Source organism: Sphaeramia orbicularis, chromosome 6 (genome assembly GCF_902148855.1).
Source record: "Sphaeramia orbicularis chromosome 6, fSphaOr1.1, whole genome shotgun sequence".
Taxonomy (NCBI): Eukaryota; Metazoa; Chordata; class Actinopteri; order Kurtiformes; family Apogonidae; genus Sphaeramia; species Sphaeramia orbicularis.
In genome coordinates this window covers 39,098,801-39,203,006 of record NC_043962.1, presented here as the reverse complement: position 1 = coordinate 39,203,006, position 104,206 = coordinate 39,098,801, and the positions used below count along the sequence as shown (strand labels likewise).

General features: G+C 37.0%; 3 protein-coding genes across 4 annotated transcripts; 1 reads left to right on the top strand and 2 right to left on the bottom strand.

Moving 5' to 3' along the window:
- The first annotated feature begins 7,486 nt into the window (after window positions 1-7,486).
- chrm4b (cholinergic receptor, muscarinic 4b) lies at window positions 7,487-8,824 on the top strand. Its single transcript, XM_030135613.1, has 2 exons — window positions 7,487-8,357; window positions 8,439-8,824. Exons 1-2 carry the CDS (start codon window positions 7,487-7,489, stop codon window positions 8,789-8,791), a joined length of 1,224 nt encoding a protein of 407 aa, XP_029991473.1. The 3' UTR covers window positions 8,792-8,824.
- Window positions 8,825-12,879: 4,055 nt separating this feature from the next.
- mdkb (midkine b) lies at window positions 12,880-21,808 on the bottom strand. Its single transcript, XM_030137396.1, has 5 exons — window positions 21,704-21,808; window positions 19,165-19,253; window positions 16,426-16,602; window positions 15,312-15,470; window positions 12,880-13,441 (listed from the first exon to the last, which is right to left on the bottom strand). Exons 2-5 carry the CDS (start codon window positions 19,250-19,252, stop codon window positions 13,422-13,424), a joined length of 444 nt encoding a protein of 147 aa, XP_029993256.1. The 5' UTR covers window position 19,253; window positions 21,704-21,808; the 3' UTR covers window positions 12,880-13,421.
- Window positions 21,809-31,959: 10,151 nt separating this feature from the next.
- On the bottom strand, window positions 31,960-101,673 carry dgkzb (diacylglycerol kinase, zeta b). 2 transcript variants are annotated; one of them, XM_030137303.1, is made up of 35 exons: window positions 94,809-94,942; window positions 68,257-68,303; window positions 61,329-62,374; window positions 59,959-60,061; window positions 59,366-59,461; window positions 59,077-59,154; window positions 58,944-59,000; window positions 58,792-58,860; window positions 58,623-58,694; window positions 58,300-58,416; window positions 57,365-57,439; window positions 56,400-56,495; window positions 55,685-55,767; window positions 55,510-55,570; window positions 55,256-55,369; window positions 54,464-54,604; window positions 53,861-53,939; window positions 52,788-52,843; window positions 52,639-52,701; window positions 50,043-50,116; window positions 49,730-49,841; window positions 48,108-48,307; window positions 47,508-47,608; window positions 47,195-47,286; window positions 46,198-46,267; window positions 46,084-46,124; window positions 45,607-45,827; window positions 44,340-44,426; window positions 40,914-40,982; window positions 40,753-40,787; window positions 40,412-40,455; window positions 40,149-40,269; window positions 38,215-38,251; window positions 38,029-38,128; window positions 31,960-33,137 (listed from the first exon to the last, which is right to left on the bottom strand). In XM_030137303.1, exons 3-35 carry the CDS (start codon window positions 62,327-62,329, stop codon window positions 33,021-33,023), a joined length of 3,882 nt encoding a protein of 1,293 aa, XP_029993163.1. In that variant the 5' UTR covers window positions 62,330-62,374; window positions 68,257-68,303; window positions 94,809-94,942; the 3' UTR covers window positions 31,960-33,020. The 2 variants fall into 2 exon arrangements, with proteins under 2 accessions (XP_029993163.1, XP_029993164.1); XM_030137304.1 differs by lacking the exons at window positions 61,329-62,374; window positions 68,257-68,303; window positions 94,809-94,942 and adding an exon at window positions 100,727-101,673.
- Window positions 101,674-104,206: the final 2,533 nt, after the last annotated feature.

Here is a 104,206-nt window from a genome sequence, read left to right as displayed (position 1 = left end):
GCCAATGTGAGGATTTACTGCTTACCATCTTAAAATGATCAATTCAGCCCAATATGATCCCAAGTGGGTCAGATCAGTAAAATAACTGAAATGGTAAAAAAAAAAAGTTACATTAAGGAAAGTGTTTACATCTCTAAAGTTACTTTAAAGGGGTCATATTTTGCTTTTTTAAAATGTAATTATGCATTTTCAAACATTTCCCTGTGGTCTACATAAATTGTAAATGCAATGCCTTTACGTGTGAATTCTTTATTAATTCAACTCCACAGGTCCATCGTCAACCCTATTTCTGAGTAATGACACCAGGAAGGTCTTTTTGAGCGCTGGCCCTTTAAATGCAAATCGTCGGCTTCCTGATAAAACCTGCTAAGTGACATTTTTGGCTGGGAAGAAAAACCTGCTATCTCCCTTATTATAGCTTCAAATTTCAGTCTCCTGTGAAAGTTGTTTACATTCCATCATAAGTACCAACATTAAAGCAACAGATAATTTTTTGTCATATTTCAGTTTCCTGTTATATAAACATTTTTTTTGTTTCTCCTGTAAAATTTGCCAGAAGTCACATAGCAGGTTTTATCAGGAAGCCGACCAAATGAGCCACTTCACGCCCCACCCCCTCCAGGTTGTTGGCTGTGCTGCTCTGTCCCATTTCTCCGTACTTGGGGAAATGTTCGTCAGAAGTCTTGACCTTTAATGTGCAAATGTTGTGATGTAACTAGTTATAAAACGTAACAAATTAAGCAGGAGTTATAACAGGTTGTAGAAATCCACTTGATTTTTTTTTGCCAAAATGAATATAAAGATAGCTTTGCAGCACCTGGAGGGTTCAAATTCAAACTTTATGAACTATTACGGCCCAAATACACAAATAAATGAACCAAAGAATAATACAAGTGGGTTTAGCAAAATATGACCCCTTTCAAATTCTGAATAACCTGAAAAGATTTTAAGAAAAATAACTGCAATTTTAACAGTATTCTGTCTCAGTTTATCATTTCCACATGTGCATTACATCTTACAGATCACAATGGATCTACAAATACACTTCTATTAAGATATTTCATGTTCTTATTTGTTCAGGTCATTTTTTGTGAAAGTTGTCATTGTTTATAGGTTATTATAATATTTTACTGGTCTGATCCACTTTAGATCATATTGGTCTGTATGTGAAACCTAAACTAAAATGACTGGATTGTAAAATGGTTATTAACCCTTTCGTGCATACTGGTCACTACAGTGGACATTTATTCTACAGCTGTTCTCTTGTATATTCATGGATTTTATTGTTTTAGTTCCATATCAGCCAACACAGTGGACGCTTAAATGCATCATCCCATACATTGCAATTCATACCATTACTGTAACTTTGCTGTTCTTGATAAACTTGATCTGCAGGAACATGTTTGAGTGTAAATCAATTCCTTATTATTATGAGACTGTAATTAACTTTTTTTTTTTTTTTTAAACAAAACGTTTGTTGTTGTTTTTTGTGTGCATATTATCTCCATAAAGTGAGTAATAACTTATATTAGAGTATGTTAAAATGTGACAAAACCTCAGATTAGCAGCATTTTAAAATATTTTATTCATAGTTTTCACACAGTATATCACTAAATACATGTTTATTTGCTTCAAAAAATTAAACATAGTGTCCAGCTGAGTGGATATTTTTGCAATTCCATGAAAAATATGTTCATAAAAAAATTCAAGCGCAGTGGTTTTTTCATGCCTTAAGAGGAATAAAAACACTCACAAAAAAAAAAATCTTGATTTATGCATGAAAGGGTTAATATCATCAGTGTAATTTTTTTGCATTTCACAAATTCATCCCACAGGCCACATTGGACCCTTTGGCGGGCCGGTTCTAGCCCATGGGCCGTATGTTTGACACCTGTGGATCAGTTGATGTAAATTGTTAACTTTTACTGACCTTTAAATATCTTTTGAAGGCTCTGATATGTTTTTTTTAACTGACTGTGTAGATTAAATAGACAAAGAAAAAAACACATCACATAAACAATGAAAATGACCAAAACAAGGTTGGTTATAGAACAAGGAATTATGAATTAACCAAACCTGAAATAGCCGTGCCTCCTAATCTCCCCAATAATCTGTAAATGTAAACAGTAGAACATCATGTTGAACTAAATAATATGATTTTTTTTTTTTAGCTCATATTGCTTTTTAAACTGATTTAATACTTGGTCATTCATTTAAAGCCTGCATCATTCTTTTCTGTCGTCTCACTGAACTAAAACAGCAAACAAATAAACAACAGAACATTATATCGGTCTATTTCCCCTGACTACTGTCATAAAAAAACAAACATAAGACAAAACATTTGTATCAGTCGCACCATCAGCTAATGTTAAAAAAAATGTACTTGAAATCCTGTTTTTAACTTAATTATGATTTGGAAATACACTCACATTCTTGCTTTTCTACTGGTTGTTTCACATTTTCTCTTCTGTTTTAGTTTAAGTATTAAACTATTCATCACATTATGGCCTGTGTAAAATAACTCACATTTACTCACACAGTAAATGAATACATACTCACACAGTGGTTTGACTATAGCTTTTTTTTACTTCTACTCAACTACATCCATTTTTTACAACTTTAGATTTTGTTACAGTTCTGATGGATTTTAACCGGTTTCTTGATGGGGAAAAAAACTCAAAAGCAAATACTCCTGTCAATTAATGGTTAATAATTTTGAGAAAAATGTCATGTCACAGTTTGTTGCTTTTGTCAGTCACAGTGAAATGGATTTATTAAAAAAAAAAAAAAGTGAAGGCCCACATTCATTTGATGTTAAGTTTCACAAAATTGTATCTAGTGAGCTTTTTCAAGTTGGGTTTTGGGTTCAATTTGATGAACATTTAGCCGGAAAAACAATATTGTATCAACAATTTTTAGGTAATTTTTTTTTTTTTTCATTCAGTTTATTTGATAGGGACAGATACAAAAGACATAGACCAACTGTAACACAGCAACGCCATGCATGCATCATAATGCTTATAGCAAAAGCTAATTTGGAGCACCGGTCCCTAGATGGGCTTTTATGAAAAGTTAAAATACAGAGAGGAATGGAGAGACAATGACCTTTTACATACAAAACTGTGGTATAGGAAAGAAAATAATCAGGTTAAAGCAAAGAAACAGATAAACATTATACAAGCATCAAACATGAGTGTTTCAGTGAGTTGCTGGTGGACGGACGTGACATTACCCATGATGCTCTGGTCAGTACCAGTACTTTATTAGTAATAAACTTATATACTTACTATTGCTAATTCTCCTCTTATTCCTAAATGTTAGTATTGTGGATCTAAAACAATAACAGCTGACACAAAAACACAAAATGTGGCAGTGGACGGATGTGACATGGTTGTTACAGATCCCATCATACTGATGCTTGGCAGCCATGTCACCGTTTCCACAAATGATCCCTGTGCAAAAACTAGTATCATAATTATTTATTGTATAGTTTATCATCATACTAAAGAGTAAATAACAATATAGAATTGTTATTTCTTTATAAAAATGCTTATTATTAGAAAACTGTTGATTTAAAAAGTGACGTGTGACATTCTTAATGTATGTATTGGCGTAACATAAGCAGGATGGATCAGCACCATACTCCATATTGAACCTGTAAAAATAAAACATGTGATATGTAGTATATAATCTTGTAAGAAAAACTGGGGAATCTAAAAGAATAGAATATTTGTTTTTCAGGTAAATTCAGTTAAAACATGAAAATATCGCATTAATTGTGATGAAATTGGACATTTCTGACCTGAAAACATAGTTCATATGACCATCAACATGTTGAACAGAACTGAAATCCTGTAAATTTGCATAACTTGCATTTACCAACACAAAGTGCCTTTGGGGATTCATTTATATTGATTTCTTATGCACAAAGACATACATAAGACCTCTAAGCAAATTTTAGCCGACAAATACTACTAATCACTACTAAAATATACAAAAAATCTATACTACAGGGTGGGGAAGCAACATTTACAATATTTTGAGGCAGGGATTGAAAGACAGTGTATGACCAATTAGTTTATTGAAAGTCATGAGAATTTATTTGCCACAAGAAAATTTACATAATAGAAAACGTTTTTATTCTATGTGTCCTCCTTCTTTCTCAATAACTGCCTTCACACACTTCCTGAAACTTGCGCAAATGTTCCTCAAATATTCGGGTGACAACTTCTCCCATTCTTCTTTAATAGTATCTTCCAGACTTTCTCGTAATAGTTTTGCTCATAGTCATTCTCTTCTTTCCATTATAAACAGTCTTTATGGACACTCCAACTACTTTTGAAATCTCCTTTGGTGTGACGAGTGCATTCAGCAAATCACACACTCTTTGACGTTTGCTTTCCTGATTATTCATATGGGCAAAAGTTTCTGAAAAGGTATGGATAATAGTGTTAGGTATGATTATGACATCAATATATGTTTGGTTTCAAAACAACTGACGTAGTGCCTGCTGAGAAAAAACAACTAAATGTTCATTGTAAATTTTGCTTCCCCACCCTGTAGGTAAGAAGTATATAGGATATAAGGACATATACAGGTAATGCAAGGAAATATACAAGGTAAAATTACAAAGGAGGTGCATTCGTGTGATTATTGAACAAAGGGAGAACTTTTACTATAGTGTCATTACTTTTAATTCATTGAAAATGCAAATATTTCATCCACAACATAAAGATAATAGTTAATAAACATCCTCCTCCTGCAGTATTAAAAAATCCAATCTTTCCTCTAATGTTTATGATGCTTTTTGCTGCAGATGGACGCCACTCAGAGCTCTTTATGGACATGAATGAGCTGGACCTGCTGGTGTCCTCTGTAACGGACCCAGGCCTCGGTCTATTCTCAGAGAAACACATCAGCTCATCCCACATGAGGGAGTGTGTGATGTGAGGAGTGTTACAAGAGCAGGTGACGTCAGAAGGAGGTGATTTAACCGATGGGGAGACACGCAGGCGGAGCGGCGACTCCTTTAATGACAGTGAATGAGGGTGGTCTTCTGCTACATAAACAGCAGCCCACCCACTGAACACCTCACCGAGCTCTGGAAGTCTGGAGGTCACCCAGCACCGGTAAGACGCACCTCTGTTTACTCCACGCTGTTGGGACGCTGTGTCCCCCCTCAGGTGTAGATGACTGAATGCATGACAGGTCAGACTGCAGCTGACAGGGGGTTTAGTTTCTTGTGACTTGGTCACAGTTGGGCCTTTTTGTCTCAGATCACTGACTAAATCTGTGACATTTCCTTTATTAACCCTCTTATACATGAATTATGAAAACCCTAATCAAGATTTTTTTTTTCCTGAGTGTTTTTATTCCTCTTTAGGCATGAAAAAAAAGTGAATTAATTTTTTTATTAACTTATTTTTCATGGAGTTACAAAAATGTCCACTCAGCTGGACATCATGCATTTAATTTTAGAAGCAAAGAAACATGAATTTATTGATATACTGTTCAAGAACTATGAAATAAAAACATTTTTAATGCTGTTAATCTGATGTTTTCTTACATTTTAACATACTCTAACTCACTTTATGGAGATTATATGCCAAAAAAAAAAAAAAATCTAATTACAGTCTAATCAAATTACCAATTTTTATTTTTACACTCAAACATGTTAGTGCAGATCATGTTTATCTACAACAGCAAAGTTACAGTAATGGTATGAATGTCAGTGTATGAGATGATATGGAACTGACACAACAAAACCCATGAAAATACAAGAGAACAGCTGTAGAATAGCTGTGCACTGTAGTGACCACTATGCATGAAAGGGTTAATGTGCCAAATGTGTGTGGCCTCTATATTTCTAGTTTTATTGTTTTAACTTAACAGCATCTTATTTCTTATCCATTATTTTTCACTCTGTATTTCCACTCCAGTACTTTATGCACTTATGGGAATTGTGTTCTTTTTCTACCACGTCATTTTTTCAAGTATTTTCTGCACAAAACTAATCCAACTGCTGAAGATACTTCAGAGTTGCATTTATCAGGTTCAAGTAATGTGCAGTAACTGGTTTGATAGTGGAGCAACTGTTGGTCATTTTTCATACAAACTGATCTGGATAACACTTTTCCAAGTTTCAGTATGTACAAGCTCTGCTGGACTTAAAAGAGACCTAAAAAAATATGCAAAATATTATATATGTTTATAAATATATAAACATAAGCATTAATACAGGTGTGTTTTAGGTGAAAATGTAGCTATTTTTGTAATAGTTTCCTCAATAGCATCTAAAAATACCCTCATATTTCTGAATTAGAGCGTTTAATTAGTTAATTAAATCAAAGCTTGTCATTAGTGTCATCAAATCAGTGCAAACCTTTTTCTCTAATCTTATATTATTTGCATAAGAGAGGGTTCAGAACACACCACTGAAAATACTAATATATTCTCTGCTTACAACAACATTATATGTTGTAAAGCATTTATTAAATCTTTACAGTACGTATTTATAATGCAAAGTAGCTGGAAAGGAGTAGAAATTCCTTTAAGCTGTAAATTTTGTACACTACAACAAAACCAACCTTAAGACCACAGCTTTAGCACACAGTTGTCTAACTTATATAAGGGAAAATTTGCCTGCAAGTATTTGATTTAAGAGCAATATGAACCATTTGAGTTGATGAGCAGCAAAAACAGACCTTATAATGACAGTACTGTGTTGTAAATATGAACATGTTTTATTTCCAGTGTTTGAGCACTGAAAACACTGAATATAAATGCCAATAACAATAATGATGATGATAATAATAATTTTAAAAAAATCCTAATAAGACCTTGTAACAAAACTATCACAGAATGGTCACAGCTTTAAAGGCTTTTTTATAAGAAATGTAGCCTAATGGAACATTCATTGTCACATTTTGTCTCCTTTTTGTTATTGTTACTGTTATTATCATTAATAATTATCATGTATTATGCTTGTTATTATTCTTGTTATTATCATTAATAATTATCATTTATTATTCTTGTTATTATTGCTGTTATTATTAATAATAATTATTGTGTATTATTCTTGTTATTATTATTGTTATTAGCATTAATATTTATCATGTATTATTCTTATTATTATTAATAATAATTATCATGTTTTATTCTTATTATTATTGTTATTATCATTAATAATTAATTATCATGCATTATTCTTGTTATTATTCTTGTTATTATTACTCTTATTATCATTAATAATTGTCATGTATTATTCTTGTTATTATTGTCATTAATAATTATTATGTATTATTCTTATTATTCTTGTCATTAATAACTATTATTTATTATTCTTGTGATTATTTTTATTATTATTCTTGTTATTATCATCATTAATAATTATCATGTGTTATTTTTGTTATTATTACTGTTATTATCATTAATAACTATCATGTCTTATTCTTGTTATTATTCACCTCCGTGTGTTTCAGGAAATATGCGACAGTCACCTGACCTAAACGCTTCACTCCGCCCCTGCTTTAACGCCACCTGTCGCTCTCCCAGTGAAGCAGCGTGTCCATACAGCACGGCCGAGGTCGTCCTAATCGTCATGGCAACCACATCCCTTAGTCTTGTCACTGTCCTGGGCAACACTCTGGTAATCCTGTCAATCAAAGTGAACCGGCGCCTGCGGACCGTCAACAACTACTTCCTGTTGAGCCTGGCGGTGGCCGACCTGCTCATCGGCCTGGTGTCCATGAACCTGTACGCGCTCCACATGGTGCGGGGCTACTGGCCGCTGGGCGCTGTGGTCTGTGACACGTGGCTGGTGTTGGACTACGCGGTGAGCAGTGCGTCAGTCATGAACCTGCTCATTATCAGCTTGGATCGGTACTTCTGCATGACGCGGCCCCTCAGCTACCCAGCGCGGCGGACGGGAAGGATGGCTGGGCTGATGATCGCCGCCGCCTGGCTTCTGTCTTTCATCCTCTGGACCCCCGCCATCCTGTGCTGGCAGAGGGTCAAAGGCAAACGCGCCGTCCCTGATGATGACTGTTACATCCTGCTTCTTGGAAGTCCTGCCGTCACCATCGGGACCACAGTGCCCTCCTTCTACCTCCCAGCGCTCATCATGATTGGCCTGTACAGCAGCGTGTCCGCCGCCAGCCGCAGCCGACTGAGTACCCTCCGCTCTGACCGAGACACGCTCAGGACGTCCAGCCCATCTGTAAAAGACTTCCTGCTGAAGCGAAGGAGCTGGGTGACCGCTGACCCCGAGACCAGGACGGGCTCAGAACTGTCTCAGAACCAATCAGAGTCCAGCACTGCAAAGAGCAGAAGGAACCGGAAGTCTCCCAGAAGCCCCTGTGACACGGTGATAACATCAGTGGGAGCCCCCTCCCCTTCTCAGTGTCAGCTGAAGGAGACTGACTACAACAAAATGGAAGCTGACTCCTCGTCCAACACGGACGTCCACAGGAGAGCCTCGGCGATGCTCTCCGCCTTCCCTAGCTTCAAGTCTCAAGAGCGAAGGAAGCGTCGAGTGATAGCGAGAGAGAGGAAGGTCACCAAGACCATCCTGGCCATCCTCCTGGCCTTCATCCTCACCTGGACACCCTACAACATCATGGCCGTCATCGCCCCCTTCTGTCACTTCTGTATCCCCAAAGTCCTGTGGAGAGTGGGCTGTTGGCTCTGTTACATCAACAGCGCCGTCAACCCCTGCTGCTACGCTCTGTGCAACGTGGCCTTCAGGAAAACCTTCTGCAGCCTGCTGCGCTGCCACGGCAGGAGGCTGTGACGACACCAATCTAACCCTAAACACTGAACCCAACTAAATACAATACCTCAGTTCAACAGGTAAACCACATCTGTTTGTCCCTTTGGGAGGAGTTGGCCCGTTGGTGTTTCCATACAGCTGTGGAATGGGAGGCGCTGCTGCTTCCACAGCTGTATTGAATGTTTTAATGCAGTGTTTCCCAACCTTTTTGAGCCACATATTTTACATTACAAAAATCACAAGGCACACCACCAAACAAAAATGTCACAACATGTATATTTATTGAAATATAATGCAAATCAAGTCTCAATTTACTCAATGTGAAACCTGGGCCTGTTTAGTTGAACACAAAGCTGATATTCTTGCAGGAATTGAGGAATGACACATGAATCTTCTTCAACAGCTCTGGGTCTCTCTCTTATTGCGGGGGGGGGCTCACTAGGGGTGCACAGGCAACATTGTCATGGGGCGTTTGGAACAAGAAACCTGAGAGGGTGCATCAGCGACCCCTTGGACAGACCCTCAGATTGAGGTTCATTGTATAATAGTATGGGAGGTACATCCCCCCCTGCCCCAACCCAATACCTGGGGTTCTTGGGTAATTTGCTGATCTGCACTTCACTAGTGAGGAGGGTTTTATCAACAGAACACACCGCATCGGGGCTGATTCACTTTCACTTTTATTTTGCAAAGGGAAACAAGAGACTGTTGTTGTAGAGTGGATCATGCAGTCGTATGTATCTACTGTATATCCCGCTGCTCGCTTACAGTACCAACCAGGTGAAACTGGATCATTTTCAACAGCACACCTGATGATTTCTCATGGCATACTAATGTGCCACGACACAGTGGTTGGGAAACACTGTTTTAATGGTCATTAAACTTCTCTTCCACACAAAAAAGAAGTTTATTTTCATGTTACATCCCTCTGATCTTTGACATTCATTGTGCCAAGGTTTTTCATCATCGGCTGAAGATCTCACCTAAAATCTGAATTTAAGACATGTATTTATGAACAGGATTTATGATGTGTCAAGTATTTTAGAGCCCGTCAGCCTGTGTAGTATTCAACTTCAAGTGCAACTTGGAAAAAAAAAAAGATTTATAAGATAGAGGGAGGCATCAGGAATATTCACACATCCTGAGATCTGGACTTTTTTCAAGACAGGTGAAGAGAAGATGCCATTTTAACAATACCTAAGGTGATTATTTAATGTTTTTGTAACACTAACAATGACAGTGTTGTTTCTGCATTTTTATTTGTGTAAGATGTTTGGTGGAGATCTGTAACTAAGAACACTGGAGCCTCCTGGATATTTTAACAATAATATTCTATGTTATGAACCAGAGCTTTTTATACACTATGAATATCCATAATAAGACACAACTGTCATGGATGCAAATTCATCAAGAATAAACCTACAATCTAAAAGAGCTAGGATTGGATAAGGGCTGAAAAATAGGCCAAAAAATAATTTTGAGATTTTGGCAGATACTGCGATGAGGTTTAAAACATATATATATACACACATATATATATATATATATATATATATATATATATATATATTATATATATATATATATATATATATATATATATATATATATATATATAAGTTATAAAGGCTTTTTTGTGTGGGTCCAAATCAAACATCCTCAGTTCATCTGAAGAATGTTATTCTTGTGGATATTTCACTTTTTTTTCCCCATTTTCTTTTCCTAATTCATTCCTAGATCAGATGTTCTTACAGTGTTATAGTCGACTCATTTTTTTCTGTTGTTATGTCCACAGTTACTCATCTTTTGTTGAGTTCAATAACAAACACTTGGCACGCTGTTAAACAGTCCCATCTATTCCTGTCAGTGTGTTTTCAGACACAGACAATGATAGATGCTTTCAGGTTTTGCTTATGGAGTGAATTGTGCCATTAATTACACACATGGTGTTTGTCAGTTGATAATACACAGGTTTGCAGAAAGCGTTAGTTCTGAAGTTTCAGTGGCATCACCTGTGTAGTCTTTGTAATTATGTATTTTCACAGGCCTCTCTCATACCATATTTATGACAAACTGCAACTTCCTTGGCTTGAAAAATGGCAAATTCAGTTGACAATGTATGTGCAAAGAGGGACACGGTGGTGCAGTGGATAGCACTTATGCCTCGCAGCAAGACGGTCCTGGGTTCAATTCTAACACCAGTCGATGGGGGTGGGACCTTTCTGGGTGGAGTTTGCATGTTCTCTCCAGGTACTCAGGTTCCTCCCACCATCTAAAGACATGCACTGATAGGTTAATCAGTTAATCTAAAAAAAATTGCCCATGGGTGTGAATGTGAGAGGGATTGTTTGTCTCTATATGTCAGTCCTGTGATGAACTGGTGACATGTCCAGGGTCTACCCCACCTTTGGCCAAAAGTAGCTGGGATAGGCTCCAAGCGACCCTAGTGAGGATAAAGTGGGTTCAGAAAATGAATGTTTGTGCAAAATGCAAACAAAACATGTTCAATCACTTGTTCACTATGTTCTGCTCTCTCTTTGGTCTACCATCCTGTCTTCCATGTTCCATCAGTGAGTGACTCCAACTAGTGCAGAATGGTGACAAATGTCAAGATGCACAAAATGAAGTCCCACTGCAAAAGACCTGTATGCTGTCTGAAAGATCAGATCAGATTTCATTCAAGTGTCACAGAGCCCGTTTACATGCACACTAATGCTCTGATCATAATCTGATTTCAGGAATGATCAGATTATTCAAGTGATGATGCAAACATCATCATCTGTTATGTTTTATCAGATAACGGTTGTTTCCTGATTATGAGAAATCAGATTAACACACCTGGATTTCTCTGCAGTACTTCAGTGTCTTCATGGAGGTTAATCTGATTTATTCCATTCTTTTACATCTGCAGATATGTAAAAATAAGTAAATCAAAAACAGAGGTGATGTAGTCAAACATGAGTGGAAGACAATAATAGGAAGTTTGATCCAACCATCATTACATACGTACAAACTCTGAAAGAAATCTGATAATGGACTGAAATATCAAGCAAAGATTATGGTTATTGCATTTCTGAAGTGCATGTAAACGGATAACATCTGATTATTATAATTATGTGATTACTCCCAGTTATTGGATATTTATGGTCATGTAAACAGGCTCACATATGAGCAAAGAAATCCGATTTGAGCCACTGTTGGCTGCAGTATTTACCAGGATTTAAACCCAACAGCTGCAGGCACGTCTTAAACACAAACAATACCATGTGTCCTTAACCCTCTGGTATCCGGGTGCGCCTTTTAGGCACACTTTGCACTTCGTGTTAAAAAACTTCATATTATTTTTCACAATTTAAATAAGGTTAGAATTCAAAAGTTGTTCATTTTTGCATGATCTTTAAAATTTTGGACCCAACTAAAATTTGCACATTGTAAACAAAAGAAAATTACAAGACTAGCATCTGTCTCCCAAGTGTGCCTAAAACGCACTATTTCTTCCATTTGACATGTATGATTAGGGCTGACCTTGATTTACAAAAATAAAATAAAATCAGAGCAGAAAAATAAATCGATATATAATATTTAATAGTTTGATTTATAGGTGTGCATTTTTGGCACACTTGGTGACAGATGCTAGTATTTTTGAACATTTGACCTAGCGCCAAAAATAATAATGCAAATAAACCAATGTTGCTGTTAATCCTTGACATATGCCAGGCTGCAAAAATCAAATAATATGTGATCCACTTTTTATGTAGTATATTGAAAAAAATATTTTTTTGTTTTTTGCATCCAAAAAATGGTTTATTTACATTACAAACACAGCATTTAAAGGGTTAAAAAATGTGACAATTATTGAATATTTGGTATTTTTATTTACAGCTCAAGTTGATGAAATAGAAAAAAGTGTTAAAGAATTAAAAACAAACTGTATGAAAAATTTTTTGACGTTATTCCACAAATGTGCGAAAAACGCACACTTGGTGCTTAGTAAGGGCCTTGCTGGACGGCATACCGGAGGGTTAAACAAAGCTGTGAAGCCGGTGATGCTTTCATTTCATGTCTGACACGTCTTAAGATATAAACAGAACAATGACCAGACCAAACTCTTCACCAAAACAATGTACAGTATTTAATTTGTCCATTTATACAAGTTTCATCTTGCAACGTCAATAATCTATAGTTCAAAAAATAGATTTTATAGAGGATTCTCCATCCGAACTTTACTAACATCTCCGCAGTTTTTACATTTTTCTCAACTTGTCTAAAAACAGGCTCTTTAAAACCCAGCAAATGAGGTTCTCACACTGGATTCAAGCATTGCTTCGATGTTAACTTCTGATCTGCTACTATAAAAGCATTTAGGCCTATCTGAGCTTTACTGTTAAAACAAACTATCAGCTAGGAGGACAGGATTATTCATCATTACCTAGTGGGGGAAGACTGGAAAAGCTTTCCATGCTTAATCCAAAGAAACACAGAAATGTCAAAGCAGAATGGGGGAAAACAAAAGTAAAAGTCTAAACAAATGAAAGTGGTCAATGTGTTTTGGAGGAGTCTCTCGGTTTGTGTTTGATGAAAGAGGGAAGACGATTGATCAGCGGTGGAAGAGATGGGAATCCTGCCGTCTTCTGCGTCTCATTTCCGCCCTTTAATTTGACTTCTTTTCCCCTGGAGACAGAAAGAGAGATGCAGACTGTTAGGGACCAGCGAGGAAACCCAAAATCTGCCTGATTCAGCAAATAAGTCCATCAGCTGAATCACTTTTAGCTCAGAGCAGTACGTTTCAGTTTGATCAATACCATTTTTACAGCATGTGTCCTATGATATGAAGCACCAACAGCAAGATAAGATAAGATAAGATAAGATAAGATAAGATAAGATAAGATAAGATAAGATAAGGTAAGGTAAGGTAAGGTAAGGTAAGGTAAGGTAAGGTGAGGTAAGATTTTGCAATTAACAGCAGCAACATACAAGTAGAAAAACAAGTGAAAAAAAATATAAAGAGAGAAAAAAGGAATCTGTTGTTTATATGAATATTGATATAAATTTTGATTGAAATATTATTTACATATTTACATCGTACTTGCACATTTGTTTCTGTCTAAGTTTTTCCAGAGTGTGTGATGATGGGCTGTGTGTGACTTTTTCTACCATTGATGGATAGTACTGTATGTACATGATTCATCATTAGAATACATCTTGTTGACATTTTGGCTCAAATTGCTGTAAAGAATCTGATCTGCTGGAAACAAAGGCAAAGTTTATCTGTTTTTCTGATCTTATAAAGTAAACTCCAGCTTTGTTTGGTTTCTTAGGTCTTAAAAAAAAAAAAGGGGAGGGGGGGGACTTTAATCTGCCACAAAGCAGCATTGTTTTCTCACATCCATTCTGGAAACTGTCAAATATGGAGTGAAAGATGAGATTAGTATTGTTTGTTTTTTGAGAGTCAATCAGACTAAGATGGTAATTAGGTGCTAATATTTTATATCTATCTATCTATCTATCTATCTATCTATCTATCTATCTATCTATCTATCTATCTATCTATCTATCTATCTATCTATCTATCTACATATAAATATAAATATATATATATATATATATATATATATATATATATATATATATATATATATATATATATATATATATATAATATCAGATATCAATAATATCAGACTCTTCTGATTAAGGCAGTTATGTGTGATATTTTTGTTCAGATTGTCCCATTATTCCAATTATTAGTCAAAACCTGTCACCCCTCATTTTTCAAATCCACCAGTTTGTAAAACCAAGACATACCATTTAAGAATGCACTAAAATATAAATGTCACTTTTGTTCCAAATTGGACCAAAAGAATGAACTGGTGAAAATAAATAAATGAAAATAATATGAACATGAATATGCCCTATACTGATAGTTGTTTTGGTATGTAAGGGTTGTTTCTCTCAGACGCTGACTACAGCCTCAACTACAAAAAAAATGAAAACACGGTTAAGATTTAGTGACATCTAGTGCTGAAATTGCACCATCTGACATAATGTGTAAAGAATGACCTCATTGCATATACAGCCACAAAAAAAAAGATAAAAATTGGACTGTGTTTCCATGGAAAAAGGTCATGTGGTCTGATGAGTCCAGATTGACCCTGTTCCAGAGGGATGGATACATCAGGGAGAGAAGAGAGGTGTATGAAGTGATTACCCATCATGCCTAGTGCCTACAGTACAGGCCTGTGGGGGCAGTGTTATTGAAATTATGCCACACTGAAAAATCAAAGCTAATGGTTAAATATGGCTAAAGTTAAACATGATTTTTTGGTGTGTATTTGTTTTGTCTATTCTGGGCTTTTTAGTGGAGATGATATTAAATCTGATCTACACATCTGATCTATACACCTTAAAACTGGATGACACCTGCCACAGAATAGAAAGAAAAACTAAAAGTAAAACTTTGATCTCGAAGCTAAATGTACCTAATAAATGGAAATCTAAGAAGAAAACTCTGAATACAGTCATCCACCACAGCAGGTCTCACCTCTTGGTTTTTTCACTTTGGGGGAGCAGGGTTTGGACACCTTGACTGTAGTTTGACAGTCGGCATTGAACAACGCTCGCTTCAAGGTTCCTGATCTGCTCTTGGTGTTGGTGGCAGCATCACACGCCCCCCAAGGACCGAACTTGTACTTACAGTCACCTGAAGGAAAACCACAGCACCTTTAACACACTGAAATACTCTCAAAATGTCAAGCACACTGTGTCAAATATAGAAACAAAGGATGTGTTCATGTACAATACAAAGGCTTTTCAGTTACTAACATCACATTTTAAGAGGAATTCACTGAATAAATGTCTTCAAAAGGACATTTTACCATTCCTGTTATTCACTATCTGACCCCTGTTAATCAGATGACATTTGGTTATAATCAACTGTAACCTTAACTTTAAGGTTTAACTTCAGTAAATGTGAAATAAAAAATACTTGAGATAACAGTCCTGCATTGTGAAGTAAAAGCAGTGACATCCTTAAAGTAAAAGATCCTTCTATTATTTGTTAAAACAAAATAATATTTGATGCTTTGGGTTATTAGAGTTTGCAGAAACTAACAATGAATATGTGTAAAACTAAAAAAACTGCAACAAATAATGTAACATGATGTAAAATAAAATAAAGTTGTAGCTTTTAACAACATAGGACAGCTTTAAAGTACGCTTCTGCTTTAACTCCTGAAATGATTCTCTTCATGCAGTCAAAAAATGAACTAAAGTAAGTAAATAAATAGGTGGGTAAACTGAAAGATTCAGCTGAAACTAATGAAAGCTAAAAAAGGTTAAAACTGTGGTTTTATTGTGACTCATGCAATTAGACTAATTTAATCTTCTATAATCTTTGGATTAATTAGGTTATATATATATATATATATATTTTAACCTCATCATTTATTCCAGATTGATGCCATCATGGACTAGATAATAAAAACTGAAACTTTGTTGAGTCAGATCTGTGCAGAATCACTGTAAGTTGATTAAATTTCTCTTTCAGCCTGTGGGACCTGACCCATATGTCATCGTACCATCTTTGACCTGGTGTCACAGATAAAGGGTCTTGCTGGTTTATTGTTCAGATGGGTTTGGTGTTGGTGTGTTCTTACTGATGTCCTTCTTCCAGTTGCAGGGGATCTTGCAGTGAATCTTGTCAGTGCGATCCTTACATGTGGCCTCTCTCAGACCGTCTCCACAGTCTCCGTGTTCTGGGACACATTTCCCGTACTGAGTCTCTGCAGGGGTGCACTCTGAGGCAGGTCTGGACCGGGACTCATGTTTACTGCCTAATGAACCAGAAAGACAATAGAACTCAACAACTGATTCTGAAAAGACACGCTGATTAAAACCCTTAAAGACCCACGACTATTTTTGTCACAACTATCTGTGTGTCTTTCCCAAGTGATTCATCACCTTTTATTATAATATTATCCTCTGCATTTTACATTTTTCAGTGGAAATTATTTTTTCCTATATTTTATTCAATGATCATGTAGATATTCATAAATATCATAGTACATGCAAAGGTTATTATATCAGTCCATCTATAAATCCAATCCATTATATATCAAAACAGAGAAAACTGAAGAAAAAGTGACTTTTTCAGTAAATATATCTTTAACTGGACATAAAACCAAGTGTCTCCATCCACTGTCATTGATCCAACTCCATGGGTTTTACTAATGAATCAACATTGTAGAAGATGATGGTGTTTCCACATTCACTAGCCGCTGAACGTCTAAATGGGTCATATCTGATGACCATGAAAAGATGACAAACTGTATTTTGTACCTTTTACTTACATGCATTGATAAGATTAATGGATCAACAGGTATTAAACATTTGAGATCAGTAGATGGTTTCGGTCAGTGGTGGATCTCTGGGTCGTTATGGGTTAAACCTGTCACATAGGTGTGTTTTGTTTCTTTTGCCACTGGGGGACAGCAAAGAACAGGTTGTACACACCATTGACATATTAGACATTCAACAGGAACAAGGACCAAGTGACACCATGTAGGACTGAGCAGGTTAAATATCAATCCACTGCGTTTGTGAGGTCAGATTTTCCATTGTGTTTAAAAATACTCTCCTGCTTCCTCTTAATGGTTGTTGAGTTTTCAGTCAAGTGTGACTCCATTTACTGGAACCTGGAAAAACCTGCTCCTCTGTTCTTGAACCTATTTTTCTGAGTACAGGTACAGGGTCTCCCAAAAGCCTTTTTTTTTGTTCCAACAAAATTAGATTTTGAAACTATTCCTGTTTGAACGTTTACATACATAGTTTGACAACCACCAGAGGAAGAATTACCATAGCTGCACAAATAAATGAATGAAGGGATTCAGGTATTATAAGCAGGGTTTGTACGGGTGCTTGAAAATGCTTGAATGCCAATGTTGTGATTTCAATGACTGAAAAGTGCTTGAATTTCAGTTTAAGTGCTTGAAAATATAACTGTGATGTGATTTGTTTATTTATTTTTAATATTAACTCTGCCAGGTTAGATGTCAAGCCAAAGCTACCTACCGAGAGGTGATACATGTTAAGAAATAAAACTTTATAGCAAAAAAGAAAATTTCGGGTGTTCTCAGGTCAACTCAGGGACATTTTTATCTTAATCATTGGTTTGGTGGGATAAAACTTTGTGTTCTCCTTTAATTTCTAAACTTTTTGCTGTTATGAAACATAATTTTAGATGTCTATAGCTTTATACAATGTACATCATTGTGATAAAAAGTGAGAAAATAATCATAAGTATATGTATTCCTGTAGATATGTATTTTACTCCAGCGACAAGGTGATGTGCTGGAAAAATTAAAAAATTACCCTTAAAAGTGCTTGAAAAGTGCTTGAATTTGACCTTGAAAAATGCATACGAACCCTGTATAAAACCTTAACACTGACCTTGGCAGACTAAATTCATCTCCAGTGAGAAAATGTGATATTTTTCTTCTTACGTTTTCATGGGTATGAGCATAAAAGCTGTTCTTAATGAGCAGATTCACTGATGATGAAGTGAATTAACTTGCAGGATTACACAAAAACTACTGCACTAAATGAAACTTGATTGTCATTCTCTCTGATTTATCACTATATGGAAAAAAATATGGGGACACATTATATTTACAGCTCATAGAGTGTCCAATTCTTGTTGATTTGAAATATTAACACAATAAAAATGTTCAGTTGTCAGTAATTAAGAGATTCCTAATCTCAATGGGACTTCCTGGTTAAATTAAGGTAAAATAAAATAAATAAATAGATAAAAATGATCATGTCTACAGGATGATTTTTCTTCCTGAGTGATAGTTGAAGAAATCCAGTGGTTTATAATGATTACTTATGGTCAGTTAAGTATTTAAGTATTTCAGAAAACTAGTTAGGTTTAATACTGAGTAAATTTAAGAAGACAACTCCTACAGGCCTAAAGAGGAAATACACATGTTTATTACACTGATATTTATTGCAATTTAAAAATAGGATATCTGTCGTTGTTGTTTGCAGCAATGAAACACTTAAGTTCAACGTGTCCCATTACTTTTGTCCCTGTAATATAGAACAGTAACAGTCAGGTCTTATTTGTAGTTTGTCGGTTGGTGCTTGTCGTCAGTCATTATTCCATTCAGAGTCACCGCCTCCTCAGACAGTGGGTTTTAAAGTAACCAGTGGCACCAACTGATGAATCAGGACCAAGATGCCTGTTACCATGGAAACAGCCAGTGTTGGCAGAGGTCTCTATTTGACGCTGGTTAGGAAAAAGGAGGGTGCCTGGTGCATTCAGGGAATCACTGTCACATTTAACAAGTAAAAAAAAAAAAAAAATAGATTTAAAAAATGTTGAAGTGCCTCACCTTTGTGATTTTTGGCTTTTTTGGAGGCCTCAGTGGTGAGCGTCAGGGCCAGGAGCAGCAGCAGCGTCACTGAGAATAAACTTCGCATCCTGCAGAGAAAAACACACGGACAGATCATACAACAGGTCAGAAGGATGTAAATGCACCGCGGCCGGACCTGACTTTTCACATTGAGATCAGAGCTGAGCAGTGATGTTTGTCTTTGGCTGTAATCTGATCGTATTTTTTTCAGAGCTGACATGATCCTTGTGTGTAACTGTAGCGTGATCTGGTCGACCAGGGCCAGATGGTCCAAATTTAGTCCAAATCAAATCTGCTCCCTATTCAGCTCAGCCCCCCTAAATCTCAGAATGCTTAAGCCAAATAATCTGACTATTGTAGTCACAGCAGCTTTAGGATTATAAAAGTAGGCTAATGTATTCAGATACCGCCTCTATTCTCACACATATATTTGGGTTGTTTTGCAGACATATTTTCATTTATTTCTGCTTTTTCACTATCCTGAAGGATGTGCAGTTAAAGCGAGGTGTCACACGGCGACAGCGCCCATCAGTTCCGAGAAAAAAATGTAGTGCGAGCTCTTGGCTCTGCTTTGAAAAAAAGAGTCAATTACCCATAAAGCTCTTCTCTCCCTCTCTGCTGTTATTGTGCTGAGAAATGACAGACTCCTCTTTCAGGCCTCCATTAAAGCAATGGTCTCCTTTCACATGTCAGCTGGCAGAGCAAATCCTGCTCTTCTTGCTCCTCCTGCGGCCTTTTATGAGGCAGAACCGGCTCTCAGCAGGCCTCCAGTCTGTCCTCCATCAATGAAGAGGAGAAGAGGAGGGGGGGCAAGAAGGCCAAGCAGCGTCTGAAAAAGCCCTTTAGATTTCCCCTCAAAAGAATACTGATTCATTGGCCCAAAACAAAGCCTCTTCTAGCCTGGTTTCATTTCTCTAAAGCCTAACACAGATTCCATGAAACGTCTTAGGAGCTGCACCCCCCCCCTCACCCCGGCCCCGACCGCCCTGAATAGAAACCTATTAGCATAAGAAAACAATGAAATCTTAGCATGAAGAAAAGGAGTGGGATGCTCCCTTTGGTTAAAACGAGGAACAACATTTAGAGGAACTTCCTCCTGAATCCTGGGGTTCACTCTCTCTTCCGGAGGCAACATGAAACAAAGTTATGGGACAGTGTGAATCCCTTTAAGTTTACTCCTGCAGAGCCTGTTTACAGTCATAAAGGAAGGCATGTATGTTCAACACTGAGGCTCCCGGCACTTCAAGAACGCCCAAAGACCAGTCTGAGCACTGTGACCAGGAAACAAGGACGTTTTACACCTTTACTTCCTCTGAGTCTACAAAAGCACACACACATACACACACACTGACTTTTAATTTTTGCTTTTCCCCCTCCAACCTTTTGCTCTAGTTGTGGAAAACTCATATTTAATGATAATGATGAAAAATATTTAAAGCCAGAAATGGTTCAAATATCTTCTCATTTTGTAGTCGAGGTTGAGTTTAACACCTCAAAACGTAGGTGGTAGCAACAAAAATGTGAAAGTTAAGCAGTGATAAAGCCAAAGCACTGATGTCACTGATGCATCTGCTCTTGAAAACACATTTAACTAAAACCACAGACATTCTGAGGCAACATGAAGCATCATTATATTAATCAAGATGTAAAATGAGTAGATGTAACTTTTTTTTTTTTTTTTTTTGCAATTTTTTAAAATTAAAGTTCAGAAAATACTGAATATATTGCTGTTGGATGATAAAAATTGCTGCAAATAATCACATTTAAGGTAAACCAAATTATGAGTTTTTATTTTTTTTGTACTCAAACATGTCAATAATCACACATTTAACTACAATTACACATTACAATAACAAACTGCTGGGATAAAACGCAGCATCACATAAAAATCAAGATGTTGATCATTCAACTAGTTGAGATCCCAACATACTAACAGCTGTTGAAAATACAAATTAAACTGGTAGTTTTATTTGTAAAAATCATCAAAATACCAAACCAAAGGGGAAATATTCAAAAAAGAAAAATAAAGTAGCTTTTTCACATCAAAATCTGCAGCAAATCATCTAATTTAACACACGTACGACTTGGATTTTTTCGTCAAACATGCCCACAATCGCACATTTAATTAAACAAACCTCTCACAATAATAAATTCTAGAGTGACATGCAACATCACAAGAAAATATGCTGATCATAAAAATAGAAGATCCCTGGAGAGAGTGAAACTAAGGGTATTATCAGTACAAATGCTGGATTATGTTGATTGTTTTGTTTATGATAAAGGTTAAAATGCTCAGCCTGCGCTTATGTGACAGAACTGCAGTAAAACACCACATTCAATACAACGCAACTATTCAGTATTTTAGTTTCAGTCAAACAGCAGCTGATCAACTTTCTACTGATGGACGAAAGGACAGATAGGCTATTCCTTTTTTTTTTTTTTTTTTTTTTAAGATATATCCATGTAAGCAGACGAGGGGGTTTTGAGTGTAAAACATGACAGAAATATGAAAACTTACTTGCCAGGCTTGGAGGAACAGCCAGTCGAGTTGTGGAGTTGTCGCCTTCTGTCGCTGCCCGCCTACAGCTGCTGAGCATCCCCTCCCCTCACACACACACAGACACACACTCTGCATATGGACAATGCTGAACCAGCCTCTTGATGACATCACAACCTTTAATCCATCCTCTGAGGAACAAAACAAACTCGCTTCATTAGCATCAAGTCCAGTGTGTCATACATTTCGTCATTGGAGTTATGCCGTTGTATTTGTTCTTTTATCTATTTATTTTTTAATACAGGGACAGTGCACAACCATACATTGACCTCCAAACAAGGGAAGAAGCATGATACCAAGTTACAGCACAGTGTAGTCCCTGGACAGGTGGATGTAAAGGTTGATAAATGATTAACTGTTTATAGGGCACTCATAGAAATACTCTGAAATTCAACATTTCAACCTTAATGTGTTATGGGAGGACATAACAAGACTTTATTACTTTTGTCAAATTTTTCAAAATGTTTCATTTTCATGTAGAAAATTAAGGTCAGTGCAGTTACCATATTTGGTCCCTTGCCTGTAAGTGGCAAAAAAGTGTAATACATGGATGGAGAGCGTATTTCTAGTACTTTGGGGCCGTGCAAAGATATTTGTCGATTTCAGCCATTTTCACTGAAATCTTTGTGAAAAACGTCTCAGTTACGTAGGGTAAAAAAAAAACTGCATAAAAAATTGGCACATTTTTCAGTTTCAATTAAAAGTTCCTTGGGCTTTACAACTTAAACTGCTACATAGAGCCCACTTGGCGCCAAACCATATATCCAAATTTAAACCAGGTTCTTCTCCACAGTGTTTCAAATGTAGAATATATGATGGCAACTTCACACATTGTCTGTGGTCATGCCCCAACATTCAGGGATACTGGGAGTCTGTCCTACTTGAAATTAGAAAAATTCTCAAAACCCACATTGATTTTGATCCTCTATCTCTTCTCCTTGGCTTACCAAATAGGTGTATCACTAACAAACATAACAGGAAACTATATAATATTTTAATATTATGTGCCCGAAAGAATATACTATTACACTGGACTTCTGATAAACCCCCTTCTATTTCTGGATGGAGGAAGCTGATACTGGAGCACATTCCACTTGACTTTTTGACATGCCTGACACACTCTAGGACTGACATACTCAGTCATATTTGGAAACCCTTCCTGGACTATACTGAAGGAAATGTGTCCTCAATTCTGTCTCGAGCTTTCATCTGCTTTTGAATGAACTTTTTGTTGTTTTGTATAGATATGAATGTGATGAGTATCTGTCTCCATGCTGACTGTGAATCTCTGTTTCAGTTTGGACTGGTGCTGGGCTGTTTTGTTTTGTGTTGTTTTGAAAAATGAAAATTGAACAAATATATTCTTAAAAAAAAAAAGTTCCTGTTTTCACTAGAAGTTGCCAAAAGTAACATTAGAAGTTGCCAAAAGTAACATTATAATAGTATCAGGTAGATTGTAGCAACTCCTGTAATTTTAGTGAAAAAAAATAAATGGGTCTAGGATTGGGGGATATCAATATGAAGGGGAGTCTGGTTACGTAGGGTAAAGTGATTATGGTTACGTAATAATTCTCAAGTCCTCAAGGCTGGTAATTAAAATTATCTGAAGAACAAATTATTTAATATTATCCCAGTATCATGTTTGGAGTGAATAAGAATAACTAATGCTTAAAACCTATAATCATTAAGGTTGAGATATAAACCAGTACTCTCTTGGGCAAGTAAAGTATGAGACAAAAAATGTACGTAAATGTGGATGTCACATATAGTCTTATAAAACAATGACAATCAATTGGCTCTTTTTTTATAGACATCATTTAGAAACAGTAAAATTGGGTTCTAGGACTCCCAGATATTATGTATCAGCTACAAATGACAAAATAAATCAATCTTAAAGTTTTTTGTTTTTTTTTCATCCAACATGTTCATAGTCCCCTGATATTTTTAAATATAAAAAATACATGAAAAACACATATAATGTGAAATGAACATGCATTTTAGAACATTACAACATAAGTGCTGATCCAGACACCTGTCCACATCCACATTCTCCCTTTGAACATCATTCCTTACATTAGTACCATTACTTCATGGTACCTAACAAAGCAGGTACACTCACTGTTCATGCAGAGGTGGACCTTACAGACCCTGGAGACCACATTGGACCTGAGATTGTTGACTCACTGTCCTCGCTGGAACTGTTGCTGTCACTGTCTTGTAATGTATGTGGAAATGACCAAAAATAGACACTTGCCCGATAAAGGGTTAAAGGGTTTAATGAGAATAAAAAGGTTCTGGTTCAACATATCGCAGCAGCCTATCATACATTATATGAACATCCTACCCATCAATAAAAATACCACTTCCAAAACCATTCCAATTTACCAGCCCAACACACACACCCATACACTCACACATGCACTCATACACACTCTTATGCACACACACTTACACATACAGTCATTGCCCCACATAAAACACACACATACATTTAAAACATATAAAAATAGGTACAAATGTGCTTTAACAACAGCCATTGCTTTGCCAAGTGTGCAAACAGGTGCGAAACATTGTTCATGATATGATCTCTGTTAGTTAAGTGTTAAACTGACTCATGGCAATATAAGAACAGGATGATTTTGTAAAAAATGTCCTACATTTGGGAATTCTACACTCCCTTCTAGCAGGCGACCGAGTGACTCGAGCTGTTTTTCCAGAGCTCAGCGCAACAAACTTTCTCATGTCAGGAGTAGCATCAGCAGGAAAGTTTTTGTAAAGTACACAGATGTTCATTAAAAAAAAATTATAAACCTGTCAAAAATTAGAACATTGTGTGTTGTCAGAATTCAACAGTGGTGATACTGTCAAGTTTTCTTCTCATGAATCTTAAGGGTGGATTTGTATAATGATGCCTGAGTCTTTAAGGTGGTTTTACTGGCCTGAGACCAGTATGTCATACAATGTGAGACATGAGGAAAATTAACTGGGATTAGATACATATGAGACACCTCCATGGTAAGAGACCTGCTTATTTTTAAGACCGCTTTGAGATGCTTTTAAGGAACGTTGTTATATTTTTAGTAAGTTTTTAAAATAATGGTGACGTTTTATATGTATGATCTTATCAGTTTTAAGTTTGTTTTTAGTACTGACTTTCAATGTATTTATGCATATTTTTAGTGTGGATGTATGGCTGTGATTTCCATTTCTTGCAACATCTGCTGCTGTCTTGGCCTGGACACTCTTGAAAAAGATTTTTAATCTCAATGAGCTTTTTTTTCCTGGTTAAATAAAGGTTATAATAATAATAATTTTTTAAATATGCAAGATTTTATTTTATTTTATCACAAATATTTTAGTTAGGGTCAGACATTTCTCTGGATCTAAAATAGACCTAAATAGATAAAGTCATCCACGTTCATAATTGTTTGTTCGCTTACACAAATATCTCAAAATAGTTTATATCTGTTTCTGAAAAACACTGACATTATTTTTTCAATCTTTAGTGTAAGACCTGAATTTGACAGCCCGTCAGTGACCTTCTTGAGTTACTATAGTTACTCTCATGGATGACTCTGTTTCATTTCCCATGTGTGAACAGTACAGTGTCATCAGCATACATATATATGGTATTAACATCACACACCGAGGGGTCATTGGAGGTCATTGATATAAATGTTGAAAAACAGTGACCCTAAAATGGAGTTTGTCAATACTTTCTCATACATGGGCTAAGGCTTTTGCTTTCCTCAGCAGTGTTGTGACTTTATTTCTCAGGTGTCTGTAAAATAGATGGTCCTTTTTTCTTTTCTTTTTTTTACTGCAGCATCTCTTTTTTTCAGTAAGTACCAGAGATCACTATTAAAACCATAAAATAGCTTGGTCCTCTTTTCTCTCTTGATCCCTTTTGTTTCTTATTTTTTTGTTTTTGTGCACTTTAGTCAAATGTTTTTATGGATAATGTTAGGTCAGTGCTTGCTAACATGATTTATTTTCACTGACTTCATTCCACTCAGTTTTCTTCATATCATTCTCCAGGGGAAACAAACCTTTCTTTGGAATAAGGGATATTGGATGATCATTTTTATGCTGTTTTTGATCAGATAAGACTGCTATTTAGCTATTCCTTTTTATTATCCTTTCCGGTTTGTTTAAAATAATGACATCTAACAAGGTTTTGGAAGATTTAATTATTCTTTTGGGTTTATTTATCATAATATCCTTAAGTTATTCCCTGCATGTTTTATCAAGTCAGATCATGTTGCAATTGCCTATAAATTGGATTTCTTTGTTCTCAAAATTTTTAAGTATGTAACTGTAACACCTACATTTTTCAGTGCATTGTCCATTATGGCTATCTGTTTGCCTCTTTTCTTTCTTTGTCTTTAACATAAGCCAAAGCCCCTCCCCCCCTTTCCCTTTTCCCCTGTCACATCTGCACACTTTATATTCTGGGTTATGTCCACAGACACACACAGGTTGGGCTCCTGTGTGTCTGCTGCAGGTGTGTCGACTGAAGATAAACCAATATTTGCTCAAACAGTGGTTGCTGTTTTAAGAGCAGTTTTTAGAGTAAAGATCAGGTGGACGTTCATGTTGAGTCACAGGTGCATGATGGGGAACGCCTGTTTCACCAGCCTCAAAGTTCAAATCACACTTACAGTTTTTATAACACACAGACCCACCTATGTTTAGATAATATGTGTTTAGTTATGTTTAACCCTTTAAACCCTGAGCCTAAAATGGTCTGTCTGGACTTTTTTTTTTTAATTTTTTTTTATTTTGATGATAAAAACGTTAGAAAATATGCTGTGAGTGAGTCCTTAGTAGTAGTAGTAGTAGTAGTGTAGTTTTATTTCGAGCACATAGAATCATCAGATAACACAGAACCATACAACATGGTCAAACTAAATTTTCCTGTGCTTGAAAAGGAGTTGGAAGAAGTATAACGTATTGACTCCCACCCCTTTTTACAAACTAATAATTAAATTATTTCTGCTTCCTTTGCTTTGTTAACACATCTTTTCTTCTGTATATTTTTACAATAACACAAAACATCCGTACAAAGCATTCACATACACTTTTTTAGTCACCTCACACACAATCAGATTTGCATAATCAACCGTTTCTTAATATAAACTATAATATTTATATGCACTTTAATTATTTTCTACAAATACAGTGATCAATAAATGTGATAATATCTTATTAAGATAATTAATTAATTACAATAATATCTCATTTTATGCGTATGTCTATGTAATAACTAGATATACACTTATTCAGATAATGTTCTATATTTTGTTATTATACTAGATTTATACATCCTTTTAAATGCACAAATTGAAGAAGACATTTTTAAGTTTTGCTCCAGATTATTCCACAGATGTACCCCTCTGACAGAGATACACTGGCTTTATACAGCATGTTTGTTCTACACTTCATTTTCTTGTAGATTTCAGTTCCCCTTAAATTATTATTACTTTGCCTGGGCTCAAACATCTCCTGTAGACTGTAAGGGAGCATCTGGTCATGGGCTTTATACATTATGATAAGAGTATTAAGGAGTTCTTAGAATTTCCAAATCTAGCAGTAATTTACAATTTACTGCAAGTTATAATGTTGCCAAAATGGCTTATTCTTCAGCTTCCAGTGCAGGTGGGAATGGAACTACTGTAATGACTGAATAAAGCCTTCAAAGTGTAACGTCTCAGGTTTCAGAGAGCGAAATTTTTCCAATTGCACAAACAGTGAAAGAGTCACAGCCATCCAAACTGCATATGCGCAGGGTGTGTTAGCGATGACACGTCAGGTTTTAACCCTTTCATGCATAGTGGTCACTACAGTGGACAGCTATTCTACACCTGTTCTCTTGTATATTCATGAATTTTGTTGTTTTAGTTCCATATCAGCCAAAACAGTGGACACTTAAGCATCATCCCATACACTGCGATTCATGCCATTACTGCAATTTTGCTATTCTTGATAAACCTGATCTGCACTAACATTTTTGAGTGTAAATCAATTGTTAATTGTTATTAAACTGTAATTAACAGTTTTCTTGAACAAAAAGTTTTTTTTTGCGTATTATCTCCATGAAGTAAGTAACCAACTAGTATTAGAGTATGCTAAAATGTGAGATAAAGGTATTAGCGGCATTAAAAATGTTTTTATTTCATATTTTTCACACAGTAGATCACTTTCTGATGATGGGTTTTAAATACATATTTCTTTGCTTCCAAAATTAAACGCATGGTGTCCAACTGAGTGGACATTTTTGTAACTTTGTGAAAAAAATTCAATTGTATAGTTTTTTTTTTCATGCCTAAAAAAGGAAACAAAAAAAAATCACTCAAGAAAAAAATATTGACTTAGGTTCTCATAATTCATGCATGAAAGGGTTAAAGACTTAACAGGATCCAAAAAGACAAAAAAAAACTATTTCACAGGGAGATGACAGGAGTTAACAGGATCTGTTCAACAAAGTTTATAACACAAATAATTTCTAGAATACGGTGTCATACTGTTCCTGTAAAAAACACTGCTGTGCTTGTAAAACATCCTCACGATGCTTACACTGAATGTAAATATAATCCACCCATCAAATGGCACTGGATGTGTTTTATTGCATCCTTTATGACTGGAATAAAAAAAAAGGAGTTCACCGTGATTAGGTTGCCTCTACAGAGTCCATCATTTTTCTACAGTGGCTCAGATGGGACTTTTTTCTACCAGGTGTCATTCAATGTTAAGGTCCATTTTCTCCTTGGCTTTTGAAACCATGTGAGACGTTTGAATGTATTATTTTTATTCTATTGTTTTTATTTGGTAGTGGTGTATTGTTCTTATTTTTTGTTGTTTTTAATTGTATGGCTTTTTATGGTTGTTGTTTTTTTTTTTTTATATATATTCTTGTATTTGTTTTATTTAGGTTTTATTAATATTTCCGTACAGCACTTTTTTCTTTTTTGTACAGTTCTATGTCTTTTAATCTATTCTATATTTTATTCTTTTATTTTGGTTTTAATTATTCTTCTGTGCAGCACTTTGGTCCACTGCGGTTGTTTTGAAGTGCTTTACAAATAAAGTTGGATTGGATTCAAGTCACCTACTATGTGTGAATGTGGACTGTTTATTATCCCTTTACCTTTGAAGTCCACAACAGTCTAAACAACTCCTCACCCTAATAGGTTTTCATGTTTTAGTGGGAATGAAAAGGGCAATTCAGCTGGTAATAATCTGTAACTTCACCAATAAATCCCACTGAAGACACTGAATCCCTGATGTAAACCAGGCGACTGTAGGGAAATCAGACGGGTTTTCTATTCCCCAGCATGATCCTATCACTACAACACGCCTCGAGACAACTGAGAAAATTTATCAGTGGTCCTGGTTCTGGTGATAGACAACTTTGACATGAACACAATAAGTTACACTAACAGAATATTAACCCTCAGAATCCATGCCCACCTTCTTTATCTTCTTCCAACTCATACGCTTTAAAAAGGCAAAGTGGAGTTTCTCAGCTTTTCAGGGGTACCACATGTGTCATGCATGGGCCCACAGAGGTTCTGTAGTGAATGTGTTTAAGCATCAGCATCAATTCAATATTATTTCTTCATTTAAGTGAACAAATAGCTGTAATGTACTTACTTACAAAAGCTTAGACGTTATAGTAAACTAATATTACTATAAAACTAAATCTGGATAACAGTTTTGCCTTTTATGACTATAACTCATGGTTAAAATTGCACACAGAAGTATCACAAGTGTTTCCAAGTCACAGCTTTAAACAATCATTTGTACAGCTGACATAGCATAAGATAATGTAACAGAACAGAACATAAAATAAAGAACATAACAGTAAAGTTCAGCAGGGTTATAATATAGTATTTACCATTTTTACTTGCAGGAATGTTCATTAGTTCTTACTTGGGTAATTATACATTTTTACTACATTATTTCCAATTTATCCATAAACAATCACCATGTTATGTGATGTAAATGGCAACTGAGATATATATATATATATATATATATATATATATATATATATATATATATATATATATATATATATATATATATATATGTATTTATTTATTTATTCCTCAGAGGTGCTGTGTATTTAGAACTTTTGCTCAGTTGTTTTGGTAATGTGAGTATTTATGGATTTATGTATTTGTGCATATATTGATTTAATCCCAATACAGTACATACAAATATTTTTTTCATATTGAGTCCTGGAATTTCATTATATAAGAGTGTGATAATATTTTCCTGAGACTGAGGAAAGGGAAAATTTTAGCTTTTATATATTAAACAATTGTCTTGATTGGAAACTGCATAATGCAACAGTTTTTTCAGATACATTTTTTCAAATTATTTTTATTTATCTATGGAATGTCCTTTGCAATGGGCAACATTTTTGAAGTAAAACTGTCAAACTTTTGATCCCTACAGAGGACAAAAAAAAAAAAAAACATTGCTGGGTCTCAGGAGGATATAGATGTCAGTATATTTTTGGTGAATATTTGTATGTGTCCCCCTGACTGTGTTTACTGTGTGTGTTTAATAAATAATAGATGTCTAGTACGTACGTGGTTCTACAGAGTGGAGCCTCTTGTCGTGTCTGTGGGTCTTTGATAGCAAACAGCCAGTGGAATAAGAGCACAGCAGACTCTGTCACTTGTCTCCAATGGCTCAGTCATGCGTGGAGGCCATTGTTAAAGGCTGCAGCTGGGAAAAGGGAGCAGGAGGCCAGTTCATTCCTGTCCTCCTTCAGGTCCTCATAAACCCCCCAGACTCATGCTATTGTGAAGTTGAGTCTACATTGACAATTCTGTAAACATCGTGACAACATGAGGTCTGGAGAAGTTATTGCCTATATTTAGTTTTTCTGTCTTATCCATCTCACACTTTTACTTTTATTATTTCAGCAAATAGAACCCACTAATGCATTACTTTAATGATTTTTACTTGAGGCGTATGTATATTTTCACATGCATAAATTCTGTTTTAATTGTCATACAACATATTTTATGCATCCGTGCTTCTATATATGAATAGATATTTAAATAGATACATGTTTAGTTTGTATGTAGTTCATTCCAAAGAGGATATTTTTACGTCAGTATGGCATTTAAATTCATAACACTTTGTTATAACTGTTATCTGCACTTTTACTTATAAATATATTGATGTTTCATATATTTATATGTATATTCCAAGTTTCACACTATATTTTGTATTACATCCCCTTCCTAGAATAATTGCCCAAGTCATTTTTTGAGGAAACACAAATAAAACTTAAGAAACTGAGTATTTGATAATTCAGGCAAAAAAAAAAAAAATCATTTTTGTCCAAAAATGTAAGGTGACAATTCATATAGATCATATCTGGTTTATGCTTTAACAGTATAGGTTTTCAGCATGTTGTATATAAATGTAGCATATACTGTACGTACAAGTATATGAATGAGTCTCCTTTTGCTATTAGTAACAGAGGTTATTTCCATAATAGATGAGCAAATTATTCATTTATTTTATATTGTTTGTGTTATTCCTGAACTTTAGCTCCTTCAGTTTGTAGCATAGAGCTGGTCCTGCAGGGTACTGTCTCCATCTCTCCTGCAGAGAAATAATATAACCTGATCTTAATCAGAAGAAATTCTAATGTTCATTTCATTTATGAAAAAGTTTAGTTCAAATGGTGAATATTGCTTGTATATATGTTATGTCATGCCTTCTGCAGTACCAAACTTTTCTGATTTTGTTCACATCAGTGAAAACAGCTGAGCTTTATTTCCCTCATTCATTAATGTACAGCATTTGCTGACTTTGAACACATTTCTATCCCCTGGAGGGTTGGAATTCATGTCACAACACAAATCAGAACATAAAATGAACACTTGGTTCCAACTAAAGAATTTGTCATTTTTCTAAAAGTAAGTTTACCGTTTAATGACTCTGTAAAACACTGCTTTTGCTGCACAAATGGACTAGTTTAGGCTTTGGCAGCTGCAGCTGTAGCAGCCTCAGGCCAGTGCTGTGCATGTTTCAGTACAAAGTGTGTCTTCAGTAACATTTTGTACCGAGCTGATAATTTACCCTCAAAACCCTCCAGTGAATCGATTTGAGCCGAAATTAAAGCGAAGTGTTTATCTGCAACATGAGCAACAGAAACCTTCTACAAATGTCATTTCATCACAGAAAAGTCTTACTGACATGCTTTTATTGCAGGTCACTCAGAAATGATAAAACCAAACAGTTATTACTCCAGTATCATACAGTATAATGTCATCCTGGCTTAAGTAATTATCATTAATACAGTCTTTACTGCTTTGGCAGAATCTGGCTGCAGCTTCTGTTGCTGTTTAAAATCTCCAACACTGACAAATCTATATCCATATCTCAGCTATTTAAACAGTAGACACACATTACAATGAAAGCATTTCTCTGACAGCCATTTGCATTACACTTATGTAACAGACAAAAATACAAAAAAAACCCTCATAGCAACCAAAATATCTAAAATTTGGACTGAAATCCAAAAGGAGATCCACGAAAAACAAACAAAAAAAACCCAAGTGTGAAGCAGTCGACAACTTGCTTCAATGTATTTGATCACAAGCAAGTGTGTTTTCTCTACAAATAAACCATAAATAGCTAAATTAACTGGTGACCAAGTTAAATATCCAAAGTCTGAACAAACACATTTCTTTTGAGTAAACAAATACATCCAAAAAGGTCACTAGAAGCTTGAAAGAAGACACATTTTTGCAGCCGTTCTATCAGATATGGCGAAAGCATCTAGTTTCATCATCTTCAGCTGCACATAGATGAATGCAGTCACTGTTCGCTCACAGCAGCTGTTGTTCGCTTCAACTACTCTTTCTGTACACATATCTTTCATTTTATGTGGAGGTCAGAGCGCTTATGTTTAGCAGATAAAGCCACAATTCAGTCATTGTGGCCTAAAAAATGAACAAGTTTGAATTCACTTTAGTGTCCAATGGCTTTATGTTCCAGTTTGGATTGGACCAGAAGGACACAGGCACAAATTCAGAGATTTCTGGTCAATTAAAGCAGTTTGAGCAGGGATGAAAATGACAGTTATCCTTATTATCTGGCTCTATTCACCTCCTCCCACCTTACAGCAGAGAGGAATCAGATTTTTCTGCCATCTACATTCATTGTCACGTCATTGGAGTCTAAAGAGTTTCTCCTTCACACTAAATTAAAGACAAAGACAGACAGAACGGATGTGACAGACAGCTTAGACTGCTGTCTCCTGGTCTTCTCTCTGGATCATCTGGTAATGTTGGCGGTTCTCCAGATATTCTGCCAGGTCCTGATCGTCAGCTTTCTCAGCACGCTGTTTAGGGGTCTCACCCTGAAACAGAAGAGACAGACATTTGGTCAAACACATCCGAAATAAATCTAAATAAACTTCAAATTGCGCAAAATAAAGCAGCTCAAATAGTCCTAAACTGTCCATTTAGAACAAGTACTAGAGACACTCACACCCGTCCGGCCTGGTTACATGTTAAAGGCAGAATTAGATACTCTCTAGTTACATTTATTAGAAACATCGTAATTACAAAAACACCTGAACTTCTTTACAGTAAACTGACTTTCTTCAGTGACGTCCATCAACATTCCACACGTCAGTCAGAGGACAGACGTTTCCTGTTGCCTGCCTATAGGATGAATCAAATACAGGGTAGTGTGCAATACAGGGCAATGGTGGCATGGAATACATTGCCACAATTTTTAATTTCAGAAATTCAAGCACTTAGTTTTTCTAAAAGGTTGAGAATTTTCATATTTACCCAAGAATAACTGTCTGAGCTATTGCACATCCTGTACTAACATCATCTAGATGGTTTGGGTTTTTTTTGTTTGTTGTGAAGCTGTTTTTATTTGTATGTTTTTATTTTTTGTTTCTGATTTTTGGTTTATTTATTCTTTTTTTCTGTTGTTGGTATTATCATTATCATTGTTATTGTAATTGTTTTGCATTGTGTGCTGTTGTTGATTTTTGGTTTTTGTGTTGTTGAATTGAGTGTATGTACATCCTGTTTGTTGAGTGAGTTGTGGGAAATTGTGGTGCTTTGTTTTTGTGTTGTGGATGACCTCAGGAAGAGTAGCTGCTGTGGTGTGCAGCACCTAATGGGGATCAAACTGCTAACCTAAACTAAACTAAACTAAACTAAACTAAACTAAACTAAACTAAACTAAACAGACATGTTTTAAGGTGATGGAAAGGTGGTAGTCATCATAAGATAATCAAATGAAGCAATAAAAATCCAGTTCAGTACAACAGAAGTGCAGCTGTCTGCTTTGTGCCCCCAAGCTAAAAATCATTAACATCATGAAAGGGTGGATTTGTTAAATTTGTGATTCTGGAGAGACAAATAGTAGACAGATAATAAGACAGATCACTGTTGATGTAAAAATTATCTAAACCTTGGAAAAAACACCAAAATGTATGCAAAATGACCATAGACACTTGAATACCACCTTAAAAAAGAAACTTTAAAAACAAGTTAAAACACCTAAAGAAACATTCAGCGCTTCAGAACTAAAACCAAAATTACGACTTTGGAGGCACACACCACTAGCTGCACTGTTTCAACACCTGAGGCCTTTGGTAACCACCCACCTCAAACAGAAACAACATGGAACACCTCAGAGAGCATTTACTGCACTGCAGTTATGGAAAAACGCCTACTAACTCATCCCAAACCCAGTCCATGATGACCGTTTTCAGAGCATATGATATCACCTCACTATTTCATCAGTTGATCCTGTTACTAAACACTTGAAAAAAAACCTTAGAAACAATAGCTTTGAACAGGTTTTGATACATGTTTGTTTGTTTTTGTCCTCCCTAAGGCATCAACAGTGTTTCTGAGGCTCTTTCAGGTAAATCGAGCTGAGAGGACAGACTGTATACACACTAAGAATCTAAATTCAAACTTGCTCACAATTTTCCAAGTATTTTAAACCTGTGAGGATTTGTTAACACCATCTAAATCAACTACAACACTTAAACATGTCAAAATCTGTCCAGCCTGAGTTTTATATCAGATCACCAGTGGAATTACACTAGTTTCAGAATCAGAATCATGTTTATTGCCATGTAAGCAAACAGGGTTCACATTATTAGGAATTTGCTTCAGTGGTTTGGAGCATACATAGAACATGGAGTAGGTAAGAACAGGGTTCCCACTCTTTCCCTGAAATTATTTTCCAGGTCATTTTCAGCTGCTAGAGAGACAAGTTATCCCATCATACACTAATCCATTCCCCTGTTGCCCTCATTCTTTGGCAGTATTCTTTTCTACAGTTGTACCTTGCATTTACCCAGATTGTTTCTATGTTTCTTACTCAGACATTTGATGTGCAGTTTAAGGCTATAATTTATCTGTGAAAAATAATTATGACAAATGTATCACAGAATAATTCAAACACATCCACAGATTACAGTGTAGCACTTCATTAGCCCGGCAAACAGAGTTACAATGTTCAACTGGACAATTCCCAACTCAACTTTCTCTTCTCTCTTACTTTTTCTCCTGCACTTTCTCTAAAATTATCTGTATATTTTCAATAAATCATTGAACAACAAATTCCTTAGTTTCAACTCAGTTTAGGGACACAAGGTCACAAGGCAGGGGGAGGATAAATAATTTTCCAGGATAATTTAACTGTTTCCAGGACATTTGACCTTTTTCTCATTTTCCAGGACGCATGAGAACCGTGAAGAAGCATTGAGTAAAAAATAAAATAAACAAAGTAGAAAAGCACTCAGAGAGTGCAGACACCCCCCCCCAGTCACCACCAAAATTTAATCTTTTGTTCCTTGTGCCAGTATCAACATTTCCTGAAATTTTCATCCAAATCCATCCATAAGTTTTTGAGTGATCTTGCACACGAACAGACAGCCAGACAGACCAATGCCAGCAAAAACATAACCTCCTTGGCAGAGGTAACAAGTAAGATAGAGAACAAACAAGTAAGATAGTCCACTATAGCTATCAACTTTTTCAAAATATACAATGTGGACAAATCTAATGGGATTGAGTGAGGTATAATGGTACCATTTCTGGTTCTGTGCAAATAGTGCAAGTAATTAACAGTGCAATCTTATTCAGCAGGTAGATAAAGTGACAGTGCAGTGTATTTGTGAGCTTATGTAAAATATAAAAAGAAATTCAAGTGTTCTTTATAAATCACTTGACAGGTTGTTTAATAGAACAGACATGCAGATTGATAGATCAGATATGACATGATCACACAGGTGGATAAGCTGTGCAGAAGGAAAATACAGAGTAAGTGGGAGTGAAGTGAGGAAGCCTCAGCTCTTTTCTAACCATGCAGTGAATCTCGGCTCCATACCAACAGTAGACACACTAAGTAACACATGAACTCCTTTCATTTGCTGGAGAGGAGGAAAAAAACTCAGATTATGGGCTGCTTCCTGTTACCACTGGTTTCACCATGGCAACGGTGAGCCACAGCCTTTGTGTGTGTCGGAGCGAGGCCGGGGATCCTGCAGCGCTTCGTTTCTCAATGACACACAACATTAATCACTTTATACAAGTGGGTCAAATACTGCTGGAGATCCATTTAAAGTCTGTTCGGACGGCTCAGGCTGGTGGCAGTCACTGCGCCTGAGAACGCCGCTGAACACTGCCTCGTACAGCAGGAAGCTGCCATTGTGCAGTGTCAGTCAGAAAATGTTTCACTGATCTCAAAAATCCACAGTGAAGGTTTTGTTGTCAGTCCAGCAGTAGAACATCAGCCAGGAGAAAAGTAAACAGACCACAATGCACTGCAACTACAACACAGGTCACGTTTTTAACCTGCAAGAAGCTTCCACCTGAAATATTCTGCAATCATTCATGTAGTATTTATTATGTCAACATGATAGTTTTACTCATTTTGTAGCATTCATGTTTACTTTTGTCCGCTAAAAAGCCTCATTTTTCTTTACTGGACCTCTGGCTGCCTTAATTTTACTGAATAATGACATTTTGCAGGAGTTAACTTCTTCAGTTTCAGCACTCAGATGTTTGTTGAAAAACAGTCGGAGCTATCATTTTACAGACACCAAAAGACAAAGAAAAGAGAAGTAGATGGATCCACAAATCCAGGAAACCAAACCTAGATCTGTGGATCCAGTTTCATGTCAGGTAACATTAATTTATGCTGTATTTTTGGGTAAAATCATACCTTAAATTACATATTGTTTTGGCTAACATTACTTCTTAGTAAAGCTCTTGGTTTCACGATCAGATATTTCATGGTTTTTGTCTTCATTTTGTGATTCTGAACCTTGTGCTCCTACATGATTTGTAAACTAACTTAAACTAAGGCCAGTTGAACTAAACCCAGTTTTTCAAATACGGGGGAACTGGAGAATAAAGCTACGACAGCGTATTAGAGCCACACCAGAAAATTAAAACACTTGACACTACGAGAATAAAGTCAATATCAATATAAAACCCGTAATTTTATGATAATAAAGTCGAATACAAAAAGAATCACAATGTTATGAGAATAAAGTCGTAGTTATAAAAAAAAACAACAACTCATAATTTAACAAAAATGTCATTTGTTTATGAGATTAAAGTTGTCATATTCCAACAATAAAACCATAATATTACAGGAATAAAGTTGTAATTTAAAAACAGGTGGGAAAAATATCATAATTTACAAGAATGAAGTCATACCCTGCTCGTACAAAGCAGTTGTATCTGTGTTGTATAAAGTACTTGATATTAATTATACGTAAATCTCCTCAGTACCAGTAGATCATGCATATATTCACTGAGGTTAGTCCATGGTCTACTGTAAATGGACTTTGGATCAGCTGGTCCTGGGCCCTAGTTTTGGACCCTGGTTGTCAGTGATGATGAAACCATATATATTTGTTTCAGGTAAAAATAGCGATGATCCCCTACACCCTGGATGTCCGGATATGTGATTTCTGTCCACATGTCAATGTTAATGGAACATTTGCTCTTTGGTCGTTCCTACGGATCCATGTCCAGTCCAATTGTCGTTCATTTAATTTCATATTTCACATTTTCCTGGTTTGGCTGTGTTTACTGCTATACTCCGTCATGTTGAGCAGGTTAGTTTTTGCCACTCAGTCTGACTTAGAGGAGCGTGGCCTGGGGGGGAAGTGACGTATGTGCATTCCCTCTGTAGCTGAAATAGGGCTTTAAAGTTACCTGCTGGCTAGACTTAGTTGCAGGTGAGTGTTCATTTACCTGCAGGTCTGTCTTCATGAGCGATGCCCCTGCCTCCACCAGATAGTGACAGATACTCCTCTGGCAGGAAGTGGCAGCCTTATGGAGCGCCGTCTCTCCTCTTAAGACACAACGCATCAACACAAATTAAACATGAGCACAAGACTAAATATCTGCACATAAAATCTTGTCTTGGTCTTTACTTACGTCTCTTTCTCAGTTATATCCAGGTGGGTTGTGGGTACTGAATGTGACAAAACAAACAAAATGCATTTAGAAACCCATTTCATCAGGATCACAGGGTGAATTAAGAGTGCGAGTGTTTCATTGTCACAGCTCCAAACAAACAGCCTGTCAGAGCAGAAAGTTCAAACCAATCAATCACTCTTTCAGACATTTATAGGACATCAACAGACTCAATATGGAGCCTGTATGTTCACCTGCTGGTGGGAACTTAAACATGCCCCCACTTTAAGCCTAGTGGTAAACAGTGCTGCATTCACAGGCCACTTTTGTCAGGAAAAAAAACAACACTGACCATAATAGGAAAGCCCAACATGTGTGCTTGGCTACATCCTGATCTGCTGAATGAATATCTGCTGACTGATCAATATCTGTATCTATTCGCTCAAAAGACACATTCATCATTAGGATTAAAAAAAAAAAAGTACTGCATCTCTAAAACAAATGTGCTAGTAGCCAATAACAACTTTGCAACAGTTTTATTGCTTGTTTTGAACTTTGAAAGCATTTTCTTTCTTTTCTTACACTCTGCACTCTGTTTTGTTATAAAATGTTCTAGTAAATCTACAGCACAGATTGTAATTTTAAATAAATAAATAAATGATTTTTTTTTTTTTTTAAAATTAATAAATCCTAAAATTATTCTATCTAAAACTGATAAAAAAAAAAACCCTTCTGTGAGCGGTTCAAAGTTCACTAATTAACACATAACTAATTTGTTTGGAAACTATATGGGTGCTTCTATGATACTGGGTTCATTTTGGTACCTGGCACTTTACCAGCTTTTTAAGCCCAATAATAAAAGAGAAATGTTAACATATTTCCCCCCAGGATGTACCCAATGATGACCTCAGATAAATGCAAAAAAATTATACTCTTGCTCTGAGCCATCCCAAAATTAATGCATTTTTAATAACATTTTGGGGCCAAAAATAGGACCAAAATTGGGACAGAAAAAACTACCTAGGTGTCAGTGCATTTGGTCTGGAAAACATGGCTTGAAATGGTCTTATATACCACTATAAATGCTTTACATAATTAGTTCGATTCCTAAAATGTACCTGTGAGAGAATAAAAAAGATATTCGAAAAAATAATAGCGTGTAATTTTCGTGTCCTTTTAACTGTGTTACAAAAGGATTTTTGTATAAAACTAATAAAAAACAATATAAAAATGTGTTTTATCTGAAAAATAATTTCTTTTTTTATCTCAGTAAGAATTTATTTTTAAAATAGACCCAAAGTGCTTCCAAACTTGCTTCATAACATTAGTCTACATCTTGTTTGAATTTTTAGCCCCCATGTCCTGTTTTTAGGGACCAGTTTCATAGAAGCACCCATATATAAACCATATATAAAGCCAAGGGTTCCTACAAACTAAATTTAAGACTTTTTAAGGTCTTTATAAGACTACTTAGAACAGAATTTAATGCCCATTTCACTGTCATACTGGCAAAAATTTGTGACTCCAAGAATTTAGGAAAATGTATTTATTTATTTGTTTTATTTATTTTATTATCTATTTATATCATTTATTATTACTCCAACCAGGCATTATTAAATTTGCACTTCCCCATGCTCACATGTCTTTGATCATTTCAAAGTTATCAAAAACAGGCTCCTAATTTCAATATAAATTGTTGGGTTGGAACAGGTGAAACTGAGTCAAGTAATGTTTCTTTCTTTGCAGTTTGGGCATTTCCCCAGACACATTTAAACACAAAACAACAAAGAAGTTTATGGCAACATAACTTAAGACCTACTATATCAAATTTAAGACATTTTAAAGACTTTTTAAGGTATTATATGCAAATTAGTAAATTCAAGATTTTTAAGACCCCGCAGGAACCCTGAAAGCCACAACCCATGACCTCCACATGCATCAGCCTGTCTTCTCACCGTTTTCTATGAGGTACTTCATGATCTCTTTGTTGCCGGCCTCCACAGCGTGGTGCAGCAGCGTGCAGCCTGCGACGTCCTGCAGCAGGATGTCTGCTCCCTGCTGGTGGAGCTTTATCAGCTACGCAACAACACAAAAAAAAACATTCAACACACAGATTTGGACCATCCTGACAAGACACAACAGCACACACTAACAAGAATAAACTAAACAAGCATAAAACCTGAATCAAATTAGTCAAGAGGTCAGTTTATAGACTCACTCCATTCAGGTCTTCAGTCTTGACACAGTTGATCAACTCTGTATCTACAAAAAAAAAAAAAATGACCACAGTTAATGAGCAGGATGAACATGAAGATCCTTGAAATTCGTTTATGGAGACGTTTTTCAAAGACAGCCTTAAAATACATATTAATATAAATTAAACAAGTTTGGATGAAGTAACTTGTATGTGCAAAAAACAACACAGAACCAGCTGTTTAGGAAAACATCTGCAAAAATGTAACTGAAACAACACAAAATGAACTTAATGTAGACAGACCTGATCAAAGATCCTGTGGGTGTGATTTGCTTTAATATACAACAAACTAAAAACCAGTTTACCTTTTTCAGTGTTGCGTGAGGTAGCGGTGGAGGAACTGTAAAACAGACAAAAGGTAAGACACTAGGAAGTGTTTGAAAACAAGAACACATTTAATCTTAAAAACACCAAGACGACCACAGAAGCACCAGACCAGGCAGCTCACACACATAGAATGTCATACCTAATCATGGGTCTGAAATCAGCGAGGGTTGTATTGGAACGATGGACATTGAGAATCTTTGCCCCTCTCCTTTGGATCACATACAAGAAACAGTGAACACAACATGGACAGTTGAAGTTGAGAAGCAGCTTCAGCACACGGTGCAGGCAGTGTTACAGAACCAGGTACCATGAAGTACAGTCAGCAGCTATGGCTCTGCAGTTCGTCTGTTAATGTAGCACAAGCAGCCTCCAGACATGTTTATGAGTCACAGCCATCACAACAGGAGCAAAACCATTCAGCCACATGTCTGATAATCCACAACAAAAACATCATTCACAAACAAGTGCATCGAAGTTCCAGGTCTGAGGCGGTCTCTGATCCCTGGGAACGTTACACTCTTTGATATATTCTTATGAGCAGGATGCGCTGACAGAAACAAGATCATGTGGACTTGGCTCTTCAGAAGAAATCTAATCAAAGACTCATCCAATAAAATGTAAAAATCTGAGAAATCCAAGTAAAAGACTGGGCTCACTGGAGCTGCTTTATCTCTGGAATACCTCTAGACAACTACAGATACTAACAAAGGCTGGTCTGGTTTAGTGAATCAGTTCATAAACTTTGATTTATGTTGCACACACACAAAAAAACACAAAACTACCAAAATGCATTACCAAAACCCACATGAAGACCACTTGTTCTTTGTTAATGTTCCTGATCCCACATCATCAAACTAATGAAATCCTGAGCAGAACCAACCAAAATACCAACCCACTTGTTCTGGACAGATCTGAATTCACTTTCCAACACATCAGTCTACAAACCTCACCTGTCTACAGGAGCCTTTCACACTCTTCTGCTCAAAACAAGAGTCTATTCATATCTTCAAATTAATCAGAGCAAAGGGGTAAATGAAGAGTTCCATTTAATCAGAACAGATAAGGTAAAGCTGTAATTCTCATTAGTGACTCTCAGATTCTAAACATGACAAGTGAGCAGCACATTATGAAACAGTGCTTCCCCCTACAGGACAACCACTGTTACTGCATGATTCAGGAACCATCTCAAATAAGCAAAAGTGTAGTATCAGCTTTAATGTCAAATACTATATGTAGTCTAACACATGGTGTCATTTGTGTCTCATTGAGCTCACTCATTTGTACAGAAGAACTGATTTTTACTTAATGTTCAGAAAAAAATTAACATACACAGTGACATGTTTTAGTCATTTCAGGATATCTGTGCCTTCTAGAGTTCAGTATCATGTTAGTACTGTAGTAATACAGGCTGTCCATAAAGTCTCTTTACAATTCAAAAAATGCAGCTACTACAAAAGCAATTGATAAGATTTGTTAATCAGATAGCCCTGCAATGAACTGCTGACGTGTCCAGGGTGTACACCGCCTTCGCCCATAAGTAGCTGGGATAGGCTCCAACAACCCCCACGACCCTAGTGTGGATAAAGCAGGTTCAGATAATGAATGAATGAATGAATGAATGTTAATCAGATTTGTTCTATGTACTCAGTGGTTTGCGAAGTTTTTTAAGCACGTTGAATTTGCGCATTTCAGGTACCCTACTGATGAAATAGGTTCAGTTAAAAAAACTACACATTTGCACAATTACTTCAAATGTTGACCTTGAGCTTTTGACTGACTATGTGTCAACACAACTGGATGACCTTCAACCAACCATCATTTTCTAGGTAGATGGTGCACCACCACACTGGGGACTGCATGTTGGTTGGTTCCTAAATCTAACATTTCCAGACCGGTGGATTGGAAGGGATGGTCCAATTCCCTGGACACCTCCTTCATCAGATATCACTGCCCTGGATTTCTTTCTATGGGGTTTGGTTAGAGATATCATGTATTGAACAAAGATACGGGACATCAACGACCTGAAGTAAAAGGACCACTGATACCACTGACACCATTGATGAGGCTATGATACAGCCAACATGGGAAGAAATCCAGTACAACTAATGGTGTCCATGTAGAGGTGGATTAAATGAAGCAAAAAACTTCAATACCTACTTTTAATTTTGCAATAAATTCAACAGATTTGTTCATTCATTTGCTTTTGTAATAAATGTGTTAAATTGTAAACAGACTTTGCGGACACCCTGTATATCTACAACCATCTTTCCTTTCAGTTTAATGCTTCTGCAGCACAGCTCTGCCTTCTACCAATAGTGGTCAAACATTTTATTCCATTTTCAAGCCACGGACAAAATGGTTATAGTAATCTCTGCAGTTTCAGCACAAAGAAAACAGAACAAAATGAAAAGGCACAAATACCTCTGTCATATTTCTTACAATACTATTAGGCCTCCTCCTTAGTCAACAGCAGGGAGGACTAAGAGCATTTGCACCAAAGGGATGACCGTTTAATGCAGTGATAGCCATTCTTGTCAAAGTAGGTTTTGTTTGATTTTTATGAAACTGAGACTTTCATCAATATGAAACATGAACAAGCGCCAGTTTCTTCTGATTAAGGCCAAAAAAGGTAACTAAGATAAAAATGATCCAGACCATCTAAACAAGGGGACATTTAATGGACCTATTTACAGCTTTGGAAATATTAACCCACTGTGACCAAGTAGTGGATATATGAGGGAGCGTCAAAAAGTTCTGACAAATGCAATAAAAAGCTTATTTACTAAAATAAAATTATTTTTCTGCATAAGCTCCATTACTGTAGAGTCTAAACACTTTTCCAATCTATGTTTAAATTAGTAGATTCCTTCTTTGTCCAATTGCTGGGGCTGTGAACTGAGCATTTTGAAATATTGTTTGTCTAAGAACTTTTTGATTCTCCCTCGTATTTGTCATAAATGTGACTTGTGAAGCCATCAGGGTTTTCTTATGCAGAAATGAGAGGTAAAAGTCTGACAGTAATGAAACCACAAGAAATGAGCTGTATTTAAGTAAAAAAAACAAAACAAAAAAAACCAAACAAACCTATTTCCTTAATGAACATCTGATGTATAATAATAATAATAATAATAATATTCCACAAACAGTATATTATGTCATGTTAAGGACTATTAAACTTAAGTTCTATCGAAAAATAACTTATGGTGAATATTTATTTCCAAAGCCTCTATATTACAAAGTACAGTTAGCTGTTGAAACTATAGGATCCATTACATTGCTTTTACTAATGTTTACATACATTTCCATGAATAGATTGTATGTTGGTACTCTTTTATTTTCTCCCTACTTTCTGTGTGTGATTAGTTATATAGTGGGTTCATAAATGCATTCACACTTTGTAAAGCTACATCCAATTAAGAAAAAAAATAATCTATAATCCCTTAAAATGCAGATTTAGATCATGAATTCAAGTTTTTATTACAGTACAATAATCTCAATCGATCCCAGGAGTGTGGTTCAATTAAATGTTATTGAAGTGTTAAAGCAAACCTGTGTGTGTTTTTACCTGCAGAGGACGGTCTTGGAGCTCTGAGACAGAGCATCAGCCACTGAGCTGTCACTGGAGACCCTCTTCCTCTGACCATCTCTGACTCTGAAAAACACACACACACACACACACACACACACACACACACACACACACACACGCACAGACTGTGGTTTGTTTCTTTACACCATGCACTCGTGTTGTGATTGATTTCTGCTTAGCCTGCTTTAGAAACGGACGGACAATAGTGCAGACAGGTGAATGAGTGACCCAGAAAACAAAAGCCACAAAAGGGACACGTGTCGAGCCACCATCGTCACCATGGTAACGGTACTTCAACAGCACCAGAAGCTCATTTTCTTTCTGATGTTTCAGACCATGACCAGCTGCCACCCTGACAGACTGGTAACTGCAGGACCTGGTGTATCCACTAGGGGGCAAAGAGCTCAGAGGAAAAAAAGTAAACGCTTCTGCTCTTTTAAGCAGATTATAGATTTGCCTTAGTTTTCAGTTTCATTTTACTTTTACTCAAAAATGTTTGCTAGTTTAATTTGTTTTCAATGACTGCTTAGTTTTAGATTCATTCCTATTTTTCACTGTTGTAGGCTTTTTTTGTGATATTTGTTAGTGGTGAGATTCAAGACAAGAACAGGTATTGTATAATACCCCAAATGGGACAGAAAACAGATTTCACCTCCACCCACAATATTCAGCAAAAATAGATTTATAAAGATGAAACCTAGAGCCATTCACTGTGAGTTTAAGAACAATACAAACCCACGATACATGTTGTATTTCAGATGACAAATATGTTCACACAAATGTTTGTTCTCTTACTATGGAGAGCAAACCTTTTGACTCCGATTTGTTTTTCTGCACATTCAGATCTAGCTTTTTTTTTTTTTTTTTTTAGTAAATTCAATATTTCAGATTTGTCTTAATAATAAATAGCACCTTTGCTATTAAAGAACAGTAAATACTAGGAACACTAAAATGAGTCAAACTGAATAAAAATAGAGCTGATTGTCCGGGTCTGACATTGGTTATAAATAAAACCCAGAGCATTAGTAAGTTTGTATAATGATAAACTTGAAAACATTCAAGTATTTCACTCAAACCTGCCTCTTTGTTGTACGATGAAAAACCAAATTGGTAATTTAGTTTCAAGAAACAGATTGAAGGTGACAGAATTGTATTAAAATTCCAGATTCATTTGTCCATTCCCTGTATCTGATCAAACTCAAACTCATTTCCATGAAGCAGCGGACGTTGTTCGCTGTCTCACCTGAGTATGGCTGAGGAGGTCGGGGATGTCGAGGAGGTAGGGGAAGTCGGCGAGGTTGCAGAGTGAGGAAAGGCAAACTTTCGCTGCTGGTCCTGATGCTCCTCAGAGTCCACCAGGTCCGGCATTCCAGGGGAGGTGCCTACCGTCTCCTTGACGACCAGCTCTGGGTCCAAGATGTACAGCTCCTCCTGAGAGATCTCTGTGACATAGTTCAGGTGTTCCTGAAGGAGGAGGAAGGAAACAGCAGCGACTTTGAAGACAAGTGTAAATAAAATGTGTCTGTATCTGAACTGGTTTCCATATTATTTATAAATATATCACATAGAAAAGCAAAGGAGAGGAAGTAATAGTATCTGCAAGTTACTGATTCAAATATTCTTTAAGGTATCCCTGAAAGATTAACTGGCCTTTATTTTCAATCATTTGTATACAAAGCTTGATTAAAAACTGGGAAAAGGATTGTGGATGTTGTTGTACCTGAGCTCGGTCGATCCTGTAGAAGCGGTCTGCAGTTGTACCTGAGAAATAAAGGACTGGGGTCAGTTTTATGCACAACTACATGGTGACCAGTCATTTCAGGTTTGGACTTACAGTCAAGGAAGCACCACTTCATAGATAGTTTTTGTGAAGTAAACCACTCTCCTTCCATCACTTCACAGTCCTGAAGAGACAGGAAGAAAAATGAAACAGGAAAACACATTTCAAAAAAACCTTAACACTGACACTGTCAATACCTGTAGGTGGACAGTGGTGCTTTTTCTGTTTCCACCGTTGAACAGAGAACCAGACTCAAATGCGGCCTTGAAGTCTTTTTTTGTTACATGTGCTTACAAGGAATGGAAACTGTGACAGCATGGATCCACTTCTCAAACACTGATCATTTTAAATACTGTCTGGTCCTGTTTCTATTCATCTACAGATGCTTTTATCAGGATCAAAAGTCCTGTGCAAAAACACATCACCCCTAACAGCAAAATGTTGTTATGGAACATCATCTTTGTTCTAAACGAATTATTAAAGAGGCAGTCAAAGAAGTGCAGCTTCTAGTTCATGATATTTATATGATGACACTGACTACTGCTGATGTTTAGATGTGTTTGATGTGTGTAATATCCTTAGTTAAGCCTACACTTGGAAACTAGAGCAATTTACTAGAGCAAATTAATTAACTTCATTGCCTGACTAGTTGTTTTATTGAACTAGTTTAAATATCTCTGGCAGTCACTTTTTGGGATGTAACCAGCATGTTTTATACACATTACCACATTGTCAAACAACAAACTCCTACTTCTACGCTGTTGGAAACTGAGGTGTAACTGTGGGGAGGAGGAAAGTGTGGCTTCATTTCATGAGGACAACAGTACAAGTTGTAATCTCTGTAAAAGGATTACTCGGAGTTGGACACCAACAAAATGCCAAAGCATCTTCGTAAACGGTGTGGCCTCAAATTCCATGAATGTCATGTTTTGTGTGTATTTTTTCACAAATTTTCACATATGAAACTGATCGGGCTGATCAGGCTCTTTTCCATTCCTGCCCCTCGTTTTCACTCAAACCTGTCCCCAGTTCATGGAAACTCATTCTGTACCTGATCCAGATTATCCTGCAGACGTTCGATGAGCAGGCGGCAGGTCTCCAGGTCACTGTCTCCGGGGACGGTGATGAGCCCCAGTGGTGTCGCTGCAGGAACACAGCAGGTGTTTCATTAACTATGAACAATATGGATCATTTCATTCTTTACATTACACAGACTGACAACCTGCCTTTCTCCTGTAACATCAGTGAGTATTTGACTAAAAGAAACCTCTGAAATCTGTGTGTAGTTGATCCTCTAACACTGTTTGGAAACACCAAAGGATTCACTGACTCATGCTCTGTTAACTATTTGTTGACTGACTCACAGGCGTCCTTCAGCTGATCCTTGTCATAATGCAGGGCTTCATATGCTGCCATGCTGATCCTGTTCACTCGGATCTGCAGTTTCTCAGGAAGCGGCTGCTGGCTGAACACAAACACCACAAACAGAAGCACATTCTCACTGCTACATCACTGAAACACAGCTCTGGTGCCACATAGTGGCAGCATGTGTCGAAGAAACATGGAAAAAGAGCAGCCCTTAGGTATCTTATTATAACTTGTATTAATTCAGTTCATGAATTTCTACCATTTATCTTTATTAATTTGAAATTCTATTAATGTAAAGCTATTTCTTTTAAATTCACAAGTTCCTTCTTTATTTACTTTACTGTATTTATAAATCCCTTTTTTAAAATACTACTGCCAATTAAAATGTCAACAAATATCTGATGATGGATGAGAAAAACAGAAAAATCAATAGTTTGTGCTTTTAATAAGATTTAATTTAATTATTTTTGTGACCCCTGGTTCTTCATAATTAGAGCAGAGAAGAAGATCTGTTTTAATTTCAGTCTCTGAGGAATATTATACCTCTTTTCAGGTTTGCAGTGCATCTTCCAGGAGTTATAAATACTGCGTCTTACTCGTTTAGGTGGGGCATGGAGATCCTCCTCTTGACCTTCTGCACCATGTTGGCCTGGTTCCTCAAGTTGATATGGATGACAGAGGGAGCCAGCTTGCAGGGCTCACCGTCCACCTGCATGGGGATGGACTTGTAGGTGGTGAGGGTCACCTCTTTGCACTGGTGGAGTCGTTCTCCATGACCGCCCACCTGCAGCGTGGCCTGGTGGCAAACAAAGTCAACATTTCATGTCCACTTATACACGAGCAGAGTTTGTGACTGATCTATAATGTAATCAATCGCCTTGAAAAGTTGGTCAGCCCTTAGAAGACCGTAGTATTAAAGTGGGACAAAAAGACAAAGTTTTGTAGATCATGTGTCTGAGAACCATTGCGTTTGCTTTGGGGTGACACATGGAACCTATCATTATTATTCTGACTATGCATGATGTCACATTAATGAAGAGTAAAACGTATGTTTCCAGAGTTATTCAGATGATGCACAATTACACACCTGTCAAACCAAATAATGCTGCAGCAGTAAAACCCATGTCTAATTGTCTGGTGGCAATGAATGAGAAATATTTTCCTAAAGTTAAGTAAGGAAGACAAAATTAACAACCTGAATCTGAGCTTCAAGTCCCACATTAATAATACAATAAAAATAAAACAGGATGTCCACAAAGTCTCAGTAGTTTTCAAAGTTTTTAATCACATCATGGGATCATGTGCAATCAAATTATTGGTCCATTTTTCTTCAACGACAGATCAATTACTGCAAATGTCGGCCTTGACCTTTTGACTGAATATGTGTCACCACAACTGGATGACTTTGAACCAACCATCATTTTCCAGGTAGATGGAGCACCACCACATTGGTGACTGCATGTTGGTGGGTTCCCAAATGTAACATTTCCAGACCGGTGGATTGGAAGGGATGGTCCAATTCCCTGGACACCTCATTCACCAGATATCACTGCCCTGGATTTTTTTCTACATGGTTATGTTAAAGATATCATGCATCAAACAAAGATACAGGACATCAACAAACTGAAGTAAAAGATCACTGATGCCACCGACACCACTGATGAGGGTATGATACAGCCAACATGGCAGCAAATCCAGTACCGTCTGGATGTGCTTAGTGCAACTAATGGTGCCTGTATAGAGGTGTATTAAACGAGGCAAAAAAAACTTCAACATTTACTTTTCATTTTATAATAATTTCCACAGATTTGTCTATTCATTTGCTTTTGTAATACATTTGTTTGACTTTATGGACACCCTGTAACTTTCCCTTAGAAACACAGCTCATGTACAACCAATTATAAATCAAAACGTTAGAGATAAATGCTCATTTCAAAGCTGAGTATTACTGTTATGCACTATTCTGGCACCCTGAAGAAGCAGCTCAGTTATCATCCAAAACTGGAGTGGAGAAAGTAGATTAATGCAGTTTTATCTGTACTGGCATCCCTGAATATTTACAGTTTAGAGTCATCCTTATCTAAAGTCCTTAAAAACTGGCAAGGACACAGCTACACTGGAAACTCCCCTGTTCAGTTGGGAAGTCAGGACCTTGGAGGCATTAAAGTAGGATTGACTCCATCTGAAGTGGTCTGAGCTAATTCACATGAAAACTCACCAGGGAAGTCATGGTAAAGCCGATGACCTCGATGCAGCCGTCATCATGTCGCTGTGGTTCAAAGTCATGATGCTCGCTGGGATGACCCCACGGCATGGTACCTGCACAGTACCTGCAGCACAGTCCAAACAGTTATTAAGTCTTCAGTGGAGGTGACAACTGTGTTTAATGATTAATACTCTATTTTAGGAACATTCATTTGGTTTTGGAGTGAAAGAAGAAGTCAACACTATTTTTAGAACATCATCAAGATAGACATTATTTTATATGTAGTGATGATGGCACCATGAATTGAAGATGTTAAAATGTTTACCTTGGGATGTTGAGGAAGAGCAGGCACTGTAACTTCAACTCCTGGACTTTGGCCGTCAGATCCGTCCCATCACACTGAGGATAGAGATATGCACGGCAGTTTTAATTTAACTATGCCATTATTAATACTTTCAAGTCCACTGCATCCATAAACATATTTATCTATTCATTCATTCATTCATTTTCTGAACCCGCTTTATCCTCACTAGGGTCACGAGGGTCACTGGAGCCTATCCCAGCTACATATAGGCGAAGGTGGGGTACACCCTGGACATGTCGCCAGTTCATCGCAGGGCTGACATATAGACACTCTCACATTCACACCTATGGGCAATTTAAATTAACCGATTAACCTATCAGTGCATGTCTTTGGATGGTGGGAGGAAGCCGGAGTACCTGGAGAGAACCCACGCAGACACGGGGAGAACATGCAAACTCCACACAGAAAGGTCCCACCCCCAATCGACTGGTCATATTTATCTAGTACAGTGTTTTTCAACCTTGGGGTCGGGACCCCATGTGGGGTCGCCTGGAATTCAAATGGGGTTGCCTGAAATTTCTAGTAATTGATTAAAAAAAAAAAAAAAAACTAATAAAAAATATGTTGTAATGATTTAATGTACAGGGTGGGGAAGCAAAATTTACAATATTTTGAGGCAGGGATTGAAAGACAGTGTATGACCAATTAGTTTATTGAAAGTCTTGAGAATTTATTTGCCACAAGAAAATTTACATAATAGAAAATGTTTAAATTCTATGTGTCCTCCTTCTTTCTCAATAACTGCCTTCACACGCTTCCTGAAACTTGCGCAAGTGTTCCTCAAATATTCGGGTGACAACTTCTCCCATTCTTCTTTAATAGTATCTTCCAGACTTTCTCATAATAGTTTTGCTCATAGTCAATCTCTTCTTTCCATTATAAACAGTCTTTATGGACACTCCAACTATTTTTGAAATCTCCTTTGGTGTGACGAGTGCATTCAGCAAATCACACACTCTTTGACGTTTGCTTTCCTGATTACTCATATGGGCAAAAGTTTCTGAAAAGGTATGGATAATAGTGTTAGGTATGATTATGACATCAATATATGTTTGGTTTCAAAACAATTGACGTAGTGCCTGCTGAGAAAAAACAACTAAATGTTCATTGTAAATTTTGCTTCCCCACCCTGTATATGTCATTATAATTAAAACACCACACACTTTTCCTTTTAAAAATGTAAAAAAAAAAGGTGCATTATATACAATATATAGCCTAAATGTTGTCTAAAATTAATGTTTATTTGCAACATAGTATACCAAACTATTACAAGATCAAAAACAAACACATTTTTGCAAAAAACTGTCTCCGTTTTGAATGTATGGGGTCGCCAGAAATCTGTGATGGTAAAATGGGGTCACGAGCCAAAAAAGAATGGGAACCACTGATCTAGTAGTTTGTATTCCCGTGCCCCATTGAATTCCTTCAAGTCATTTAATCTGGCACAATGACATTTGTAATTAGCAAAAAATGCAACCTCTATCATCGTTAGACCCTCAGTACAAATAAGGAAAAACTGAAGAATGGAAAAGAAAGCACAAGAAACCTCAAACACAGGAGGGTTTCTCTTCAGGACTGAGTAATGTGTACTCAACTTTAACTATATGTTGTACATATGAACATAATAGCACAATGGTTTACAACAGTTCACACCCCTAAGAGATATTGACTATTGAGCCTGAGCTGCTGAATGTGAACTTTCTGGTGCTTTAGTGTCTGACTTCAGTGAATGAGGCGAGAGGTTACAGCACTGGTTGGTAAAGAAAGGGAAAGAAATAAACCCACCCACAAATTTGTTTCCGTTTTTAAAGATTAGCACCTTCATATGAACCAGTGACTTTTTAACTGACTAATGAGTATGTGATAAATGTGATAAACTAATATATAATTGGTTTTTGCATATGAACAACAGAAAGGGGAAGGAAAGATTCTTCAAGGTTTCATTGGTACAATTCTACTCCTCAGCCTCATCATCATTATTATTATCGTCATTATCATTATTCGATCATTATCAGTTATCATGTATTATTGCTACTAAACGCTACCATCAGTACGAATTTGAAACAATCATCTACGTAGTGGGTCAGGCTGAAGGAATAGTATTTGAGTTACCATGTCCTTTTGTGTTTCCATTTCCATCCAATAATACGAAGGCCGTTCAATAAGTTCATGGCCTCACCCAGAACAGAACAACACAGACTGATAATTTATATTTTATTTTTCAACATAATCTCCATTTACAGCAATGCACTTGGTCCATCGATGTTCAAGCATCACTATCCCATCACGAAAGAATGTAACATCCTGTATTATAACAACCAGTATTTCTGGGTGAGGCCATGAACTTATTGAACAGCCCTCGTATCAGATATGTGTTATTGAGTCTAGGAGGTGGAGGCAGAACCTTCTGAATGATGTAACCTGCACACTACCTAGACTATTCCATACACGAAATATATTGATCAGTGAGACAGACTCTTATCCTGACTATGAAGGACTCAAACACCATGGAAGGAAACACCTAACACCTGTTATTCAGTGCAGACTCTTTACTCACCACTACTTTGATGTGCTTGGCGAGGTCTTTTGAACTCCCACTCAGGAAATCTGAGAAGGCCGTCTGAATCGCATGGACACAAACATGGATATTACAAACTTGAAACACATGAATGGAAGGCCAGCACTAAGGAATGTAACAACACTTACCCCTGCATAGAACATTTTATTCCTAAAGCGGCTGTTAAACTTCTCTGGGTTTGCCTCTAGAAACAAACAAATCAGAAGACACATTTACTCAGTTCAGTAATCCATGTTTGTGATTTTGTATTAAGGCCATTAGTGACAATCAGTGCTTAAAATGCAGAATAATAACCCACTTTCTGTTTGGAGCAAATGGAGATATGAGCTGTGGTTAGGCTAAACTCGGTCCACTTACATTTCCATCCATCATTTGGCTTCTCAGCTTCATTAAATGAGATTTTAATTCAGTTAGATGCATTTTATTGATCCTACGGGGTAATCAGTTCACTGAACAGCAAGAGAAGGGATGCAAGTAAGAACAGAACAACATCAGCCAACTAAAGATAACAGGAACTATTACTAACAGTGACAATAACCTGACAGATGAATTAAAGTTTCCAAGCAAATTTAGAAATTAATAGATATTTGCCAACATGTCATCAGGCTGCAGGAACAACTATTACAGATTTTTTTTTATTTGTCAAGGAAGACAATTTTCTAAATGGATTTTTTTTTTTTTTAAAAAGTAGGAGTTTATTTTATACTGGTTCCAATTTGGCTTTCCATCAGTCAGGTTTTCACCATTTATTTCATTTCAGATTAACTCAGGTCTAATTTCAGTAACTTTTGTGGGGGTTTTTTTATGTATACTTTTTAGTTATCAATGCTCAGAACACTGTCAACAGTCCATTATGTGTTGAAGATCTGCACTGCAAAGTTTACTTGAGTAAAAGTGTGGAAGAATCAGTATAAAAAGAGTAATAGAATAGAATGGTCCCTGTCAGTGTTTAATGTCGTTTTTGGATTCCTTTTACTGCCTCATTACTGTGCATGCTGTACTTAACTGATGAGTTTTATGTACTGCTGTGCATATAAATCATATTTATAGGATCATTGTCTCATTCATCTTATGCCCACTTTTCATGACTTCAGAACAGCCTGTTTTCAGCTTTGTACCAATGCATCTTTTTAAAGAAAGTTTACATCCTTGGGTTCAAAGCGCTGAATATATGTAAAGGTGTTGTTGTGAGCGGACTGACCTCTGGATTCATGGAAGCCCAGTGTGACATGAGCGTCGAAGCCCAGGCTGAAGTAATTGTTGAAGACGTCAATAGGAAGCTGAAAAAGAGCAGATCAAATTATTTACTTCTTTTACAAGTTGAATTAATTTAAAAAGAACAAGTGAAAAAGTAAGCAGAGGTTACTAACACTTTGTTTCACTTTGGCTCTCCTGTACACACATACAAAAACTTTTAAAAAATTTGTAAAAAACATGTAAAAAAAAAAAAAAAAACAACACATATGTGTCAAATTTGAAAAACAAACAAAAAAAAAACAATCAAGTGAATAGTGTCTGAGAAATCGATTGGACCAATTTTCTAAGTTGAAATTTTTTAAAAATTTGTAAAATATCCAAATATGTAATTTCAGGTATCAAACTGTGCAGTGCTCTTCTCCAGGTGGCAAAGAACATGTGTGTCCAATTTGAAAAGAATTGAGCTAATAGTGTCCAAGAAATCTGTTGGACAAATATGTCAGACGTACAGACTTCCTGTTGTATCTATATACCGGTAGGGTATAATAATCAATAATAATAATCATAATAATCATAATAATAAAGGTTTACTACATGTCTGACTGACCTTGTCGGTTTGCTGCTCGTCCCTCTCCTCTGGACGGGCCTCAGGGTTGGGCTCCACATTCAGGTTCCATCGGTCCAACTGGACGACGTTTCCGTCCTCCACATGTGAAAGGATCTTTGTGATGGGTTCATCTGTGTAACCCTAAGAGGAATGCAGAACGGATTTACACATGACAGGTCTGTTTTTTTTTCTTTTTTAAATTTACATGTAAATTATAAAGTATGTATACAAATAATTAACCCATGTAAAATGCAGTTTGTCATCTTTTCATGGTCATCAGATATGACCCATTTTGGACATTCAGAGGCTCCGTAGTGAACATGGAAACACCATTATCTTCTACAACATTGATTCACCAGTAAAACCCATGGAGTTGGATCAGTGACAGTGGATGGAGACACTTTGCTTATGTTCAGTTAATAATATATTTTCTGCAAAACTCATTTTTTCTTCAGTTTTCTCTATTTCTGATATAATTATCCTCAACTTTAATCTGAGGTTTAATCTACATGATCAGTGAATTACATACAGGAAAATACCTGATTTTCACTGAAAAATTTCAAAACAGAAGATAATATTATAATAAATACTGATAAGTCATTTAAGACAGGTTAAATAGAGAGAAAAATTCCTTTGGGAACTGTCATAAAAGTAGCTCTGGGACTTTAAGGGTTAATAGGTATTAACAGCTCTCTAGTTGTGTAAGTGTAAAGAGGATATTAAATGTTGGTGTGGATGAGATCTATGCTCTAACTTTCAGCTCCAGCAGAACTCTGGTAGAGGCTGACTCACCCCTCCCCAGTTTAAAGTCCTCGCCAGGTCATTTCCAGTCCCCAAAGGCAGGATGGCCACGGGGGGCTGAGGCCGGAGCTTCAGCTGGTCCAACACCGACAAGATCCAGCCCACCTGACCAGAAACAATCCATTTCCTGTCAGCTACTAATACCACTGTATGCATCATAAAAACATCTGTGAAGTGGAACCAAAAAGTGGACACTTCCGGTTCATTTGCAGCAGTAGTTGTAGCTGTTTTAATGCTGAACTCACCGTCCCGTCACCTCCACAGGCCAGAATCCTTAGGTTGGGTACTTTGGCATACAGCTCTAACCTGCAGGAAACCCATTGAAGCAAGTTTGTGATAATTGTTTTAATATTAGACAAATATCTAACACAAAAGGGAAAGCAGATGGATAACTGAGGACTGCAGGGCAGCTGATCTTACCCATCTTTGGGTCCACCTTTCGTCAGGTCAAACACTTGCCGTGGGTTCAGATACCACATAAAAGACTGGACGATTTTAGCTCCCTGAAAAAAAGTGACAAATGCACTGAGGAAAGCTTTGGAGACTTTGAACAAACTAAAAAATATAGCAACTGAACCAGTAAAACCATTGTATTTTCAGGTATTTTCCTGTTTCACTGTATTCTGTTTCTGTGTCATACATGCAGATTGACAGTTTTGTCAATTATTTCCCAGGGACTCCTGCTCTCCAAAAGAGCAATTACAGCGCAGCATGAGTCTGCACTAGTTTCATTTATTTCACATGAAGGTGGTTCAGGGTGAAAGTAAAATATTCCAAGCTTACTGTTCATTCATTCATAGTTCAGTTCTCTAGTATTTGCTCACATATTAATTTTTAGAAACTAGATTCTTATGAATTTATGCAATCAGACAAAGTAGTATGATGCAACTGTTCAGACTTTCACTTTATACCACTAATGGAATAAAAACGTAACCACCCTGGCTTTATGTTTATGCGTCTCTTCAAGGTTTTCAATGAGGTTCAGGTGTGGAAATTAGGACGAGTCTCTTAACTGACAAGAGCTCTGTATTATTAATGACCTGCAAGTGTTTCATGTGTTTTGTTCCAAGACATATAGGTACTTCTACCGGACATGAAGATGCTTTCACATTGAAATCAAAGGATGAAAAACTACCTGGTTTCCACCACTCTTTGGATTAACAAACACCAGCAGAGGCTTCATGAGTTGAGAAGGAAGAGGCTTCACCAGGAACGGCTTCCATCGACCATCCTGGAGTGGAGACAGAATCAAACTTAATGCTTGTGAGAGCAGACACTACATCTGATGATAAACTGGAAATGTATTTCTACACGATGAGAAGAACTGCACAACTTAAATTCCAAACTGATGACAGTGCACTGTCACCTCAGTTGCCTTTTCCTCTATAAGTCAAGATATATCAGACATGGAAACACAGTTCATGAATAGTGTGAGGCTTTAACCCTTTAGCCCCTGACGTGTCTGTGACGAGTGTTCTGAATGTATGATTTATTTTAAATATTCTTAAAAAACATTTTTTCAATAGGAAACATTTCAAAACATGCTGAGAATAGACCTTGTGCTTTCCAAAGACATCTGAGCATGCTCAGTGCACCCCCCACCACCTGTGGAATGGTGGGTAAAACACAGAGCAGTGAGTGAGACTGACTCGCTATAAAAATAGACGGTTTGGCCTTGTTTTCCTTGCCGTTTTTTGTTTTTACTGTTGTTGTGATTTTCCTTTATTTTTCGTTGAGTTGCACCTGCTTTTCAGAGTTAAACCAGGTGCCAAAAAGCAGCTGGACTGATTAAAAAAAATAAAAAATACTTGGATTTCTCTCTCTCTTTTTCTGTTGTTCCACCCTGTTTTGACTCTAAAAGACAAAGTAAAGCAAAACCACTGAAGAAATGAAACACAAGCACATACTCACAGCAGCTTTTATGATACTGAAATAGACACAAATTCACAGCAGCACGTTTACCTGAAATAATGTCTGGGGTGTTAAAGGGTTGTGGGAACGCTTTGGCCATTACAGTGCAGTTTGTCTTAATCTTACCTGGGCCTTCATGAACTGACATTTATAAAATAAAACCACCTACTGTTTTATAATATCCCTCACCTCTGATCCCTTCTTGCTTGACTTATTGCATTTTAATGATGTTCTCTTCTTCCTTTTACTGGACTTCAGAGAAGACTGTAGGAAGAAAAACACAAACATAGGTAACACATTTAAGGAACCAGACATAGGCGTGCATGTTTACTAGAGAACCTACTAGCCCTGATGGACAGAAAATCCTATGAAATACACCAACATCCATGCTTGAAGTGATTTATTTCATTTTCACGATGACAAAACTAATTTTCTTGTGATAACAGGGAAATTAACATGCACATTAAGTAAATTATCCTTATCTTGAGAGAGTGGATAATCGATGTGTTATCATGAAAAACCAAGAGGTTGTTTCCTCTTATGTTTCCCATATCAGTATGAAAAGATGGAATCTTCTCAACTGTAGCGACTAATTTTACCAGAAAATGTCAGATTAGTACACATTACAGATCAGTGCATCTTACTGCTTCTTTAACTTCAAAGTCCAACACAAACTCAACTGTGCATTTGTTAAGAGCTGACATTCAGAACAATTATGGCAAGAAAAACTTTTAGAAATCAATCCTTTGTTTGTTCAAGATATTGTTAAATCAACACGACTGCACTAGGGTTGTTTCTTCAAAATATCTCAAAGTCATAAGTAAATTACTTAATGGAAACATTGCAAGTGTAGCTGTTCTAGGCTTCTACACATTTTGAGACATGTTCAAAACAAGACATGGGGAACCTTTAACAGGACTGTGTTTGCTTCACTATTTGTACATTAAAGGCGCTACAGGCTATTCACACAAATGCACCTGAATGCTAACAAACACCACAGGGTTGGCAATCCTGATAAAACCTTTGACAACTGAAGGTGACTGTACTATACTAACACACATAAAAGTGAAAGAAGACTTTACTGCTGAAGAGGTTTTAATTGACTGTAGTCACTGTTTGTGTACCTGTGGTTTTCGGACCCTGATGATCCAGGTGGGAGGGACGATGACAGCAGCGTGAGCGCCCAGTGAGCAGCACTCCTCTATCTGCTGCAGCATGAAGCATGTCACCTTGTTGTGATACTGAAACACAGGCAGGAAGTCATCTGTAAATTCCTTTGATTTGCAGAGAAAACTCAGTGGGATTCAGTAACACCCCACACTTTGTGTTGCACTATGAACTAAATATCAGGAAGTTGAGGATTCAGATGAATGGAAAAGAATCAGGACTTTAATTAGATTTTCTAACCAAAGATTAAAATATTCAGTTTCTGAGCAGAGGGACTTACGGCTTGTTTGCACCATGAGCAGCTGATGGCAACAATCTCTTTGTTGTGAAATGAGAACTTCTGTTGAAATCCCTGTTGATACAGTAAGAAAACCAGTAAATTCTCAGTCATTTGTTTATTGAAGAATTTAGATTTTAAGTTAAGACAAAGGGCAGATGTAAAGGCTCACCTTCCCACACTGTCGACACTTTCCTGTCTGACGTCTCCTATGGACCCAGTGATGCCGCACAACGTTGGACTGAAATACATCATTACATTAAATGTTTCCCACGATATTATACTTTAACATTTTTTTTTATACGTGTGGGAACAAGGACTGACCTCTCGAACAGTTCGAGATCCTGGCTCCTTAAAAGATGGCTTGCACCTGAAATTTATCTGAAGAAAGAGAGCATAGTCTGTATAGAGGAAACTGTAAAGCAGTTTTATAATCCAGATATATTCTGACGTTTACCTTCTCAAGCTGCTCCATACACATGGTGTGGACTGATATCTTACATGCAGCACATTTCTTCCTTGCCACTGACTTTTGCTGTGGATGCAATAAATTATATATTACATATTAATCCTACATAATTTTTTTCAATACAACCTTTAATAGTTTTAACCAGTTAATAGCAGTCCACACACCAGGAACCTCTATAAAATATCATATAATGTGATGCCTCCATCTTCCTTCTCACGCATTTGGATCTCCTCCATTGTTCACTATATCAGTGACCACAGGGGGCGCTGTAACTCACCAGTGATTTTGCAACACAGTACTGCTCTCCAACATAGCAGAAGTCTCCAGACCCACTGGTCTCAAACCAGACGTGGTCCCCAAACTGGGCATTTTCCTGTAACATAAAACATTCTCTGCTGTGATTATGATTTCATTCCTCATCACACCTTTTCAGATGCATCATATAGTCAGTTAGTGCTTCTAAATTTAGTTCACACTTTTACCATCATCATCCAGAATAGGCTTCGCTTTTTTTTTCTGTCCAACTGATAACAATGGAATCTTGAGTAAATTCAAATCAAACAAAATTACTTACAAAAGGAAACAAAACAATGAGAATAAAACTCAGAAGTAGAAGTAAACGTCATCCACGGGACCAGACTAGGGGTGTATCCCTATTGGTTCACAAGCTCTTAAATGACACCTCAGTGCAGGTGAATTCAAGATGCTTAAACTGGTTGTGTTTACTCTTGATTGACTATGAGTCCGATGGTAGAGATACATAGATAAGACTCAGATCTATACAGATTTATTTACCAACAATACAACCATTACCTCTATCATTTGCTGGTTCAGTGTTTTGTAAGGTTCTTATTAAATGAAGACACTCACACTCCAGTCGATGCTGTTGTTAGGCTCCTGTCGCTGGTCCGTCTGTCCAGATGTTGCAACGTTGGCTCCCACATGCTGTATTCCTGACTTTGCAATGGCTTTTCTGAAAAAAGAAGAAACACAGCCTTCTAAGAAAAGTCTCTTTGAATCATGACAACAACTTGTGTATTTTGTGATGCTGCACACAATGTTTCAGTAGATGAGACGGCTGCTCACTGGATGACACAGTTTACCAATCCTTAATTGCAAGTCCCAGTTACCTGCTCAGTTGTTCGTACACCCCACACAATCACAGTCATTAACCTCAGCGACAGCACTGTGCTGCTGGAATCACAGTTTACCCAGTGAGTCTGTCATGTCATTGTTAGTACAAGCTGCTAATGAGCTTCAGCTCCAGGGAGGATATTTGTGTCTGGAGCAGAATTTCTGGCTGAGATCAGGAATCAAAACGTTCTTAATCTAATTAGAAGTTTTGTTCCATGCTCAGAGCCAGTTCTGATGTCCCCAGAGTCCAGACCACGAGTTATGTAGACCATTACAGGCCACTAAGTCACATCTGACACAGCAGTACCCCCACTACAATCCTCCTTCCTTTAAACCAGTGTGCACCATCTGCAGCTCCAAGAATAAATTAACGTGTACATGAGGAAAAAGTACTGAGTCTCCACTTATACAAACTGCCAACCCAGCAACCTCCTCTACTGACAAACTACATCATCACACCTGCAAATGTGTTTGTTCCTTTACAGGCACCTGCTCCTGAGTGGAAATTAAAGTTTTACCTCAAATGGCTCAAACCAGATTTTCAAGTGTGACAGTTCTTTAAAGACACAATTGTAAAATGCACATTTTGTACAACTGACACAGTACAAGAACTCTGTGAACACTCAAAACAGCAGATGCTTACAGAAAAACAATATAATAATGCAACTTTACAGCAAAACTATGAGTTTTCAGTTGATTGCCTTTAATTCCAATGGCATTAAAATGCACATTGGTGTAAGTTACCTTGTACAGTGAAATAAGTAATTATGCTCACCACTATAGAGTAATTAATAGCAGTGCATCAACACCATGGCAGATTAGATCTATAGTGCATGAATCTAGTGTGACAAGTATACTGATAGATACCATTTAATGGAAATAATGGGAAATCTTTATCTGAAAAATCAACATTTTATGAAAGTAAGTGAAAAAAGGTTGAAAGATTAATGGAAACTGAGATAACTTAAGAGGAATTAACCAACTAAAGAGAAGCTAAAAAAAAAAAAAACTACAATCACCCTAAGTTAAGGCCATTCTTACTTAATAAATATCTAGATAAAACTGCATTATTTTTAGTTTCATGTAGGTGGTCAGGGACTACATACAGCAGAAATGCACTCCAGGTCTCCAGACGAGAGTCATAGCCCTGTGACCCCAGAGGACTGAGGGCTCCGGGGCCCCTGTACAAGGCTGGGTGGCTTAGGTAATAGACTGAACTCCTGCGGCTGGGCAGTGGTTGGCCTCTTCCTGGCCAAGGACTCCCAGCTTTTGAAATAGTAGAGATTCTCCTCCTCTTCCTCTGGCTGGAACCTCGGTATCGGCTGGATGGTGCAGAGTCTCCCACAAAAACCTGAGAAGAGTTCCTCCGAAGGCAGCGAGGAGCTCGGATAAGGGGTCTGGATGTGGACCGTACCTGTGAGGTCTTTCTGATCACCTCCAGGGCCAAGGAGGAGGAGGGACAGCAGGCTACCTGTTGATCAGGAGACCAGGAACCATGGTCGTCCTCGGCCTCAGACGGCTGGCTGGACTCTGATTGGCTGTCAGTGGAGCAGTCACTGCTACCATTGTCTCCATCTGAGTGGGGGAAGCTAGAGTGTGAAATCAACCTCCTGCTGGCCCCATCTTTTACCTCCACCTGCTGTTCTCCAGCTGATAGCCCTGTCCCCATGCCTTCTTCCCCCTCCTCCTCCTCCTCCCCCTCCTCCTCTTCCTCAGCCATCTGGATCAGACTGGCCAGCAGCATGGACGGCCCTAGCAGGTGGGTGTCGATGGTACGCAGCTTCCCCACCTTCTTCCGGCATACAGCAAACCGTGGGTTGAGGCTGGGGGTGGTGGTGCTGGAGCGTCTTCGGCCTTGTGCTGCCAACCTGTTATGTCTGTTGGTCTTTGTCAACCGGTTGCTGCCTGCACATGGCAGACCCCCCTGCAGCTGGACACTGGAGCGCCGGCGCTGGGTCAGGGTAGAGGAAGGCAACCCAACGCTGGACCTCCTACGGGCCCTACTAGCAGGAACAGCCACACTGGGCCTTCGCTGGCGGCAGGGGTCTGCATCTACCTGCAAAGCTGAATCCTTCCTCCTAAAGTGACGACGAAAAAAAGTGTCCATGCTGGATGAGAGGAAGGGGCAGACTTCTAAGAAGATCCTCTGTGGCTGTTGGATGCAAAAAGCAGTTAGCCTGGAGGTCAGTTGATTCAGACCACGTGTGAAAGATGGACAGTAAAGACGTACACAAAGTCTATCACAATACTTACATCACTGTTACAACAGAAATCAACTTTCTATTTCGGTTTCATTCACATATAGATCTACTGGACCACCACAGTATAAATGTGACTTCCCAAAAGACAAGTGGGGAAATTCATTCAGCATGAAATAGGAGTTGTGCCAATTTTAACTCAGGTACAGCTAGCAAAAAACTAATGTACAATAGATCTAAATTCCCCATTCGGTGTGAATGCACCAAATACACAAGGTCTGGACTTATTTCAGTCACACTGGACACAGAGTTGAGCTGTTTTTGTTTTGTTTTTTTCTCCACCTTAATCATTGATCCAAGAGACTTCATTAGTTCTGACCACATGCGAACTGATGAAGATGAAATGTTTTCAAGAACAAAAAAAAACGGTCCAGTTGAACTTATCAAAAAACTGGGCTACATGTTACAGTAGTTACTTTAAAACAGTTGAAAGAGCATAGCGACAGGACCATCCCAGTGGAGAGAAAATCAGGACCCTAACCCAACAAAAGGAGCCCTCCCCAAGCACTAGATAGCAGATAAGGCGAGTGATCGAGCCACAGTGGCCATCCACAGCAAAGAACCCACATTTATTGGGTCACAGCCTGATGCAGAGCTGGTACCTTAGTCATTGTTTTACAGTTGCATGAATTGAATATTTAGCAATTTATAATCAGTCAATCTTAACTTTTACTTCAGCAAGCACTTACTCTAACTATAATGATTAAAATAGAGCTTTTTGTGACACCTGATGCGCAGAAAGAATCTGAACCATTGTTGTCTTTTTTTTTTTCATATTTCAACTCTGGATTTTATATGATCAAAAACACAGAACCAGCATTTTTAATCAAATTTAGGTTCACTAATCCCTCACCATCTAATTACTCACATTTCTGAAACAAGGCAAAAAATGCCTTTGTGAGAGTCTCACAAATGAAGCTTTTCTTTGAGTGCACTTTACAATCTCATGCAGCTGGTTGTGTGAAGACACACTAACTAAACAAAAAGAAGTTAGTGGAAGTCAACTGCAAGACTGTGAAAACCTGAAAATGTAAAGCTTAAATACAATCTGGCAATATACGAACAAGTCAAAGTCCTCCTATTCTTATTAGAAAAGTCAAAAACACTTTTCCTAAACCATGTCAAACACTTTGTCAACACTGTCACTACGAAAACTCTGAAAGCAGCACAACGTTTATTCATCCTGACAGAATCGAGCACATAAATTATACAATGCTGAGTGGAAGTGTGGCTATCTCTCCACAGGGAGAACAGCATGACAACAGGAAGCTGTCACCGCCGCAGTGACACTGATTAAGGCCACGACGACCCACTGGCTTCTCACCCTCCAAACAAAAACAATACACCAATAATTAGTCTGCATTATGAGCATCACTGATCCAACAACAGGAGAATCTCATCTGCTCCACTCAGAGCTGAAACTTATTCATTAATCTCATCTACGGTATATTATTTATAGTCAGTAAAGGATTTCTTAGCCTGAGGTGAAGTCTGAAAAAAGACGGGAAGGTAACCAAAGTTGTCAGACTAATGTAGTAGAGTAAATAGTAAAATAATTGCCTGTAAAACTGTAGAAAATACTTAAGTCTATGTGCTGTTTGCAGTTCATTGATATAAGTTTCTCTGGGTCAGAGATCCATACATCATACATCCATAACAGCAAAACAACAGGACACAAGTAATAAACAGTGGCTCAGACTTAATTCAGCCATGACAGCCTGACAGAAGGACTTTAAAGATGAAAGGTTTTCACAAAGAAGCAATCAGGAAGAAGACAGCGAAAACTTAAACAGATGCGATAATTAAAGACCATAGTTTATAGGTGGAAAAATATCAAATGTTTAACCTTCCAACCAAACGAAAGGCATGACAGATAACGCTGACAGACATTACCAGAAGATCCCACTAGATTCACACATTAGAAATAAAAGATGCAGATTAAGTCCATAAAAATAATTCAGTCGATTAACACTCAGGTGTCAATTTAATTTAAATTTAACCTTCTTAAGTCATTAAGGACAAAAATGTCCACTTTCAAAAACTGCTATAAAAACTTTAAAGATTAGTATTTTTTTCTGAATTCTCTCCATAAACCTCTTAAACTACAACCCTGCTCAAAACTATCAACTACTCATTCATTTTAAGGATTTTAATCCTGTAAATTCCAGTTCGATTACTTGAAAAACTGCAATAACAATAGTACAGATGAATATTTTTCCTGCTTTTTGGTTTAAATCTTTTGATCAACTTTAGTCTTGATCAAACTATCAAGTATTGAGTAATTATCATGATTGTAACCATTTAACTGTTAAAAATAAATAAATTATAAATATATATACATACATACATATATACACATATATATAAACATATATACACATATACATATATAAACATATATACACATATACATATACATATATATATATATATATATATATATATATATATATATATATATATATATATATATATATATATATATACACACACATACACACACAGGGTGGGGAAGCAAAATATACAATATTTTGAGGCAGGGATTGAAAGACAGTGTATGACCAATTAGTTTATTGAAAGTCATGAGAATTTATTTGCCACAAGAAAATTTACATAATAGAAAATGTTTCTATTCTATGTGTCCTCCTCCTTTCTCAAAAACTGCCTTCACACGCTTCCTGAAACTTGCGCAAGTGTTCCTCAAATATTCGGGTGACAACTTCTCCCATTCTTCTTTAATAGTATCTTCCAGACTTTCTCGTAATAGTTTTGCTCAGAGTCATTCTCTTCTTTACATTATAAACAGTCTTTATGGACACTCCAACTATTTTTGAAATCTCCTTTGGTGTGACGAGTGCATTCAGCAAATCACACACTCTTTGACGTTTGCTTTCCTGATTACTCATATGGGCAAAAGTTTCTGAAAAGGTATGGATAATAGTGTTAGGTATGATTATGACATCAATATATGTTTGGTTTCAAAACAATTGACGTAGTGCCTGCTGAGAAAAAACAACTAAATGTTCATTGTAAATTTTGCTTCCCCACCCTGTATGTGTGTGTATATATATATATATATATATATATATATATATATATAGTATTCCCCTGTTGTTGCCTAAACTGTCTTCATATTTATTTTAACTAAAATAATACTTACATTTTAAATGCTGCAATGCAATTTGCTTTGTCTGAAAAAATAGCTGCAGATAATATTTTTCCAACAAAATACAGAGTTTCACTGCAGTGATTAAGCATGATTTTAGTGCTTTGTTCAGACTATGCCAAGTGTTTCACTGTACTTAGCCTGAGTCTTTCTTTATTTTACAGCAGCATGAGGACGTGAGCTTCACCTCAGAGGACAGGGCTACTCCTCCCATTATCACCTGGGTGACCGGCCAGGAGCGGCAGATTAGCTGCAGACAGTTCAGACTAGGGCTTCGGGCCTGGCGTTGGTGCTATTTTTAGAACTTCCTCCTCACTTTCACTTGGCAGCTTCACCTCCAACCTGTTTGACCTGAAGCCACAGGTATCAGACTACCTTAGGGTACTGTACCATTCACAAAAAGGTAACCTGATTCCACCAGGCCTTAATGCTTCATCTGGCAACCATGAACACCACAGCATGATGATCTGCATATATTCAGAAAGCTCTCCTTCATTTGTTACTTTTCCCTTGTGGTTTTATGTTCACAACATAGCTAAGTGCATCTCTGGTCCTAACAAATGACTGTTAATTTGCAGTAATTCTCCAACAGTCATCTACAATATGCAAAATTTTTTTTAGCAGTACAATAAATTTCATGATTTAGGTAATATCTCATGGTAGATTGCTTGGTAGAGGAGTTTAAAATTGCAAGCTTTTCCTCCAAAGTTCGTTTTTATGATCAGATTGCCATGGAGTAATTTATTAAATCATGCAATAAAAATTTTTTACATCAGTGTATAAACTACAGGGACAGCAGCCTTATCTGTCACCGCCTGTTGACTCCAGTATTTAATCAAACAGCCTTATCAAAAAGTAAATGCAAGCTGGAAAAAACCTGGCTGATCACTAATTATGAAGCCAGTTAGTTTGTCAAGCAGATGTAGAGCTGAAATATAGGGCAGGTGATAAACTGCAGGAGTAGACGGCTAAATGAAACCAAGCAGCTGTGGGGTTTATTGTACAGAGATCTGAGGACATGAGCACAGTTTGATGCTGCAGCTAATATTTGAACATGTGATAAATACTGAGGAAAAAAAAACAAAACAAGAAAAGTAAAGAAGGTGTATTCATAGTATCATACGAGCTGCTTTCTCCAGTTCAAATGGTTCATAAGGAGAATATTTCACTATAATTGTACTGCTCAAGGAGTTTCTTATTATTAAAAGAACTGTGACTGCATTAGTTTTAGATTGTGCTCAATATCACATTCCATTTTCACCCATCAGTCCTGAACAGGTCTGCACAAACTAAAGAACACACACATCTTACACAGCACTGTGTTGTACAAACCTAGAGGCAACTGAAATCAGAGTTTATGATTTAATTTGCTTCTACATTCTTTCAGACAGATGTTTTGCTTGTGATAAATGTCACCAGGACCAACATTCACTGTTGTTTTATCACTACTCATTTTCAAATTGTGACATATGTGGGTCTAGACTGATGTGAAACGTCAGTCTTCAGAATTAAGTCACGTTAATAAAACAGCCCTGTATCTGATTCAGGACCAGATGTGGCTCAAATCAGAATTTAAAAGATTTCCATGTGTTTTGCACAGTGCTGAGCAAAAACTATATAGGTGCCTCTAAAATACTACCTCCTCTACTGCCTATGCTCACATTTAAATAGAAACAGTTTATGATCAGATGCAGCAAAATGGGAAAAGGTGAGAAATAGATCTGGTCACACAAGAACTGCAAGTGTTTTAACACTATTTCACTGCTGTAATTAAAAACAAAAAACAAAAAATAACCTGTGATCCACATTAGTATGTATAGCTTTTATGATCAAACATGTACATTTTAATTTGATTAAACTAAACATTTTTGTTCTTATTGTTTACAATAATCAGAGCAACCAATGCAGTATTATTACTTTACTACTTCAGCTGTATTTTCCTATTAGTATTCATGTAATATTTACTTGAGATTTTTTTTTGCAGGTTGAAAGTAAACTACAGAGGACATTTTAACAACTTGAGAGTCATTAGTTTAGCCATTAGATCATTCCACATTATTACTCCAAACTTATTTAACATGACTTAAAGATTTTTGTGCATGAATTATATGAAAAATGATCCCCATTATTATTAATTATGCAGGTTTGTACTGAAATTCATGTAAATACATATTAAATATAGAACATAAGCTGTTGAAATCTGTGCAGGCTGGTCATCCAAATGAAGAGTTTGACACCTTTTTTTTTTTTTTTTTAATTTAAAATATCTAAATATTTCTCCTGCCACAAATGTCAAGGTCTGATCACTTAAATATACCTCACTTTCAGCACCTTCAAATCTATGAAAACCACTTGCAAGTAGCAACACTTGTGACCAGAAAGATCCCTAGTCAAACACACATCTGTAAAACGACCACAGAGCTGTAGTGTGAATCAGTCATGTAGCAGCGAGGACAACACAGGACTCCTGATTGTGATGGTCCAGTAGATAAAACTCCAAAACCTCAAGGACAGTGACAACAACCACAAATCACAGCACTGCACTGACAGCTAAAGCCACAATAAGACACTGAAGAGGCTCAGGATTTCTACTAATTAGCTGTATACAACCTGAGAGGAAGTGTTCAGTCAGTCCTGGATGGAAGAGAGACAACACACTGAGGCAGAGGCAGGGCGAGGAGATAGAGGGAGGTTAGAAAACACAGAGAGGGAGAGGCTAAGCTGCTGTTTTAAATAACTCTGGAGTTTCACAAACGGCCAAATCTGCCCGACGGCGGAGCTTCTCATCTCATCTGTTAGATCCACCGGCTGACCCAGACCAGTTCTCCATAAAGGAGGCTGGGAGCTGATTTAGGAGCAGCTTGTCATTTTCACTTCTTTTGTAATAGCTCACTTCAATGCAGCGTTTGCAGAGATGAATGGAGCCGCGGGCCCCACTTCAGAATCCCCGGAATACTCTTCATTAACACTTCAAGGCTCTCCTGCTGCATTATGGATCCGAAAAAAAGGAAAAAAACAAAACAAACAAACAGGAAGGGAGGCTGCATTTTAATTTTCACAACACTGTATCTTTTGTTCTGAGTCATAAGAGTTGATTTTCCTCTGACGCCCCTGTGTGCTGTGGTTCCAGAGAAGTAAACACATCTGTCACTAATTAGAGCATCTTGTAGAAGAATCAAATTCTGTTGGTTGCTTTTGCCGTTACTATGGAGGGAGTGACATAGCAACCGCATCATTAAATCTTTAAAAACACCCAGGTTATGTTGTGATTTTGCTGCAAGATAGTTGGATATTCTCTAATACACTTACCTCAAAATTCAACAAAATACAACTTCAACGATTTTAGACTTCTCTACCACCATCTTAAAAAGAATAGCTAGTGAAGAATCATTTTTACATGATTTTACATTTAGAATGATACCCATCTACAAATGACAGAACATTTTTATCTTGTTTATATTTCTAATCAACAAAAATGACCTACATCAGAGTACACAAAGTTGTAGGTGTGATGCAGTGACCTGCAGTGGGGTTCATGGCTGGGGGGGCACTGACTCTTTCAGAGCCAGATCTACAAATACATGGTGGCCTGAGAAACTGGAATAGAGAGAGTGAGCAAAAGGAATGGCCTGGGTATATGGGCTCTGCATCAAGTCAGCATAGGTAGACTGGCAGGAACTCAACAGGAAACCTTCAAAAAGAGCCATTTCAAACTAAAAATAAAAAAAAGTTTATGGTCTTACCTTTATTTGTACATGAAATGTAGTCCTCCATTTTTGATGAGGTGAATTAAAGTGTAAAAAGAGCGAAGAAGATTATAAGCGCATGAGTCTGTGGACTCACAGGCGCCATCTATCATGAGGCAGGGGTACTGTTTGCCTCCCCTAGTGACTTTTTCACTGCGGTTTTATGATTAATCTGCAGCCTAAAAACATTACAGAAATACATTCCATACGTTATGCAGATTATGGAAGGATAGAGCATATAATCAGAGTGTTTGAAAGCATTTTAACTGCGATATACAGAGGGACAGCGACACAATATTTTCATCGGGTACCAGCAGAGTTCATGAGGGGAGTAGACAGTTCTCCTGGAGGCACAGCACAGCGCTGCCTCACAACGCATCTCCTCCCTGTATTTGAACGGAGCATGCGGAAATTCTGCTATTCTAATTGACAAAAATAAATAAATAAATAATAACAATATTGGATTCGAACGGAAAATGAGTTTATAGGACATACCAGCTGACAACTATCAACATTTATTATATTTTATAGTCAAGTTTTTTTTCTTTTCAAGATTGACAAGGGAGGCTCTGCCTCCCCTGCCTCCTCTGACTGCACGTCACTGGTGTGATGTGCCCCAAGATTTATGTCCATATACAGGGTTCGTACACATTTTTCAAGGTCAAATTCAAGCATATTTCAAGCACTTTTAAGGGTCATTTTCAACTTTTTCCAGCACAGCACCTTATCGCTGGAGTAAAATACATATCTACAGGAATTCAAATACTCATGATTAATTTTTTTCACTTTTTATCACAATGATGTATATTGTATTATGCTATAAACATCTAAAATTATGTTTCATTATAGCAAAAAGTTTAGAAATTAAAGGAGAATAAAGTTTTATCCAAAAAAAAGGGAAGCCACTTAGCCTTCTTCAGGCACACTTTCACAAAGCAAAGACTAAGATAAAAATGTTTAAAAGTTTTATCTTTCAAAATGTATCGCTTCTCTGTAAGCAGCTTTGGCTTGACATCTAACCTGGTAGAGTTGATATTACAAATAAATTAATTAATTAGGTCACAGAGTTATAACTGCAAACACTTTCAAGCACTTAGTCTAAAATTCAAGCACTTTTCAGACCTAGAAAACACATTGAAATTCAAGCATTTTCATGGATTTCAAGCACTCGTATGAACCCTGCATATAGTGGAAATCTAAGCCAGTATCAACGCTATAAACTTACAAAGAAAAAGAAAAATACAGCAGAGTCAGGTGATACTACTGATGGTTAAATTCATTTTGTTGTATCGTGTCGAAATGAAAATTTCATATCACGGTTATTGTGACCAAAATTATCACGGTTATCATTATTATTGCAGTATTATTGAAATTATGCCCAAAATGTTCAAAAAGTACTGATGCACACACTGAAATAATTTAACCAAGTTGTATTTAATAAATAAATGGCACAATTCACTTTCTCTTGGCAGAAACGTTCAAGTATTAACCCTTAGGGGTCTGAGCCTATTTTGGCCATTTTTAAGTACTTTTGATTTTGCCTTTATATACTATATAAAGAAATGTTTACTATACCCATGTTTGATATCTTTTTTTTTCAGCACAACTTCATCTATTCAACTTTTTTCACTTTAACCTACTATATCAACATAAAAGGCCAGAAAACCCACAAAAATATATAAAATCCGATTTGAAAAATGTATATAATTTATTGCATAAATAACACAAAGATGCTTAACGAACCTTTTCAAAGACTTTAAAAGTGAATATTGGTTCCAAATATTAGGTATATAAAATCAAAATTGTAGTAAATTAAAACTATACTCAAATATTTGGCATAAAAGCATAGCTTTACATAGGGTTTTTTCCCCTAAACGTGCAGTAATCAAACACGGTTATCATGATAATTAGAATTTAAACGGTAATACTAACGGTTTGCAATTTTACTGCGGTTTATCGTTATACCAGTAACCGTTACATCCCTAATCGTGTCATTTTAATAATTGAGATGTTGATGGATTGGACACTAGAATAGAGCACTTTAGCTGACACCTGTAAGTTGTGAAATGATGTGAAAAATGTCTAAATATTGGTAGGAAATGCAGTGTTTCCCAGGCCAGACCCCCACTCAGTGTGTCCCCAAACATGCAAACAAACCTGCATCCATGGGGACCACAGACAGAATGAAAAATCCCTCAGAGAGTCAATTAAAACCCCGACTATATGTACAGAGCCAGTGAAATGTTGATCTGACCTGAATGAGCTGCAGAAACGCATTGAGACACCACAGTATATGGTGAGTAGGTCCTGTTAAGTTCTTGACCCAACGCAGACAGTCATCCTTAACTGTCCAACAAGGTTAGAATAGTTTTGGATTTTTCATTATAGTTTAGTTTTATTTAGTTTTGACTTTTTTTTTTCACTAATTCAGTTAGTTTAAATTCATTTTTAGAGCAGGTTTGCTAGTTTTTATTCATTTTCGTTGTTTTCGAAATGCTTAGTTTTGGTTTAGTTTTTGTTTTCATATCTTTTATCTTCTACGCCATCAAATTTAAATAAATCCCAGACAGAACTCTGCTGCTTTCTCCCAACTTTAGTCTCCATGTTTCCAGGTAGAGTGGGGATGAGAAGACGACTGTAAACCACAAGAGACGAGAAGTGACGGACCATTAAATATCATATGGTGCCAGCAGCTAAAATTGCTGGAGGGAAATAAATCGATTTCATATCAATCCAACATTGACAAAGATGAAAACGAAGGGAATTTTATCCATAATTTTTATCCGTTTTAGTTAGTTTTGTAAGCACAGGATACAGTTTCAGATAGTTATTTTTTTCTTTTAATTCTAGTTTTTATTTATTTCAGTTAACGAAAATGTTTTTATGATTCTAGTTTTCGTCATTTCGTTAGTTTTCGTTAACGATAACAACCTTGCTGTCAAACAGTCAAAAATGCTTAAAGGTGATCCAATAAAATCAGCTGGGATTTCCCACTGTCTACTTATGATAATAAATGGAGTTTGTGTACGGTAGCATTGACCGTCCTTCCGGTATCAGCCACATCCAGATGTCAAATCATGCCCTCAACATGTTTCAGGTGTTTCGGGAATCTTCTGTATCGCGATACACAATGAGATGACGACATGACGTTCATTAATGAGACAGTTCATTAAATACTGCTAGAGGAGGTCTGATATAGATCAAAGGGAGCGTAGTTTTGTCCATTTTAATACTTCACACACATTAAATGGACACAATTATTATGAACATATTGGGACAGGTGTTTTCAATGCCAATATCATATTCTCATAGCATAATTTCCCAAGTCATATTTTTGGGCTTTTTTTTTTTTCAGATATTTGCGTAACTTTACTCTCCTAATGGGTCAAAACACAGTAATGTCCCATAAGAAAGCGAACTTTAGTTGACTGCCACTCCAACATTTATTTCAATATAAAGTAGCTCCTTGTTTTGGATAATCCCTTATGGTCCAACTAAAGCAAAAATTAATTTAAAAGTAAAAATGTGGGTCATTTAGCAACACTAATCTGTCAAACTGTCTCTAAAATATCCCGTCAGAGATTTCGAATACCGTGTTTTGAGCCTAACACTGCTGCTTCATTTTTCATCTTTGGCAATGTCCTGAAAAAAATATAACTTAGGCAATTATGCCATGAGGCTAACAAGATGATACTGTCAAATACTACACATGTCCATCAATCGGCCATAATATTACGACCACTGACAGGAGAAGTGGTAATAATACTGATTATCTTAATAAAACGGGACCTATCAGTGGGTTTTATTATTATTATTATTATTAGGCGGCAAGTGGACATTTAGTCCTCAAAGCTCATGTGTTACAAACAGCAAAATGACCAAGAGTAAGGACCTGGGCAACTTCGACAAGCAGGAAATTGTGACGTTCAAATCACTGGGTCAGAGTACGAATGAATGAATGAATGTTTTTATTATTGTGTCTTGCATAAAAAAATATTCCCAGCCCTTACATGGGCTTATAAGACACCAAAAATACAAACCAAAAATCCAATGCCAGACAACAGGCACAATAGATATAAACAGAACAAAGTACTGGCCTATTTAAACAAACACATCTGCCACTTTTTCCAGGCTTTACAAACAAATAATGCTAATTTAAATACATTTGAGCTAAACAACCATTTCATCTTGTCATCATCAATGGCCTTGAACATATCAGGATTTCGGATACACATCTCATTAAACAAAGGGGCTCTCAGTTCATCATATAGAGGACAATACAAAAGAAAATGTGATTCATTTTCCACTTCCCCCAAATCACACAGTCCACAAAGTCTGTTTTCTTCTGGGGTTCGGGTAAATCTCCCACTTTCTAAGGCCAAGGGAAGGAGTCCTGTACGCAACTGAGCATCTCCAGATTTTTTGTTCATTCCTAATGTACAGAGGTTAGTACCAACCAACAGTGGTTTAAGAACAACCAGATCTCAACCAGTCCAGCATCTATGTGACTATAACATTATTACCACCTGTCTAATGTTGCATAAGTTCCCCTTTTTCCACTAAAACAGTTCTGAACCGAGGTCTAGAGTCCACCAGACCTCTGAAGGTGCGTGTGGGATCTGGACCAAGACGTTAGCAGCAGATCTCTGAAGTCCTGGAAATAGAGACGTGGACCTCCATGGATCAGATTTATTTGTCCAAAACCTCCCACAGATGATCACTTGTCCTGAGGTTGGGATGTCCTCTCTTAGTCCATTTTTGGTCAGTACTAACCACTGCAGACCAGGATCACCCAACAAGACCTGCAGTTGTGGAGATGCTCTGTCCCAGTCCTCACCGTTACAATATGGACTTGGTCAAAGTCACTCAGTTCATCATGCTGATCATTTTGCCGCTTCCAACACATCAGCTATGAGGACTAAATGTTCACTTACTGACTAATATATTAAACCCAGTGAAATGTACCAATGTAACGAAATAGTCTATATTATGTCAGTGGTCAGACTATTATGGCTGATCGGTTTATATATTTGCCATAAATATCACTGGAATAAATGTTTTTGTTTCCTTTAGTCTACACTTAAAAATATGTCACCATTTGTTTTTATTTCATTATATTCAAAATCTTTATTTCTTCGTTTGTTATTGTAATTGTTATAAAGGTTGTATGTATGGATTTCATCCCTCAAGTAATCATAAATAAATAAATACATAAATAAATAAATACATAAAATTTTAATCCATATGTTACCTTATAGAAAGAAAGAAAGAAAGAAAGAAAGAAAGAAAGAAAGAAAGAAAGAAAAAGAAAGAAAACCATTATAAGATATGAAAAAAGGAACATTACCAGCAACGTTTTTTTTTTGCTTGTTTTGGGGTTTTTTGGGGCTTTTTTTTTGGGTGGTTGGGTGGCGGTCATTACCAGTAACATTAATGCATAGTTACTTATGATTTCATAAATTCAACAAAAATTAAAATAAAAACACAACTGTTATAACTTATTAGTTAATACATAAGTTTACAATCTTTTGCATCTTTTGTCTTCCCTGGTCAGTTTTTTTTTGTTTTTCTTTTTTTGATATTTTCCTCTTAGGAAGATGTTTCTTGTCAGACAAACATGAAAATTGAAGCAGAATTTTTTTTTTATTTGTTGATTATTGAAATACTGGACTGATGAAGGAATGAATGAAACAGAAGATCTCATTATTCTCGAGTGATAGTGGGTATTGAAGTTTTGTTTGTACTATGAACTCAAATATATGAACAGTGATTTATCATGAATTAAACAGGTTACGGTGTGTTTTTTCCAATGTTGAGATGATTAAATACATATATTCAGTGTCAGTGAGTGGTGCAGGAACTCTGAGAACTGTTAAATGTGAATTTACTGCTCTTTGTGAAAGTAACCATGAATGATTGTCATTAAACCGTGTAAAACAAAAAAATATCAACACAAGAGCAAAAACATGAAACATGCTATATATCTGCTAGAAACCTGGCCCCCAGTTAACACTGACTAAAACCAATCACTCAGGAACCATAACCCTTTAATTCAGGGGTGACAAACATACGGCCCTGGGGCCAAAACTGTCCTGCCATAGGTTCCAATCCAGCCCACAGGATGAATTTGTAAAATAGAAAAATTACAATGACAGTCAAGGGTGTCAAATTACATTATGAAATATTTACATTTACAAACTATTTTCACAATAAAATGTGAATTACCTGAAAAGCTAAAGAAAAAAAGAAAAGAGAAGAAAAGAAAAGAAAAAGAAAAGTTTAATTTTAACAAAAAAAAATAAAAATTATTCACTGTGATCTGTAAGTTGTATTAATAATAAGATGAGACATAATATTCTTGAAATTGTGCTTATTTTCTTTAACATATGTCAGGTTGTACATGGTTGTTGAGGTTATTCATTATTTCATAATGCAATTTGACTTTTTCACACCAAAACAAAGTGAAAAATTTGGATTATTAGGTATGTAAAACTTATTATGCCTATTATTTTACTGGTTTGACCCATTTGACATCACATTGTGCTGTCTGTGGTCTCTGAGCTAAAATGAGTTTGACACCCATGCTTTAATTGCACTGACTGATGGTGTATTTGCGTTTCCCCTCATTGGACCAACATGTTCCAGCATCAAATCATTTGATGCGATCTGTCACAAACCACCGTGATGTGACTTTAACCTGATTTCACGCTGCATCTTGACACTGATTAGCCAAGTGTGTTTGCATCATTCATGAGTCATTTTTTCTGTTGCAGCAGAAATTAGAACACAGTGACTAAAGGATAAATGCTTTCTTCATCATAATGGGAAGATCTTTAAAAGTTTTAGTATTAATATTTTCCCAGATTAATCCTTCAGACAAATGGACCTTTTCTTTCTTAATTTACTCCACTACTGTAGTTATGTACAGATTTGAGGTGATTATATTTTACTAAATTAGGTCAATTTAAGCAGTTTTACTCTATTCCATTACATCTCGAGACAAATATTGTATTTTTTTCTCTATTCCACTTGTCAAAAAACTTTAGTTACTTACTGGATTACAGCTTTTCATCTCCTCCCTATCCAGAAAAAAAAATACAAAACTCCAAATATGATGACTTTTAACATTTGTGATGAAATGAAGCTTTTCTAAAACTCTTTGTCTGTCTTTGTTAAACAATTCTGAGCTTATGAAAGGTTGACTTATTAGAGATGGTATTTTTCACCAGACAATGACACTACTAAACACATTTGAACAATTTTCCTGAAGTTAAGCACTTCAGCATTTCCTCTACAAAGCACTGGCTACAAAAATGAATGTATAAATACAAACGTAAAGTAGTGGAGTAGAAAAGTGAAGAAAAACCTATAAACTAAAAAAGTGAAATATGCATAAAGCATGAAAAGATAAAGTATTTTAAAACAAACAAATGCAGTGTGATAAAAAAAAAAAAAACAGTATATGACTGTGATGAAGTACTAGTAACATAATATGGAAATACTCATTTACGCTTGGGAATAGCACTTAAGTAAAGTAGATGCATTCCACCACTGATTGTTAGATAAAATATCATTAATTAATCTATTATTAAATATTAATATGGCTTGCATTACAGTTTAACCTCAACCCAAAACATGTGAGTAATGCTTACACATTAATGCTTTAATGTTGATTGCAAACTTTGATTATAACATATGTACTTTAAGTGTATTTTGATCCTAATATTTATGTGCGTGTGCTTGTAACTTGTAAGATCTAAGTAGCATTGCATACTGGGAAACCAAACAAAGCCTAAGTGAAATCTGGCCTGTGCTGACTTTCAGAGGAGACGTGTTGGTTTTTGTTGCCAGCCAGACAGCTGCCTGATCTGTTAAATAGTTAATTCCTCCATATTGGATTCCCCTTAAATAATGCCAGCATCCAGTTGCAGGACTCTTCTTTCATCGAGAGGAAAGCTGACCCTGGACCAGGCGAGAGTGAGATATCAGCTTTCTGAGCGAGGAGTAGAGCTGACAAATAAACTGATTAGTTTCATTCTCTGAGCAGCCCAGCAGTAAATACCATCAGTTTGCAGGAGATGGAGACAAACTGGATTAATAAATCTAATCAGGTCAACTATCCTGCTGCAGAAGCCCTAGCACTACTATTACCACTAGAACTGCTAAGACCACCACTAATACACCCAGACTCACTGTAAATCACAATAACAACATGTTACAAGTTAAAGCTCTTTGCTCAGATCAGTGTCCTGTCAGTCATCACACTAATGCATACATCTGTTTTCTATTTTCACCACTGCCTGAAATGTCTTTACTATTACTGTGCTGCCATCTAGTGGTTACATCATTTATTATTTCTTTCAATTTGGAGGCTTTTTTTTTTTTTCCTTTTTCCAGTTGTGGAAAAAATTGCCACTAGAGTGGAAATACTACTAATACACTACCAGTCAAAAGTTTAGACTCACCTTCTCATTTAAATGGCATGAGATGGACTACAGATGACCAACCAGTGCTCAGCATCACTGGGAACTCCTTCAAGATTTTTGGAAAATATTTCAGGTGACTACCCTCATGAAGCTCATCGAGAGAATGCCAAGAATGTGCAAAGCAGTAATAAAAGCAAAATGTGGCTATTTTGAAGAATCTACAATATAAAACATGCTTTGAGTAATGTCACACTTTTTTTTAAACTACATAATTCCATATGTATTCATTCATAGTTCTGATGCCTTCAGTGAGAATCTACAACAGGGGTGTCAAACTCATTTTAGTTCAGGGGCCACATTCTACCCAATTTGATGACAAGTGGGCCGGACCAGTAAAATAACAACGGTGAAAAGTTATATTATGATCAGGTTTACATCTATAAAGTTTCCTTAAAAATCTGAATAAGAATGAACAAGTTGAATTGTCTTTAAAAAAAAAACAAATGCAATTTTAACAATATTATGCCTCGGTTTATCAGTTTATCATTTACACATATGCATTACAATCACACAAAACATTTAGTAACAGGCAGAATATTGGTAAAATTGCATTTACTTTTCTTAAGACATTTCCATTTGTTCATATTTGTTCAGGGTTATTCACATTTTTGGTAAAAGTATAGTTTGGTAATGTAAACATATTTGTGTAATTTTACTTTTTTACACCAAAAAAAAACAAAGAGAAAATTCGGGGTTGTCATTATTTAAATGTAAATTTCCCTATGGGATGAATAAAGTATCTATCTATCTATCTATCTATCTATCTATCTATCTATCTATAGGTTATTATGATCATATTTTACTGGTCTGACCCACTTGAAATCTAATTGGACTGTATGTGTTTGTATGTCGAACCATTTCACAAATTCATCCCGTGGGCCGGATTGGACCCTTTGGCGGGCTGGATTTGGTCCCCGGGCCACATGTTTGACACCTGTGATCTACAGTGTAAATAGTCATGAAAATAAAGAAAAAACAGGGGACTCCGAACTTTTGACTGGTAGTGTACACTGTGAATATGATCCACAATAATAGTAAAAGTTATGCAGTCAAACCTTACTTGAAAGATAAAACTGTCCATGTCATCTGCAAAATGAATTAAATGTGTTTCATGAAGTCAGTCACTGAAGTAAACATAACATGCCGGCACTTGAAAACCCTCAGTCTTCAGTCCACTGCAAAGTTTTTGCACATACGGACGGACAGACGGACGGACAAAGAACTGATGACAATACCCTGCAGTGAGGGCTGAAGGTAAAAATGGTTTGTCTTTTATGATTTTGGTTTCTTTTTATCTCTACATTGATGTATACATGTATGTTTGATGCATTTTTTTGCTGTATATGATGCAGCAGTTTATCATATTTCATCAGATCATCCTGTGTTTGCCGTCTCACAGTCGAGAACCACACTTTCTATGCAGTAAACTTTTCTTGAGCTCAAAATAGCTCAAGTGGAGATGAACACCTCATCCTTTTGTTTATCATAAACATTCAAAATAACACATTTGGAGAAATTTGATTTGCAGTGGATGGGAATAAGATGAAAGATTGTTGAGGGGAAAAAAGGGTATTAAATACAAAAAAGTACATATGTTTGAGATGTAGTAAAATAGTGGACTAAGGATAATAGATATTAAGTGTAAAGCTTAGTTAAAATGTTTCACCCTATGAGGAAAAAAAGTCAAATTTGGCAACATAATCTGATGCAAGTAAATCTGTTTTTGGAAAGTTTGCATTTTTTGTAAAGGTGTGACAATTCACCTCCTCTGTGCCTCCTACAAATGTGTTTTCTGCTTCTTCACCTTCGTTCCTTTCTTTATAAATAGTGGTCTCTTCCTCTTTTCCGTTTTCCTGCTCCTCTGCTCCCTAACATTGGTTTTAGTGGACCACCTTTCTCTGCTTTTGCTCCTGCTGTTCCTCATTTGTCCTCCTTTCCCTCTTTCTATACTTTTTATCTGTCTCCTTCTATTGTTCCTCTGTTCCACCTCCTCTGTTTTCTCCTCTCCTTGTATTCTTCCTGTACCACTCTCTTCTTCTGCTCTTCCTGTAATTCTGCTTTTATACACCTCCTACTCTCCTCCTCCTCCATCCAACTCATTCTTGGTCATCCTACTTCTCCTCCTCCTCCTCTTCATCATCTGTATCTTCCTCCTGCTCTTCCTCTTCCACCTCATGGTCCTCCTGATCCTCCTCTTCTCTTTCATCCTTTATCCCATCCCCCTCTGGCTCCGACTCCTCCTTATCCTCCTCCTTCAGACCCTCCACCTTCTTCTTCTTCATTGTCTTGATCCTTCATCCCCTCCTCTTCTTGAGCTTTCATCTCCTCCTCCTCTTCCTCCTGATCCTTCAAATGCCTTCTCATCTTCCTCCTCCTCTTCATCGTCATGCATGTTCAGATTCAATTCATTTTAAATATATGCTCTATAGGCACAGATGGGAAATGAACAACATTGCCAAGGATGTATCTAATGCTTCTCCTCCTCCTCCTTCCGACTTTCCATTTCCTCTTCCTGACTCTCCTTCTCTTAAGGCTCTCCTCAGTCTTTCCTCTCTCCTCCTGCTCCTGCTGTACATTTCTTCTTCTTCTATTTAACCTCCTCGTGTCCCTCCTCCTCCCCTGCCTCCTCTCTGTCCCTCCTGGACCAGACTATTAATAGAAACAGGGCAAGCGAGTGACAAAGATAGCCCAGGAAATGGGTCCGTGTAATCCCTGGGTCCTGTCTGCATCACACACACTCAGGTTTCACCTCATGAATGCGACTACTAACCAGGGTAGCAGGGTCAAAGGTTTTGGCTAATAGGGTCAGGAGCAGGTTTGAGGTGTAAATGCAGCTCATTGTAAAATCATCATCTGTGTGTCTCTGGTTTGCACACTCAGATGTTTCTGTCTCATCTCTTAGGGTCTGAACTTGGCTCATGCAGTAACCTACTTCCTTATATAGCTCTAAACAGTCTAAACACTGGACTTCAGCAATAAAACGCATCTTCATCATGATGTGATCATGCTCTATCATGGTATTTGTACACAGCAAATTTAATTAAGAACTATCTTACCATCACATCAGAGTTTCATCTTTATATTTGGAATTTCAATAAAAACAATGAATGTTCTGTATGACGTTCACTCTCTTCCATGTTTATTTGTGATGCTGTCATGCTAATTTCCTGCCTGTATGTATCTGTGCAATATAGAAGAACACAAACTATCATCCAAGTGACAAAAAATATTGCTGTGAAGGCTATGAATTCCAACATGATAAAGCATAATATTAGATGATATACTTAAAGGTGAGGGAGACTTTTGTGACCAATTTTTCATTAAATCTGTAAAACCTCAGTCATAGCCTATGTATCACGAATCTGTAAGTCTTTCTGGGATTACTCACCTGAAACTCTTGCATCACAGTGAACAATTTCTTAGTGCCATCCACCATAAACAAGCCATGTGTTTACAAACAGAGCCGGGAGGTCACACGGGCATCTTCGGAATTTTGTTGCGACATGCATTGTGGGAAATGGAGGTTTGCGCAGCCGCCTGACAGTGGCAGTGGCAGCGCAACCATATGATATTATATGGATGAAACAAACACGACGTGGAAACAGCTGAAACGCGGAAGCGGCTGGAGGAATATGTATAGAGGGAAAGGAGCTCCTGCCGTGTCCGCGTCGTGTCTGTAGCAGCTACCGCTACCGCTGCTGCTGCGCAAGCCTCCGTTTCCCATGTTGCGACAAAATTCCGAAGATGCCCGAGTTACCTACTGGCACTGTTTGTAAACACATGGCTTGTTTATGGTGGATGGCACTTCGATATTCAAAAGACTTAGAGATTCGTGATACTTAGGCGATGACTGAGGTTTTACAGATCTGATGAAAAATTGGTCATGAAAGTCTCCCGCACCTTTAAGTATACACGATAAACACATCTCAACAGAATCCCTGGAAAATGATAAATAAGGAGAAATATTTTATTTACAAACACCATGCACTCACATTCAGCAAGAACACAAAGTCCCAGGCAGTGGTGACCTACTGTCAGATTAATAGGTGTACATATGGTGGTGACTGTGAGATTAGTTGCCTATTTTCACTGTGGTATTGATCCTGTTATCACAGGTTTTCCTAATATTATACATATCTGTAGTTTACATTCTATTAATACAGATGTGACAAGTTAAAGAACAAAACAACATAAAATGGTGATCCTTGTTATTTATTCTACAGTCTGTGGAAGGGCTAGACAATATAGCAATGAATTAATTTGACCAACTGAGGTTTTGCTTTGTCAAAATTGTGAAAAATGCCAAAATCGCAAAATTGAGATTAGTCCTCTAGAGGTGTTTTTTGCTCACAACAAATGCAAAGTGTAACCCATTTGCTTTTTGTAATATATTATTTGTGAATGTATTTCTTCAGTCATATATGGTATAGTTGATATGGTAAAGTTTTGTCTTTATACATATAATTCATGTAATCAGGAAACAATCCATCACAATATTGAAAAAAAAAAAAAAAAAAACATAAAATGTCATTCCCAGCTATTTCCCAGCTCTACTATGAGGGATGAACATTACTTTAATAATCATATTCTGTCATTAGGTGGTAAAATGTACCACAGGCGTTCATATATAGGCAATGGACTGTTCAAGCAACAAAGCAACAACAGTATCCGATAATCAATGGAAACAGTTCTGCTAATGTTTGATCACCCACAAATAATTACTGTGTGCACAAAAAAGCAACATGACACTGACAAGGCTCCTTTCACTCAGACATTCACTGTTTGGTGCATTTTTTCACATTGTGCCACATTCTTGACGTGTAACTGACTCATCAGGATTGTTTATTTTGGCCGCATCGTTTACCAGCACTGTTTCTGTAATTTCAAGAACCTGAACTGAAGAGCATTTTCACACTTTGGTGCAAGAGGAAGAGTCAGGGATCAGAGTCTGTTCTGTACTGTATTGCATAAGGAGAACCAAAATTATCAGCACGACTTTTCACCAAATATGTGCCTCGAATGAGTTTCTTAATTGTGCAATGACAGACAATTTGACTCTCAAATTTTTCTATTTTCTGGACATTTTCATGTATACATTCCTGTCATTTTGTTGTTAAATACTTTTACAGCTCATGGTCTGTTAATTCAAGCAAAGGACACAGCATTTCATGTCTCTTGAATACCTTTCTGTCTTTTCAAAACTCTTTTTTTTAGGCTAATTCTTTTGAGCCTGCTCTCCTACAAACTGTTGCTTCCACCTCCGACTGTAGGTGGAAGGACGTGGCAGGGATTTTGTGCACAATACCCAAGAGACAGTGATAAACATCATGCTTCATCTACTGTAAGAACTCCCTGACCTCTTGCTGTTAAACAACTTGACTTGATTTAGAGTCAAACTTACAACACATCCCAGCACAGTTCTCTATGTGCTCTCTCTACCAAGTGTTAGATTCAATAACACTGCACACACTTTAACACTGCCACATTCCACATGAACTCATGACATAGCGCATTATTAAAAAAACACTACATCCTTTCAAAAACGCTGTGCCAATAAAAAGGTACGGTAATTTAAGTCTTGATAAAGTCACTAAGGGGAGAAGTGGCTCAACTATTTCCATCATCCTTCCATAAATACAAAAATATTCATATAATTCACTTATAAAACCAGCCCTACGGGAAAAGACCCAAACAAGTGGGGTTTTTTATATTGTAAAATGACTAAAACGACAAAATATCCATTTGTTGATATCACGAGAATAAAACTGACTCCTGCAAAACATGGTTCTGAATAAAAAAAAAATAGATTCATATCAATATTTGAACACATGTACATTAACTAGTATTTTAACTGTAGGACTGGGTTGAAATTTTCCTTAGAAACCAGCAGCAATATTGTTTTATATCTTTTTTTAAATATCATTTTCATTTATTCTTTTACTATAAGGCTGTGCTTTGTGTACGTTATCAAACAAAACAAAATATTGCAATTTTTTTATGTTTTATTAGACAGTGAACAAAAATATGATAATGTTCAGTGAATGAAAATGTTCTTCATCTAAATTTCTGATTCTGTCCATAAAAAAAAAAAAAAAAATTAAAAACCACAAATAATCATAATGGTTTCTTTAATTTTCACTCAGCCTTTAAACATTTATCAAACTTGTATCATGGTAACCTTTTAGACCATATCACCAGTATTATTTTACAACTAATTTCACTTATATAAGAAATATGTGCTGTCAGTGTATTTTGACAGTAACCATCAACTCAATCTACAGCTGTAGTTGAGACCATGAGTCATACTGAAACTTTTATGGTTAACCCATAAAGACCCAAGCAACCACCAGCCAACAAAACCATCTACTGATCTAAACTGTTTAATACTTGTTGATCCACTAATCCTATCAATCCATATGTACATTTTTTGGTGTAAAATACACTTTGTCATCTTTTCATGGTCATCAGATATGACCCATTTGGACATTCAGAGACTCTGTGGTGAACATGGAAACACTGTCATCTTCTACAACATTGATTCACCAGTAAAACCCATGGAGTTTGGTAAATGACAGTGCTTGGCATTATGCTCAGTTAATGGTATATTTTGATGAAAATGTCAGTTTTTCTTCAGTTTTCTCTAGTTTTTTATATAACAGCCCTCAACTTTAATCTGACCTTTTATGAACATCTATATGATCAGTGCATTAAATATTGGAAAATACCTGATTTTCACTAGAAAAATGCTAAATAGAGAAGAATATTTTATAATAAATGGTGACAAATCACTTAAGAAATGTTAAATATAGAGAAAAATAATAATTTGGGAACTGACATAAAAGCAGCACTGGGTCTTTATGGGTTAAATTCAGGTTCTAAAAGCATTTGGCTGGGATTAAAACAGGGAAAAGTTTCAGGGCTTGTACCTGCAGATCTTTCGAGAGCACATTACAATTAAATGATATGTATATATGGATTACAGAAACAATGTCAACATTTTATTCTGGTGAGTGGCCTGTTTTTGAGCTGTGGATGAACACACATTGGTGCTTTAAGGAGAGTATTCCCAGCAGTTGTCTGTATGTACTGAAGGATGAAGACTAAATCTGGTGGGAGTGGTTTCTTCCTGCATGGCAGTCTTTCCCATCCATAAGAGACAAACCTCAGTGAGTGTTTTAATGAGAATTAAATTACTTCAATCACATCTCAGCCCAACTGAACATGTGTAGGAAGTTTTACCTATGGTGTTTGACAAGCCTGTAAACCCACCACCATCAGAACAACAACAAATGAGGGAATATGATTCGTTAAAATAATGCTCATTCTTCACAGACCAGCACATGGTGGAAAAACACTTTACAAAGACATTATATCTTGGTTCATCCATTTACCACCAGACTGTAAGTGTGTCTTTAAGTATGTGATCACCTATTAAATTCATCAATAACTACATATCTCCGATTCCACCCTTAAATATGAATATATTCTGGCTTTGTCCTCTGAACAACACATTTGAGGATGTTATTTTAGAAAGCACTGATCAACATTTTCATTATTTTCTGACATTTTATAGACCAAACAATGATATTAATCAGTAGATTTTGTCCTCAGGGGTGTTTTCAGTATGGTAGGTGTGTTAAATAACATTTCAAACTAACACCTGAATTGCTTATCAGATTCTTAATACTGGGCAACACAGTGGTGCAGTGGTTAGCACTGAAGGCTGGCTGGTGGGGGTCTTTCTTTGTGGGGTTTGTTGGTATGGGTACTCCAGCTTACACCAGCCATCCAAAGACATGCACCTTAATAAGTTAACACAGGGCTGTCAAACTCATTTTAGTTCAGGGGCCACATTCAGCCCAATTTGATCTCAACTGGGCCGGACCATGAAAATGATAACTGTGAAAAAAGTAAAATTATATTATGATCAGGTTTACATCGACAAAGTTTCCTTAAAAATCTGAATAACATGAACAACTTGAATTGTCTTAAGAAAAATAAGTGCAATTTTAACAATATTATGCCTCGGTTTATCAGTTTATCGTTTACACATGTGCATTACAATCACACAAAACATTTAGTAACAGGCAGAATATTGGTAAAATTGCATTTACTTTTCTTAAGACATTTCCGTTTATTCATATTTGTTCAGGTTATTCACATTTTTTGTAAAAGTATAGTTTGATAATGTAAACATTTTCATGTGATTTTACTTTTTTTACACCAAAAAAATAAAGAGAAAATTTGGGGTTGTCACTATTTATAGGTTATTATGATAATATTTTACTGGGCTGAACCACTTGAAATCTAATTGGACTGTATGTGGAACCTGAATTAAAATGATTTTGATACCAATAAATTGTTAATATCTTCAGTGTAATTTTTGCATTTTAAAAATTCATCCCGTGGGCCGGATTTGACCCTTTGGCAGGCCGGATTTGGCCCGTGGGCCGCATGTTTGATACCTGTGAGTTAATGGGTCGATCTAAATCACCCACAGGTGTTAATGTGAGAGCAAATGTTTTTTTTTGTCTTTACACTGATCAGCCATAACATTCTGACCACTGACAGGAGAAGTGGCAATAATATCATTTTATTACAATAGGACATTTCACTGGGTTGGATATATTAGAAAGTAAAAGCCGCGTTTCCACTACATGGTACCAGCTCAACTCAACTTGACTCGGGTACCAGGAACTATTTCTGGAGGCTGTTTCCATTACAGGATAGTACCGACTTTAGAGTACCTGGTTGTCATAGCGATGCTGCATGTAACTTCCGTGGTTACTGATAAACTCGCTTGTAGCATGTTGCCCTGTCAAGCTCACGCTGAATCTTTTCATCAGCCACCTAGGACAGAAATGTCTGAACCTCCTCGACCGACCACGGTGTCGTTTTGTGGACTGTCATCATGGATGTATTTAGCCTTGTCAAGGGACAATTTGAGTCTCCGCATGATGGGAGTCGCGCATGTGTAGATATCATCCGGAGACTCAAATCGTCCCTTGACAGACTCAAATCGTCCCTTGACAGCTGTCCTGCAGGGATTCATGGCTCTAAAATGGGGCCATGAGCAACGCAGACCCAGTGAGTCCTGGCTCTGAGTGTTTGTATGCAGACTGACTGGACAGAAATGGCCTGAAACGGCTGAACTGGCTCCACTCTGCCGGCTAGACCATGGCGTCCCAGGCTAGACTGTGCTAAACTTGGTGCTGCGCTAACATTACTTCAGAGCCGAGCCATGCCAAGCAAACCATGACCGTGTGTGCGTGCGTGTGTGTGTGTGTGTGTGCCAGGTGGAGATGTTAGCTGTATGTCAAGGGACGATTTGAGCTTCTGGATGATGTCTACACATACACGACTCACATCGTCTGGACACTCAAATCATCCTTTGACACGCTTGTCAAGGGATGATTTGAGTGTTGATTCTAGTCGTGCATGCGTAGAAGCATTTATCTCTGTCGGCCATCTTTTACGACTCGCTACAGCATTCTCACGAGCACAAACGATTCGCTAAAGCACCACGATTTCCCCCAGATTTAGATCATAACATTTGTCACCTGGATAGGCTCTCAACTGTGAAAGAAATCCAAAGTAGGCACATAAATTGACTCTCAAAATCACTTCTGATTGCTACAAAGATACTCCTCAAAGTCAAGTCTCTGTACTTTTACAGAATTTGACTCCTATAACAATGATTTGTCCTAACAAGGTTGCCGTAGCGAATCCTAAAATATGGCCAACAGAGATAAATGCTTCTATGCATGTGCGACACATCATCCAGAGACTCAAATTGTCCCTTGACAAAGCCCACCGGAATATTAACTGTCAACTTCCGAATCTGGTTTGTCAAAAATGGCAGGCCGAGCATTGATGACGCAATGACGCAGTAACAACTCTGTGACCAATCAGTGGTCTGCAGTGTTTACACATTACATTTTAGTATCTCTTCACCTGTTTTGGAATCTCAGACGAGCAGATACTAAAACAATAGTACCAGGTACCAGATTCTAGGTACTTTTACGTAATGGAAAGGCAAAAAGGCAGAGTTGAGTCGGTACCATGTAGTGGAAACACAGCTTAAGTGAACATTTAGTCCTCAAAGCTGATGCATTAGAAGCAGCAAAATGATTAACAAAAGGAACTGAGTGACTTTGACCAGGTCCATATTGTAACGGTGATGACTAGGCCACAGAATCTCCATAATTCCAGATCTAGTTGGGTCTTCCTGGTCTGCAGTGGTTACTACAAACAAAAATGGACTAAGGAAGGACATCTCAATCTCAGAGCAATTCATCTTGGTCCAAATACCACAAACACCTGCAGTGGTCTGGTGGAGTCTAGGCCTTGGGTCAGAGCTGTTTTACTGGAAAAGGGGAACCCACATGATATTAGACAGGTGGTAATAATGTTCTGCTCCCATAGATGCTCGATTGGTTGAGATCTGGTTGTTGTTCTTTAGATACTTTTAGTAGATACAAAACACTTTACATTGGGAATGAACAACAAGATCTGGACATGATCTGACCCGGTGACTTGACCGTCATAATTTCTCCCTCGTCAAAGTTGTTCAGCTTCTTATGTTGTTCATTTTACATTTTACTAAAGTGTGTATTTTCAACAGTATTTTTTCCCTCAATTTCAGCTGCTGAAGCTTTAAATAACATTTTAAATAACTGCGAGTTGTGGCCCTCTCTTTTTGTTTAGCATTTATTCTAATTGTTCTTGGAAATCAGTGTCACGGTAAAATACCTGAAAAATTAATTCATTTCATGAGGTTTTACGAAAACTTGTGTGAATCACTCTCAAATATGATGTATAAAACAAGAAGCTCAGCCAACATTAATGAATGTAGTATATTGGCTGGGTGTTGGTGAATCTCACTGCTTTTTAAGCCAGGTTAAGAGAAGTGCAGTAAAATGTTCAAGGCGCAGTCCACTTAGTAATGTCAGGTCAGGCGTTTTCCATCAACCGTCAAAGGTGAAACTCCTGTGATGACACCATTGAAGGGGAGTGGCCTGGGTCAAACTGCAGTGAAACTGAATAAGAGTCGGAGTCCATTTCACTCCGCAACATCTGATCCAGTTTGTTTGGAGAGGATCAACCTCAGTGACGCAACAGCAGAGGCAGCACTGATAAAGAAGTCGAAAATAATGAGTGTGAGCAGCTGCTCCTCACCCCGTGTTACATTTAAGAAGGTGAAAGAAAAAGCATGGAGTTAAAGCATCAGAACTTAAAATTCTGATGGTTATAAAATCTTTCATAACTGGTAGATTTAATGTTGTAAAATTTTCCATGATAAATACAACAATTTTTATTTCACGTACTGACGTTTAAAGTATAATCAAGTATCACTGACAATTTAACCTTGACATTCCCATTAGTGTTTAACCAGAGTTTACTCCTTAACATAAGCCGTTTGCGGATGTCTGAGAACCGTCCTTTGTTTATATGCAATTTTATGAGCACTTTCATGGCCTTTGTCATTTAATTTTTGCCTGTACAAACACTGTCCGCTGATGCAAACCTTGAACAAAGAAATCCTGCAGCCTGATGCACAAGTGAGTTTAGTATGTACAACAGCAGAAAAATGGACTGTGTGAAACGTAAATCTTCTCACTTTAATGGGAGAAAAATTACAACAAATTCACAAGGTTTGAAGAATCCAACTTGAAAACAGAACCGTCATTCTAGTAACTTATTTGAGCTTTAGATAATGTGGTTATCCTCCTTTTTTCCTGCTTTGACACTATATAATGTCACCTATTTGAGATCATCAGCAAAGGCTCATACTGCACACATACTGTCTTAAGTTTATTTATTTCAGATTATTTCATAGCACAAATGAGAAGCAGTTTTAATATTAGCAATGCTAAATATGTAGTTACCTACATGTATAACATCTGTCAAATATTATAATTAACCAAAGTCACAATATTGCAATAAGCAACATAACTAAATGAAACAGACAGCTTTTTGAAATCTTTATATCAAAATTTAATTTTTGGGGGGAAAAAAAGCCAGAACTCTGGTGCCTAAAAGGTTAAAAACTGATGTAATGGAATGTAACATTTATAGTGCAACACTGAATAAGAATTATATTTTTAAAGTTTACATGCCAAAATCTGCAGGAAAATGGCTCAATCTCTGTAGTTTACACGACATACTATTCATTAATTATGTGGCATGTCAACAGTTTGCTTGGTAGGTAGTAGAATATATGTTTTTCTGTTTTATTGTTGTATATTGACACCAACATGTCCCAAAAAAACTGATTCCCTATGAAATACATCCTCCCGGCCTGCTGGATACTCTGAGTAAAAAAATAAAACAAAACAAAACAAAACAAAAAATGACCTGAACATCAGATTTAATCTACATCCACACTAGTGCTTAATTCAGATATATGGAGGAGATTCTTTTGTTTTATCTGACTCACTTGTAAACTTGTTGCATTTCTGAACTGACAACGGAACAATAAAAAAAGATGCTGGATATGCTGCATCTTGTGCTTCTAGATGTTCTTTTAAGTCTTCTAACACTGCAGTCAGTCACTCTTCTGTGGCCATTTTAACACACTCCTCCTCCTCCATCCCCTCAGGTTTGTCTTGCACATAAATGTCACTCCAAATACTTCTGATTTCTAACAGATCACTGTCCTCCCACTGACTACCCCCATCACAGCTGTCTTCTATGTTTGTGACTCCTGCCAGTGCAGAATTGTGAAAAACATCAGTCTAGAGTAATGTAAAATTCAGATGATGAATTCTAATGTGACTGTTCTGACAGAGATCACATTGCAAATAAATTCAGCTTTTAAGTCCATGTTTGTTGGGCTACTTTCACTTCAATAGTGGGACAAGATTCAATGATCAACATGAGCCAGACAAAATAAGTTAACCCATAAAGACCAAAATATCCACCGTTGATCAAAACCATCTACTGATGTCAACTGATTAATACCTGTTGATCCATTAATCATATCAATCCATGTAAATAATTGGTGCAAAATACAGTCTGTCATCTTTTCAGATATAACCCATTTGGACATCAGAGGCTCCGTAGTGAACGTGGAAACACAATCATCTTCTACAACATTGATTCACCAGTAAAACCCATTGAGTTTCATCAATGAAAGTGGATGGAGATACTTGTTTTTATGTTCAGTCATTGATACCTTCGCTGAAAAAATGTCACTTTTTCTTCAGTTTTCTATTTTTCATATAATAACCCTCAACTTTACGCTGAGGTTTTACGAACATCTACATGATCAGTGAATTAAATGTGGGAAAATACCTGATTTTCACTGAAAAATTGCTAAATAAAGGAGATAATATTACAATAAATTGTGATAAATCACTTCAGAAAGTTTAAAGTTTATAATTAGCACTGGGTCTTTATGGGTTTAGTCTGCATGTTATGTAGTCGATTACCTCAAGTTTTAAATATATACCTGAACGAAAAAGTCGTACACTCTAATATTTCATTGGACCATATTTATCCATGGCATCATTTTAACAAGCTTATGCAATGTTATGACATTTATTTCCTTCATTTTTTGGACACATAACATTGCTCAAACTAGACCTGACCAAGACAACTCCAGATCATAACACTGCACACACTAAGCATGATGGGAAAACACTTTATCTGCCTCTTTTGACCCTGATGTGCCTGGACTCATCCGACCACATGATTTTTTCCATTGAAACACAGTCCAGTCTTCATATTCTCTATCAAATTGATGGATGTTGAGAAGCAACTTATTGCATCAACTTGGGCTAAAGAACTTGTTGCAGCTGAAATATTAATCACTACTGTGTTTATCCAATGAAAGGATCTGAAGTATTTTCATAGTTAAATCCAGCTGGAGACTCGTTTCTTGGTCAAGTAACATATATAAAGCCCACTGATTAAATTAAGCCAATTACAGTATTTCAATACCAAATGTTAATTGAAAAATCAATCCTTGCACAGAATATCATCTCATACTTTTGCCAAATAGAGTTGATATGTTGGTGTGTATGGAGCCAATTTCTCATCAAAACACATGAAAAATGCCGTACAATTCACAAACAAACAAAGCACTAAGGAGACAAATACACAACATATTTATTTCTATTACTTCCGTCACCATTTCTGAAACCTGTATATTACATGTATAAATACTATATCTATCTCCTTTTATAAGATATGACCTCCTCCTGACACCCATAATAACAGCATTTACACTAATTGATATGTAGACGCTTCTTGTCATTTTTAAGGAGGAGTTCTTCATTACTTTTACTCTCTTCCTCTTCAACTGTACAACAGTGTGCAGCACAACATACTGTTCACTAGATGCAGCTTAGAAATATCAACAGACTCCAAAAGAAACAAGAACACGTTTTACATATTTAGTCTTTAACACATTAAGAAGAACATAAAGTATTAGATGTCTGAATAATCTGTGCATGTCTCACACAGAAAAGCAGAGGATCATTAACTTGTGTTGAAAGTGAAAAGTCACCAAAAGGAAGTAAAAACAGTGAGTTTGCAGCTATACAGATATAACAGTGTCAAGGCCTTTATCAACACTCCAGATATGATTGACAGACTCCAGAGACAGGCCGAGGACTGCCGCTAACAAACAGAGTAGCTGCTGGCCAGAGCAGCTGTCCTGCCTGTCAGCTCTAATCAGGTTACAAGAGGAAAGCATCGGTCAGAAGGTCCACTCATCATCCTGATTAGGATTCTGACAGACTAATAATTAGTAATCTACCCAATCAATCATATCATCTTACAAGACGGGTGCTATTCCTGGAAGAACACACTCCCCCCTTGTGTTCAATAGCAGCTTTTGTCTTTTCAGTCCTTTAGTTTTTAGTGGAAACTGATTCTGCACTGATGAGCAGGATCAGATCTACAAACTGAAGGCCTCAAGTGAAGGTGGAGGTTTTGTTTTACCAATGGCCTTAGGTGTAGAGCTGTTTCTCAACAGTCTTTAAAAAGGAAGTTGTGGGATACTATTATAGAGCAAACAACTAACTCATTATATCGGCAACTATTTTGAGTTGGATTATTAAAACGTTTGCTTCTCTATTTTTATGTTCAGAGTCAGTGAAATATCTTTAGGTTTTGGACCGCTGGTTGAGAAAAAGACATCACAATCACACGTTTTTATCTTTTACAGCACAAACAATTGATTCATCGAAAAAATAATCTGCAAATCAATATCTGATGAAAATCACGGACGTCGTGTTGGGCATATGATGACTGCATTAAAACCTTTTACATTGGATGTAGGTGATTTACAGCAAGGTAAGATCCCTATGGGGTCTAAGGTGTTTCATGTGATCCGATCCAAAGTGGACTAGTCTACTGCATCTGAACACACCTAGTTTTAGAATGTGCCCCTAAATGCATCTCAACTGATGACATGCCACTTCCTTGCTTTTTATTCAAACAAATATGATCTAAGATTTCTGTCAAGTTTGACAGGTTGTGCTTATAATGTTCCTTTACAAATGTACTTCACCGTCTACAGACTATTGGCAGCTTTTAAGGTGGAGTATCTTCTTATGTCACTCCATACATAAGGCAACAGTAAAATAATCCAGACACACCAAAAATTTCAATATGACAACTTTAAAAAATTAAATTTGTCTGTGTTAGCATTCTTACAGGACATGAATCAGTGATGACTGAATCTTTAAGCACTGAAAACACGTTAATGAATTTCTATTGGATTATGAGAAGTGTAGATATTGCATTTCCTCACAGAGGAATAAATGTAGTAGTGAAACGTTCTGGTGCGCTCAGGCTGCAACACACGTATGACACTCATAATACATTGTGGTGGGATTCAGTTTTCATGTGTTGATGCACTGCATAGTGCACGTACACTCCATAGGGAGTTCTTCAGTTCCTGTTCAGACTAAGAATGTGAAAATATTTGGCTCAGACCACATTCAAAAATATTCTGAATATGTTCACACCTGGCATCAGACCAGTTGGCGTGTGATCACAAAGATCAGGAAGGAAGTTAATGACAGATCAGAACAGGGTTAGTAGTGAGAGTGGGAAAACTACTGTATGACTGTCAAAAAACTCCAGACTATTGCTTACAATATGAAAATAGTCAGCATACAAATGCATAATGTCAGCCACACAAATAACAATTATCCATTACAAGCGCTGTTGCAATATAGTCAATGAACAATGGCATTGTGACTCAACTGTAGAAAACCCAGTTGCATCCAGTGATAACGATACCCAGTATCTTTGTTTGCACTGCACTGTATGTCTGTATGGCTCAAATGAGCCTTACTTACTCAAGCACTCTCATTTGTTAGCTAATATTCTTAATAATCTTGGAGCAAGCTATTTTTCAGAACATCTTTAACAATGTTTTTAGTAGCAGTTAATTAAATGTGTGTAAATATGAATGTTCAATGCAGCCCAAGAACAGTAAAGTTTATTTACTGTATCATAAAAACTCAGTCTAAGGCATGTATTAGTGACATCCTGAGTAGGCTCCAGCTGATCATCTTTCAATATGTGGACACTTAAAATAGACTTTTAGGTCTTGGTTTGATATAGTTCAGCTTAAGAACTGAACTTATACTTTCAATGTTTTACCATTAGATTGAGTATTTTTACATCACAAGAACTTAACTGAAGTACAATGACCATTGCTCTTAGAATTGGTGTTTCTTAAACAAAAGACTGACCTGAGAGTGACCTTAAAGGAAAGCCCCGAGGGTCACCAAGTTTATGAGGAAATATCTTCTTATATCCATAACAACTTAAACAGCAATCTGGCAAACATCTGCCCTCCAGAAAACGTACTATATTTAACTTTTAATGACATAATTTCTGGAATGGCATGTTTTTTTAACAGGCTGCTTTACTGGACTTTTAAAACAAACAGCAAATTATGACTTACAGCAGTGGAGGCATTGGGTGCTTCTCTGTTTGGTCAATAATCGGCAGACTCTTTGTCCATTTTGATAATCACATAAAGATCCTTTAAAGCCCTTGACTGTTTGTAGACAGCAGGAGGAGGAGGAGGAGGTGGAGTCCTCCTAATAGGCGCCTCTCCTTCCTGTTTCTCCTCCTCTCTCCTCTCGTCTGTCCTTCGAGGTCTGCAGATTGAATCCTCTCCTCTGGAGTCCAACATTCCCACTAGGCCCTAAAAACGACCGCTTTTAATTAATTGCTCTGCCAATCCATTAATAGCAGCTATAATTAGAGAACCATGGGAGATCACTGGGAGATTAAACGAACCACCTGACTGAACTTGAATTTGCACTTGTTACCTCTTTATTTCCAACAGAGCATATCTAGGATCTGACACCTTAAAGACCTGCAGACTCAAGGTCCTTTATATCATACAAGATTTTAAGTAGATCCATAAGAGCTGAGGCTGCCAGACGGTTCGTTCTCTGCTTCATGTGAACCTCATTAGACAGACAGTGAGCAGCACTGACTAACACACAAAGTGATGTATTACTCAGAGGCCACCATGGATCAAAAAGGAAGTCAGACCGTTAAGTGTAGCTGACAGCGCTGAGTCCTACATTTAGTTTGACTCTGTGAGCTCATACACAGCGGTGATTAGTGCCCGTCTGCATCGAGTAACTGTATGTGTATGGACATAAGCAAACCATATTTTATCAGTACAACAGAAACACTTAGTCACAGCTTAGACTGTTTGGGCCGTAAAGGGACAGTCTGTGATACCACACTGAGGAAAATAAGGGCTAAACAACTGTACTGTACCGTAGCAGCTTTGTCATCACCATTATTTCATGGTTACAACTTTTTTGATGCTTGGTGCAAAAGGAAGTCTGTTGCATACATTTTACTTCAATTTTTTAGACAGTTTGTTGCTACAGAGTGACATGTATCCAGTGTATGTACAGTAATCCACCCGTCACGCCACTCTTTAACAGTTCATCAAACAACCACGGGTAAGACAACTCAAGAATATGAAGAAGGAACAGGAGAAAAGTACAGTGGACAACAATAAGGGATTAAATGTTAAATATCTTAATAGGTAAAACCACTGACGGCTACTAGAAGTTACTTCAAAAAGCTCCTGCTCCCATCGACTTACCCTGAACATCTCCCTAAAAATGGTAAAAAAAAAAATCATTTAACTTTTATCCTGAAAGGATTTTGTTTTAAGTTGTTTCATACAGACCCTCCAAATGATTCACCTTTAATTTAGTGCCCTGTTATTAAGACTTTAGCAGCTTTGACATCTATCAGACTCTGTTGAATAAAACATTGTTTCTAGACCGAAAGATCCACAGTAGGTTACACTTGTAAAACCGTCACACATCAGTAAGGTAACATTTAGCCTTACCTCACCCTTTAATCTCCCCTAGTTCAGAGCGTTGTCCAAATATGGTCATTTCTGGTTCCAAAAAGTCAAAATTTCAATGTGTAAAATACAAACTGAAGTTGACATCATATTAGATCTATCCACTTCTTACACTGAAAAATATTAAATGGAATATTTGGGTGCAAAAACAAATTCAGGCAATATACTGCACCGAAAAATATTCAAGAAAAATGAACTGTTTATCACAGTAACCTCTTAGGAAAATAGCCATCACTGCTTTCACATTCAAGAGTAAATCTGTAGGTAAAATTAAAATAAATGTCCTTTTGCTGGTACTTTACTGCCTTGAAAAACTTTACACAAATAAACTTGATAAAAAACAAAAAGGTCTTTATGAGGATAAATAAAAGTGCAAGGATTTTTTCCCATTCTTCTGCTAATGAGTGGATAGCAAACATATGAACTTGTCTTCTAAGTGTTTTTTTTTTTATATGCAAACACAAAAAGATGATAAATACATGTGTCTGTTGGGGAGCAACAGAAAATGTAACCCATTAAATAAGAAAGAATGATGGGAAAATCGCAGCTCAAAATCCAAACATGTTTGAAGGACATCATTATAAAGGACTATGTATGAAAATGAATCATCAACAAACCGTTACAAAATCAGACTTCCTCAATCAACAAAAGACTAAATGCGACTACCGAGTGGTATGGTTTTCACTTGTGATCCATTACATCCACATAAGACTGAAAGGTTATAGAAATGAAAAGCTGCAACCAATCCTCAAATAAATGAACACTTCTGCATGTCCTCGTCTCATCCACCTCCATTCACTTAAATAACAAAAAAGAAAAAAAGTCTCCATCTGCAGTATGTTATTGATTCAACCCTTTATCTGCCATCAGACTGCAGACACCTATTAGCCTCTCATCCAGCTCAGAACTGGAGATGTTTTAATCAGATGAACTCGTGACCTGACGTTTCTGCAGGTTGTTCGATGGCAATTTGATCAAATCATTTCTGTGGCTGATATAAAAACAGACCCTTTATCAGGGGTCATCAGTGACCAGATGACAACAGATGGAGAAGGACAAAAGAAAAAAGTCTGAGCTAACTAGGACTGAGTTTACATGACGTTGTAAAGATTTATTTACTTTGACAATGGACAGTGAATATAGACTAAAGGAACTACATGATAATTCAGTTTCTTATTTTTGTCCCTTTTAAACCCCTACAATCCATTATGCAAATCTAGTTCAAATCTTTGTAATGCATTAAATTGTTTTAGATCTGCAAATACCACAAAATATCATCTATTTTGATAAATATTTGCATTATTAACAATTTTCTCAGTTAATCTCTTAGTCTATAAAACAATTATCTATGTCACCCCAATCTTCTCGTGGTCTTGAGTTTATTTCAGCATGTTTTGTTTGGTTATTCAAAAAACCATCATTTGTGAATATTCAACCATCAAACTTGTGACCTTTAGGCTCTAAAATACCCTAAAAGATGAATGATTTCCTCTTGATCGACTAATTTTTGCATTTTTAGACGAAACGAAAGCTGCAACAACCACCTTTTTTCTATTCATCTGTCTTCAAACAGAACTATTGGGATAAAATTGGGTCTGCAACAAATAACTCATTGATCAGCATCTATTTTGATTATCAATAAGCAATAAAAAATGCGCTCAGTAACTGTTTCAATGAAACATTGTGAAAAGATGATGAAAAAAGTCATTTTATCACATGGTTTTTCAATGTTTTTAGAAACAAATACAGTATAAATGGTTTTCAGTTAAGTACAAAAATGAACTGCAGATAAATAATCAATAATAGTAAAAATCTAAAGGTGAAGAATGAGACATTTTTGCACCTTCCTTACACACTAAAGTTTTTACCATCATTGTTTTTAAACTGTGCTGCTAGAAATACTGAAGTTTGCCTTCTAAGTCCACTCTTATTCATGTTTTTCTATTCAATATACATGTTTCTTTTATGTTCTGGCAAAACATCAAGCAAATTCCTCCAATTTGAAAATCGAACGATGTGTGATTCTTTCATTTGTTTGTTCTGAATCTTCCATTTTATGTTTGCTGTACTTGAGGGTCTGAGTTTCACTGTATTTACTCTGAAATAAAATAATAAACCATATTTACACCATATCTCAGCTTTGATCTGAGTTTAAGGTCAAATGAGGCCTTTTAACACACAATGCATGGAGACACACAACTGTTTTACCACCACACCCACTATTTCTGCGCCCTGCTGGTCCATAACACTGGTCTGGACTTGTTTTTATGTACCCAAGGTTAAGAGTCACTGTCACAGAGAGTCAGGTTTTGCTGCCGTTTACTCTTTATTATAGTTTAAAATGTCTACATCCATGTTTTTACACCTCTGACGTAGTAAATGAAGCTCATGCAGATGCAGCTTCAAAGAACTCTCGACTCTTGAGAATCGCTGGACAATTTTAGTAACGCTTTAAATAATAACTGTTTCAGTATTAAGCGCTGAGAATCAGCAAAACCCCAAAAAGAAAAAGGTTGAGTCCGCAGCTCAGAAACGATAGTGAAACCTGCACCTCTGAGGGAAAAAAAAAACACAGTTTCTTTTTTTTGTCTTTTCTAATCTCACAGTGTTTTGCTTTTATTCACCGATGCTCACTTTTCATTTATAGTCTATTAATCATTTTCTTCATCATGTTAATTACATTTTTATTTTTATTTTCCATCAAACATGTTCTCCTGCAGCTAGAAACATGACATAAAAACACATCACTTCCTCTGCAGCAGAAGTTGTGCCCACTCGAGCGTCGAGAGCCACAAGTTTTAGAAGACTCAGCTGGATGAACTTCTATATTGAAGTTTCACTTAGTAGAAGACGGTTATAAAAACACATACCTCTGACAGGAGGAGCATTCAGTAACTTACACTTTGATATTCATGCTTAAAAACTGCTAAGAGCTGCATGATTTTCATTATATCAACTAATTGTTGTTGCGTTAGACGAGATTGGAACTCCAACTGATTGACTCAACAGTTATTTTGATAATCGATTAATAAGCCAAAGTTTCTGTCTTGTTCTGTTTTCTAGTTTTTGCCTTCAAGTTGTTGATTATGCATATTCAGTTTGTAAAAATCACTCGGCTGTAGGAGATTTTCAACCAGGAACTTTTTACCTATTTTAAACTATTAAAGAATGAATTAAAAAAGGAACCAAACTACAGATGGAGTAACACTGAAAATAGTTAAGTTATTGAACATATAATACTATCAAAATTTTCAGATTTGTCACCAGTGTTTTCAAACTGCTGCACAAATCTTTTACTTAAGATATTCACATATATTTTACATGTTTATGTAATTCTATTTTCATAAGCGACTGTTTCTGTGACTTTTTTAAGCAAAAAAGCTCTTGGTTTTTTTTTGGTCTCCCAAGAGAATCAGCTAGATGACCTGCTACTTTAAGGCTCCACTGCAGTGTAAGAAAACCCTAATACATATGAATATATGTGATAACACATTTTATGATATTGTCGCAATTCTCCAAAATATGCATTTTACTTAGTTTACATGCAAATATTAGGGGCAAACAGTGGTTCATGTTATGTTGAGAAGCGTTATCGCACAGGTGTCAAACATGCGGCCCGGGGGCCTAATCCGGCTCGCCAAAGGGTCCAGTCCGGCCCTTGGGATGAATTTGTGAAATGCGAAAATTACACTGAAGATATTAACAATCCTTTTAGTTCAGGTTCCACATTCACACTTATTCAATCTCAAGTGGGCAGGATTCAGTAAAATACTATCATCATAGCATATAAATAATGACAAATCCATATTCTTCTCTTTGTAAATGTAAATATTTTCATGTATTTACATGAAAACAAAAAATGTGAATAACCTGAATGAACATGAACAACCTGAAATGTCTTAAGAGAAGTAAGTACAATTTTAACAATATTCTGCCTGTTATTAAATGTTTTGTGTATTTGTAGATTCGCTATGATCTGTAAATTATAATGTACATGTGTAAATGATAAACTGAGACTGAATATTGTTAAAATTACACTTATTTTTTCAGTTTGTTGATGTTATTCACATGTTTTGAAAGGATAGTTTAATGTAAATTCACTTTTTTCCACTCAAAAACATAGAGAAAAGTTTGGAGTTGACATTATTTACATATTATGTTATTATTTTACTGGTTCAGCCCACTGCAGATCTAATTTAGCCGAATGTGGCCCCTGAACTAAAATGAGTTTGACACCCCTGCATTATCGTCTTCAACAACTTGACTGTTCCACAACTAAACAGGACTTAATGTACATGATAATGTATTTTTATACTGACAAAGTTTTCTCCTTGCTTACAGCATTCCCTTATTTCAACTTATATTAAACTCCGATCCCTCTGGCATAATACTTAACATACCAGATTCTTCTTCCTCCAGTATCAATGTTGTAAACAAGCTGCACTGTAAGAGGTGGACTCTGACAAGACACTCACCTCCTGCAGAAGATTTTCAGGCCAAAGGTCCTGCTGGTGTGGTGGCAGCGGGGGGCCGGGGCAGCTGAGGGCAGCTCAGTGTTGGAGGCTGAGGAGGACGAGGTGGAGGAGGCGACAGATGTGGAGGTGAAGGGCTCCTCTCCATCCTGGAGGGAGCTGTTGTTGTTCTGAGGGGGCTGATCTTCCTCAGGCTGTTGCTGCTCCATGCTCAGCTCCTTCGTCTGATTTCTGCTGCTGCTTCTCTCACAAACTCAGCTGGTCTGAGGTCAGCAGAAAGCTCACACAGCCCAACCAGTAATCAGCCATTGTGCCAGGTCAGCTCTGCTCCTTCTACTTCCACTGACAACTTTTTGTGTCAAAGAAGCGTAGAGGAGCAGTTGTAGTAGTAGTAGTAGGAGGAGGAGGAGGAGGAGGAAGGGGGGGGGTAAGACACAGGAAACAGAGCTTCAGATCTTCCGTGTCTCTCTTTGACTTGTCTCACCAGCTCTGCTTCAGCTTCAGTTTCCACCAGGAAGCAACAAAAGCAAAGTCAACTCTTCTCTGTGGGTTACAGTCCAAGGTAGGAAGAGGGAGGAGAGGCACGAGGAGGGGAAGGAGAAGGAGGAGGGGAGGGGGGGGGGGTTGCTTTTCTCTAAAACTGGCTTCCTTATTTCCTTCCTACTCCTCATTGCCTGAGGAAGCCTCTCCTCTCCTCTCTGGCTGCTCTACTCTTCTGGCTCCTGTTTCTTTCTCCCCACACCAGCACACGCTCAACACAAAATCCAGGAAGTTTGAAGCCCTGAAGAAAACCTGAAGGAGTCAGAAGGAGGAGCTGCTGTCTTCTTCCTCTTCACTCCTCTCTGCCAACCTGTTGCTCCTCGACTTTGACAGTTCAGTGCTTCTCTCCTCGGTGTCACTCGTCTGTCTCTGCTCTCACTCTTGTTCTCTTTACTTTTTTATCTCCCACTCTGCTCTGTGTGGCTCTCCCTCTCTTTTTCTATTGTCCCACCCACCTTCAGTTTCTTTGCCTCTCATTGGCTGGGAGGAAGAGGTGAGCATTTTGCCACCTACTGGTTCTTCTGTGATTGTGCAGCTGTTGGGGAGGCTAAAAAAAGAGGAGGAAATGAACTAATTTTCTCCTCTCCAGAGCTGTAGCAGCAGCTAAGGACATATGAGACACACAAGGAGCAGCCAAGGACCCTGCTGTTTTCCCATTTCCTCGTTTTATTTTAACTGAAGCAAAAAAAAAATGAAGGATGTGGGAGATTTTGTGGCAGAATGAACCTACTCTAAACCACTGCTCATTGTGGAAACTGCTGCATCTCAGCTGTGCCTCTCACTTGGATCACATTTCTAAAGCCCTACTCTGCAATGTGCTCCCCTCCCACATAGGTTTTACATAAAGATGGTAAACCAACCCACACCAAAAGAGAGCGAGAAGAGGAGAGAGTAAAGAGCTGCAGTAAAGCAGAGGTCGCACGGCCGCAGTAAGACCCACGCAGAGTTCTTCACCACATGCACGTGGCAGCTTCATCCCCTGGGTTCGCGCTCTGAAGGATGAGCCTCAGTTATTTTTGACAGCCAATTAAAACAGAGGTGCATGGGTGCTGTGATTTAGGGAAAAAAAATTAAACTATGGGTGCATTTTTTTTTTTTTTTTTTTAATCTCTGCAGGAAGGGAGGGCCCTGAGTGAGGATGGGACAGGAACTCTTGAGGTGATGGTGATGATGATGATGATGATGATGATGATGATGATGATGATGATGACGTGCCCCAGTTCCTGTATGAGTGCACATTACAGATTACAGGTTGTCATGGTAGTTAAACTGGCCCTGAGTAACAGCAACCTCAGGCGTCCTGTCAGATGGAGATGAGAGAAGCTGCTGGTTCACCTCAGATGACCAGCAGAGGCCCCGTCCACACACTGACGCTAATACTGCCCTGGGTAACTTTATCTCAACATTTTCAACCTTTTCAACCCTCTGAAACCCAAGCACTGATTTCATTTATGTATATTTTTAAGCAAACGTCTGACATGATGACAAAATTCCAAGTGTGGGTCTTAGTGGTTGTAAACATCGCCGCTCCATACATAATTAGATGCTGATGACTCAATAACACTGGTGTAGGTTCCTTTAGAGTGTTGAATTAAACACTTGACTCTGAATTTACAGATTACAGAGATTACAGATTTCTTTATTGTCATTTAACAGCACAGAGTACATCAAACGAGATTTCGATGGATGATTAGGGGCATCGGGCTGCCGCAACTGGTGCGCCACCACTGAACCCTTTTCTTCAAAATTTGCAGTGAAGAACACAAGATAATGAAAAGCACAAATAAAAGACATCATACAATTTTCACACAGTACACGTGGACACATGCTGGAATTTTTTCATGGATTTGAAAGGAATTCGGGGGATAGGGTGAAAAAAAAAAACAGGGTTGACAGCAGACGAGATTTTGGGGTTAGGGCAAAAGAGAAATGTGTGTGTGTTGTGTATTTGTCTTTGGAATGTGTGCAAAGATAAGAGACAGCAATGGGTCAATCTGTCCTTCAGTTGTCTGTAATCTTGAAATTTTCAACCTTTTCAACCTTTTCAACCCTCTGAAACCCAAGCATTGATTTCATTTATGTATATTTTTAAGCAAACGTCTGATATGATGTCAAAATTCCAAGTGTGGGTCTTAGTGGTTGTAAACATCGTCGCTCCATACATAATTAGATGCTGATGACTCAGTAACACTGGTGTAGGTTCCTTTAGAGCGCTGAATTAAACATTTAACTCTGAATTTACGTTTTACAACAGAAGTGTCTTTATTTATGTGAAGATAAGGATAAAATTAATATGCACATGGCACTTTTTCACTGCGGTGACACATTAATTTGTTTTAACTGATTAATAAACCCCTCCACTTTATCATCCTATATCCATTTCAGCAAGATTTCAGCTCAAATTGAAAACTTTCTGCTCGTGCACAACAAGGTTATCATCGTTAACAAAAACTAACGAAATGACGAAAACTAGAATTGAAAAAACATTTTTGTTAACTGAAATAAATAAAAACTATAATTTAAAGAAAAGATATCTAACTGAAACTGTATTGTGTGCTTACAAAACTAGCTAAAACGGATAAAAACTATGGATAAAATTCCCTTCGTTTTCATCTTTGTCAATGTTGTATTGATATGAAATTGACTTATTTTGCTCGAGCAATTTTAGCTAGCGGTACCATATGTCACTTCATGGATCAACACTTCTCGTCACTTGTGGTTTAGAGTCGTCTTCTCGTCCTCACTCTACCTGGAAACATGGAGACTAAAGTTGGGAGAAAGCAGCAGAGTCCTGTCTGGGATTTATTTGAATATGATGACGAGGAAGATAAAAGATATGAAAAAACTAAAACTAAACTAAAACTAAGCATTTAGAAAAAACTAAAACTAATAAAAAGTAGCAAACCTACTCAAAAAACGAATTAAAACTAACTGAATTAGAGA

Coding starts and splice junctions, on each gene's coding strand:
- chrm4b (XM_030135613.1), top strand. CDS start 7,487: ATGCGACAGTCACCTGACCTAAACGCTTCACTCCGCCCCTGCTTTAAC. Junction 8,358..8,438: donor GAAGTCTCCCAGAAGCCCCT/GTGACACGGTGA, acceptor ACAAAATGGAAG/CTGACTCCTCGTCCAACACG.
- mdkb (XM_030137396.1), bottom strand. CDS start 19,252: ATGCGAAGTTTATTCTCAGTGACGCTGCTGCTGCTCCTGGCCCTGACG. Junction 16,603..19,164: donor AAAAGCCAAAAATCACAAAG/GTGAGGCACTTC, acceptor CTGGTTCATTAG/GCAGTAAACATGAGTCCCGG. Junction 13,442..15,311: donor CAAAGTGAAAAAACCAAGAG/GTGAGACCTGCT, acceptor TTCTGTCTCCAG/GGGAAAAGAAGTCAAATTAA.
- dgkzb (XM_030137303.1), bottom strand. CDS start 62,329: ATGGACACTTTTTTTCGTCGTCACTTTAGGAGGAAGGATTCAGCTTTG. Junction 46,125..46,197: donor GAAGTGGTGCTTCCTTGACT/GTAAGTCCAAAC, acceptor TTTATTTCTCAG/GTACAACTGCAGACCGCTTC. Junction 40,456..40,752: donor CTCACGCAACACTGAAAAAG/GTAAACTGGTTT, acceptor TTTTTTTTGTAG/ATACAGAGTTGATCAACTGT.